The following is a 107,299-nucleotide window of genomic DNA, read 5'->3' on the forward strand; positions in this document are numbered from 1 at the left end:
AGGGCACTGCTGGAAAGAGACAGACCCCATCCTGACACCACCCTCCACATATAAACAGCAGGAAGGTCTGCCCCCAGTCTTCTCCTCTCCAGACTAAACAGCCCCAGGTCACTCAGTCTTTCCTCATCAGATATCTTCCAGTCTCTTAATCATTCCTGCAGCCTCCACCAGGCTCTCTCCAGTAGTTCACTTTCCCGCTTGAATTTGGGAGCCCAGGACTGGACACAATACTCCAGATGTGGTCTCCCTAGGGCAGTGTAGGTGGGGAGGAGAACCTTCCCTGACCTGGGTAGCCTGTTCCAAGCACTGACAACCCTTTGGGTGAAGAAATTGCTCCTCAGGGCCAACTCAAACCTCCCCTGGTGCAGCTTGAGGCCATTTCTCTTGTCCCACCTCTTATTCCTTGGGAGAAGAGACTGACCCCCAAGTGGCTCTAGCCTCCTTCCAGCCAGAAGGTCTCCCCTCAGCCTCCTCTTCTCAGGGGTGTGCTGGAGGTCTGTTTTGGGGAGCATGCTGGAGCCCCCATTAGAAGGATGATGCCAGACGCCGGGTTTGGGGGGACAGAGCAGGTCCCTCGGACGGAAGATGGGAAACGTGGATTTTTGAGGGGGTGCTGGGGATCTGGGAGGGGAGGAGTGCGAGAACCTGCTGGTGGAGAGGGAGGCCTAGGCTAGCCAAGGGTTAAGGGGGCGGGCGGCGGGCGGGGTGGTGCAGGAGGAGCAGATTGCAGCCGGTTCCTGCGGCTTCGCCTGCGCCGGGCGCGCAGCAGCGGCGGGGAGCGCGGGCGGAGCCCCCTCCCCCGCCACCCCAAAGCCCCACAACCTTCATCCATCCACCTACCCACACACCTTCCCCATCCCTTCCCGACCGCCACCATGGTGCAGAAATCCCGCAACGGAGGTGTTTACCCGGGGCCGGCCGCTGAGAAGAAGCTCAAGGTGGGCTTCGTGGGGCTGGACCCTGGAGCTCCGGACTCCACCCGGGACGGAGCGCTCCTCATCGCCGGCTCTGAGAGCACCAAACGGGGCAGCATCCTCAGCAAGCCCCGCTCGGGGGTGTCGGGCAGCGGCAAGCCCCCCAAAAGGAATGCTTTTTACCGCAAACTGCAGAATTTCCTCTACAATGTGCTGGAGCGACCGCGGGGCTGGGCTTTCATTTACCACGCATACGTGTGAGTAAAAGGGTGGGGGGCAAACCCCATGGTTCGAAAGGCCCACCGCCACCTTCCTCCACCACCCAGCTTGGATCTGCCCTTCTCCACCCCACCCCCTAAAATGCATCCCGAGGAGGAAGGATGCTCCAGCTGCAGACTGGGTGCAGGGAGGGGATGATGGGTGCCAGGGCTGGCCGGGGAGCCCCGGGAGGTGGGGATGCTGTAGGGTGGTAAATGCTGACTACCCCCGACACCCGCACACATCGCCACCTCCTCTCCGGGAGCTGCCCATCTGCCGTGCCGGGCCCCAGCAGCACCCCTGGCCGCTCGGTGCCCGGGCAGCCCGGGGATGGGGTGTGCGAGGATGATGGTTTGGGAGGGCAGATGGGAATTTGGGAAAGGAGGGGGGGGTGGGGGTGGGGGTTGGGACAAGCAGCTCCTACAGAGCTTTGGGGGGGGGGGTGGTTCCCCCGGAGAGGTGCAATGCACCGGTCCCCCCCTTCCTTATCCTCTCCTGCTTGCGGGGGAAGGGGCTGCTCATGTGGTCGGTGCGGGGGGGCTGGAGCAGCGGGAGTGATGGGGAGGGACTGGTGCTCCTCCGTCTTGCTTCGAATCACCATAGCAATGCTGTGAGGAACAAAAAAGCTCTGCTCAGACACTGTCTCTCCCTCCCAGCCTGCTCCCCCTTCCCCCCCAGGTGCTTTTTCCTCCCCCAGCCCCATCTTTGGCTGCTGTCTGATAGAGAAGGGCTTGGGGCTGGGGCTGGGTTTGGGGCTGTGCGTTGGCTCTGGAGGTATTTCTTGTCCCTCTGTGGGAAGCTGCTGAACTGGAGATGTGTCTAGAAAGAAATGCTAATCAGTGTCTGGGGCTTGCTGGCTGCACAGCGATGGAGCTGGTAAACAAAGGAGCAGTCCCAGGGTGCACAAATCTCCCTTCTGCCCTATTTTTTTATTGTTTTAAAATTATTATTGTTGTTTTAGCCAGGAATGGCCACATCTGACCTGACTGCCCAGCTCTAAGCCCTTGCTGCAGAGGGAGCGCAGATGACTTCCCCTTGTTCAGAGGATTGCAGAGGGAGGGTCAAGATAAATTGCTGTGCTGCTGCAACTCCCTTCCCTCTGGGGCTTTCTACAGTCCCACCAGGCTCTTCTGCAGGCCTGGGGTGCTCCTTCCCTTGGTGCTGATGGGGGTTTTGGTTTGCATGTTGTTCGTCCTGGCAAAGGCCTCTGTCAGCCCCAGCAAGAGTTGCTTCGGTGCTTTTCAGGGCTTTAGGTTTTGTTTTTCCTCATCTCTTGCTGCTGTGCTGTTCTCAGATAAGGTGCTGGGAGATGCTTTCTGGTCCTCAGCCATTTTGTACATTGATGCCTCCCAGGGGTGCTGGAGAGGTGAAATGCTGGCTGGGAGGAAGGGGGAGCTCTGCTGAGCACTGCAGTGAGTTGGGGTCCTTGTCGGGAGCTCATCCCTCTGGGGAAATGGGAGAGGAGGAGAGAGAGCGCCTCTGGAGCTCAGTTGTCTCTATGAGGAGCGTGAAGCCCAGCACTGGGAGTCCTGTGTGTTCCTCATGCTCAGGCCTCTCCTCTGGAGCTGTCAGTGGTTGGTGTGGCAAAATCCTCCAGACTGGTGTGGAGGGACAGACTGCTCCAGCTGGGAGTGGTGTGTGTGCTGGGGGGGATGTGTGCAAAGTGAGCTGTGTGCTGCTGGGTACAGGTGAGACCACCAGCCTGGGGACACTGGGGTGGCACTGGAAGAGGTAGAAGGGGCTGGAAGCCAAGTGGAAAGAGTAGGACTGGTTTGAGAGCTTTGTCAGCATCTTTGACTTAGTCATCTGCGCTGTCTTAACTTTTGACCTGTTTTGCTCTCTGTGGTGGCATTTGCTTGGGCAACCAGCAATCCTCATGGGGTAGGAGTAGGGGCATCCCAAACAGACCTCCCCAAAGGTCACTTTCCTATGAGTCCCCTGTGCTGAGTGCCAGGCTGGGATGCCCCTTGGCTGCCACCATGTAGCTGCCTCCCCCCAACCCCAGCCCAAGTGGATGCAATTCTCCTGGGCTTATGACCTGACTTGTGCCTGCTGCGGTCTTCCTAACTCATCTTGGAATGGGTACCTGAGCAGCCAGATGTAATCACCACAAATCCATCCCATGACCCTCACCCATGCTCCTGTTGGGAAATGGAGCCTGAGTTCAGGGCTGGTAACAGCTCCTGCATCTCTGAAGGTGCTACAACACTTTTTGACAGCGTTTGGGGAGGTTTTCTGGGCTCCTCATGTGCCCTGTTTAGCCATGGCAGCTTGCTTAGATATTATTTAAAGAGCTGAAGGATGTGGTAAAAGTCCCACAAAGTCACCAGCTATTGCCCTCTGGAGCTGGCATGCCCCTGCCAGCTCTGTGTGTCTGGATGGGGCAGGGAGGGGCTTTCCTGGCCATCTGCAGCTAGAAGCCACTAATCCAGGCAGACAGGACAGATAAAAAGCTTAGTGGCTGTGTAGTCGAAGATATGGGAGGATGAAGAGACTGGCTCAAGGTCATAAAGTTTGTATGGATGAGCTGGAGTCACCTCAGTGTCCTGGTGACTATTGGGGTCCTGCCCACACCCCCGAGCTGGCCATTGCCTTGAGCACCACAGCACCTTTGGTGTCATGCCACAGGAGTGGGAATCCTGCAGGAGGCTGGGGATGAGGGAGCCTCCTCCTGCTGCTATTGTAGACTCTGCTCAGCCCCTTCACCCCAGCCTCTAATTTCTCTACTTAAGCTTCTCCCAGGGACGTTCTTGAATGAAGGTTTAGGATCTGTTTGCAGTGTGGTGTGATAGGCAGACCTGCACGGCTGGGTTTTGGCTTGTCGAGATGCTTATACATCCACTGTGCATAGATGCAGAGCTTCTCTGGGGCTGCTGCGCTGCTCAGACAGCTTCCCTCACCCAATGGCCAAGACACAAACTATAGAGACTCTTCCAGCATGGAGAGGCCCTGATGAACCTGAGAGGTGCCCGTGTGTAGGCACCTCTGAGCAGTGCCTCCTGCAGAGCGACACCTCCCAGGCTGGCACTGCACTGCCTTGAGCTGCCTGTGCAAGCTGCGCTGCTTTCCTGCACTGCATCCTAGCTGCAATCCTGCAGTTTCTTTCCCTGCCTCTTCCTGTTGCTGCTCATTCACCCTTGCACCATTTCATGCACAAGAAACCAGAGAAATTCAGAGCAGCTCCCACCTACCCCAGCCCCAAGCTGATGAGCTGGGTCTCGTCTTGGATGTTGCCCCTGTGAGCCAAAGCCCTCAGCCCTGTGAGCCAGAGCTGTGCTTTGTGTTCCTGTCATGATTCAGTTGTATGCTCAATACCTCTTCCTGCACTGGGTACTGCTCATGGCAGCTGTGTGTGTACAGGTTATACAGAATAGAAGCATTTTGCACAGCCCCATGGGCAGCTGCTGCTGGTGCTCCCACGTTTGAGCAGAGCTGGGTTTCAGAGGCCTGAGCTTCCTCTCTGCCTCATCTCAGTATTTCTCTTAGCATCTTTGCTTTGCTATTTTTAACCCTTTCTTTTTTGACAGCACCTTTGCAATGCAGCACATGGCCTCACTCTGCTCGAGGCTGAGCTGGAACTTGAACAGTTGAGCTGTGTCTAAGTATCAGGCCAGGCTTAGCTCTTACATCTTGAGTTAGTTCTCTGCTCAGGGAGGCATTTTTGCTTCCAAAACTCTTCCATTTAATTCCTTTCAATGGCTTTGTGGTGTTTTGTTTTGCTTTCTTCTAGTCATTTTACCTTGGTGACTGTAACCTGTCCTGTGCTGAGTTTGAAGGGCTGCAGTGCAGGAAAGTGATTTTTGGTCCCATCTGCCACCTTACTTTAGGAGGCACCACTGTGTTCTGTGCCAGCCTGAGCAAAGGACTGCCACTGGGCACCCCTGTAGCCTGATGCAGCTGGAGACACGTTTGCTGATCCCCTGGGTGAGCAGCACCTTTGGTCCCAGAACTTAAGGAGAGGGGCTGGGTTTGGGACAGCAGCCAGAGAGCAGCCTGTGCTCAGAGGCTCAGGACCGCTGTAATTCCTGCCTTTCCTGCTCTGAGTGTACAGCCTCAATGCATCTTTCTAACTGAGATAAAAATAGTTTGGGTGCATTTTTCATCTGCATACTGTGCACCGTACATCCAGTTAATTAAGCAAGTGCCTGGACTTAAATTATAGTCAGGAAGAACATTTCCTCCCCATCTAATTCTATTAGAGTTTCCCTGTGCCATCCACATCCCATTTGCTTTGTTCCTTTTCCCCCAGCCAGCAGCCACCTCTCTCTCCAGAATGTCTCCTCTCTGTGCTGCCCAAATCCTGGCATGGCCATGGCTAGGACTGTGGGAGGATGGAGGCTTGGTGCAGCTGCTGCTCTGGAGGTCCCAGGGGCTGGTGGAAGCATGGCTGCTCCCTGGGGGCTGAAGGACCCAAACCTTCTTTCTGGGCTTGGCTTTTAGGCAAGCTTCTGTTTTCATTTTCCACTTAATTTTCATACTCTTTTAGTGGCATTTGCTAATTGAGGGTGAATTTAGTCTGACAGCTTCCTTTGTCCATCCCCAGGCACTGTGTGGTTCATGGTGAGCTGGGGATGTTGCTGGCAGGTCTGATGCCACCAAACTCAGCCCATCCACTAGGTGCCGTTCAGGGACCTGCTGTGTTGTCCTCCTCACCTCCTGTACACATCTCCCACGTGCTGAGTTTCACGGACCTGCTGGGCTTTGACCTACAGTCTTGATGCCCTCTGCCCTGGAGAGCAGGGAGACCTTCACAGTGCTGATGCCTCATGAGCTCCTCTCCAGCTGCTTAGTCAGAGCTCGGTGGGAGCAGCCTGATTTCAGTCGCTGCAATGTGTCATGTTCCAGCCGTCACAGGCACCCCACACTGACATGCAGGGGAGGAAAAACAAGCTGATCCTCCAGGTGACCTCCTTTTGTGCTGCAGCACACCTCAGCCAGATGAAGCCTGCTGTGGCTCCATGTATTATAAATAAGAAGCAATAACCCAAAAATCAAGCCCCAGATGCTGCAGCAGAGGCAAGATGTGCAGTGCTTACGGAGAGGCACTCAGCAGCAACTGAGTGCTTGGTTGCTTTGGGGTTTAGGTTTGGTTTTATGCATTGCAGCAGAGGGAAGGGACATCAAGAGTGATTTGTTTGATGGGACAGGAGGAGCAGGGTAGGCAGTTGTGGTGTCAGGCACTAGGGGGTTTTCTTGGGATAAAAAGAATGTAAGTTTGGTACTTGGCTTCTGGGATCTGAGCAGCACTTAGCCCTCTGTAAGCACTGAAGGTAGCCCAGGTGCTTGGCTGGCTTCTTAGGCCATAGCTTCACAGAATGGGTTGTCTTGGAAGGGACCTCAAAGCTCATCCAGCTCCAACCCCCTGCCATGGGCAGGGATACCTGCCCCTAGCCCAGGTTGCTCAAGACTTCATCCAACTGGGCCTGGCAGGAGACATCCACAACCTCCCTGGGCTTATTCCAGTGTCTCAGCACCCCAGGCTCTCCTGGCCTTTTCCTGGGTGGTGAAGGAGCCTCCTGTGCTGCTTGCACTGGAGGTGGTTTTTGGGGCTCATGTGTGTTTGTTCTGAGGCACTGAATTAATGCCATGCAGCGTTGGCTGGTGGGGAGTATCTCACCCAAGGCTCTGGCAGGCATGGGGAGAGCTGCTGCATCACATTTCTGGGCTGTCTAACTGCCAATAAATGAAAGAAACTGGAGCATCCCTCCAGAATGCTCTCTGGTCTCCCCTTGGCATCTCTCCAGCCACTTAAGATGCTTTTTAGATGTGTGAAAAGCTTTGTTGTTTATAAGCATCTGTCCAGTGACTTTTTGGGTGGATTGGATGTCAAAGGGCAGGCTCTTGGCAGCCTTTCCCAAGGCATGGGGAGCAGAAGACCTGTGAGATGATCTGCTTCTTGCTCCTGCTGCTGCAGGGAGGTGATGTAAAGCTTCATCAGAGTCACTGGGTGCAGCTTCCCTGGCTTTTCCAGCCCTGTGACTGAGCAGTCACTTGCTTTGATTCAGGACGTGCAATGCTCCAGAAGATGCAGGTGGAATGGGCTTTTGGCCAGGATTTGGTGGTGCTCAGATGCCTGCTGGGTTCCTCACAGAAACCCAGGCTCAGGGGGCAGGACTGCCTCCTGGAGATGCTCATTTCTCTCTGGAGACAAAGGGAGGCTCAGTTCCCCTGTATATCCCCAGGTGAAATCTGTGTGGGATGAGCTCAGGCAGCAAGGAGAAGGGACAGGGCTGGGCCTGACTTCAAACTGAAGTGAGCTGAGCCATCTCCCACCTCCTGCCACAGCTTGCAGGAGCTTGAGGTGGGATGTTTAGAGCCAGAACTACACTGTGGGCACCCTGCCAGGTAAAGTCAAGGTGAGAGGTGGTGCTGGTCCACACTGAAATGGGATGACCAGGATCTGAGGTCCACATTCACTCAGCCATCTTTGAGATGCAGTTCTGAGGAGGAAACCTTTCTAGCAAAGCCTGCTCTGCTCTTGAGGGGCTGAAGGCCCAGACCCAGGGGAAATCAGAAGGCAATCAAGCTTTGTTAATGCTGAAGTCCTAAACAGCTACAGCTGTGTTCTTCCTTTCTTTTTGATGCCTCCCCAGGAAGGGTGGGACAGGGAAATGAGGACAGGCAAGGGAATGAGTGTCCCTGCTTGGGGTAGGGGGTGGCCTCTCTCCATCTTCTCCAGCCAGGACAAGATTGGAAGAGGCAGAGGTTGTTGCCTTCTGGAGGGTCTTTCCCAGGGTTTCACAAATGCCTCATTTGCAAACAAACCCTGAACTGCCTGGCAGTGCTGCTTCCTCCTCCAGAGCTCTCCCAGCCTGAGAAGGTAACTCTGCTAAAGCAAAACACTGCTGGGGTGGCAGCTGAGCTGCGGCTGCCATGGGTGAGCGTGGCAGGGCAGGCAATCCCAGTGCTGCTTCCACAGGTGTGCTGTCACTCTCTGTGAAGTGTTTATGATGCCCAGGAATTAACAAAGAGCTGGCAGCAGCCCTGACTCAGAGGTGACTCATGCACACCTCTGTCTCCTGGGTGAATGTAGTAGTTTGTGTTTGAGTACCTGAGAAGTGAGCTGGTTGCAGCCTTGGGTGCTTATGGTTGGAGAGACTAACAGTGGTGCAACGGGAATGGGAGAGCCTCAGTCACAGGGTAGTTAAATACCAACAAAAAGCTGCTCTCCATTGATGTTGCAGCAGTGGGCAAGCAGCCCTGCTGGAAATGCCATCATAGAACTCTTTTGTTTAGAAGATGCCTTCAACATCATCAAGTCCAACCCTGGGGCACTGCTGGGGCACCACTAAACCATGGTCCTCAGCACCACATCTCCATGGCTCTGAAACCTCTGCAGGATGGGGACTGCACCACTGCTCAGGGCAGCCTGGGCCAGACTTTGACAACCCTCAAGGGAAGAAATTGTTCCTCATGGCCAACCTAAACCTCCCATGGTGCAACCTGAGGCCATTTCCTCTTGTTCATTGGTAAGAGAGACCAACCCCCACCTGGCTCCAGCCTCCTTTCAGGGGGCTGTAGAGGGCCAGAAGGTCTCCCCTCAACCTCCTTTTCTCCAGGCTGAACACTCCCAGCTCCCTCAGCAGCTCCTATTAAGACTTGGGCTCTAGAGCAGTCTAGAAGCCTCTATGCAGCAAGCAAACCAAGGCAGTCCCTGCTGTGAGGACCTCACACCAAACAGCAAAGGCAGATGAGAAGCTGCTGCTGGGGACCTGCTGGGCAGTGCTGGCTTTGCTCCACTTGGTAACAGTTTGCCCAACTCTCTGTTTGCTTTTCAATTGTTGGGTTGGTTTCTAATTGTGCTTCTTGGGTCTGCAAAAGAATGATCATAGATCATGGAATGGGTTGGGTTGGCAGGGGCCTTAAAGCTCATCCAGTTCCAACCCCCTGCCGTGGGCAGGGACACCTCACACTGGAGCAGGTTCCTGTCCAACCTGGCCTTGAGCACCTTCAGGGAGGGGAAAGCAGAGTCTGCTTTGGGTAGAGCAGCCTGGCAGGGACACGGGCCAGCCTGTTTGGTGGGAAATCCACCTCAGCAGAGGTGACTGGGCTGGGAGGGGGAAGGCAGCATCTTCCCTGGGTAGGCAGAGCACCCATGCTGGGATGGTTTGTTGTGATCTTGGTGTTCATTACAAATGCAGTGTGGAGAGGGCTGTGAAATGGCTTATTGGCACTCTCCCTCTTCAGGTGTCAGCTGTGGCAGTGAAATGACTGCTGGGAGACTTTCTGCTGCTTGTTTATGAGCTCTTGCACAACTTGGAGTCTCAAAGTGGCTGTCAGTTGAGTTTGTGATGCTCAGAGGCTCGCTATCCGGTCTGAGGAAGGTAACAATGGATGTCAGAGCACTCCCATCTTTCACCCAGAAGGGAAGGAGTTAGATGTAAATATCTATTATAGAGGGACCAACCAGGGCCATGTTGCCTCCTGCCCCTTCAAGCCCTATGGTGGTTATGCCTGGATGCTCCCAGGATGTCCAGGGGGAACCAAAACCTCTCTCTGGTAATGAGCACTCCTTGGCCTTGAGTCAGATAAGCTGCATGAAGGGCTTGTGCTGGTGTGGCCATGGCTTCAGTGCTGCACACTGATTTCTTGACGTGGTTCATTCATCCTCTTCTTCTGCATCTTGCAGGGCTGGGAATGCCATGCCTTGTCCAGGTGACCTCTTGCTGGGCTGGCCTCCAATTTTCCTGGGGGTTATTAGCAAGGATCTGTGCTCTAAGGAGGACTAGTGAGCTCCCTGAGTCATCTCCTTAGGCAGGGAGATATTTATTGCAGTCTGTGTGACACTCCTGGGAGTGGGTGTCTCTCTTCCGCTTCTGGATCCTGCCCTGACTCTATATAAAGATTCAAGGCTTGAATGAGCAGCAAAACCAACCCTCAAAGTGGCTTCAGCCTTTGGAAGCTTGATGCTGCTGGTCCTGTCTCCTGGCTGAAGGAACATGGTCGTCTGGAGCATGGGTAGGAATCTGCATGGGATGTTTGTCTGTCTGCTAGGACACCTTGCAGGGACACGGTGCACTGCTGTCCAGACCCAGGAGCAGTGGTTTTCAACCAGAGAAGGGTAGGGGAATGGTTCTCAGCTGAAGAAAGGGAGGTTTGCATTGGACATTAGGATGGTGGTGAGACACTGGAATGGGTTGCCTGTGGTGGAGACTCCATCCCTGGAGACATTCAAGGTCAGGGTTGATGTGGCTCTGAGCAACCTGCTCTAGTTGGGGATGTCCCTGCTGGCTGCAGGGAGTTGGGACCTTTTAAAGTCCCTTCAAACCCAAACTATTCTATGATGTTTGTTCTAGTGGCTCATGACCAAGGAGGAAGCAGGAGTTGTTCCTTCCTTTCTTCACTGAGGCTGATTTGCTGATGTTGAGTTTTTGGCTGGTGGGATTTCTCTTAATCAGGAGAGAAGAGAGATTTGCAAGGTGCTGTCATTCTCCAGGGGTATCAGAAGAGGCACCCTGGGAAACGCAGACAGGCTCCTCTGAGATACTGCCAGTGCCAGAGGAATGTCCCTGTGTCATTTCTCCTGGGGAGGCCCTTCTCAGGCTCATCTCCAGCCTGTTTGGTGGCCCTGCAGAAAGCTGCCTCGTTGTATATCAGTTTGGGAGCTTGAGGGTGCAAGGAGAGCCCCTCAGGTACCATCTCTCTGGGGAGCTGCAGAGAAGCCAGACGCTGATGGCAGCACTCATCCACAAGCTGACTTCACACTCAATTAAACCTCACCCCGAGGCAGAGGGACAAGTCCTGATGTCATTATGTCTACACTAAATTGCTGCCACTTGGTGAGGGCTCCACTGCCTGAGGGACAACGCATTTAATCTGTCCCAGCGCCGCGGAAACATACTGTGCCCTCCTGGCTTGGTCCCCTGGCTCCTGCGTGCTCACCCCTCTTAGCTGTGGCTCTTTGTCTTTTTGTGTTGGTTTTCCCCCCTCAGTTATGGCTGCTGCTTGTAGGAAGGAAAACCACCTGGAGAACAGCGAACTTCCTGAGCTCTGTGTGAGTTCTCAGGTCACAGAGTTGGCCACTGAGGAGTTCTTGTTTCCCATGTCCCTCACTTCAACATCAAGATGCTTTTGTAATGTTTATTCTTATTTAGCAGCTTCTTTCTTCTCCTCCAGCTAATGAGGGGTAGGAAGAGCTTCTGCACTGACCTTTTGTTACTGCTGATGTTTTTCTTTGCCATCACAGAAATGAGAGCTAGTCTGAAACCTTCTCTGAGCTGCCCCTCTAAGCCCTTAGGCTGAACTCCCCCTGATGCATGTTTGTGGGTGGTGGGAACATCTCAAGTCGTGCTGGAGCGTGCTCAGAGCTAGCTGCTGAGGCTTAGATTGTGAATTGTTTGATCTTCCATCTAAGCCTGGGATAAATAACAGCATGGAGGTCTGAAAAGTGGTTTTAAGTTGGTGATGGATTAGCCTTTCCTAGTGTGAGGTTGTGAGTACAGGGGAAGGTAAAGAAAGTGCCTGAAGGGAATGGGAACTCTGTGTGCCTGCCCCACTGCTGCTTCTGGGAGGTGAGGATGTAGACATCCTCGAGCAGGTGAGACACATCCCAACCTCAGGTCTCCATTCTGTGCTTTGGAGTGGCCAGATCTGGGAGACCTGCTGTAGTAGGAGAGGACTTGATGCTGCCTGGGCTTAACTCATCCATATGTAAGAACCTGAGCACCCGGGGAGCACCCCCACTGAATCTGCCATTCTTGGCACCCCTCTATGCAAGCACTCCACAGAGCAAAGAAGCCTCTGTGGCTCTGTGCTTTGTGCAGAGCTTTGGCCCAACACAGTTCCCTGCAGAGAACCTGCTTCATCCTCCCCAATGAGCCCCAGTCCTACCTGGCCTTGCTCTTTTGGCCCTTTTCCACATGAGGAGATGGCTATTAAGAACCTCAGGGAAATTAAGTTGATGGATTGTCAGCACCTATCTGAAAGAGGGAGACTGAGACTGGAGAGAAGGGAGAAATGTTTGACACTGAGGGTGGGGAGAGCCTGGCCCAGGCTGCCCAGAGGTGGGAGCTGCACCACTGCAGGTCAGATTGGTTGTGGCTGTGATCAGCCTGCTCTGGCTGCAGATGTCCCTGCTGGCTGCAGGGGGTTGGACTGGGTGACCTGTGAAGGTTCCTTTCCACCCAAACTACTCAGTGATCCACCCTGCAGCTGCATCCCAGTGGGATCTGAGTTTGGAAGAGTGGTTGGAACCCAGTCTGCTCCTGCAATGGCATTCTGTGTTGGCTGCAGAGGGCTGCTGGCAGCTTCACCTCAAATGTGAGGAACAGGGATGAGTAGGGCAGCCCAGGGAGGTAGCACAGACCTGATGGGGTAGCTTCTTTATTCTTCATTTGCTAAAAGCACAGCAGAAATGAAATGAAGATTAATTAAACCTTTATTCCCTCCCCCCTTCCTCCTTCTCTTTGCTGTTTCTAGGGGAGACAGAGAAACTGTGCTAGGGAGGAGGCTAACTCCAAGCATCCTTTCATGAAGGCAGCATATGGTCCCCGTGGGACTGCAGGGAAAGGCCCTGTAATTATGGGGAAGGTCCTGTGAGGCTGGGTTACACAACCAGGACAGAGCTGCTCCTGCCTGGGTCTAGCAGCAGCAGGCTGCTGATGCTGTAGCTCAGGATCCTACCTGGCTGTACCCATTCAGCGCTCCTCAGCACCGTGGGTGTCCTGTGCAGCGCAGAGCACTCGCGGCTCCCAGCCGGGAGGGAGGGAGGAGAGCTCAGGGCCATGACAGGGACATTTGATATTTACAGTGCCTGGTGACATCATTCCCAGACAGCCTGAGAGAACTGGGAGCTGGCTGGTGAGTTGCCAGGGAGACCTTGCTCCTGACACTGAAGGAAGGGAAGGTGGCTCCTGCCCAGCTCTGGCAGGAGCAGGAGACCCTGGTGGAGAATTCCTGCTGTGACCGCTGCTTGTGAGCTCTGCACCACCTGCCTGGGTTCAGAGCCAAGTCAGCAGCCCCTAGTGAGGGTGGGGAGACACTGGAACAGGTTGCCCAGGGAGGCTGTGGATGCCTCCTCCCTGGAGGTGTGCAAGGCCAGGCTGGACAGGACCTTGAGCAACCTGGTCTCTGGCAGGGAGCTGGAACTGGGTGATCTTGAAGGTCCCTTCCAACCCATTCTGTGATGTTGATCCTGGGTGGCATTGTGCTGCCATGTAAGATGCTGTTAGTGGCTTTGGTTACTGGTGTCCCTTGCAGTGGTTTTGTGCCAGGCTTTATTTTACTCTAGAAGGATTTATTGGTTGATGAGGGTCCTGGTCTTGAGCCATGCATGGGCTGAAGCTCATCTGTACCCCTGGGGCGATCCCATGAGTTTCCCAGGACTGGAGCCAAGGTGTGGAGGAGTCTGGAGAGCCTTTGGTGTAAGCCAAGGCTCCTGCTCCCTGTGCTGTAACCCCAGCCTGTCCCTCCTCCAGCAGGAAGAACCATTCCCCATGCAGACAAGGAGACTTCAGCCTCTCCTGTTAGGCCTTCCTAGGCTCTGAATTATTTAATACAGTCTGTGGTGGTTTGAGCACAGATACTTATCAGAACAGACAAGATTCCAGTTCTTACTTAACAGTTGGCTTCCTCTGCTGGTGGGATTTACAATAAATGAGAAGAGTTTAACACAATGGGAACAAGGGTCATGAGGGGCTGAAATTGGAAGAAAGAAGTCCTTAGAGGTCTTTTCTAATGAAACAGCTTTATGATTCCAAATGTGGAGAAGTGAGATCTTTGCAGAAGGAAGTCCTCTTTTCTGTCCCAGTGCGTGGTCATGGGACTGTACCTTTGTGCCTTCTGTCTAGAAGGAGATCTAACACAAATTCATTGGCACCGATAGGCTGGAGAGCATTGGATGCTGTGACTGCCACCGTGCTGGGTTACGTGTTCTGCTCCAGGGGTCCAGAGCAAAAACCAGCTGGTAAAAATGCCAGCAAGCCAAACCTGGTCAGGTTGGTAGAGCAGAGACTCAATGATCTTGAAGCCTTTTCAGCCTGAATGGTTCTGTGTTTCTGTACCTTTGGCCTAGAAGGAGCAGCAAGAAGGTGCAGATGCAGAGCAGAGGTCCCTTGCCCAGCTACAAGCTCCAGCCAGCTGCTGAGCTCAGGGATGGGTTGGTTGTTTTCTCTACAAGCCCAAAGCTTGGCTGCAGCTTGCCCCAGTTTGCAGGGTAAGAAAATGAGTGGAACCTGCTGGTACCTGCTGCTTTGCAAGAGATTGGATTTCAGCAGCAGTAACCCAGGCCATGCTCCTGCTGTTGGTTATTCCCTCGTTGCAGAAGTGCCTTGCTCCACAGCTGGGCGCATCTGTGCTTGGCCAGGCACTGTCTGTACCATGCATCTGCAGCAGAGCTGCTTGATGTGACCCAGGCAGGTGACCCTTTGCTTTTGCCCCAGGAAGCAAACTCTGGAAAGTGGCTTGGGAGTGGGCTGGCAGTTGGAGGCAGGGTCTTGCTGCTGTCAGGCTGGGGCAGGCTTGCTCTGGGTCCCATGGCCTGGCAGTGTTCCCTTCTGCTCCCAGTGAAGCTGCCGCAGCAGGAGCCAGCAGGATGCTGCAGCACTGGGGGGGCTGCGGGGGGACTTGGATTGTGCCTGAGAAAAGAGAGTTAAGAGCAGGTTTTTGTGAGCCTTTGCCTGCCATTTCAAAGGGGAAGGATGTTTCCCTGGCAACGAGATGGATGCTTCCCAGCAGAGCATATGGCTTCCATCACTGTGATTTACCAGCGTGTTGAAATGGCAGCCAGATAATCTCTCCTCAGCTTGGACCCTGCCCTGGGTCCCTGCTACTGTGCAGCTCTACAAGATGCTGGATCCAGCCCCTCTGGAGCTGGCCTTGCTCCCATCCCATCGCTGGAGCTGGTGTGGTCCCACGTCAGGACCCTTGCAATGAGGACCTGAGCATCACCCAGAGCAAGGAGCTGCAGAGCAGGCAGGAAACCCTTCCCTGCCTCTGCTGCCTCTCACCAGCCAAGCAGCTCCTCCTCCTCCTCCTAGAAGATGAGCTGCAGCCCTCTCTTCCTATTCTCCTCACTGCTCTAAATCATTTTTAGATGTTTTCCACCTTTCACCACACAATCATCTGCCTCTTGCAGCTTGCTATTTATTGTTGTGTTTACTGGCACAGGGAAATAAGGAGAGGGAACAAACCTCTCTCTTGCTGGGTGGCGTTGATCTGGGGGAGCTGGTTGCTGGGAGCTGCTGGTTCTCCCAGGCTGGCTGATGTGTGCTCGCATGTCAGCTCCCTCCAAGGAGCAAAAGCAGGGCAGTATTCTCATTGCTGCCTGTCTCTGGCTCTTCATTCCATGGTAAATGTGATGAAATTGGGGCAACGGGTCCAAGCAGGGGGCAGAGCCCCCGAGGCAGCCAGGCAGCACATCAGGAGCCTCATTGCTTCAGGGACAAGCTGATAAGGATCTTCTCAATGCATGTAAATATCTGAAGGGAGGTTGAGAGGCTGGGGCTGGTGGTGCCTAGCACAAGGGGCAATGAGCACTGTCTGGGACCCACAAGGTTCCATCAGAACAGGGGGAAAAGTCTTTGTTGTGAGGATGCAGAGCCCTGGAGCAGGCTGCCCAGAGAGGCTGTGGAGCCTCCTTCTCTGGAGACCTGTTCCTGTGCAGCCTGATCTAGATGAACCTGTGAGGCTTGGACTGGATCTCCACAGGTCCCTTCCAGTGACCACTGTGCTGTGATTCTGTGACAGCTGGGGAGGTTCATTCGTGCACCCAAGTGGTGCTGAGGCTGCTTGGTGGCTGAGAGCAGCAGCAGGAGCCAGGGCAGGGCTTGGGAGGCAGCTGGGCAGGGTGGCCTTCAACCAAATGAAGAAGTTGTGTGGCCCTGTGAGCTGCTGCACTGCAGGGACTGGAGGGGACATGGATCATTGCTCCACTCTGCCACTGATGGAGGTTTTGGGGGACCTATGGATGAGGCAATGAGCCAAAAAGCACATGCTGGCTCTCACCCCTCAACCCGGAGTGCAACAAACCCTCAGTGCCAGGAGCTGAGCCATGCTCCCCTGATCTGCCACCCATGTGCTGCATGGAGGAAGCAAGAGATACTCAGGTGATGGAATTGCCTGTTGGCACTGGGGATTAATTGATCAGGTGCAAGGTGAGCTGTGCCCTGGGGACTTGGTGCTGAGCAGATGGGGCTGCCCTGCTCCCAGCAGGACCAGTCAGGAGCTGGCTGTGCTCTGCTGTAGATGCTTTGGGTGTGGGTGGTGGCAGGAGGATGGATGCTCCTGCAGAGCAGCATGGCAAATCTGTCTAGAGCTCAGAAAAGCCAGAGAGGAGAGGCTGGAAAAAGACTTCAAATTCAGAGTTGCAGCTCCTAGAAGACCCAAAATAGTTATCATAGGATCATGGAATGGGCTGGGTTGGAGGGGACCTTAAAGACCACCTCTTAGTTATCTCAGTGAAGTGAAGCAGAGCTGGGCTGGCAGCTGCTGTGGTGCGTACCCCTGCCTGCAGCACCCCTGCCTGCAGCACCCCTTCCTGCTTCAGCAGTTTTTTAGGGCTAGAGAGCACTGCCTGCTCAAGCCTCAGCTCTCTGTGCATCTGTCTTTGGTTTGTATCCCTTCACCCCCACCAGCTCCTCTGGGCCTGCCTGTCCACATGGCCAAGGGCTGCCTCCCCAGCAGGAGCAGCTCCACAGCCATGGAAAGCATTGGGGCCATATTCTGCCCCCTTTGCCAGGGAGGGGCAGGCTGTCCTGTTGATGTGGGTGCACAGTTACAAAGCTGCTGTTGCTTGTTGGACCTAGTCATGTGGCTCTGTGAGTGCCAAGCTCGAGTGTCCCTCAGGCACAGCAGGGTTTGGACCTTGCTGAGCTTCCCCCTCTCTTGTGGCAGTGCAGCCCCCTTGGCTTTTGGGGTTATTCCTGATGTGCTGTGTTGTGGAGAAGAGCTGCAGAGAGAGAGTGTGCTCCTGCTGACTGCAGCACTCTCACTATTCCTCTGGGGACGCTTTGTTTCAACCAGGGAGGTGGTAGTGGGGGGGGCTGGGGGGGTGGTGGTCATCATCTTCTAGGGACTAAAATCAGAAGGCTGTGAATCAGCTCTCCTGCTTCTTGGCTCTGAGTTCCTTCCTAATCACTAGCTGGGACAAGAGAAGTAAAATTAAACAGATGGTAAAATTACCAACTCTGAGCCATATTAGATGGGTGGTTTGCAAATACTTATTTCTTTTCCCCAAGACTCAGTTAATTAAACTGATGGGCGAATGAAATTAGCAGTGCTTCTGGGTAGTGCTTGTGGGCTACCCTTCAGCCTCATTGGTGTAAACCACATTCTTGCCTTCTCATTATTGAGGTATGAAGCTGAGGTTGGACCCTGGGAAGTGGCTGGGGCAACGACATGCCTTCAGTATTGGCCCTGTAGTGATAGGGCAAGGAGCAGAGGTTTGAAAGTAGAGCAGGGAAGGTTTAGATTGGACATCAGGAAGAAGTTCTTCACTGTGAGGGTGGTGAGACACTGGACTGGGTTGCCCAGAGAAGTTGTGATTGCCTCATCCCATGGAAGGGTTGAAGGCCAGGCTGGTGGCTTTGAGCAGGCTGGGCTGGTGGGAGGTGTCCCTGCCCACGGCAGGGGGTTGGAGCTGGATGAGCTTCAAGGTCCTTCCAGCCCAACCCATTCTATGGAATCTTGGCTGCCCTTTGCTGTTACCTGGGAGAAAGCCCTGGGTCCTGCTTTTACAGAGGCGCAAAGTGTTTGAGGCATGGGCAAAGTGAGAGGTTTTTAATGTTTCTCCAAGTCAGCAGAGGGATTTTGAGCCATTTAGCTGCCTGCTGTGGTTCATGTGACTGCTGAGGGCTGCCAAGCCTCCGTGTCCCTGCAGATGCTCTCCGTGAGGATCAGAGGTGCTGTGATTCTTGGTGCTGTAAGACTAGTGCAAGGCAGAGGTGTGGAAGCAAAGCTAAAGATGCTGAGAGGGATCTTGTCCTTCATGGGCAGGAGTCTTTGGGCTCTGGTTGAATTGCAGCCTCTGGGACAGACCTTTGAGAAACCAGCAGCTATTCCTGTCTGCAGCAGCAGCCAGCCCTGTGCTTTTTGAGACCATCTCCCTAGCTGCAATTAGACCAGAGCCTATTTTTGTATATCCCATCCCCTGGAGGAATGTTTAGATGAGATGCAGCTTTACATTTCACAGGGACATCTTGCTTTTAACCCAGTTTTAGAGCTCAGTTAAGTCAGGTCAAGTGCCTTGGCCAGGTCCAGCATAGAATCATGGGATGGGTTGGAAGGGACCATTGAAGGTCATCAGTCCACCCCCCTGCAGTCAGCAGGGACATCTGCAGCTGGAGCAGGTTGCTCTGGCTCCCAAACATCCTGGCATGGGCAGCTCCCAGCTCTCTGGGCAGCCTGGGCCAGGCTCTCCCCACCCTCAGTGTCAAACATTTCTCCCTTCTCTCCACTCTGAATCTCTCTCTCTCAGTTCAAACCATCTCTCCTTGACCTGTCACAGCAGGCCCTGCTCAAAAGCCTCTCCCCAGATTTCTCATTTGGCTCTTTAAGCACTGGAAGAGCACCAGAAGGTCTCCCTGGGCCCTTCCCTTCTCCACACTGAGTTAGACCCAGCAAGAGGATGATTTCTTTTTATCCCTGATTGCTGCAACCACGCAGCAAAACCCTGGGCTGCTTCAAGTCACCTCTGTTTCTTGAGGGGCTCCAGGAAAGCAGGGCTTTGCCCTTAGGAAGGCCTTTTGATACAGACAAAGGTTGGATGAAGGTTTGTCTTCCTGTACTCAAGAGAGGTGATTTCTCAGGGGTAGGGAGGAAGCAGAGGCTCTGCTGGGGGAATACCCTGAGGGATGAAACAGAGGCAGCAGCTCAGATTTCAATCTGAGTAAATTGGGTATTGCATGAGACAGCAACTTCCCCTCCCCTGAAATCAATGAACGTGCTCTGAGGAAATGCCTGTGCAGGCACTTTCCAAATTGCTTGAATGTCCAATATTTTATACTCTTCATTTACCTCCCAATGCACCATAATTGCACTGTGGTTTGAGGATGCTCTCCCATGAACTGCTCCTGCAGCTGCCTGAAGCTGTTCCTCCCTCACCAAGTTTTTAGGACAAAACCTCAGCCCGGCAGCACTGAACCACAGCAGAGAGACAGAGGGACAGGCTCCTGCAGGTGCAGGGGCTTGATGAATGCTTTGGGTTTTCCTCCAGACATCTGGCTCCTCCGAGGCTGTGTGCACAGAGCAAGGAGAATACACAGACAAGCACTTCCCAGTGATTCATGGTGGAGGAGGACAAAGAGGAACATCTGAGCTTAGGGCTCTGTGTGGTGATTATTATTAATAAGGATTTTATTTGGAGTTAACTTAGGTTGCACCAGGGGAGGTTTAGGTTGGCCAGGAGGAACAATTTCATCCCAAAAAGGGTTGGGAAGGCCTGGGCTGGGCTGCCCAGGGCAGGGGTGAAGTCCCCATCCCTGGAGGGGTTGTGGAGATGTGGTGCAAAGGGACATGGCTTAGTGGTGCCCTGGCAGTGCTGGGTTAAGGGTTGGACTTCCCATCCCACTACTGCCCCTGTAACATAGCTTAAGATCTCTAAGACCACCTCTGCAGCCTGATTAACCCCAGAGCACCACTGAATGCAGCCTTGCTGCCTGTGCCACAGCCTCTCCCAGGATGCTGCTTTGGTCCTCTGGAGATGCTCCAGCACTGGATGGCTCTGTATGAGCAGGGTGGCTCAGCCATCATCTCAGTGCACTGAGGAGCTCTTAGTGTTGTCCCAGAGAGGCCTTCACTGGAGACTGATTTTCAAGTTTATAAGCCATGGGGATCCCTGTCTTGGAGCCAGCCTCTGTGTTACCCTTCATGCTTTTGGCCCACAGGAGTGCCTGAGAGCCTCCAGGCTCCTCTGAGGAGCAAGATCTTGGGTGAGAGGACAGGGCATGGCTGCACCTGCAGGGAAGGAGGCACCACCAGGAGCTATTTTTGGGAAGGAGAACATTTTTTAAGGCACAGGATCAAAAGGCAGGACTCCCTTGCTTCTATTCTCAGCTCTGCTGGTGACAGAAGTTGCCTTGGGAGATAATTTTTGGCTGAGGGATGTGGAAACCTGGACTTGAGGCATTTAGTCTCCTCTTTAGCCTTGCAAATGAATAGCTGGGCTGCAAATCCCAGCAGGATGGCCTTGCATAGATACAGATGATAGATGCTCCTGGCTGAGGGTAGGTGCAAGACAGCAATGTCCTCACCCCTGGAAAAGCCATGGCAATTATCAGAGCTTTCCTTCTGATCCATTGCAAGTTCAGTTAAGCTGCAAATGCTCCCATGTGGGTGATGAGGCCCCCAGAGTGTGCAAAGGTGTTTGACAGTCTGTGCCTTTGCTGGGGGTGTTCCTTCACCTTGGTTTATTGCCATGGCTGCATTTTCATGGCCTTTAATTTACAGTCAGGTTTAGAGATTCACAGAATGGGTTGGGTTGGAAGAGACCTTCAAGACCATCCAGTTCCAACCCATGGGCAGGGACGCCTCCCACCAGCCCAGGTTGCTCAAGGCCTCTTGTTTCCTATTGTGCAGCTCTCAAATGCCTCTAGTTACATACTCCTTGGTTTCCAGTTTTGCTCTCATTAAACCATGAATTCCTTCTCCCATTCCCAGGGAAAGCCAAGGAGGGCTGGCACAGAGGCTGCCTATGAGCTGGGGTCTCCTGCCTGGTGCTGAGGGCCTCTTCCTTGGCCTGGAGATGCTTAACCTGAAAAGCATGAGGGTGATTCCATCACGTGCTCTCCATGGGGGGGAGAAAAGAAAAGGAAAGGAGAATTTTCCCTTATTTCAAGTAATTTGGAGTGCTCTTTTTTCCCAAGAGGGAGTGCAGTCATCTCTTGTGTTGTTGCACAGTGGCTGTGGAGCTGGGATGTGCAGAGTTTGTGCTGGGATTCAGAAGTGGTAATAAGAAGCTTGCAGGGCTGTGTTGAGCCAACAAACCCTTTGGATGTAAAGCCAGACTTTGGGTTTAGTAGCATTAGCAGCCATCAGATTTGCACTGCTGAGTCTGGGCTAAGCTGGGAGGCCTAAGCAAGAGGCATGAGGGATGCTGGAGCAGCCGGAGGTGCTGGGAGCCTGTAGGAATGGGTGCTGGCTGAGAAGATGCAGTGACATGAGCTGTCCTCCTTTAGTGGCTCCTAGAGGCTGAAGTCAGCTTCACTCCGTGGGGAAGACAAGTCCAAAACCACACTCTGCCCTTTGCATCCCAATTTGGGTCTGGGGCAGGCTGGTGCCAGCTCCAGCCATGATCATGTGGAACCCAGCTCCTGCCTGCTCAGGAGTAGGATGTTGTCTTCTCCAAAGCTCCAAGCAGAACCGGCATCTTTAATGTACAAATCATTAGGTGGGATGTAATTAATGTTTCCTTGTTGCTCATTAACATTAGCCAGAGTCAGGCTGGGAGGTAATTGGCTGTGATTAGATATGTAGCTTTAAAAACTAGATTCATCCCAACCTCTCTGCTATTTATTGCCCTGTTTCCCTTCCCTGGCTATCAACTATTTTCAGGAAGCCTTTCCTGTGCTGTCTGGGTGGCTTAGGTGAAACTAAAGCAGGCAGCCTTGCTGCTCCCCCTGCCCTGCCTCTGTGGGAGCTCAGGGGACAGCCCATCTCCAGTGCTCCTTCCACTGCACTACCCATAAAGGCTCTGCAGCTCCTCCACAGCCTCCCAAGAGCCATGCTGACCCCAATCCCTTGAAGTCAGTTTCCATGCAGAAAGAGTCTCTCTTCAGCTCCCTTTGCAGCCTCCCAGAGGTAGGAATCAGAGAACCATTAAGGTTGGAAAAGCCCCTTGATATCAAACCCCAACCCAACACCTCCGTGGCCACCAAGCCACGTCCTGAAGTGCCACATTTGCACATCTCCAGGGACAGTGACTCCTGCACCTCCCTGGGCTGGATGCAAAGTGATAAAGTAAATTCTTGTCCTTTTTTCTGCCCACCAGTACCTCTCATGTGCAGGAATCCTCTTCCTTGCAGTATCTGTCCCTGCCCAGGGCTCATCATCTGACCCTGGCTTCGTTCTGGGTCCATCAGAGTTGGCTATCCGAGCAGGCACGGTGTGTGAGTCTGCCTTGGAAGTGGCACTTTGCCTCCAGCACCAGCTCAGGTGTTTTGCTGGTATGGTTCCTCACTCTATTTCCTTCACCAGGAAATGCAGGATTTTATTTGTCCCTTCATCCCTTTCAATTTTCTTCTTTTGTTTTCTTTCATTGATTGTTCCTTTGTTTCTCACCCTGACAGAGCCTCTAGCAAAATCTGGGCCACTCCAGGAGCAGGGCTGCCTGCCCCAGTTGCAGCTTCTTCCTTCCAGCTCTCAGAGCCTGGCCCAGGCAGCTTGGAGGATGTAGGAGTGGATGGAGTCCATGTGGCTGTGAGGCAGGTCATGGTAGACTTCTTTATGGCAAGGGTGGTGACAGAGCAGTCTGAGGAGAAGCAAAATGTTTCAGGTGAAAGCCAGGGAAGGCATTGAGGGACATCATGAGTGGGACTGCAAGGGACATTTTTGTGCTCTCTTTAGGCTGTGCAAGTCTGTGGTGTGAGAAGAGGAAATTGAGGAGGATGGTGAGACACTGGCACAGGCTGCCCAGGAAGGTGGTGCATGTCTCCTTCCTGGAGGTGTTCAAGGCCAGGCTGGGGGTGGCTGGGTGGTGGGAGGTGTCCCTGCCCCTGGCAGGGGGTTGGAGCTGGGTGATCTCGAAGGCACCTTCCAACCCACACCATGCTTGATTCTATGCTTTGCAGTGAGAGATGAGGACAATTCTCCTTATCTGAATCCATCTCATGCTGGCAAAGCTCAGCCCTCACTGAGATGGCTCAGGAGGTCCCTCCCCTGCAGCAGACAGGGACATTTCAGCCTGTGGTTGGAAGCAGTGTTGCAGATGCCCCTGGTTTCTCTTCTGACCCTGACAGCAATGGGCGCTGCAGAGCCACAGGCAGCACCTGGTGATGTGAAGCTCCTCTGCCTTACAGAACAGAATGGATCAGCCCCTGCCAGCTGAACCATTCCTTATCAACATTCAAACCACAGTTGGTAGGAATGTGAGACAGAGCCAGACAGATGAATTATTTAATCCTTGTGCAGAATGCAGCTCTTGGTTTCTCCTGCACTGCCCTACTTTGCTGCACCAGCAAACTGGTGCTTAGCAAATTAATTTCCCTCCTTGTGCTTGAGCAAGCAGTGCCCATCGTGGGCTGGTGGAAACCTTCCCCTCCCGTGAGCAGGTGCCAGGACACTTCAGCAGCTGAATGTCAGAGGAGAGGCAGGCTCCTGCCACTCATTCTGTGCCTTTTGACTTGCATTGGTACATCCAGCAACCGTGGAATGTGCAGAGGGAGCAGTTTTGATGGGGACAGGCTGTGATGTGACATTTCTGAGCTGCTTTTGAGACATGGGAGCAGATGTCAGTGAGACTGGTGATGAATTGTAGAAGAGGTCTTTGACTCTGTGAAAGAGATGGAGCTGCTATCAAAGCTTGGGTCCCCCCTGAGCCCCTGGCAGGATGGGGTCTGCAGTGTCCCTCCAGCACCAAGATGACCTCCTGTCCCCAGGATGAGTTGGGGTTACTCAGCCTGGAGAAGAGAGGGCTCTAGAGAGACCTTCTTGTGGCCTTTCAGTACTTAAAGGGGCTGATGAGAAAGCTGGGGACAGATTTTTGAGCAGGGCATGTTGTGACAGGTCAAGGAGAGATGGTTTGAACTCAAAGAGGGAGACTCAGGCTGGAGAGAAGGAAGAAATGTTTGACCCTGAGGGTGGTGAGAGCCTGGCCCAGGCTGCCCAGAGAGGTGGGAGCTGCCCCATGGCTGGCACCAGTGCAGCTCAGGTTGTTTGGGGCTCTGAGCAACCTTGCAGCTGTTCCTGCTGACTGCAGGGGGTGTTGGATTAGATGATCTTTGATTGTCCCTATCAGCCCAAAGCATTTTATGGTCCCTTGGGCTGAGTCAAACCCCTGCTGTGTCCTGTGTCTGGCCACAGAAAGCAAACCAGCCTGAAAGTCACCAGCCTTTCCTAGAATCATTTTGGCTGGAAAAAGACCCTTTAAGCTCACTGACTCCAACGGTTTCCAGGCAGGAAGGAGTTAATTTTGAGTCTCTGCCTAACATTAAATCCACCCAAAAATGTCCTACCCTGGGAGGGATGGAGAAGCAGTGTCACTGCTGTGTGAGCAGGTACCTCAGCAGAGCACCCCTGGAGTGTTCCCTGGGTCTGTGCTCAGCCTGCTCTGTGGTCTGCTGCTGTCACAGTAATGAATTTCTCTGCTCCCTGTTGCTGGCTGGAAGCACTCTGCAGCAGGAGCTCCTTGGGGAAACCACCTCAGGGGTGTGAGCAGAGCTGCCAGATGGGAAGGAAGCTGGCCTGGCCCTGGCCAAACTGAGGGCACTCCAGTGGGTCCATCACACACAACCTCCCAGCCAGTAAAGCAGGAGACCTGGTGGTGCAGGAGACCTGGTGGTGCAGCAGCAGCACAGCGAGTCCTGGGGAAGCGTGGCCCCAGCTGTCCTCTGGGCTGCTCTGGGGGGGTGAGCAGCTCCTGCTCTGAGGGCTGATGGTTTCTCTCTCTTCCTCTTCTCTTTGTGCTACAGTTTTCTCCTAGTGTTCTCCTGCCTGGTCCTGTCTGTCTTCTCAACTATTGATGAGTACCAGAACAGCTCAGAAGGGGCCCTCTACATCCTGGTAAGTGCTGAGCTGCCAGCAGTGCTGAGCTGCCAGCAGTGAGGCTTAGAAAGTGAAATACACAGGATTCCGAGGCTGGGGGTGTTGAACTGAGGTTTCAGCTGTCACTGGTGAGGAGGGGGTGGCTGGGACCACAAGTGAGTCCTTCCTGACTAACAGCATTGTCTCCCTCCCAGGAAATCGTCACCATCGTTGTGTTTGGGGTGGAATACTTCGTGAGGATCTGGGCTGCTGGCTGCTGCTGTCGCTACCGGGGCTGGAGGGGGAGGCTGAAGTTTGCTCGCAAGCCCTTCTGTGTCATCGGTGAGAGCTGCCTCCTGCATGCTGCCAGGGCCACAGCCCGGGGGGTGGGAGGGGCTCCTGCATGTGCTCTGGTACCCCCACAGCAGCTTGCCCAGGAGCTCAATGGCCAGGGGGGGTTGGAAGCTCTCCAGAGAAGGAGACTCCACAACCTCTCTGCCCTGCTCCAGGGCTCTGCACCCTCACAGGAAGGAAGTTTCTTCTCCTGTTCAGATGGAACCTCCTGGGTGTCCAAACAAAGAATCCTACTGCAAACTCTTGCACAGTGTTCTGGATCCCTCCATGCATTTTGGGGGCTGATCCTTATCTGATTCCTTGAGAAGGAAAAGAACACAAAAGCAAAAGGCCTCATCCATGAACATGTTTTCTGTTATTCTGCATGAGGTCCTCCTTGTCTGCAGCCCTGGGATCCATCCCATGGCCAGGAATGCTCTAGGCACCGCAGGCAGCTGCCCAGAGCCACAGAACAGAGGTTTAGCTGGGAGGAACTGAGTGCAGGAGCTGCCATCCTGTGCCCAGCCTCAACACCAGAAGTCTCACAAGTCACTGACAGTCTCAGTGCCTCACTTGCTTTCCCTGAGCTGCCTCACAAGGGAGTTCTGAGACTTAATTAATTCTTGTTTGGGAAGTGCTCATCAGCTTGTTATGAACAGGGCCATCTGTGCACAGCAGCTCTTTTTACTGGGCTGAGGGGTGGGCAGAGAGGCCCTATGGAGCCCTTGCTATGGCACAGAGAAGCAGGCAAGGGGCAGGTTTTCAGGATCTTCACCCTGGCATAGACAAAACTTCCTGTTCTTGGCCTTGCCTTGCCCACAAGCTCTCCAGGGTTGTTGTGGTGGACATCTGGGTTTCCATTCCTAGTTTAGGTGAGGAGCTCACAGCTCTGTGTGGCAGGCAGCTGTGGCTGGCTGAGGAAGGACAAGCATTTGGCAAGGGTTTAATCCATTTTGAGCAGTGTGAAGGCTGAATCAGGTCAGAATTCAGGCTCTGCAGCATTTGACACAGTTTCTATGGGAAGGATGAATGCTGAGAAGGAAGCTGGGATGTTCCTCTAAGCTCTGCAGTCCCCAGTGCCCAGTACAGGGAGCAAACCACTTTCACCCAGGTTTAGATAACTGCTCTGACCTTCCAGCACAAGGTACAACTGACACAAGACCACTTCCACTGCCCAGCCTTCCGCTCTCGGGGCAGTAGGCAGTGGCATGCCCTGTGGCAGTGGCTCAGCAGCATTTCTTCAGCTTTCTCTGCCCTTTGTTGCTGCAGACATCATGGTACTGATCGCCTCCATCGCCGTGCTGGCAGCAGGATCCCAGGGGAACGTCTTTGCCACCTCAGCCCTCAGGAGTTTGAGGTTCCTGCAGATCCTGCGCATGATCCGCATGGACCGGCGGGGAGGCACCTGGAAGCTCCTGGGCTCTGTGGTCTATGCACACAGTAAGGTAAGCAAGGCCTTGGTGAAGGATACTGAGTTGCTCTTCATGGTTCCTCTCCTCAAGCAGAGATGCTGCTTTGGTTCAGTTCTTCACCCCAAACATCTCCCAGCTCTGGGGAGACTAGAAAGCCACTGCAGGTACCACAGGGAGCAGCATCAAGTCAGACGAGGTCTGATGGAGCTTTCCAACCAGCAGAGAAGAGGAGGGAGATGTTTAGATGTTTTCAGGGAACATCTCAAACACAGAAACCACCTGACACAGCTCATTTCAAAGAGGCAGCAGTTAACCAGCAGCCGCATGAAGAGGGGAACTGCTGCAGGCTCTTTGTCTGGGTGCACACTCCCAAGAGGCCTCGTTCCTGAAGCACATCCTGCGAGCAGCAGCCCCCTGCAGGCAGCATTGTTCTGCTGGGGCTGTTGTCCCTAGAGCCCACACCCAGGAATCCTCTGGGCAATGCTACTGTTTTTTCCTTAATAGTCTCAGTTCCACACCTTGAAGTGCTGGAGCTATTAGCAGTCCTTTTTCTTCTCCGCTTGCTGTATGTATGCAGATGATGGAGTCTTCAGGATGGGGGATGCCTGGCAAGGCCACCACCAGTACGGGATCCCACCCCAGAAAGCGCCACTGCTGCTCTCCAACCCAAGTCCCTAAACCAAAGGCAGCGGAAGCTGAGAGCCAGCCACAAGCAGCTCAGCTTTCAGAGCTGTGCACCCAGGACTGCAATCATTCTCTGCTCTCCCTTCGTGCTCTTGCAGGAGCTGATCACCGCCTGGTACATTGGCTTCCTGTGCCTCATCCTGGCCTCCTTCCTGGTGTACTTGGCGGAGAAAGGAGAGAATGAGCACTTCGATACATATGCAGATGCACTCTGGTGGGGTCTGGTAAGTGATTCTTGCGGAGCAGCTGCTGGTTATTAGAGGTCCATTACCCCTCCTCTCCTATCACTGAGGCAGGGAATCGACTTGGAGTGCTTAGTTAACACTTCTATTAAAAGGTTTCAGGCTGCTCCATTTAGCTCCTGGTGCTTTTCTTGTTTAGTGAAGCAAAAAAGCAAAAACACAAGGAGCTAAATGGAGCAGAGAATGGGAAGGGATTGTGTTCCTTGAGCTCCCCGGAGCTGCAAGAGCCGGGGGGGGGGGGGGGGGCATTTAGCTCTGTCGCGACAGGCGAGCAGGTCAGATGAAGAGCCAGCGCTCACAGGGTGCTTTGCTCATCGTTGTGAGAAGGATTTCTGCTTGTAGTCATTGACGAATGAAGCTTGGGCAAGGCACCAGCGTGAGTTTTGTAAAATTAATAGGCTCTAAGCAGCAGGAGGAGGCTGAGCGCTGAGAGGCCTCCCCTCTCACCTCTCTGCTGACACAGGAGGCAAGGGCAGTACTTCCAGTCCTGCTCCGTGCCTGTGTCTGCATGTGAATTATTGGATTAGCCTATTAACAAAGAGAATTAATGACATCCTAATCTCCTTGCATTATTGTTCTCCTGCTCTGACACTGCTCCTTGATTACAAAGCACGTAATGAAAATCCCAGATGTGATCAAATCCCAGTTACAGGCTTTGGGGAGGAGCTGGCTGATCAAGCAGCTCCCCTTCCAACAAAGGCAAAGCAGCAAACAGCTTTTCAAGCCCCTTGGTTATGACAGAAGGATGAAAAGAAAGCCCAATTTGACATAACTAGAAAATAAACAATGAGGGAAAAAGGACAGCTCAGAGCTCAGTCTGGGGAGAACCATTTCTGGCTTTACCCCTCCTGCTTTCCTGGCTGTGCAAACCTGACAGAGGAATCTTCCCCTTGTTTCGGGACATGGAGCTGCACCGGGGTTGTTTTGCTGCTGGGCAGCTCAGGGTCAGATGCGAGCTTCATTAGGGTAAATAGGTTTTGTCAGTGTCCAACTCATGGCTTCAGCACAGGCAGATGTTAAGGGATGGGCACAAGAAATCAAGATTCACATTCAGAAGCTCCTCCCTTGGTTTGGTCTTGGTGCATTCAGCCCTTGTCTGAATGACAAAAACTTTGTAAGGCAGCTTTGCAGCGATCGTGGGGAGGGCCTTGTTCTGACTTGGTTTCAGGAGGAGCAGCCACATAGATGCATTTTCTAACCACTCTGTCAGTGGCATCCTAATTGATAGGGCTTTTAGTGGGTCCAATTAAACTGTGCTTTGGGATTGTGCTTCCATTTGGGTGAAAGTGGTTTTATTCTAAACTGAATGCTTGAGGTTTCCAAAGCCACACCAGCACATCTTTGTCCATGGGGACTGTGGAATGGGGACAGCTTTCCACTTGTCCCAGGGATGCTTGAGCAGAAGTCTCTAGGAGAGGAGGAGGATGGTCCCAAAGAAAGGAGGATGGCCCCATCTGCCCATCTCTCCCTGCCTTGCCTTTGAATCCTAGCCTCTCCCAGTCCTCTCAGAAGCCTCAGGGAACACCCAACATTTCCCAGCAGTGATGCCCAAGAAGTGGGAAAATCTACCCCTTCCTGCAGTTTGGAGTTCAGGTGGTTCTTTGCCTCCAACAAACCTCATGGCTCCTTCCCCCAAAGGCACACAGCAGCTTGCCAGCTCTTTCCTGGTGCATGGAATAATACTGAGGGAGGAAAAAACATCTCTAAATCAGGTTGTCTGAAGCAGCTGTAATTCATCCTCTTGAGCTAATATGCTGCTTTTAAATGGGAAGGGAGACTGATGGGCACTGCTGGGAGGATGAGGAACAAACATATTCATGCATGCAAATGGCCCTGCCTCCTTCCCTCAGCTACCAGAAGGGAGTTTGGAGGAACTGTGCTGGTTCTCTTCCTCTGCCCAAGGCTCAACCCCATCTCCTGGGGGAGGCCTCTGCAACTGCTGGCAGCTCTGTGTCAGCTACAGGCAGGAAAAAACTCCTGCCTAGTGTGAGAACTCAGCATGTTGAGCAAGGAGGGTGGCAGGGCTGTCCTGGGTGTCACAGCATCACTGCTTCCTACAGATTCCCCTCTTAAGCAGCTGGGGTCCTCCTGGGTATCAGACTGCACCTTAAATGGTTCACAGAATCCCAGCATGGTGAGAGTTGGAAGAGACCTCTGGAGCTCACCCAGTCCAAGCCCCTGCTCCAGCAGGGCACCCACAGCAGCTTGCCCAGGACTGGACTCTCTCCAGTAGTTTTCTGTCTCCTGAACTGTTGAGCCCAGATCTGGTCCTGGTACTCCAGATGTGGCCCAACTCAGGACATGTGGTGACCCTGAGCTCCTCCATCTTCCACCTGCAGTGTCATGAGATGCTTGGCTGCGCTGGTGTCGTTCTAGGGCTGTCTAACCCAGAGCTGTGTGACCCTCTCCTCCCTGCAGATCACTCTCACCACCATTGGCTATGGGGACAAGTACCCCCAGACCTGGAACGGGCGCTTGCTGGCAGCTACCTTCACCCTCATCGGAGTCTCCTTCTTCGCCCTTCCTGCCGTAAGCAGAAGCTGCGGGGGAGGCTGAGCTCGAGCGCTGTGCCCCTAGTCCATGGAGCTTGTGGCAAAGCAACAGCTGCATCTAGAAGTGTGATGCACCCAGGGACCTCCCAGCTGCCACTGCTCCATGGCTGTTGAGCCAAAAGGAACAAGGGGAAGAAGGGGGGAAAGCATCTCTGAATATGCACAGCTCAGACAGCTGCTCATGGGCATGGAGTGAGGGGGGTGCAGTGAGCATGGGCTGGGGGCAGCTCTAGGTTTGGCTCTGCACAAGTGTCTCTTGAGTGAAAGCACTTTTTGCCCTGCAAAGTGATGGTGCAGGGTGGTGGGGTGATGATATCATTTCAGCAGGTTACTCCTGTCCCTTTCAAAGCCCTTCTCACTGTGGCATGGATCTGATTTTCCCTGGTGGGCATAATGGGCTGAATGCCAGCACCAAGTGGTTGGTTTGGGGCTTGTCAGCTGGCAGCAATTCCAGTGGGCACCAGCAAAGTGCTTGCACCTTCATGGCAGGGTATCTGCTGGGGCTGCCTGGGATGAAGGCTTAGCCTTCCTTCCCCTGCATGTTTGGAGCTAGAAATGATCCAGAACAAACCTTTGGGAGGGAAGCTTAGCTGACACCTTGCTAATTGCAGAATCTCCTTCCCTTCCCCAGGGCATCTTGGGTTCAGGCTTTGCTCTGAAGGTTCAAGAGCAGCACCGACAAAAGCACTTTGAGAAGAGGAGAAACCCAGCAGCAGGTCTGATTCAGGTGAGAGTCAGAGCACCCTGGTTTGGGGCACTTAATACTCTCTTAGAAGTTGGGGAGGAGATAAGCAGGTGAGAAGTGGGGCTCTATGTGACATGTGAGACACCAGCTGGTGACTGGCCTCGTCTGGGAGTAACTGCCAGGAACCCAGCCATGGGCAGCAGCACGTGTGGTGGGCAGTCTGGGGGAGCAAAGGAAGGAAGATCAGCCCAGCCCAGCAAGGCAAATGCCTTAGGACAGCTGCTTTGCACCAAACCTCTTTTCCCCACTCCCAAAGAGCATTTATATTGCTATAAAAGTGTCTGGAGCACAGCCCTGTGAGGAGAGGCTGAGGGAGCTGGGGTTGCTTAGCCTGGAGAAGAGGAGGCTCAGGGGAGACCTTCTTGCTCTCTACAGCTCCCTGAAGGGAGGTTGTAGCTGGGGCGGGGGGGGGGGGGGGGGGGGGTTGGTCTCTTCTCCCAGGCACCCAGCAGCAGAACAAGAGGACACAGTCTCAAGCTATGCCAGGGGAGGTTTAGGCTGGAGGTGAGGAAGAAGTTCTTCCCAGCAAGACAGGTTGGCTGTTGGAATGTGCTGCCCAGGGAGGTGATGGAGTCCCCATCCCTGGAGGTGTTCAAGAGGGGATTGGATGTGGCACTTGGAGCCATGGTTTAGTTGTCAGGAGGTGTTGGGTGCCAGGTTAGACTTGATGGTCTCTGAGGTCTTTTCCAACCTTATTTATTCTATGATTCTAAGTGACAGGACAAGAGGAAATGGCCTCAGGTTGCATCGTGGGAGGCTCAGGTTGGCCATGAGGAACAATTTCATTCCCCAAAGGGTTGCCCAGGCCTGGCCCAGGCTGCCCAGGGCAGTGTTGGAGTCCCCAGCCCCGGAGGGGTCTCAAAGCTGCGGTGCTGAGGGATGAGGTTTGGTGGTGCCCTGGCAGTGCTGGGTGAAGGGCTGGGCTCAGAGCTCTGAGGTCTCTTCCCACACCAGCGACTGCAGCACTGTCTGGTTGCTCTGCAGGCAGCCTGGAGGTTCTATGCCACCAACCTGTCCAGGACAGACCTGCACTCCACCTGGCAGTACTACGAGCGCACCGTCACCGTCCCCATGTACAGGTACCTGCTCCCCCTGCCTCCCCTCCTCCTGCCACTTGTCTCCATGGCTGTTTTTGTTACCTGAACACCTGGTTCCATTTATTTCTTCACTCATTTTTTAGGTTGAAAAGGTTTGATTTCAGCAGCTCTTAAGGGCTGATAAATTCTTTTCTCCAGGAGTTGATTTTTGCTTTTGCTTTGTATTGTTTATTTATTTTCATTCCTTTTGACTTGGTTTTAATTTCTCTGTTGTTTTTTGTTGTGTGTTCTCCTTGTGTCTGTGTGGACATGCTGCTCTCCTTTTTCACCTTTATTTCTCCACATCCACTGGTAGCTGCAATGCCTTGTGCCAGCTGCCGTGCTGGGCTGTGAAGAGCCTCCCTCCCGAGCTGCCCTGGATTGTAGGTAAACACCAGCCTCCTCCTCCTGCCCTTGCCTGGGCTCTCCTTGCACCTCCAACTGGTCTCTAATGGTCCTTCTGCCTTCCAGCAACCTTCTGTTCCTCTCTTGACTGGCCCAGCACTCTCCCCAGGTTCATTTTTCCCTGGGTCTCCCTTTTCTTTCCTTCTCTTTTTTTCCCCTCTGAGAAGGCAAAACCTCAGGATTCAGAGAACATTTCCCCCATTCCTTGTGGTTTTTTGCTCTTTCCCAATCTGTTGACAGGAGTGGAGAGGTAGAGCAGAGCTGTGGTGCTGCTAAAGCACCACTGTGTTTCAGCAGCACCCATCCTGCCTCCCCTCCAGCATTCCCAGGCAGCTTTCTCAGCTGGAACAGCACAGGTCGAAGCAGTGCTGTAGGAATTCACAGCCTCTTGGGATTTGGAGCTCCATGGAGAGCGGGGCAGAGTCCCCTGCTGTGCCCCACCGTCCTCTGGGACAGGAGGAAGCCTTATGTTCCCTCTGCCACTCTTGGGGTTGGTGGCATTAAGGAGAAGTCTTCCCCAGAAGACAAAATGGAAAACGTTGCTCTTCATTCCCCACTGCACTCTGCCCTGCAGCCTGGGCAGGGCTCTGTGTCCCTCCCTGGAGTGCTTCCAGGGGCTAGCCAGGCCCCCCTGGCTTTGTGGAGCAGTCAGGCGTGTGTTGGGTGTTCCTGTAGCTGCATGGGGCTTTGTTGTCTGTGGTGGAGCTCCCTGTGCTCCATCTCCCTGCTCCCAAGCAGGGCTGTGGTCCAGCCCTGGGTTGTGCCCCTGCAGGTGTGAATCCCTTTGTGTTTTCCCATGTTGCTGGCACCTTTTAGCCCTTGGGTGGACAGTCTGGATCTGTTTCCTAGGGTAAGCATTAGCTGTATTTCAGCCTGTTGTCCATCCTAAGAGCCTGTTGGAAGTCCCATTGTCATGGTCAGTAAGTTTCCATTGGATTCATTCCCAATGTGTCTGATAGTTGCTTTTTCCCTAGAACTGACTTCAAGATTTTGCCTACAGCCCCCAACAAACAGAACAAACCTGGTCTCCAACAGCACTGAACCCACCCCATCAAAGCTCTCCTTCCCAGTACTTGACCTTTGCAGCACCAGCTGAGATCAGCTACTGGGGAGGGTTGAGGACCAGAGCCTGGCCCAAAGTCTGCTGCAGAAAGCTGAAGGCCCAGGGGCTGGTTTCAGAGGACTTTGCCAGGTTTTACTGCTCTTTGGCAGCCAGACACACAGTGACACCCTTCTGCCTGAGGACATGCTGGGGTTAATTACCTGCTACTTAATCTGCTTATAACCCATGGGGCTAATACAGAGGAAGAAAATTAAGCTACAGGGCTCCAGAATAGGTGAAATGAAAAATGGGGTGGAGAAAGAGCTAAAGAATGTAGTTTGGTGATAAGCTTGAAGAAGAAGCCAGGCTGAAGTCCTAGCAGTTTTGCTGGGTGGTGTGGGTGCTGCTGCCAATGCTGGCCCTAAGCAGCAGTGACACCCCAGGCTTCCCTGGGCACAGGTTTGTGCTTCTCCCAGCTTCACCATTATCTCCCAGCTCCTGTCTGCACAGGTGAAGGGAGCAGCAGCTGCAGAGTGAGCTGTGGGCACCTTGCTGGGCTCAGCTGTTAGGCAGGTTGGAGTTTATTTACCAAGAATGTATTGGAACCCTTTTGGATACAGTCAGGTAAATGAATTGGGAGGCTGGACAAAGGGGGTAACTGTGTTCTGGCTGCAGCTTCCATCACACACACTGCCCATCTCTCCTTGGCTACCCACTTCACTAAGCCAGTGGCAGGTCCTGGCAGCCCTGTTATGGTGCAGCCTTTGTGGCCAGCCCAGTGCCACACCGGGTGATGGCTGCTGGCACATGGCTGCATCCACAGCATGGTTAGGAAGTGGGTTGGAGGAACACAAATGTCCCTGCCTGGGGGCATCTGCAGTCACTGCTACCTTGGCACTCTCTGTTCTACACTGGGCTGCTTATTCCTCATAGCAGGAGCTCTGTGACTTGAGCTTTCCTGTCTTCCTCCCAAGGCATCTCCAAACCAGGCTGGCTGCTTGATATGAGAGACTTGTCAGACATGCCTTGAAGGAGCTCATGTTTCTCCAGAACCTTACTCCAACCACTGCAGCAGAGCTGGTCTCAATGGCTGGGGAACACCTGGAGGCCTCTGAGAGAATGCCAGCTTGCATTGTGAGATCCCCAGGGTGGCAGAACCAAAGCTGAGCCATGCAGGAGGCTCCTGCACAGGCCAGTGCAGTTTGGGTTTGTGGTGCATGCAGAGCTGGCTGCAGCCAGACATCTTATGCACCAGCCTGCAGCAGCCACTGGGTTTGCCGGGGGGGAGGGAAGAATCTGTCTTTAATTGGCACTCAGAAGAACAAGGTTTTGATCTCCACTGCATTCATCTGCTGAACTTCACTACAAAACCCACCAGCACATCCTGCCCAGCCCAAGGAGTCCCTGGCTGATGGGACCAAAGGCTGTGGATGTCTCATGAAAGGTCTCTCAGAGGGCCCCCCCTTTTTCCTCGCTCCTTGATGCCTGCTTGCTGTCAGAGCACGGTGCCAGTTGCCTGTCCCCAAGGGTGACCCAGGCTGCAGTGCTTTCTGAGCTGGCCACGGTGGGAGCAAACTCAGGAGCCTGGTCACAGCACATCAGCTGCTGGGGACACACTTGGTTCATGTGCTAATTTTCTTTATTCTGTTTCTTTCCCCTCCCCCCCGCCCCCCCCCCCCCCCCCCCCCCCTCCTGTTTTCCTTTCTCTTCCCTGTGGTTTCCCTTGAACACAAAGCACGCAATCGCAAACGTACGGTGCCTCCAGGTATGAAGTGCATGTGACTTGCCAAGTGTCTGTCCTGTCCCTCCCTGTGCTGCTTCTGGCACTCTAACGTGCAAACCCTCTAGTTAAACAAACTGAAGCAACAAGGAGACCTCACCCAAGCCTCTGAGGAACTCCTTTTCCCCAAAGGCATGAGTGAAAACCCAAAGCAGACTCCGTCCCTGCTGCCCTGCAGACCTCCTCCGCGGACGCTTCAGCTGCTGGTACAAGCGCTGGGAAACTGCCACAGTGATGACTTAAGGAAGGAGAATGGGAGAGAGCTCTTGCTGAGGCTGCTTTGTGAAGGATGATTTCTTGATGGTCTTACCAACCTCCTCCCACTCAAAATGCCTCACAAGAAAACTTCCCAGTTCACACTTTTCCCTTTTCCCTTGCTCCTGCTGTTTGCCTTTTCCCTGGCCCCCTTCTCACCCTCCATGGTGTCATTTGTCCTCCTTCCTGCTGTAGGAGATGTCCCTACCAGGTGATGCTGGGGTTGTTGAATCTGCTGGTGTGATGACACCGTGCATCAAGGGTAGCACAGGATGAAACTGCAGCAGCTGCTGTGCCTGCTTTTGAGGACAGCATCTGGAGGAGAGAGAGATCTGGGGTGCTAACCCGGAGTGATTGTTCCTTCTAGCAATCCAGTCTGATTTCTTGAGAAGGGGATATCCCTTTCAGTACCTAAAGGGGCCTGGGAGAAAGCTGGGGACAGTCTTTTTGGCAGGGTGTGTTGTGACAGGACCAGGAGTGATGGTTTAAAAGAGGATATCCAGACTGGAGAGAAGGAAGAAATTTTTCACAGTGAGGGTAGTGAGAGCCTGGCGCAGGCTGCCCATAGAGGTGGCAGATTCCCCTTCCCTGGAACCATTGCAGGTGAGGTGGTTTGGTGCTCTGGGCAGCCTGCTCTAGTTGCAGATCTCCCTGCTGACTGCAGGGGGTTGGTCTGGATGACCTTTAAAGATCCTTTCCAACCTGAACCAGCCTGGGATTCTATGACCTCATCAGGACTTTCCCATCTCAGCCTTTTCTTCCAAGACTGACCTAAAGCCAAGCAGTTGTTTTAGCCCCAGTTATTCAGTCTGGGACTTAATCCTTTGGGGATCAATCCAAAGGGAAAGACTTGGATATGGCTGTGTAAAGTTCATGGTACATAATCCTACCTGGGGCTCTGGGAAGTGGAGATTTTGGGATCGCAGGCTTGGTTGGTAGGAGGTGGGGGTCTGAGGGTGGAGTCTACTCAGTCTGGTCAAGTCAGTATCTTTAAGATGGGTGATGCTTGGCTTGCATTTCAAGACTGTGGACCAAGCTCTGTCCTTAGAGCAATTTAAATCCTCCCTGGATGCATGAATGCTCTTAGAGCTGAGGTGATTTTTAGTGCCTGGTTGCCAAACCTGGCTCCAGCTTTCACAGATGCAAGTTTTACAGCTTTAGTAAATCAGAGTTACCACTGCGTGTGGTTAATTCACAGCCAATCCCCTCAGTGAGTTGCAAGCCTGCTGTTATGAATGCATTTTCCTGTGGTCCTGAGCAGCCTGTTTGCAGGATCAGAGGTTTTTCTGCTGCTGGGAGTGACATAAGAATGTGCCACTTCCATTTCTTGTCATAAAATAGTTCATAAGCTTCGTAAATGTTCTCAGCTATGAAAAAGTACTTAGGCTGGAGACATAAAGTCATGGTTTGGGTAAAAACTGGCTCCTTCTAGGAACTCCAAGGCAGCATGGAGACTTACTCAAGCCCTGATCCTGTTCCAGCATCCATCTCCTTGAATCCTCTTCCTAATCCCAGGGCTGTTCAGAAAGATCCTCCTCGTGTGTGTGCCGTGGTGTTTGCTCCCAGCCACTGTCCTGTGCTGCTGCCCTCCTTGTCTTGTGGGGCTGTTGATGATGTCCTGGCTGGAGGCATGATGTCCCTACTGTACCCAGATGCTTGAACATTGTCTGTGCTACCAGGAGTAGTGAATTTGCCTTCCCTTTGGATGTGGGAGCTGGCAGCTGGAGTTAGTGTGGTGTTTGTTGGCGCTGTGCTGCGATGGGCAGCACTGTAGGTACCGCTGGGTGCCCTGCAGCAGCTGGTGAGTTGGAAGTGTTGCTCTGCTGGGTAGCATGAGCTCTGTGTCTTCCTGTGGTGTGTAGATCTTCTCCCCTAGCTCCCCCTTAACCAAACCCTGCTTCCCTTGCTAACAAGTGACACAGGGGCCAGGAGGAGAGAGAGAAATCAGGAGATGCCCCAGCTGGAGCTCCTTTCCCTATGCCTCTGGAGGACACACACCAGTGCAGGGTGTCCCCAGGCCAGCAGCCTAGAGCAAAGCTGTGCAGAACCCTGCCTCTTCTTGGAGCTTCTAGTGAAACAGTGCAGTGTGGCAGATGTTCTCCAGGCTGTGCTTGACAGGACAGGTCAGGCTGAGCATCCAGTTCAGGTTAAATGTGAGCTCCAGCACATGGAAGCATTTGCACCACTTTTTAATTGTTATTGGTTCACCAAAACCTTGGGGGGTTGCCCAGCCCTGCACTACCACAGAAATGGTGAATTTCTGTTTGCTTGTGTGGGCTGTACCTCTGCCTAGCAGCATCTGTGGTGGACTAAGAGATTGCCACCCCCAGCACAGTGTAGACCTCGTTACGGGCTGATGGAAGGAGCTGCTTTTGAGCTCCTGAATCCTTCCATCTAGTCAGCTAAGGAGCTCCTCAGCTCTGAGGCTTGCATCAGTGGATTTGTGATCCCACCTGGAAGAAGGTTGGGCTGTGTTCTGCTGGGTGTGGAACTCCCTAAGAAAGTAACTCACCTAAGAATATTACCTGCTGAGCACACTCTGACCTTGGTTTGATGCACTCCCTTCTCCCACCTTGGAGGACATCAGGGGATGGGAAGGGAAGCGACGGCTCAGCCCTCATGCACTGCTCCACTGCACCAAGGTCAGCTTCTTCCTGATGTCTGGAGTGAAGAGGATCATGAATTCAGCAGACCAGGATGTGCCCTGCTCTAGATGGAAGCAAACAGAGCTGGACTGTGGGGAGCTGAGCCAAAATGTTCAGGCTTATTTTTGTTCTTTCCTCCATCCTTAGGCTGGGAACATTTTCTGATTGCCTCAACCTTGCGAACACCAAATGTGCTCTGCTCAACAACTACAGGCTTGAGCATGAGTTGTGTGCATGCAGAGGAGAGTCTTTTGCAGTTGCTGTGGAGTTTGGGGTTTTCCCAGCTAGAGGAAAAGTGCAACTGTTGCTCTCACAGTGGCTGAGAAGCTGTGGGCATGAGTATCTCTGCCTTCATTTTATAGTAAGGAACAGCCCCACTGCTTGCAGCACCTCAGCCAAGGCCGTTTTGGGGCTGCAGGCACTTGCAACCCTTTCCTTCTGGTCCTGAAATGTAGTTTTTGGGACAGTTTGAGCAAGTCAGGCCCTTCTTGCTGTGGCTGCTGTGCTGAGACCCTCTGGGCACTGTGACAGCACTTGGACAAGGTCATGCTGGTGGCCTGGAAAGGAGCTTGCAGCAAGCTGTGAGATGAATCCTGCTGACCTTGACCCTGGGTGCAGAGTCCCCAAGTGAGCTCTTCATTAGATGCTGCTCTTCCCAGCTGTCCAGCACTCCCCACCCTCCCCTGACCTCCAGCTCACATCTCTCTTGGCTGCAAGCTCCTCTGTGAAGAACAAGGATAAATGTTTATGGAGCAAGCCCCAAGTCTCACAGGCTCTTAAGCAAGAAACTAAGAGTGCCTGTGGAGCTACTCTGATGGCTTTCAGGACAAAAGCAGGAGGAGCAACGTGGTGGTGGGGGTTCCATTTATCAGCCAGGATCCCCATGGTCAGCTTCCTTCCCTTCCTGAGAAAAGAAGGAAGGAAACCCTTGAGTTCTAGAAGTCAATGATTTTGCCTCATTTTCGGGCAAAACTTGGCAGGGACAGTAGGGAATTGGTTTGACTTGGCCCAAGAGCACACTGCTGTTTCTCCTGGGATGCTCCCAACCCTGGCCCCCTGGTTTCTCTGCCCCATCAGCTTCCCCACATTCCCAAGAGCCGCAGAGTTGAGTTTTCCCACTTGCTTCCAGGGCTGGAGCTTCTCTTCACTCTGCACAGGAAAGCAACGCCACGAGCTGGGCTGCAGGTGCTGGGGCAGGTCTCCTTGCTGTGGGGAGGTTCACAGTCTGGTGGTGCAGACAAGTTTCTCTCTCTCTTGCTGTCTCCCTCTCTCTTTTCCCTCACCGCTCTGCCTTAGGATCCTGCTGGAGGTAGCAGCCAAACCCCTCTCCATCCTTCCTGAGCTGTCCCTTGGTTGCAGTTGGTGGCACAAAGGTGGTTCTGGGAGCAAGCAGGGGAGTTTCTGTGACAGAAGGCTCTGCAACCAGCTCTGCCTGAGTATTAATGGTCTTTATTTTCTCCCCCTAGACTCATCCCTCCTCTGAACCAGCTGGAACTTCTGAGGAACCTGAAGAGCAAGTCAGGACTGACATTCAGGTTAGCAGCAGAGCAAAGAGAGTTTGGGAAGCACACACTTTGCAGCTTGTTTGGTTTGGTTTAGTTGTTTGGTTTGGGGGTTTTCCTTTTCTTTTTCCTTCCTGCCTTTTGCATATGGACAGCCTTGAAGATGTGAGAGGTTTTCTGGCAGCTGGCGCCCCACAGGTCAGGCAGTGACCTTCCCCCACCCCTATCCCTTGCTGTAGATGAATTTCTTCAGCCTAACTTGCCCCTGGAGTAACATTAGAGTGCTTGGTGTGAAAAGCAAAGTCACCTTTTCCAGGGGTCTGATCAAGGAGGTGTTCCCAGTTTTCCTCTGAGCTTCCTGCTCTTCACCACCCTCAGAGGACACTCAGGCCCACGATATATTAACTCATTCTCTGTTTCCTCCAGCCTTCCCTTGCTTCCCCCAAGAGTAGGAGAGGTTGTAGTGGTGAGAAATGTTTGCTGAATGTGCTGTGCCAAGGTAGCCATCAAGAGACCAGGAGTCCTGCAGCTTGGGAGGGGGGAGTCTTGTTTTTCTCAAGCAGGTGAGGCTGTCCCATTTGGTAACCAGGGAGTGTGCAGACCCCAGAAGGGATGGAGAGGTGCTGGCCATGCTGGTGGGCAGTGAGACCAGCTGGGAGGTGTGGGGTGGGACCTACCCTGGGCTGTGTCTCTGTAGTGTAGAGATCTGTAGACCCATGGGACAGCCTGCAAGTTGTCAAATGTGTTTGAGCTAGTGGCTGAGGCTGAGCTTCTGAGCTTGGCTGAGCAAGGTGCAGAGGGTGGAGTGGTGTTTTTCAGTCCTTCTAGGCTGCTGTCTTCAGCCTGAGGTAGAAGGGTTGGGGTCTGTGCAGATCAAGGTGGTGACTAGCAGGTAGAGGCAGGGCCAGGGCTGGTACAGCCTTATGCTCAGGAGCCCTGTGTCTGGTGTTAGGGGAGGCAGACCCTTACCTGCTGAGAAGCTCTGCCTGCTCCCTCTCTGTGGGGCTGCTCCAGGACCCCACAGTTCTGCAGTTTGCCATGTGAAGAAGCTGTGAACCAGAGTAAGTTGAAGGTTGAGCAGGTTTTCCCTGCTGCTGCTGATGGGAAATGCCAGCATGATGCCTGGCCAGGGAAGGTGGCCTTGGCTTGCAGTGCCGTGCCTGCTCTCTGGAGTTCAGCTCACCTTGGCCTCAATGCCAGTGATCTCTTAGGGCAGTCAAGGTGGTTTGGCATCTCAGCAGGGAACTGCATTCCACAGATGTGGTGTCCCACTCCCTCCACATGACCTTTACCAACTGCTTTGGTAAAGTAGCTGTCAAAGGCTCCCAGGGTGTCAAGATGTCAGGGCAGGAGTCCTTACTCCTTCCCACCAATGTCCCCCTCCCAGCAGCACTCGTTAGCCCTGTGGGTGAAGCTGAGCATCAGAAGCTCTGCCATGAGCTCTGTCCCAACGGCCAAGAGGGAAGAGAAAATCCTCCCTGGTCACAGGATCTGTTCAGATCCTTCCCTATGTGCAGGAACATCTCAGGGTGGTGCATTTCCAAGGGGTTGCTCCGTGAGCCCCCAGAAGTCCTCCTGTGCTCACAAGGATCACATCCCTGGGAGGTGTCTCAGCCATAGGTAGGCACAGGATGGGCTGGGCTGACCCCTTGGGCCCTGTGCCAGTGTTATGTGTTGTGTGAGTCTCCAGTGATCTGTCTGGGCTACAAACTCCAGGAACTGAATGCTCCTTCCCCTTTCCTGTCCACAGCTTCCACATTCAGTTGTATTGTTTGGTACTGTCCTTTCGTTCTGTTTTAACAGTGCAGCAGCAACACCCCTTGTGCCCCCTGGCACCATGCTAATGTACTATTGCTTCTGTTTCAAGGAAAGAGCAGCAGCCCGAGCCATCGCCAAGGTCTGTATCACTGCCAGCACCCCATCCCCATGCATCCCCAGATCTCTGTGTGTCTGTGTACCATGTCCTGGCGCCATCGAGGGCAGCATCCTAGGTACCGCTGTGCTTGTTCCGTGCTGTGGCAGTCTGATGTTCCTCCTGTGTGCTGGACCTTAAATCAGCTCCTCCCTCCAGTCTGCTCAGGTTGTAGCTGGGAGGACAGGGAGGCTGTGGGGGATGGAGAGCTGTGGGCAGCAGGGCTAGGGCTGGCAGACAGTGGGGTGACAGCAGGGCTTTGGTTTGTGCTGCTTGTACTTCTTTGGTTGCTGGAGCCCCGGCTCCCAGAGTCTCACTGCAGGATCAAGGAGTGCTGATGGGCAGGTGATGCTTCACCCATGTCTGCAACACCTCAAGGCCACCCCAAGGGGAGGTGACATGGGAAGAGGAAGCCATCACCAAGTCACCGAGACAGCAACTTCTCCTGAGCTCCTCTTGCTGCAGGTGGCCGCACAGGACCTGCTGCTCCGTGGGACACAGGAGGGCTCTCTGGCACAGCAAGAGGTTGCATGGCAGAGACACCTCCCCTCCTTCTGTCCACCCCATGCCATCTGGATGAAGCTCAGGCCCTGCTCCGACTTCCCTCCATGCCTCAGGGCCACCCTGCAGAGGTGGCGAGCACATTCCAAGGCCAGCCACGAACCTCACCTGCAGGAGAGCTTTTCTCTGTTCACATGGCCTAGGGAAAGCAACAGGGCTGGTGTCTGGGAGGCTGTCAGGATGCTTCTCTTCAGGATACTGTATGAGTCCCTGCTTTAAGATACTTATTAGGAGTATTTAATGTGAGGACCTTTTGATCCAGCATTTTCCCAGCTCCTTCAGGGAGGGTTTCTGGGACTTAATCTCTCTATTTTTTAGTTTGGTTTTGCCTTTCTCTTTGCTTTCTTGGGAGGGAAGACACAGAACTGATGATGTGTGGAGATCATCTGCTTGGCTTTCAGATCTCCCATCTCACACCCCAGAACATAGCTTGCAGCCTAAGCATTGTGAACACCAAATTTGTTTTCCAGAAGTACAGCTGGAACCTGGAGTTTTGCAGCTGTAACTTCCTGCTGTGCTTCTACCTTAGGAGAGGCCAGAAACTCATTTTTCCTTGGCATGAAATCCCACCAAAGATTCCTGGGTAGATATGGTGCTGACTAAAGGGAGGAAAAATTCATCCTTCCTTCCTCTTTTCCCCCTTCAGCTCTTTTTTTCTGTCTTTCATTTGAGCTTTTCTTTGCAAGCAGATCCTCTGTGGCACTCCACCCCCTTGCCTGCCCAATCACCAAGATCATGTTTCAGCCAGCCAGAATACACATTGGTTTTGCCCCCTCATGGAATCTCAGGTGTAGGAAAAATGAAGGCAGCTTCCAGCCAGCTTTAAAGCAAGGATCACTCCATGGGAAGTGCTTTCTGGGAGCAGAGCAAGGCTGGAGTCTTAGCCACCAGCTTTGGCAGCAGGAGAGTCAACATTTCATCCCAGGACTGTGTTTGCTCTGCTGCCCTGTCTCAGCCAGTGACATCCTTTGGATGTATCAAGGGGTGAATTCCAACACGGTGGGGGGCTGGAGACCACCCAGTCCAACCCCTGCTCCAGCAGGGCACCCACAGCAGCTTGCCCAGGAGCACAATGGCTGGGGGGGGCTGGAAGCTCTTCAGAGGAGAGCTCCTGTTGCCCTTTCCCATCTGATAATATCTTAGAGCTCAGGAAGAAATTTCTCACCACAGTCCCAAGATTCTGGGGGACCCAAATCTCTCATCTTCTCCAACAGAAGTTTCTGGATCATTCACATCCCAAATCTCACACCCACTTTGGTTTCCAGCAGCTTCCCAGCACTGCTCAGTGTGTCATCCTGCCCTCAGAAGAGACAATCTGTCCTGTTTCTCAGCCCACCCATCAGTTAATCATCCAGCCATGGTCTGTGGCTGGTGACTGCTTCACTTGGGAAGCTCCTCGGGATGAATCATCCCTCCTCGCAGACCCCAGCACTACATTTCTCCTGCTTCAGCTGGTGAAGGATTTGCCACTTTCCTTTGCCATCAGTGTAGGGAATCATTGTCCCAGCTGGAGATACTGAAGCTTCCTCCTGGGGGAGTTCTCTGCAGCAAGTGGCTGATTTCCTACAGCTCTCTGTCCACAGATGATGCTTCACCAAGTCCTTGCAGCCGACAGCACAGATTCAGCTTTCTCTCTCTTGCATCTCAACAGCTTTTGAGACAGAAGGGAGATGGTGTCACAGCTTGTGGGAATCTGCCGTGCCAGACAAGCATGGCCAAGGTCAGGGAGCATCCCAGATGTCCTGCCCATGCACAGGGCAGCTCTCTGCCCCAGCAGTCATGGTGCCCTCTGACTCCAGGCTGTAGCTAAGCTGATTTCTGCCCAGACCACACTTGGAGAGCTGATGCCTGGTGTGGGAGGATGTGGGGAGGTGATAGGGCTAGTGTGGCAGAGGCTTGGGGTCATCTGGAATTACTTGGGTGGCTCCTGATCTGGCATAGCCTGGGACAGCAGATCTGAGAGACAGGTTCTGTCCTTTCTCTACTGTTTGTGGCTTGCTTTCCACTATGAGCTTGTTTGAATCCCTCTATGACCAAGTGCCAGCAAGGCTGTGTGCTGCCCTGTTCTGGAGGACAGGAGCTCTCCCCACTGTGCTGTGGAGCCCAGGCTGTGATGAGCAGAAACGATGCTGTCCTTTTCTTACATGCTGCCAGCCTCTCCTTGTCCTCAAGCACTGCTTACAGAGCCTCCTCTGCTGCCCATTGCTTTGGGTGTTGTGCCCACCTCGGCTGGTTGAAGTGGTCCTCAGCCCTTCCCCGGGCTGGCTGCTGGTGGGAGCAGTGGGAACCCATCACACCCCCTGGGACCACGCTGGGTCTGGCTGTGAGTCTGAGTCCTCTCTGCTTCACAACCCCGGGGAAGGAAGGCTGCTATGTGATGGGGCTTTTCTTACCCCTTCTGCAGCAGAAAGGAGGACAATGAAGGTTGATTAGTGCTTAATGTTAATCAGGCTGGAAACTGGCTGTGGCATCTTGGCTCTGTTCACTTTGTCTGCTGACTGTAGTGTCACAAAGACAAACATATGGTTACACAGGAGCCTCCCATGTGCTGTCTGAAATGTGTGCTTGAGCTGCTCTTCAACAGATGGTTTGATAAACATCTGAGGGCATCCGTGGCCACATTTCTGCCTCTTGTGCTTTCCAAAAGATAATTGGGTGGAAGGCCAAAGGCTGATGGATCAAATGAGTATCATAACCCATTCATAAAAAAGAAACAGAAGGATTCCAGGGAACCAGGAAGCTAAAACTCAGATTACTTTGTCCAGCATGAGCTCAGCCCTGCAAGGGTTGAGAGGAACCTTTTTAGCAGGTTGTCCTTGGCTGTGGTTTGTTCTTGACCCCGATGGGCTCAGCAAGATCTTGGCTGTGGTACCGAATGAAGTCTGGCCTGGGCCCCTCGTGCTGTGTCTGTGTGCTGTGTGTGTATCAGTATCTCCATGTCTCTGTGTCTGTCTGAGATACACACAACATCAGGGTCTCTGCTCAGGGCTGTGAGCAAGGCTGTTGTATGCACTGGAGGATGCCTTTGGGTGGCTCAGTTGGCCCCTGCTCATCCAGCCCAGGGTGCCTGAGGTGTCGCTAGCTGCTGTGAGCCCAAGGAAACCAGCATCAGTCACAGGTCTGTGATGGGCTGTGTTAGCCTGGGCTGGTGTTTGACCTTCTCACTGATCAAAGTGGTGTCAGAGACTCATGCTGGGACTGACAGTAATCTGGCAATAATCAGTTGCCTCTAGGGGAGCAGATTATGTGCGTTAAAGGGACTGCAACTTCCATAGGGACTGCAGAGGAGACTGAGAGGAGAATGCCCCCTGTGTCTCCTCAAGCCTCTGCATGCTCAATCTCCCCCTCCCAGCCATGCTCAGACCCCAGCTCCAGAACTGCCCCGGTAGCACCACTGGTCCCCAGGGCGCCCTGGGGTTGAGAGGGCCCATTGCCTGAGGAGTCCCCAGAATGCTGTTGGCAGAGCTTGCAGGGGATGTCACCAAGCAGAAGGAATTCACAGAATTATTGAGGCCAGAACAGACCTCTGAGATCATCAAGTTCAGACCTAACACCACCACCTTGTCTAAACCATGCAAATTCCTTCTGTTTGTGCCCATGAGCTCCTCTGACCTCTGAGTTCAGTGCAAGACAAGGTTGGGGTTTTCTGCCCTTCAGCCTTTCTGTCTGTCCATGAACTCAGGAAGTGCTGCTGGCTGGTGGCCAGGCTGGGGTGCTGGGGGCCACATCATTACCCTTGTGCAGGTAGAGGGCTGCTCCATGGCACGGAGAACCCTGGTCCTGGTGGCGGCCTCCTGGCAGGGCAGTGCCTGAGCAGCAACATGAGATGGACTCACAGGAGCTGTGGTGGTGCCTCAGTAACTCCCCAGCAGTGGTAGGGCCCAACTCAAAACCAGATGTTGAACACAGATGTTCTAATCCCTTCCCACAAGGGCCTGCACCACACCCTGCCTGCATCTATTTTTTTGTTGCTTTTTTTAAATGCTAGGCCTAAAGTCATGGTATTTCCTGTGTGAGAGGTGCAAATAACTCACAGGCTAACTAGTGCTCTTGTGAGGGTCTTTTGGGAAACCAAATTAGTAGTCATTAAAAAAACCCAAACAGGAATCTTGAATGGGAGAGAAAAAAGATATTGGATAAGATATTTCCAAAGCAATGTTGGATGTTGTTGGACCAAATGAGGTCAAGTTTTGGCTCTCCATGGCTTAGGCACTTACAAAAATTGTCTCTGTTTTTAAAATCAATTTAGAGGAAAAAGAACTTTTTTGTTCCCAGTGCAGGTCAGAAAAGCTCTTCCTGCAGGGCTCTTGTGGATGAAGTTTGCCCCCTCAGAGCAGAATGTGATCCCAGTGTAGATGGCCCTGCTGACTGCAGGGGGGGTGGCCTTTAAAGGCCCCTTCCAACCCACACCATTGATCTGTGCTTTCTAACAGTGACTTTCATGGGCTGGAGGCAAATTTCAGACACCTCTCAAGTTCTTGTTTCTCTTTCACTTCTTTTTTTCTTCTTTTCTTTTTTTTTTTCCCACTTAAAGGCTCAAACAGAACAATCCTGTCATGAACCCGGCCCTCAAAGCTCCTGTCTCTTAAACCTAGACTCAGTAATCGAAAGTTTCCTGTCTGGCATTTGCTTCCAGGTCTAATTTTCACTCTCCCCTCATTTCCAGTAAAAGCAAACCGTGCAGAGAGTCACTTTGTGGATGCTGCTCAGGAAACTCTAGGTACCACGGGAAATGCGTCGCACGAAACTAATCCAAAGCTGCACGGCTCATTCTCCCTCTGCCCTGCTACCACCCGTTCTGAGCACTTCTCTGCTTAATAGAGGTACTAGATGAGTAACAAAATTGATAACCATGGAAAAAATGGTGAAAGAGCCTCCCCATTTCCTGCCAAGAAATGAGAGGCTTCCTTGCCTGCTAACCATGCAGAAGGCGTGAACCAGAGAGATGAGGATGGGCAATTTGATCTGGGCCAGCAAGCCAGTGACTGCTCAGCAAGGAAGGAGGCCAGGAACCTAAGTGGGATGGAATCTGAAGTTTTCCAAAATAATGGAAAATGAAAAAAAAAACCCAACAAAATTAACCCTTTTTTTTCCAAGAATAGCCCTTCCTCCCTGTGGCTGCATCCCTCCTCAGGGTGCAGGGAACCCTTGCAAATTGAGTTGCACTCTGCAGCAATGTCAAGTTAAGCAGCATGAGAAATACCAGCTTCCTACTTCTGCTCAGTCACCATTCCTTTGGCTCTCTCAACACTGCCAATTGACCTTTCCTAGCTTTGTGGCCTTTGGAAGCCACAGCTTGCCTATCTAGCACCTCTACTACGCAGCTAGAGAAGGACTAATCTCAGCCTGTCCCACCAGCCGTAGGGGATGCAGGTTCCCCGTAGCCTCCTAGTGGGCATCGTGAATGGTTCTGTTTCTAGGTCCTGTGGGGAGCAGAGAGCTAGAGCAGAGGGGTTTGTACCAGCAGTGTTCTCATCTGTTTCATCAAGCTGACAATGCTTAGGTGGCTCTAGAGAATTCCCAGGGAGCATCCCTCAGTGCACCCAGCGATGGCCACAAGGGCACGCAGATACATGTCTTACTGTACTTCTGCATAAATGTAGCTACTTAGACACCAGGAGAATCTCTTCCCCCAGCCCCAGACACTGCTGCTCAGCAGCAAACGTGCTCCTTCTTGAGTCTCCAAGGCCCTGAGTTTGCATGCTGTGAATGCTGGCAGGGCACCCCCAGGCAGGGCAGGAGGAGGGCCTGGCAGTGGCAGGGCACCGAGCGATGCCGCATGTTTGTGAGTTCCAATCTTTGCATGCTCTTCTTTTGGAGTCCTGTTTGAATTCTCAAAATCACCAGTCTCTGTCTCCCTCAGAAAGCCAACAACCTGCAGTATGAAAAGCATAACCCTACAGCTTTCAAAATATATGTACCTCTGATTTCCTCCATTGTTTGTTCCAACCTGTATCTTTTCTTTTCTTGCTATTTCTCCCTGCTGGCTGTCTGGATTATCTGTCAGTCTGGAGCTTGGGACTCGTGCCTGGCACTTGTGTGTACCAGAGGCTCAGAAGCAGTGTGGTAAATCCCATCTCTGAATGGGTAACAAAGAGGAAGGAGCATGATGTTCAGGGCCAGGCTGGATGGGGCCTTGACCAACCTGGTATAGTAGGAGGTGTCCCTGCCTACGGCTGGGGGGTGGAATTAGATGATCTTTAAAGTCCTTTCCAGCCCAAACCATTCTACCATCTGGGTTTCATAATGAGCAGTTCTCCGTGGTAGGAAGTCCCTTGTACCTGGATCAATAGCCTCAATCTCTGAGTTAGCCTTCTGCTACATGTCCTGATGGTGCTGTGGCCTTCCTTGAGGTTTAGCCTTGAAAAATCTGTTCAAATATTGGGTGATCAGGCAGAATTTCAATGCATTTCCAAATGACAAAGATTTGGTCAATAGCCTTACTCAAAAACATTGTTCAGGCCTTGTGTAGTGTTTAAATTGGCCAGATAAGGTTTGTTTATCCACAGAGACAGAGTGCAAGCACGGAGACCTTCCTGGAGGAAGGCTTCTGTCAATAGCTTAACCCTGAGGTTGGTTTTGGTAGAGGTTAAAACCAGCAGTGATATTTGTAGTGCTGTCTGCTCACCTTCCATGTCCACTTCTGTTGCCTGGAAAATCATCCACCCTGATCTTAATGTCCTCCTTGCATATCTTCCTAGGCATGATGGTTTTGATTGGCAAAGCCAGTCTGACCTGTTCTGCTTTCTACTGAATTCCTTCCCACTGTGTTCCTCATTCATGCAACATACCAATGGGCTCGTGACAATCTCCCCTATCTTGAGTTTTACAAGGGAAGGAGGTAACCAAAAAATTCTCACAACCTTCTAAATGCCTTGGAAACCCTGAGAAGGTTTATACACTGTGGTTCTTACAATCAAAAGGAGTCTTGAACTTTGGAGTAGCTACAAGAGCATCTGTGTCACCTGCATCCATCCTGGACGTAGGGCTTTACACCGAGCTGTAGTAGGACTTCAGGTTAACCTTGAAGAGATGAAAGTAATTCTAACCTCTTTTTTCCCTGGGCCTTTGGGCTGCCTGCCTGCAGTCCCTCACTGCACAAAATCTGAGGGGAAGATGCCAGCAGCTTGATGCATCTAAAGTTGAGTGCTAAAAGCTTTCATGTAGGATGCATGTAACAAAATAACATCAAACAGTGAGGCAATGACAGAGGACTCAATGGAGGTAAATTAATAGAAAGCTCCTCAGAAGCTGTGGTCTCTTAATGTACCAAACCAATGATCTCCAGCCCCTAGATGCAATAATGCACACGTCTTTGCTCAGCAGTCTCACTATATCAAGCCAAATTATCAAGTCTATCAAATTCTCTTTTGTAAGAGACTTTCCTGGTGTCAACTCAGAGAGATGAAGGCACCACAGAGACCTGACCACAGGAAGAAATGGCACCCGGAGCAGTGAAGGGAAGCTGTTTGCAGAGCCCTGGACTGGCCTGGGGGTCTGGGTGTTGCGTGCATAGGAACAACCAGCCACTCAAAGATGCAGTCTGGCTGCTGGCATTGCTCCTGAAACACCAAAGAGCTGAGCTGGCAAAGGGCAAGAGGTTGCAAGAAGATGCAGGACGTGTCTGATGTGATGTTTGACAGCACTCAGCAGCAGCATAGGAAAAAATCCTTTTGTGATAGGAAGAGAGGAGTGACTGTAACAGGAGTGCTGCAGAGCACTGAAATCCAGGGCTGAAGATGTGCTGCAGTGCCCCAACACTCATCTGCAGAAATGCTTACTGGTGGCTACAGGCATGGTGCAGCTCTGATCCTTTCTGTTATGAGTTCAGTGACTGCCTTCAACCCAAGCCTAACACCTTGGCTGTGGATGAAGAAGAGCAGAGCAGTTGCTCACCATGACATTGATTGTGGGCTGATCTTTTGTTTTCCTTGCACCCAGGCTGCTCTGCTCCCAGAAGCTCCATTCTCTGGGCTCAATTCACCTTTGAAGTGGCTTTTCAGCAATCACTGGAGGCAAATGAGGCTTGAGCCTGGTCCTCTCGATTTCCAGCCTAGTCACAGCAGGTTTTGCACACACAGATGTAGACTGGAGGCCAGTGCTAGCCACAAAGGCTGTTACTCACTCCTCTTTTCTCCTGGCCGTAACTTCTCAGAAGGATGAACACAGTTACCAGCTGAGTTCATGGGCAGGGGTGGATCTGGGTCCACCTCAGACCAGCTCAGCTTGACTAATGCTTGCTGCCTACAAAAGGAGAGGGAATGAAACCATTGCTCGAGAGTGATTTGAACCCAGTGGCAAGACCTTAAAATGATAACTTTTATTGATCCAAAATTACTACTGATGTGATGAACCCACAAATATTGAAGTGTTGATTGAATACTATTGAGGATTTAGGAATGAACCCTAAACCAGAGGGTTCCAACAGGAGCTCACCCCGCCCCCCAGCATCCTAAGGAGGGTGATGGCATCTCCTTTCAAGGTGGGTTCCTATGTGTTTGCTGCTGAGTGCTGGGCTGTTGGTCCTGAACAAACCTCAGTGCAAAGCCTGCTGTGACAGTGAGCACCTTTCTACTATGTGCAGGCATTTTTTGACTGGCAGCAGAGAAAAGTCTCCTCAGTTTCTATCCTTTGTTAGATCCAAGTCAGAACCTGAAAGTTCTGTAAACTTTCCTGGGAGTCAGCCTGCAAACAACATTTTTGTTGTCAAATACTTTTTTAATGGATGCCAACCAAAAGTGGTTCTGAAGTCCTAGGAGCTCAGGTATGCTCTGTTATGCTGCTAGGGCTTCCCACAATCTTTGTCTCCAGTTGTCAATCCACTTTTCTTCCCTTGCCCCTGGCAGGAGCTGGTGCCTGCCTGATGCTATCACCACTGCAGGCTTCAGCTGCTGGTGGTGTGTGTGGCTGGGTTGCTGCTCTCCTCCTGTTCACATCACCAACACAGAACCCTCTTCACTGTTCTGAGGCTCATTTGCCATCTCCTTCGGTGGCATCCAGTGCCACTTCCCAGAGACACACTGCATGACTTTCTGGTTGAGTGAGAACATGATCTTGGACTAGCTGACAGCATCTCTCTCTATGTCTATATTTCTGTTGGACTCTCCTAGCAGCTCCTGCAGATTCCAACAGCTTTCTGCTCTGTGGGGGTTGTAGTTGCATGTGGTTCCAGGTGTCATTCCCAACTAGAGAATTGCATGGCAGAAGGGAAAATTCAATTAATTGTTCAAGTTGTCTCATGTCTGTGTTAAAACAAAGAAGTTACAGCAGGTGTTGGTTTGGGGTTTTTTTCCCCCAGGAGCAAACCCACCCAGACCTGAGTTGCTTATCAGATTTTTCTGGGGTTTTTTAATGCATAAAAGCCATGCCCCCCATTTCCTCGGGCAGAAAGCTCTTTGCTCCTCTCTCTCACTCAGTTCAGTGCTTTCCCCCCCTCCTTTTTTTCCCCCATTTGTGATTCTTGCAAACATTTGTAGCACTTTTGTAGTGGGAATGGGAAAATGGCCCCAAAGGAAAGGTCCTGCTTTACGCAGTGACAGGCAACTGGTTTGATGCTGAGATTTGGTGATGGAGCAGCTCAGCAGAGGATGAGGCATGAAGAGATGGCTTAGAATTCTGAAGGATGGTGTGTTGATGATGATGATAGAATTTGGTTTTAAACAAAGCCAGGTCATTCAGAGCATTGACTGAAACGCACGAGGTTCCAGGGGTATTCTTCTGGAAAATCCACTGAAGTAAAGGGGAAAAACCCAGCAGAATCCAACTGGCCTATTTAGGTTGAAATGACAGAAAAAATCCCAACCTGGTTTCTAATCCCAGAAACCCAGAGTGAGAACCGGGAATGAGAACTGGTTTTAAGCCCTTGGCTCATTGTCTGCTGTGATTTTGGAAGCGCCGGTGACCAAGGCTTACATCTAGGAAGGTATTTGGGCACATGCTTGTTCCTGGATTCCTGGGAGGATTTGTCCCTCTGATCTGATTTTCCACTCTGCTGAACATCTGTTGGCTTCCAGACAGACTCTGCAGGTGGGCAATGCACTGGAAATGAAACCTCCAGTCCTTCCCTGAATTAAACCCACATCATTAATTGGAGTAATTATGCCTTTTCTAACTCAATCAGAATCAAATTTTATTTTCTTTCCAATCTTTCAGTGTGAAGTTGTTGCCCAACTCATGGCCACAGATGACCCTGCCCTGCAGCCCAGGAGGTGCTCTCCCTGGTGGCTTCAGAGCTGTGCAGCTCTGGAATATGCTGCCTCAGCACCTTTCTCTCCCTGTCAGTGTTGGAAGTCTCACAATGTGAAGTGACTTAGTAAAAATAGCACCTTCTTACTCAACAAATCTGCTCCCTGTGTGGCTTCAAGTCACATCATCTTCCCTTGTGAACAAACCCAAGTGTCTGTTCCCATCAGCATGGTGCTGCTGGGGAGCAGGGACCTGCCTTTTGCTTTGCTTCAAATAGCAGAAGCTAAGTTCTGGTTGAAGAACCTTGTGCCAGTTTGAAGGCAAAGGAGTTTAGGCTCAGAGTTTTAAGGTGGTGTTACTGAGAGACAGAAAAAAAAACACAACAGGTCTTTGGTTGGTGACCTGGAAATCAAAATCCCTGCAATGTTCTTCCTGCAAATTGAGTCAGAGTCTTGGCAGCAAAACCCTTCAGTGGCTCCTGTGCTGGTGCAAAGCATTGGGAAGTAAATTCCTGGCTCTGCTCAGTTTGCTTTACCTCTGGAGACAACATTGGCTCTGTGTTCAGGCTCCTTGTGTCTGATCTCCATTAGTGTCTTTTAATCACCAACAGCTGTCAGCAAGTATCAAGCTATTAGGATTTATTACCACTTATTAAACTGGTAAAATATCAAACCAACTGCAGTTTGGTTTCCCCAGTGCTGCCTCTAGAAAGTTTGCCCTTTTCCAAAGATTCACCAAACTTTCCTGGGTTTGCAGTTTTCTGTGGAAATGCATCTGGGTGAATGATTTTAATTATGGATTCCAGAACTTAGAAAATAATTAGAGCTGAGGAGTCAGCAGAGTATTTCTCAGTGAGATCCTCTCTGTGCCTGGAGAAAGATCTCTGGAGAGATCTTCCATTCGAACTACAATTACAAGGGGTGTGAGGAAATGGGATTTTACTAGGAGAATAGCAATGAGATGCTACAAGCTGAAGTTGTAAGGTTTCATTTTGCATGTTTGTGGCACCCTGGGGCAGACATGCAGGTAGATGGTAGCAAGCTCTTAGATGGCACCTGCAGAGGATGCAAAGGAAGTGTTTGTGCTTGGGCTTTTCAATGTATGGTTGGGCAAAGAGGAACCCTTTGGGCTGTGTAAAAGGGGCAGATGGTGTTTTAAGAGGGAGGAACTACAGGAGGTGAAGAAAGGCACCTGAAGGGGGTCTACAGAAAAGTTGGAGAATCATAGAACCATAGAACTGTTGAGGTTGGAAGAGACCTTTGAGATCATCAAGTCCAACTGCTCACCCAGAGCTCACAATCTCACTGCTGCTGCTAAGCCACTGCACTAAACCATGTTCCTCAGTGTCAAATCCAGGTGGCTTTTAACTACCTAGAGGGGTGGTGACTGCACCACCTCCCTGGGCAGCCTCTGCCAGTGGAAGACAGAGACTTTCTGTAAGGACAGGTAGTGATAGGGCAAGGGGCTGTGGTCTGAAACTAGAGCAAGGGAGATTTAGGTTGGACATTAGAAAGAAATTGTTCATTGTGAGGATGATAAGGCACTAGAAGAGGTGGCCCAGAGAAATTGTGGACACTTCATCCCTGGAAGTGTTTAAGACCACGCTGGATGAGGCTTTGAGCAGCCTGGGCTGGTGGGAGGTATCCCTGCCCTGAGCAATGGGCATGGAACTCGATCTCCAAGGTCCTTCCAACCAAGCCATGCTTGCAAAGGACAGGTCTGAGCACCAGCAGTGTTCCAAGGAAGTGAAAAGTTGAAGAGAAGGGCTTTTCAAAGTTGGTGTTTTCTTAGATGCAGGGTTTGGAAGGCAGTTGTGAAAGAAAAGCTTCCTCAGTCCTGATCAGAGCCGATCAGTGATTTAAGGACTTGTGAGCTCATTGTTGAACGTCATCCTGTCCCGCCAGCCCTGGCATCCCACGAGGGGCTTCTGTTTAAGTCCTCATTATTTTCTCTCTCTTAACAATCATTCCCATTTCACTCATCACAGTGGAAACATTTCTCCAACACTTTCTTTCAAGAAAATTCAACAAAATTAAGAATGACAAAACAAAACCAAAACCATTTCTTTATTTACCAAAGCCAACAGCAAATCTACATCTCACTGCTGCTTGGAAGTGCTCTTGGTTTCTAATGGCTGGTGGGGAAGGACTGCGTGGTTTCCAGAATGACTCCTCCTGCTTGTCTCCTTTTTGTCTTTGTTTCACCGTGTTTCTCTGAACAGTCAGAAGGTCAGTTTGAAAGATCGTGTCTTCTCCAGTCCCCGCGGTGCTGGCACCAAAGGGAAAGGCTCTCCACAGGCTCAGGGCATCCGGAGGTCCCCCAGCGCTGACCAGAGCATCGAGGACAGCCCCAGCAAAGTGCCCAAGAGCTGGAGCTTTGGAGACCGCAGCCGAGCCCGGCAGGCCTTCCGCATCAAGGGAGCAGCGTCGCGGCAGAACTCAGAGGGTGAGGGCCTGGGCACCGTGCTGGCAGTGCCACATCCCCCTGGTTTTGAACACCTCCAGGGGTGGGGACTCCGCCACCTCCCTGGGCAGCCTGTCCCAATGCCTGACCGCTCTGCCAGGAAAGGAATTCTTCCTAATATCCGACCTAAGCCTCCCCTAGCACAGGAGTCATTCCCTCTTGCCCTGTTGTTAGTCCTCTGGGCAAAGTGGCCAACACCCCAGCACCAGCTTGGCTCCTTTCAGGTGGCTGTAGAGAGCAGTAAGGTCTCCTCTTAGCTTTCTCTTCCTCAGACTAACAGTTTCTCTATATTCCTCCCTCTCCCAAACCCAGAAGCAAGCCTCCCTGGAGAAGACATTCCTGACGACAATAAAAGCTGCAACTGCGAGTTTGTGACAGAAGATTTGACCCCGGGGCTGAAAGTCAGCATCAGGGCAGTGTGGTAAGAGAGGGAGAGGGGGGAAGCAGTCCAGAAAAATAACAGGGGAAAAAAAACAACCAAAAGAACTGAAGCCCAAGCAGAGGTGGCAAATGCTGCCTGGTCTGTGCTGCAGGCTGCTTTCCCCTGGGTGGCCTGTCCTCCTTTGCAGAAAATGCTGCCAGAAAGGGCAATTTTTTGCTGAGGGAAGGAAGAAAGCAGAGAAACAGGAAAATCCCCTGCAGGGATGCATCCAAACAGTCGTCCTCACCAGCTCAGAGATTTAATGCTGACATTTAGAAAAGTGCTACAGGAAGGCCACTCACACAGCTGACAGCCCAAGGGGCATTGAGGACCTGCGGCTGAGGATAAGGCTCCAGCCATGACCCCTCACAGCCCCTTTCCCCTTTCTCTTGTTACCACATCCCCTCCCAAGCCCATGGGGTTCGGATTGATTTAATTTCCCTGCCAAAGCAGCTCCCTGCAGTGCCTTTTCTCTGCAGTAAGCAGGTCAGGCTGCAGCCCAGGGACCCTATTTTGCTTTTGCTCTCCATCTCCTGCAGCATTATGAGGTTCCTGGTCTCCAAACGCAAGTTCAAGGAGAGCCTCCGGCCCTACGATGTGATGGATGTCATCGAGCAGTACTCGGCTGGCCACCTGGACATGCTCTCCAGGATCAAAAACCTTCAGGCCAGGCAAGAGAACCCTCTGTTTGCTTTGATTTTTCCTTGTTTTTTGGTCATTGTGGAGGTACTGCTAGGAGAGAGACGCTTTCCTTCATAGGAGCAACTTACTTTTCCTTCCTAAGAACAAGGAAACATCAGTGCTTGTGGCTGGAAACCACAGGGGTGAGCAGGATAGGGACTGGCAATAAGGGCATTGCACAACTAAAAATGGCTTAGTGCCACCCCAGGACAGACACAAAAATCACAGCTCATCTTTCTCCTTTATTTTGGACTTTCTATAATTTTAATACATCCATAGGAAAGGCAAATCTGTTTCAAAAGTGGGTTTGGGGATTTGGGATCTAGGACTACCAGGCAGTTTCATTGGTTTCACTGTCATCACTGAGCAGGACCTCAGTGATGCTGGTGAAGTGCTCATCATCATAGCCAGAGGGGCACCATGAGATCTGGTGGGTGGTCACCTGCCTGGTACAGCTGGCATCCTATGGATGAGAGGCTTGCCTGGGGTGGCTATGGCCAGCGCTGGGCCATGCCCAGCTGGTGTGGGCAGTACAGAAAGGTTGCCATGGGGCACCTTGGAGAACAGATCCTTTTATTTCCCTTCAGCAGCCAGAGCACCACATCCTCCCTGCCAGGGTTTTGGGGATGAAAGCCACACTTGAGCAAATTTCTGGGGTGTTGACCTGCCCTGTCCTCTGCAGTCATGAATGCCTCTGTCACTGTGTCTGTAATGTGCTCCCTGTGTTGTGTTCACTCTGTCTCCTGTCTCATCCTGACACCCTGCCAGCCATGGATGTCTCCCATTCATTGAGTTATCCAATGCCACAGCATCTCACCAGCTCCCAAGGGCTCCTGGCTCTCTGAACGAGCTGACGTTGGGTTCCCTAGCACTGGAACTGAACAGAGGATGAATAGACGTGGCCTATATCCAACCACCCCTGGGGGAAGTTGCTACACAAATGCAAGGATATTCACAGAACCCCAGCATGGGGGGGTGAGGGGGATTGGAAAGGAGCTCTGGAGATCATCCAGTCCAACCTCACTGCTAGAGCAGGGCACCCACAGCATTGCCCACAATGTCCAGGTGGATTTGGAATCTCTCCACAGAAGGAGACTCCACAACCAATCTGGACAGCTGCAGGGCTCCAGCACCCCCCAAGTGAATCTATTTTCCATAGGGATAAGTCATGTTGCCTGTTGTGTTTGGGGGGAGGGAGGGGGATGCCCTCATGCTAGACCTAGACGCCAAATCTTACCCTGTGGTGGATAAGACTCTGGCTTTCACCGACAGCCAGGGGTAGGAGAGAACCTTCTGGAGTCTGTTTTCAAACCCTCTTGCTCTGTCATTTCTGGGTTTTCTGGTGGTTTCTTTCTGCAACTTTTCTGACCAACTTTTCTCTACCTGTTGCTTCATTATGCATTTTGCTGGTGTCTTTTTGTTTTGTTTTGTGTTGTTGTTTTTTCTTTTGTCTTATTTACTTTGCCAGGATAGATATGATTGTGGGTCCCCCACCCCCTTCAACTCCCCGGCATAAGAAGTATCCAACCAAAGGACCCCTGTATTCCTCCAAAGACTCTCCCCAGTACTCGCCTAGGTTAGGATTCACCAAACCTGCTGCTTTCTCTGGAGTTTTTCCTTTGCTTTGTGTCAAACCCCCTTCATGCCAGTTACATGACGGCAGTGGTCCCTTGGCAGGGCAGCTCTGTGCTCAGCCAGGCTTGCTGCTCTTCATTTGCTTTCAGTAAGGAGCTGCCACACCAGGCAAGCCCAAAGGGAATGACCAAAAGCTGTTCATGCAAACATCAGTAGCCCTCAGTCTCTGCAGCTGGCACATGGTCTATTCTCAGTCTTCTTCTGGGTGTCAGGAAGCAAAGTGTCTTCTTTACAATTTCAGGTTGGATCAGGCTAGCTTCAAATGTAAAAGGTGGAACATTTACCCACAAAGCCACTTTGGATTGGACAATCTGCTTGCTAAAGGGTGAAGCACTCCACAGAGGAGCCTCTGCAGCTCTCTGTAGCGATGAGTTCAGTGGGCAGAGTAGGAAGGAAGTGTTCCACATCCAGTGGTCTCTTTATCTTTTTAATGGCAACTCTCCTGGGAGGGAAAAAAATGTGTTAGAGAATACAAACACAGGAGTCAAAACAGGTTGTAAAATCCTGATTTTTGAGCTAAAAGGAGGAGTCATACCCAGTCCTGGATCCCACAGCAAGATTTTTCTCACTGCTTTTATTTCAGTCCTCTTCCCAGTTGAAAGCACCCTTGGAGCTGACACCATGAGGAACATTCTCACTCATGTTCCTGTTTTAGGACATTTTGAGGTCTGGTCAGCAGGGCCATAAGCTCAGCTGTGTTTTCACCTTCTATTGAGACTATTCCATCTCAAAGCAGGTAGAAATAGATGTCAGAAAGTCATCCCTCAGGAGGTGATTTTTAACTGCAGCAAGCTTATCCTCAGATATTATCCCTTGTAAGTACACTTGCTCTCCCTAAGAGCTGATACTTGGCAAATCTCTGGATTTTTGTTGAAGCAGCTCTGAGCTATCTTTGCTAAAGGAATGTGAGCAAAAGGACTATTGCACAGTGACTCTTTTGCCACTCAGTTCAGAGATTAGGGAAAAAACAAGTTTTCTAGAAGCCCCAGGCTTCATACTTGGCTGGGAGGCTCTAGGAAGCAGCAGAGTGCAGAAGGCTGCTCAGATGCCTGCTCCCACTCATTAGAAATCTTGTGCTGGGCTTCATTCTGGAAGTTGCATCCTCCCTTACACCCCAGTGGGACTAGTGAGGTGTTCAAGGTGCCTGGTGGATGGGAACCAGAGCTCTGAGCAGCCTCACAGCCAAAGCCTCTGAGTCAGGCTCTGCCCTTGGCGTAACCTTTATCATCTTGGTGCCATGGATCGACGCCACAGGTACATGTGCTGTGGGGTCCCCATGGGCTGCACCAGCCTTTCTTTTTAGTCCCCCCAAACCCTCATTTGGCCAAGTACTGCCTGGGGAAACAAAACCAAGTGATGTGTCATCTCAACCCATCTCATGGATTGGGTTGTGGTACTCTAGTGACAAGGGCTCAGCTCAGCCGAGAAGTTTCTGCAGGCAGCTCCCAGTCAAAGCAGCTGGGTCCCAGTGGATGCCCACGGCTGCGGTGTGGCTGAAGGGGTTTGCTCCATGCTGCCCACACAGACCCTTTGGATTAAATTCCCTTGATTATTTAACATAGAATAGGTGCAACCCCAGGGGGAATTTCTAGCCAACAGATGCTGTTCAAAATATGTCTAGAGCAAAGCTGATTTCCTAATGAGGAGGTAAGTAGCCAGTCCTGTGACGTGGATGAAGGGGGTTTGGCTTCAGTGCCTGGATTGTGTACTCAAAACTATAACAGATAAAGAAAAAAGGAAAAAAATGGCTGGGACCTAAGTTCCCAAACACTTCATTTTTATCTCATTTGAGCTGTTTGACCTTTTGATGTCTGCTTCTGGCCCGAGGGTGACATATTACACCTCTTTGCATGCACTGTTGGCATGAAGCATAATGAAGCATGAGAAAACCTGCACCTGTGGCTGATGCAAGACTTCACTTTTTTCTTTTTTTTCTATCATTAGAAAGAAGGAAGGACACCAAAGCTCACTTGAAAGAGCAACCCCCCTTCTGTCTCCCAAGCTGAGACCAGCAGAGCCTCTTGAGGATAGCAGATAGCCCAGTTTGTCACGTTAGAAATCCTCTTCTGTCGCCAAGGAAAGGTGTTTGGCACAGCCGAGATAGGGGTTGGGAGGGCATGGGGCTCCCCGGGAGATGTGGTGCAGAAGTGAGGTTTGGCATCTCAGAGTGATGGTCCTTTGCCACTCAGTAAGCACATAGACTGTCTCCCCACTGCTTGCAAAGGTGCAATATGCTCTTTCTTCATCCTTTGAGCTTTGCTGCCTGATTTGGACAAGGCCTCAAGCTCTTTTGTAGCAGCTAGAAGGACCTTCTGCTCTCTGCGTGCTCGGCTAGGTACAGGTGGGCTGGGAGCTCACAGGGAAATTCCTCTCATCTCCAGTATCAGAGAAGGCAGCAGTGAAATCTGTCTGCTTTGCTGAGGGTAGGAGCACTCTTCTCTGGTGTGACTTCTGCCATGGGAAGAAAAGGGGTGGGAAACTTCAAGCCTGGTTTCTCCCATCAAAGAGGGGAGGACTTGGTTCACCTTCTTCTCCTCTGTCTTCTCTGAAGACAGTGGCCCACAGCTGCCCACTGCACCATCCTCAGTGCAAAACCTGCCTCCAAGGCAAGATCTGGCTCTCTAGTTTCTCAGAGCTGTAGATGACCATCTCAGGAGTCAGGACTTTGTTAAAGAATAGACAAGAAGGGAATGAATCAAACAGGAACTCTCCTGGGCTCTGGTACCAATGGACAAAGGCTTCAAAAGCTTTATGGGTGAACTCTGCAGGGCTTCAGTCCTGCTTTTAAATCACAACAGGTCTACAGGCAGGTTGTGTCCAGCTGGAAGGGGATGGAATAAGTTGGTTCTCTTCTAGATACTGGTGATCGCTCCATCTGGCCTCCTGTGCTTCACGTGGGTCATCTGAGGTTTGCTTACTGCATAGCTCATCTCTTATGGTCATGGAAGAGAGCAGAAATCCTTCCTGGATATCTGCAGGATTAGAAACAGGGCTGCATAAGACTCTCTGCTGTTATGATCCAACCTAGCATGGTCATGTCCAGCTTTCCTCTGTGTTACAATCTGTCCTGCCCCCCTGCTCTACTCGGCAACTGTTGAAGGATGTCTCACTAGTGGACATTGCCGTGCCAGTGCTGTGCTAGATGAGACACGAGGACAGAGCACCCTGGTTGTTCTTGGTCTTCTGCAATACTCGGTAGCTTTTAGACTTGGGGGCCTCTTGAAACACAAGTTCATTGTTTTATGAGTTTCCTTGCTTGTGCATACAGGAGAGGAGGTCACACAGTGCCTGTACCACGCCTTGACTTGTGATTCCAAACCCAGGTAGCCCGAGGTATCCAATTTAATGTCCTAGGATTCCTTGTGCTGTGTGTCCTGTCAGTCCTTGCATCCCTTGTGGGGAGTTCCTGTCCCTGTCAGTAGTCTCCTCCTCCCATTACAAGAGAGAAATAAGGCATGTGTATTCCTCACACTTGTAATCAGAGCACTTGCTGCTCCTCCTCCTCCTCCTCTGCTTGCTCCTAGGCGAAGGATCAAATATGGCTTTCGAAACAGCCTGGCCTTCTGACACGTCCCTGCCCAAAGGAATTGTCTTCTGGGATCAAAGATAATAGTTGTTGGAATATATTTCCTGTCTTTGGTGTGATGTGCTCATCCACTTCATCTCTTGGAGCCAGACCTTCTGGTGCTGTAAACTGCTGTTGCTCTAACATAAGCCAAGTGAGCCTCGCTGGTCCATCCCCACCGGTATCTGTCCCTTAACAGCTGACGTGTGTATGAAGTCCCTGTTCAATGTACAGCAAACAGAGGGCTCTTGTGTTGCAAGCAGCCTCACCTCTCATTCCTTCCCTTGGTTTTTGTTTGTTCATTTTCCTGTCTGTCTGTGTTCAGCTCCTCCCTTCTCCTCCTCCTGGTGCATGGACCCCTGGCCCACATGGCAGAACTGCGTGAGAAGCATTTTGAGTTTTCCGCTCCAGATACCTCCACTTGGTTTCAGTCAGGTTAATTAACCCTTCTTGTCCCCTGCCACCCTGACCTTTGGTGCATTATGCAAGAGTGAAGTTTACCTGCTGTAGAATGAGGTTAGAAGCTGGGCTACAGTTAAAGAAGCTGTCCCAAAGCTAAGTTGCTCCTTTGGCTTAGGAGGGGCCAAGAAGCTCTGGTGTTTGCTCTCTAGAAGATTCCTATTTGATGCCTCAAAGAAAATTGTCCTGAAGCTTCCAAACCAGGTCTGCCTTCCCTCTGCCTTTGAGCTGTGTATGAGCCCAGATGTTTCTACATTGGGAATGAGATGTTGCAAATGTGATGTGTGTAAAGAAGTTTGTACCAAAGAACCTGGTGTGGCTTTCTTTGACCGCTGACTTGGCAGCAGCGTCCTCTGCTGCTACCAGCTTGGAGTCCATCCCGTGATTCACTGAGACAATTTGGTAACATTTGGTGAGTTATGACCAAATTCAGCCTTGATTTAATTCCACTAAACCACTGTGCATGTCATCTGCTTTTCTGGATCTTACAAGCAGCTCATTTCCATGGGCATGAGCATTGCACACTTCAGTTTGCATCAAAGAGAGGAAACTGCTGGAAAGGCTGAGAAAAATGAACAATCCCATTGGCAGAGGCTGAACACAAAACCTGACCTTGCCCCTCAAATACCAACTTCTCAGTACAAATAAGAAGTGGATGGTCTGGCAGGAAGCCAGCTACAGAACCTCTTTGCAGTGGGTAAATTTGCTGTGCATAATGTGCCAGGTGTGATCTGTACAAGCAGCAATGGGTGATTTCCAACTCTGCTAATACTGCTCTGAGTTTTGCATCTGAATTAACACTCCAGTGCCACTGCCTGTCTGTCAGTAAGGTGCAGTGCTGGGTGGCAGAGAGGCTCAGCAAGCAGAGCCCTCCTCACCTGCTGCCTCCAACTGACTCCAGGTCCTTCTCTGGGGCGGGGGGGGGGGGATTCTCTGATCCCGGTAGAGTTGACCAGATTGTTGGGAGAGGCTCCTCCATGACCGACAAGGATCGCACCAAGGGGCCAGCCGAAGGGGAGCTTCCTGAAGATCCCAGCATGATGGGCAGGCTTGGAAAGGTTGAAAAACAGGTATGTGGGGTCAGGAGGGGGCTAGCAGGGGGGTTGTGTGTGTTGTGTGGGGGTTTTCTTGCCTGGCATTTCCATGTGGGACATTAAACAGGAACTAAGAGTATTTTGAAAGAGAAACAAGGTGGGTGTTGTGAGGGACACTAGCTGTCTTTGTTCAGGTGCCCAAGTGCTGCTCCCACAGCAGAAACTTTGGAGTCTGTGGTGCAGAGGCTTTCTTGTGTGGTTGAGTTACCAGAAGGCTATGTTGATGGCACAGTAGCTTCATAGGCTCATTAAGGTTGGAAAAGCCCTCTAGGAGCACCCACTCCAACCTTCAACCCAAAACCACCATGCCCACTAAACCGTGTCCCACAGTTCCATGGCCACAACATTTTTTGGACCTCTCCAGGGCTGGTAACTCCACCACTTCCCTGGGCAGCCTGTTCCAATGCCTGACCACTTCTGCAGCAAAGAAATTTCTCCTAATATCTGATCTGTGGTTTCTTTGTCACAATATTAGACACGTTCCAAATGAGTCCTGGGCTGCTGTAGCTCCCAGCCTCAGAAGTCCCCTTGGCAATCTAAGCCCAGGCAAGTGCCAAATGCAGGAAAGGGCTGAAAGGATGTGTGTCCCCTCCAGTTTTCCTGGAGTCTGGTGTCTGTCAAAAAGATTTGCATCCAAAGGAGGGCCACCACAATGATCTGAGGGCCAGAACCCTCTGCTGTGAGGAGAGGCTAAGAAAGTCTGTTGGGACAGGACAAGGGGTGGTGGTTTAAATGAAAAGATTAAGCACTAGGAAGAAATTCTGCACCATGAGGGTGGCGAGACTCTATCTTAGGTTGCCCAGAGAGGGGGTGGATGCCCCATCCATGGGACCATCCCAGGTCAGGTTGTTCTGGGCTCTGAGCAACCTGCTCTAGTTGCACATGTCCCTACTGGCTGCAGGAGGTGGGACTGGATGACCTTTAAAGGCCTCTTCCAACCCAAACCATTCTGTGATTGTAAGAGCTTAAGGAAAACCCTGTGACAAGGTGAAGGATCCAGTACTTCAGAACAAGACAAGTGAGTGTTGTCCAGAAGTTTGTTTGATGTAGGTGAGTGCAGGCAGAGCCCTGCCCAGCCCCAGACGTGCCTGTGTGGGTTGGATGCTGCTGAAGCTCAGGACGTGCTGCAGCCCTCAGGCTGTGTGCAGCAGTAGCACTGTGGTGTGTTGCAGGTGCAGTCCATGGAGAAGAAGCTGGACTTCCTGGTGAACATTTACATGCAGCGCATGGGCATCCCCCCCACAGAGACAGAAGCTTATTTTGGCTCCAAAGAGCCGGATCCGGCCCCGCCCTACCACAGCCCTGAAGACAGCAGGGAGCACATCGACAAGAACGGCTGCATCATCAAGATCATCAGGTCCACCAGCTCCATGGGGCAGAAGAACTTCTCGGCCCCTCCGGCCCCAAACAACGCGTGCCCCCCCTCCACGTCGTGCCCGCAGCAGGGCTACCAGCGGCAGGGCCACGGCTCCTCACCCGTGGGCGACCCTGGCTCGCTGGTGCGCATCCCGCCCCCACCCTCCCACGAGCGCTCCCTGGCGGCCTACGGCGGGCACAGGGCGAGCGCAGAGTACCTGAGGAACGAAGACATTACAGCCAAACACCACGAGAGTGCCCTGAGAGACAGCGACACCTCCATCTCCATCCCCTCGGTGGACCACGAGGAACTGGAGCGCTCTTTCAGTGGCTTCAGCATCTCCCAGTCCAAAGAGAACTTGGACATCCTTAACAACGGTTGCTATGCAGCCGTGGCCAAAATCAGACCCTACATTGCAGAAGGGGAATCAGACACCGATTCTGACCTCTGCACGCCCTGTGGGCCTCCTCCCAGGTCAGCCACGGGGGAGGGACCCTTCAGTGACATGGGCTGGTCGGCCCCCAGGCAGTGAAGCCTTCTCGCGGTCGCCGAGGGCAGGCAGCTGCCCGCTCCAGCTCTCCACGCGGCGAACTTCTCAAGGAGATTGACAGCTAAGGTTTTCCTCCTTCTGGGACATCCTTAGCTGGCTGATGCTTTCTTGCAGCTTACTCTGGGTGGGGGGGAATGAGCAGGTCCAAGCCTGCATTTGTGGAAGAGATCAGAGTGGTGAGCTTACTGGAGCTGTGAGGTCCAGATTTCTTTCATACTCTCTTCCTAAGATCATTGGGTGAAGTTACTCACTCCATGGTGAGGGGAAGGTGATTTGCATTTCTTGGGACTCTTCAGGAGTGCAGGACAAGAATAAATCACCTGGCCAGGGCTTTTTAAGAGATCACAGTAACTGGTGGGTGTTAGGTGGGAATTGCCATGTCATGGCACTGCTGGTGATACCTTTAGGTCATTAGGAGCTCTGCAATGAACACATGTCTGCTTCTGGCTTAGATTTCAGGTCACAGGGAATTAAGGAAGGGTTGATACTCTGCTTCCTCATGATCCATCAGGGAGGTGGCATAGTTCCAATATAATACATGGAAATGTGCAGGTGCTGTGTATGCTCCTGGAGGAGAGGGATAGTGGCTGGAATATTTGCGTCGACAGGAGGCAGGGCCTTAAGGCAGGGCAGGTTGGTTAGTTTGGTGATTATCCCATCTTAGGAAACTGGAAAACTCAGCAATAGGAGCTTGGGTGCAAGAAGAGAGACAACTCAGAGGACAGAGAAATGAGGCAGAGAAAGAGGACAAGAGGTGACAAGGCTCGAATGTCACATCTTAAACCATGTATTGCATTTAATTATTGCTCCTCCTGTTGACAACAAACCTGGAGGTGCTTTGGAAGCAAAGGCAAACCAAAGGCAACCCCTCTGGAGGGTGAAGCCATTCTCATGGTCCTCGGTGTGACTGTGGAGGCAGAGCCACCAGGCTAAAGGGGCAGGGTGGGTGTGCAAGGTGCTGCGGACCCCACGATGCTGCAGGTCAAGTGCTGAGCTCCAGCCTTTGGCAGCTGTGGGGGTCAGTGCAGGCACTTCCCTTACACTTTGCATTGTGCCTGAACACTTTTGCACACGCTATACCCCCTGAAAACCTTCCCTTTCTTCAGCCCTGCCAAGAAGCTCACACCCAAGTTTGTGGAGCCTCTTTTGGTTTTCTTTGCCCCCCCCCCCCCCCAAGATGTGTTAAGAGCTGCTGCTTTGTTTCTTTATGGCCATTCAGGAGCCTCTTACCTGTTGCTTGCCCTCGAGTTGTGCCAAGTCTGCCTGGGTTTGCAGAAGAATTTCCTCTTGGAGAGCTCATGGTGTGGTTCCAGCAGCACATTCAGCTGGGGAAAGGCGAGGGGAGAAGTGATGCTCAGAGGTGGTTTGGGGACCAGAAGGAAGTCACAAAGTGATGCTCTGGTGGGGGTGGGGCTTGCAAGGGGATAGATCAGGAAAATTTGTGTTTGGGATCCATTTCCAGGGCTGGGACACCATGGCTGGGGCTGTGTCTCTGAACCCTCCTGTGCATCTCCAGCCCAAGTCCTGTGTGTCTTTTCTGCTGGGGCTGTGATTTCAAACCCTGTCTCCACGTTTTCCCCGTGCTGTATCCAAGAGCCTGGTAAGGATGCTTAGGTGAGAACTTCATTTTGATGTGGCCTTTGAGAGGCAGAACGTTGACTTGCTTGGGGTGAAGGGACAATCACAGCTTTTTTGTCTCATGTTTGCTTGACCAGAGGCAGCAGCAGGGCAGATGTGGGATTATTTTAGCCTTAGAGAAGATGTGGGTGCAGTCTGACTGCTTGCAGACAGGAAACAAAGACCACCCTCAGGTCTTCATGTGGGATTGAGGAGTGGGGGAAGGCTCTGCACAATTTTTTCCTGCCATTTTTCACCATTCAGGAGGGGAAAACACTTTCCTTAGGAGGAGCCTGGGCTTCTAGTTGTGGCAATTCTTTTCTTTCCCATTTGATCCATGTTTTGGTTACCTCCTGCATTGTTTCCCCTCTTGTGCTCCCAAACTTCTTTTGGCTCTAGATTTCCTTGTGCAAAGCCAAGCCAGTGATGCCCTTTGACTTCCATACAGAGGAATCTTTGGCTGCAAACTGTGCAGATTTCCCCTGGCACACTCCAGAAGGAGATGCCTTTGGGCAGAGCAAGAAGTGTCAGCAGGTCCTGAGTCAGACCTGGTGGCACATATCGTCTAGTGACCACAAGAATGGAGATTCCCTTGGGTGAGGTGAAAGTCAGCACTGCTCCAGCCAGCTGCTCCCTGCAGATTCTGAGCCAGAGGTAAGAAAGATTTATTAAGTTATTTGTTTGCAACTGATTTTTGAGGCCTGCTGGGAATTTGGCACAGGAGGAGTAGGATATAAAGGCAGGAACTCCAGATGAGGATGATGTCCAGCAGTCCAGCTGCGGCACAGGTACACGACTGGTCTTTAGTGCAGGCAGCAAAGTCCACAGGACTTGAAGACACAATTTTTGTGGCATGTCCTTTTCACCATGCCCTAACTCTGGTGCCCTGTGGCTATTTTGGATGTCTGTCTCCCAGTTCTTATTGCAAAATCCTTTCTCCTGCCCACGGCCCCTGAGAGCTAAAGTTCCACTCTCACCTCCAAGGCCTCCACAGGCTGAATCCTGGCAGAAAGATCTTCGGGGACTGCATCATAAGAATTGTTTTCCCTCTTCAAGTTACCACACCAGAGCTTGAAAAGATCTTCTGACTTTTAGCCTTAGAAGGTTTTGTGTTCACCCCACAGCCAGTGATTAGAGCAAAGTGTTTCGTATCCAGGCAGCACAGATTGTGTCTTGCTGCTGCAGATTACAGATGGGACTGCTGGGGGGGTTGTGAAAGGCATATGAAACCTCCCACCTTTAGCTGTGGCAGCATTCCAAAGCATGCTGACACAGGCCTCCATCCACAGCCAGGCCATAAGCCATCACTTCTCACTCATCCACCCAAAAAGTCCCAGAGTTTTGCATCGATTTACACCAGAATTGACCCCAAATAATGCTGCTTATATTCGTGAGATGATTTCTGCCTGTGTAAAGGTAACAGCCTGCTGCTTGCCTATGGACGTAAATAATTTCATTCGGGCCCTAAATCATAATCCAATATTCCCTTCAATCCCTCAGGTCCCCCATGCCTATACCACACACTGCTGCTGCTAATCTCCCACAAGAGCTCTTGGCCACTAGATTAAAAGAAACTAAATCAGATTTCTTTGGTGAACAAGGCGGGCCCAATAATAAGGACCTTGAAAGGGGTGGACAGGCAAACTTTGAGCCTCTGCTGCACCTCTCCAGGGCTGGTCTTTACTCCCCTGTTCCTCCCAAGTCTGATTCTGTGTCTTTTGGAGTACAGAAACGAGTTCTTGACAGTGCCAGGTGTGATCAGATGAGCCCAAGGAGAGCAGAAGACAGGAAAGCCAAATTTCCAGCAGGCCATTTCTGAACTGCTCAGAGGGTGCCCGTGCCCACACGTGGCTGTGTGCACAGAGCCTGCTTTTGAGGTGCCTCTGTACTGAGCAAACCCATAGCCTTGGGCCAGAGCTTGGAACCTGGTCTCCAAGAAGATTTTGGACATTTTATTTTCAGAGTCTGGTTCTAGGTGTGGGGAGAAATACTGCAAATTGGATGGAGCAATCCCTGAGATTGGGACCTGGAGCCTCAGCCAGATTTGGGGAGCTCCAGGTCTAGGAGTTGAGTTCATTTTCCTGGGGGGTTTGTGGAACCAGGGCTGGGGGTGCTGCAGTCTCTGTGCAGGTGGCTTTGCCAGCGTGGCCCTGAGAGGCAGGAGCAGAGCATTAACCATAAGCCAAATTTCCCAATATTTGGGAAGGGTCTTTAATGTTACTCCAGTGCAGGTTCTGTATGTGCATTTCCTTGCTGGCTCATTTTCTTATCAGCAATTTTTAAGACAAAAGCATCAAGGAACTCAGTGCAAGCAAAACTCTTGCCCCTCAGCAAGCCACTCCCCTTCTCCAGACAATGCTGACAGACCAGAGATTTTCTACAATTTATTGTGTTCCAAGTGCTGCTGAACAGCTCCAGATCAGTTCTGCAGGCCCTTGCTCTTTACAGGACCACAGGGGTGTGTCTACACTTGTAATTGATTTATAAGGTGTTAAATTCTGTGATTTTCCCAAAGTTTGGAGAAGCTACCTGAGAAGCTAGAGCATCAGCTCAGATGAAAGTGCTCCCCTGACAGACACCCCAGAGAAAAAGGAAAACACATTGATCCAGATTTGGCTCAATGGGGAGCTACTACAAACCTCATTTCTCTTACCTCTCCAGACTACGATGGTCACAGCAACATAGAACACATTGGGTTGGAAAGAACCATTGAAGGTCATCTAGTCCAACCCCCCCGCAGTCAGCAGGGATGTATTCAACTAGAGCAGGTTGGACTGGATGATCTCCAGAGGTCCAGTCCAACCCCAACCACTCTGTGATGACTCTACTGAAAGTGCAAGAATTAAGGGAAGTAAATTCCTGAGGGACTTGCCCGAGAGTTATACCGTACAAAGACCCTTAGCAGTGACTGGTATGGGGAATGTTAAAAAGCCTAAAAGCAGGCTGAGGATTCTGTTTCTTGATCCTCCTTCATCATCATGTGAGCCTTGACCCTCCATCCCTTTCTTCCCAACACTCTTGTCCTCCCACTCATGCCCACATCCTTTCACCCTCTCTCCATCATGGGTCAACATCTTCCATTTTCATCAGCTTCCTCTTCATGAACCAGCAAACAAGGAAATCGGCTACAAAAGCTCCTTCACCTCCAAGTAATGCTGAGGCTGGGATGCTGTGGCATGGAGGTGAGGGCAGCAGCCCCCTTCCAGCCCCACCCAGGTCATTGCTGCTTGGCAGTGGCAGAGCAAAACTCTTGCTTTTAGCACACCAGCAGCCTGACTTTGCTGTGTCCCCAAGCCTCACCTGCTGAGAGCTCGGCTGTGGGGTCGTTGGGTTTTTACCAACAACAATAGGGTTGATTTGGGGTTTTTTATAATAAGGATAATAATAATGCATAGGAACCTTCTTTAGTATATCTTAGTGTCTGATGGCCCAGTGACACAATACTGCTTGCCTTATATTAGTGTCTAGAGGGAGAAGGATTACAGCCTTTTGATCCAGTATTAACCACGCTGATAATTTAGGTAGCAGCAAGGGGCGGCTGCAGCAGCAGCAGCCGGGTCCTTTTTAACCTGTGAATGTGCTTTCCAGACTATCTCACAGACTGTACTCTCAATTTTTGCCTGCTACTGCATGCAGCCTGAGATGAGTAGACAGCACTATGCTCCAGCTGTATCTGCACTCCAGATTGCTGTAGTGCCTGAGGAGGTGACATTGCCGAAAGCATTGTGCTGGGGAGCGGTTGCTCTCCTGGCGAGCCGTGGGGTGCTGCAGCGCTCCTGTGGCTCACACTGATATACCAAGTGTCTGTCATGCTGCATCTGACCATTGTCCCATCCCTCTGGTACAGCATGCACAAACTCCACTTCTACTGCTTGTAACTGCAGGGTGAAAACCCACCTTTGCACCTGGGGTTCCTCAAAACATGGACATGGGCAGGGCAAAAATGTGAATCATGTTGGCTCTCTGTAACAACTTCATTCCATTCAGATACCTCTCAAGAAAAGCATCCCAAATGCCCCTTTCTGAGGGTTTGGAGGAGCAGACAGTGCCAAGAATGGAGGCTTGGTCTTCATTTGGGAGATGCCATTTGAACCCACGTGTGTGGGACTTGCCATATGTGTGTTTTAAACCCAGGGTTCTTGCCTGCATCCAGCTCCGGTGTGCATCTGTGTCTGCAGCCCAGCCCCAGGGGCAGGGGGGGAATGTGACTCCCGAACTCTGAAAAACCTTCTTTGGGGTTTTTTGTCTACAACCCTTGGGGTCTTGGGGACCCTACAGCTGTGCCATAGCCATTCCTTGTGGAAGCATCTCTTATTCTCCTTCCAGAGAGGCACTGAGCTAGCTGCATACCTCCATCAATGTTCTGCCACAGCTCTCCCTGCTGCAGCCCCAAGGCCTTTGGGGTTTGCCCACCCTGCTGCTGTTTGCAGTCTCTTGTGTCTTTTCGTGCTGCTGCCATAAGTTAGTTTGACACTGGTCCCATATCCTCACTTCGCTTTGTCCAGACTGCATACAGGTGAAGATGAAGATGCCAGAACTCTGCTCTGGGACTTGCTTTTGGCCTGGCATCACTGGATGCAGCAGAGACCTTCAGGTTTCGTTGGCATCACAGCTTTGCTTACTGACAATTTATTTGTTTCCTCATTGAGCCATTGTGGCCTCAACGCATCCCTGGCTTGTTCTGCTGGAGCCTTTCAGTGCAGGGATGGAGTTTCTTTTGCCCCTCTGCACAGCACCCTGTGTGGGTTTGTCCTCTTGGCTTTAGCTGACTGTGGTGAAACAGGGATGAAGCTCTGGGCTGGGTTTTCTTCTCCATCTGAAGGTCTCAGAGAAGAGTTTTCAGATTAACAGTGTTGATGGCTTTGCTCTCTGAAGCAAGAGCTGCTGTCAGACCCCAGTCCCTTTCAGCTGTCCACACATGTGGGCCATTGCCAGACTGCAACTCCATAATGGAAATGGAAAGCAGTTGGTCACAGCCATGACACTTCCAAAGCTGTTAGTGACCCTGGAAGCATCTTTCCCCCTCCTGACTCCTGTAAATACAGCCTCAGATGAATTGTTCAAGCAGCATCTCTTTGCCTAGTCCTGAGAAACTTGAGCTAACTGCAAAGCTTTTGAAAACTTAGTGCCAAGCTCAGGCTAGATTTCACCTGCACCTATGCCAATAATTTCTTAGGGCAGAATTAATGGTAGAAGCCATGCCAAAATTGCCACTTTGGATGGTTTTGGCCCAAAATCCAAGACTGAATGTCATGCTGCCAATGAAACCTCCCCTGGAATTTCATCTCCATTTGGCTGTGGACCCAGGGAGATGCTCTTTCCTTCCCATTCCACACAAGAAAGATCAGCACAAGCCTTGCAAGCCCAGATGAGAAAATTCTTCCTTATTTTAGCATGCCAAGCCTTGCAAGCCCAGATGAGAAAATTCTTCCTTATTTTAGCATGCCAGGAGCACCTTCAGTTAGAAATAGAAGCAGCACTTCACAATGATCCAGCACAGTGCTGTGACCTGGTGGTGCACGTGTTTTGTGATGCTCACATACCAGCATGTATGTGTAGAACAGACACCAAACAGAGCATTACCTGCCTCAGTGCAGCTGGGAAAAGAGGAAAATCAAGGATATAATTTTGTTAAGAAATCCCCTGCCTTCCTATGCTGCTTTAAACAGCTTTCACCAGGAGGCAACAAGAAATGAGATTGCTTAAAGCAAAATCGCTGAGCAAAACAAACACACAGGCCCCACGAAGTTACCAACTGTTGCTTGTCTGTGTGCCCTCCCCTGCTGCTCTTCTGAGCTGTAACTTCTGTACAGGTTGAATGAAGTTCATAGTTTATCTTTGCCATCACCTGCAAGATTAGGGACAACATAGCTTTGGCTGCAGCAGCCTGGGTGTGTGGTTTGTGCCCATGCAGGTGCCTGTTGCTGTGCACAAGCACAGGCACACACGCTTTGAAACTGATGAAGGTGCATCCCAGATGCACAGGAGGGGTAAAAACCTTTTTTCTTCTATTTTTTGGAGGTGGGAGTGAAGTAGTAAATCTTTCTGGGGGGTGAGAGGGGGTAAAAGCAAACCAAAAGACCATTTCAAGAATATTTCTCCATCCAAAAGGGGCTGATGTGAAACTGCCACCCAAAACCCCACTTCTGAAAGCAGCAGGCAGAGCTTTAAATGATCATTCCTTTGGCTTCCTTTCAAACAAACAGCAAAATAATATAGCAACCATTGCCAGCTCCGGGCCCAAACCAAGCAGCTCATTCCTGGGCTGTGTAAGCCATCAGTTGTCCTTCACCAAGGGCAAGGCTGGGACAGGATGAGCCTGCTGCAGCAGTGCTGTCTGATGGGCAGTGCCAAGGTCTCGCGGACCTGGCATCACCCTAGTATGGGCTCCTGCCTGGGCAGAGCAACCTGCTGCCCTGTGGCTCTTGCCTAGATTTTAGTGAAGAGACATTCACGAAAAGAGTCCTCAGAAGGGTATTTTTCACCCTAAGAGTCATGAAAAATGTATAATAATCAATGCTTTTAATTGATTAAGCAATAATAATATATTGATCTGAATTTCCAAGCAGATCAGACCCCCTGACTCCAATTGTCCCTGCACAGAGATTTCACCAAAGGATTCCCCCTCCAGGACTGAACCTGGCCCATATTTTCCTAGGTGTAAGACCTCTGCTGGGTAGGACTTACCCCTCAGAGTTGAAGCCAAATAAACACAGGCATGAAGAGCAGAAGTTTCCAGTACCAAGCTGCTGGATACCATTGGACAAATAGCAATCAGGTTTTCCCCCTGGCCTGAAATTAATCTCTAGATCCAGAGTTACCAGCTTGTAAGAGCTGCTTCAGTGCCAAACCTGTCTCCAGGCAAAGGGTATCTCCGTGGCTGAAGGATGCTGCCATTTCCCTGAGATACCGTGAAGCTGTCAGGGCTTAGAACAGCATCTGGCTCATTTGGCCTTAACTGGGCTACAAATGCTTCCTGCATTTGTCCTGATGGTGAGCTGAGAGGTGGAATTCCACACTGGCATCAGCCCTTCTCACCTGGCACGAGTGCTGGAGCTGCAGAGCCTTGCCACCTCCTTGTGAAGAGCTGGGGCTCAGCTGGGCATGAAAGTTTGGTTGTCCTTTAGAAAGCAAAGGTTGCTGCTGCTTTGCTTCCTTTCATTTGCTCTGTTGCCTTGGTTGTTTTGCACTTTCATCTCCAAAGAATCTCTCATTAATGCCTTGGGTTCTTCTGCACAGTCTGAAGACATTTTGTCTGTACTGGAGGTGCACACTTTCTCTTGTAACATAGCAATGGGACTTCTGTTTCCCTTTGGTTTTCTGTTTGGCGAGTGTGTGATCTCCTCTGTACATTTCAACCACGACGTCGTGCAACGTCCGCTCCACAGGGACAGATGCCAAGGGGATGACCTGGAGTTTGCTGAGGGACTAGCTTGAGGCCAAACAACACAGTCACAGATAGTTTTACTTCTAAGCATCACAAGAAGAACCGACAGCGAAGCGTTGAGCGTGACACCGCTCGCACGGAAGGACTCTGGCAGCTGCAGAACCGGACAGGGTGACACTAAAGCCCAGCAGCCACAGCTGCAGCTGGAAGGGAAATGGAGGAAAGTTCAATTATCACAATTATTAATTTAAGCCTCAAAGCATCAGAATGGAAAATTTGCATTCAGTAAAATACCAGAGATTTAACCTTCCTGAGATGAAATACACATTTATTTTTCTTTGCACTTCCTCTGCTCACTGTGTTTGTTTATTTCTGGTGGACCAGGGGCAATGGTTTGAAATGAGAGCAGAGCAGATTGAGATTGGATGTGAGGAACAAGTTGTGCACCAGGAGGCTGCTGGGACACTGCAGCAGGTTGCCCAGGGAGGTGGTTGAGGCCTCATGTGTGGAGCTGTTCAAGGTGAGTCTGGGCAGGGCTCTCAGCAAGCTGCTCCAGTGGAGGATGTCCCTGCTGCCTGCAGGGGGTTGGACTGGGTGAGCTTTGGAAGTCCCTTCCAACCCAAACCATTCTAGGATTCCTGGTGCTTTGGGGTCATATTTAATGGCTGATGATGAGTAAGAGGGGGACTGAGGGCCTGATCCTTCCTGACATGAAACCTTTAAACCTCTCTCTTATTTCATAGAATCACAGGATGGTTTGGGTTGAAAGGGGCCTTTAAAGGTCATCTAATGCAACTCTCAAATACTGGACAGCATTTCTAACACAGACAGTGTTTTTCTTTCTGGTGTATAAATCAAGTTCAGAAATCTCTAGTGCCCAGAGCTCCAAGGACACTGTTCCTTCAGAGTCCTTAGCAATATTGATTTCCTTCAGGTTAGACATCAGCCACATCCTGAAAGATGAAGGATGGTTATCGCAGCTCCTCACTCCCTGTGCCAGCTCCTCATCACTGTGCTAAAATTGAGGCTGGTGTCAGCAGTGTGGGCTCAGAGCCAAGCAATGGTACTGCAGAGGGACCTTTATCTGTCCCACAAGTTATCTTGCTTACCAGGCACCAGTCCTCAATTAAAATAGTGCAGGCTGGGTTCTGGAGAGCTCTCCAGGAGCAGCTCCCATAGTGAGGCTGGCTGATGACACAGCACTGCCAGCTTGCAAGAGAAAAAGCAAAATAGGAAAATCTCTCCCTCCACACTGAAGGTTTGCTCCAGAAAAATGAGGCATGAGAACCCAGATGAAGCAGTGCCTGGATTTTAAAGAGCCTGCCAGGCATTTGAGCAAGGCAGTGAAAGAGGCTTGGCAGAACAAACACTTTGTGCAGGCACAGCGCTCCTCTGGCTGTAGCAGATGACTTGGCTTGAAGCCTTGAGCTGCTCCTGTCCTCCCCAGGGCCCAGAGAAGGCCAGGTGTGAGCATTTACCAATGCATACAGCACATTAAGGTGAACTTGGGTAACGTCATTAGGTTCTACCTCATTATGTTTCACACCAGGGAGATAAGCAGGACAATTCTCTGCCTGCTAAATCACATTTCCCCATCATCTGAGCAGGCTTCTGCTTTGGCTTTGGCTTGTGCTATGCCCAAATGCTGTCCTGCTGGTGGATGAGAAGCTCAGTGTGAGCCACCAGTGTGCACTTGCAGCCCAGAGAGCCAACCAGATCCTGGGATGAATCAAGAGAATTGTGCCCAGCAGGGCCAGGGAGGGGAGATTATCCCCCTCTGCTCAACTCTGCTGAGACCCTACCAGGAGCAACGTGCCCAGTTCTGGAGCTTCTGTTACAGGAAGGATCTGGAGGTGCTGGAAGGTGTCCAGAGAAGGGCCATGAGGAGGAGTAGAGGGCTGGAGCTGCTCTGCTATGGAGACAGACAGAGAGTTGGGGTTGTTCAGTCTGGAGAAAAGAAGACTCCCCAGAGACCTTCTTGTGGCCTTTCAGTATCTGAAGGGGGCTACAGGAAAGCTGGGGAGGGACTTCTGAGGGTGTCAGGGAGTGATAGGAGTGGGGGGGAGGGATCCAAACTAGAGGAGGGGAGATTTAGATTAGAGGTTAGGAAGAACTTCCCCATGAGGGTGGTGAGACACTGGCACAGGTTGCCCAGGGAGGTGGTGGAAGGCAGGCTGGATGTGGCTGTGAGCAAGCTGACATAGTGTGAGGTGTCCCTGCCCATGGCAGGGGGGGTTGGAACTGGATGAGCCTTGAGGTTCCACTCCAACCCTGATAATTCTGTGATCTGCCCCCACCACCCAAACAGAGATGCTGGTAGAACCAGACATGGAACCTGCTGTGCTGGAGCAGAGCTGAGCTGCCCAGCAGACCTGGAGTCCCTGCTCAAATAGTCACCAGGGAACACCAGGGAGGAAGAAGCAATTGCTTTTTGCTGGCACTTGGCCCTGAGAGTCTGGTCCAGAGGAAACTTCCCGAGGACCATCTCCCTGCACTGGTAAATGCAGGTAAGTGCTGGAGCCTTAGAAAAGATTCCTATGAACACCAACCCTCCTGCGCACCGCTGTTGCCCTGGCTGGCACAGGAGCACACCCACCTGGCCTCCTCACACCTAAAGCTCCTCAAAGGTAAAGGGTTTTTACTCAGCTGCTTTGGCCAGGGTTATTTTATCCCCAGAGCTTTTTACTGCGTGGTCTCTCAGGATGTCAGGAGGTGGTTCCTGAGGTGTGGGACAGCACAGTGACACTGCAGGGGCTTGGGGATGCTCCCAGCGAAGGTCACAGCCTGATGAGTCTAGCTAGGCAAGACAGCTGCTTGAAGAAGTTCTCCTGGGCCACTAGTGGGGGATGAACTTCTGCAGGCTGAACTCTGCCAAGCTCTGCTCCTCAGCAAGGATCCTAGAGTAGGTATTGCTGTGCCATATTCACCAATTAAACTAAGCTAAACTGTTTAACATCCTGGAAAATGAGAGTGACATATCCTCCCTGTTCACTGGAGGGGAGCAGGAGTTGTTACAAGTGGAAGGCAGGTTGTGAACATCTGCCTCCTGCTTTGGATACCCCGTTTAGGAGACCTGGAGCTTCTCAGCCCAAGCTGAAACAAAACAAAAAAATCCAGCCACCACTTTTGGTCCCAGTTACAGCCAAATCCATCATTTGGGTTTCCAGTCCTGGGTGGGCAGAAACCTTTTTCCCTCCTCAAGCTCTGCAGTGACTCAGTGGCAGAACCATGAATGAGCTCACTGGTCTATTTAACTCTACTCCAGCACTGCTCCGGGGTATCACTTACCTTTATTACAGTCCTGGCAGCCCTCTCCTGTTCCCATCAATAGTAACCTAATGATGGCTTTGGGCTTAAAGTAGCTTTCTGGAAAGAGAAACCTTTCCCAGTGAGGTGGTCACTGTTGAGGCAAGGAAGTTAATAATATATGGCAAAAAAAAAAGACATAAAATGAAGTAGAAGGAAGAGAAGGTGGCCACAGAGCACTTTAAAGGGCAATGCAATCTGGCATGGATAAGGAATTTGATAGATAATGGAAGGTGAGATTTCTCACACAAAACTCATCAGCAAATGTGTTAGCTCCTGTTAACAGGGGGCAAGACATGCAGAGAAGAGGCTTTGGGCTACTACTGAAAAACTGATAACCATGGAACTTGGACACTGGATAAAGGAAATAATGTCCACAAGCTCCTCTTTTGCCTTTGGCTTTCAGAGATGTCAGCTGAGTCAGCCCCAGTCCTGCGTGGCCAGATCCATCAGTTACACAATCCTGATGGTTTACTGAAGAAAGGCTTTAGCTACACTGACATTATCACTCCAACCTGGTACCCAAACTGAGCAGAAATCTTTCTACTTCCAGGGGAAGTTTAGGTTGGATAGTAGGAAAAATTTCTGCACTGCAGGAGTGGATTGGCAGAGGCTGCCCAGGGAGGTGGTGCAGTCCCCATCCCCTGGAGGTGTTCCAGAAACCTGTGGCCATGGCACTTGGGGCCATGGTTTGGTGGCCATGGTGGTGTTGGGTAGGCAGTTGGACTGGACAACCCCAGAGGGCTTTTACAGCCCAAACAATTCTATGGCCTTGATTCCCTGGTACTGTGATTCTTCTCCCTCTGCTCTTGGTCAGCACCGGTGTAAGGTTTTGGTGATCTGGCATGTCTCTAATTTTTGGAGCTTTCTCCTCAGTTCCTTTTTAATCACACAAGCAGTGCATGGGCTTGGGGCTGGTTCCTTGCACCGATGCAAGCACAACTCTGTGTCCTTTCAGGTCCTTTAGAAGACAAATGCTAAAACATGATTTTATTCTTTGCTTTCAGCTGAAGCTTTTGCTGAAATCAGAGCATGAAGGTGGCAGTGAAAATAAATCAGTTAAGACAGTTTTAATTAGGTGATAAAACCAACCGGTAGCACACACCGGGATGGGCAATGGTCTGAAACCAGAGCAGGGTAGCTTTCCATTGGGCACTAGGCAGAAGTCCTTCACTTGAAGGCAGGCTTGCTGCAGGCTGCAGCCTGCCACTGAGCCCGGGCCCTAGAGGGCAGAGCGAGCACGCTGCTGAGCACCCTGAGTGAAACCAGAGGGGCACCAGCCGCAGGAGGGGGCACCAGCCCGGGACTCAGGGGTGCTCAGCTCTGTCTTCGTTTTAATTCTTACTTAAAATAACCTTTTTTTCCCCCTTTCTTTCTGTTTTTTCTTTTCTTTTTCTTTTTTTTTTTTTTTTTTTTTTTTTTTTTTTTAATTAGCTCTTTAAATTTTGCTGTTGCTAAATTGTAGGACTAAGGATGAAGAAAGCAGGACATGAATCAAGGGTGCTGTGAGAGCCAGCTGTACACCAGGCCTCCTGCCCCAGCCCATGCATCTGCTGGCACAGGGCAAAGGCTGGGGGTGTCATGGTGAATCCCTCAGAGGGAGCAGGCCTGGCACAGGGCTGTCCAAGCTGCCCATCACCACCCTGACATCCCAGGTGTCCCATTGGCACTGATCCTCACTTGGGCTTCAGTGGGGAGTTTTGAGAAAAGGAAGTGAAGGGAAAAATCTGAGAGCTCTGTCCTCAAAGAAAGGAGAGGTGAAGCAGAATGGCTCCAGTTCCTCTCATCTTTGTGTGTATGCAGCCCTCTGCTCGTGCAAGGGCAGCTCACCCACAGACTTCCATGCACTTTTCAGCTCTCCTGGCCTAGGACAGCATTGATGTGCCAGGCTGTGCAGCTGCAACCTTCTCCCCAGCAGATGGTGCAGGAGCTTTATTTCCAGAGCCGACAGAGCACCACTTGGTTAATCTGGGAGGTTTAATAGTGCAGTGGGGATAACTTGGACCTTCCTTCTCTCCTTTACATTGTCCTGCAGACTATAGGGGCTGTGCTCATCTCCTGTGTGACACCATCCGGTGAGAAGGGATTGGAGCTCCCACGTAGCTTCAGTTGTACTTCATAGGGAGGGAGGCTGTTTCCCCCATCTTTATTGCTTGCTCTGTTGACCAATGCTATTTAGCTAATGGACACAGAGCTCTTTGAAGATGTGTGGCATTTTGTAAAGTCTCAGTGTGCTTACTCTGCATTAGTCAGAAAAGGCAATGGTGCGATTCATCTTCCAGTGCAGCATGGAAGCCTTCGGGAGCAGCTAGAGAGCTGATTTACTTTGTCTCCTCCTAATGGAAAGAGGTCTGAGAGGCTGAAGCTGTTCTTTGAAAGAGATGCTGTGTGATGGATGTTGATGGGTTGTGTGACAGAGCAATGAGATGGCTGGGAGAAGAATTAACATAGTGCTTTTGTAAATCAAACTTCCTCAGCTTGCTAGGGTCCAACATGGGTGAGCTGGGTTCATCCAAAATGGAAAAGAATCTGCTGTATTGGTTGGAGCTCTGGAAAGGTCTGGGTAAGCACCCCTGGTCCTGCAGGAACAGGAGCTCCTCAGCAATCCTGCTTTCCCACAGCACCCACAGCATAAGGGATGCTCAGCGTCCTTCTCAGGAGCCACACAGCTGGGCTTATCCAGGGGCATATTCTCCAGTGCCACATCTCTGTGGTCTCATCCTGCATCTCATCCTGCTCCTCCCCTCTGAAGGATATCAAGGACATAAACCCCCTAGACATCTGTTAGCTCCACTCTCCCCTGCCACCAGCTGTGTGCACAGCTGAGCAAGATTTCTTTGAGATCTACACAGGGAAAACCATTTGCTGGAGACTCATTTATCCCCAGTGCAGACAAGACAGAGGATCTCTGGTAGCTCCTTCAGAGGTTGAGAGCTCCAGCTTGGGGCCCTCTGTAGAGCTGTGGGAAGTTCCTTGTCATTCTATTTGCTGAGTGGGTTCAGTCAGCACTTATTGTGGGCACACAAACCAAAAGGTTCTCTCTGGCATTGGAGCCTTCAGCCATGGCAGGAGCTGCAGTGCCTCAAGAGAATAAAGTGGTGCATTAGCATAAGTCCATCAGGAGCAGACTTTACAAGTAATTGTTTTAGATTCTGAGCTCACATCTGCTTTGGTTATTAGCTCTTGGACACTTTGGTTTTAATTGGACAGTTTCAAGAAAACTTTATCCAGTGCCCCTGGTCTTACTGCAACAGAAAAGTTCTCTTCAAAGAAGAGCTCTCTGGAAGTTTCACTCTGCAAACCAAAATGTGTGGGGAAAAGTCTGTGCACTGACAACAGTTACAGCTGCCATTGACTTCCTGTCCTCCTCTTACTGTCTTCATGAGTGTGGAATACTGAATCACAGAATGGGTTGGAGGGGACCTCCAAAGGTCATGCAGTCCAACCCCCTCTGCAGGGGTATCCTCAGCTAGATCAGGTTGCCCAGAGCCCTGTCAAGCCTTACCTTGATTACCTCCTGCCCAGTTTTGCAGTCCTTCTTTGGGACCTTCTGTCCTTCCAGGCTCCTTACCGAGGTCTCATAGGAGCTCAGAGCTCTCCCAGGTCACTACTGCCATGGAAATGATTGCAGACCCTTTCCAGATAACTTTTCCCTTCCCAGCTCAGATTCCTGGGAATAGCAGCCTGCCCACCTTAGGCCACCTTGCCAGAATCAAGGCAGATGAAGCCTTGTAAAACTCTTCCCCTGACATTCAGAGCTGCTAATTTTTAATGCAAACTGTTCCCTTGGAATTTGCATTTGAAATGAGTTTGCAGTTCTTTAACTCTCTTGCCACCCCCTCTGCAGCTCTATAGGCTCTGCAGTTTCACAGGAGCAAGCCAGACTCCAGGTTGTCCTTGGGAGCTTGGCTCACGTCCCCAAGATGTGCAGTTCTTGATCACCTCAATAAATGGATGATGTCTTCCTCCATTCTGCCAAGTTTCATCCCACCAAGAAAAACTCAGTCCTCATAAACCAGTGGCTGGGGGAAAAGACCATTTCTGGTCCGTGTTCTTAATCTATTTTTTCCCTTCCTGGTTTATTGGCTTGGGAGCTGTAATTAAACCATTTTGTTTTCTGAAGAACAGTTGCTCATTCAGCCTCAAGGGGCTTCCTCCAAGCACTGTAGCCAGCAGTAAGAATAAGATCTGCTGTAGATGATTAAACAGACCTGGTCTCCTTTGCTTGGTAGCAGAACACCACCAGAATAAAGCAGCAACTAAAGATCAAGAGTGGTCAGGCACTGGCACAGGCTGCCCAGGGAGCTGGTGGGGTCACCATCCCTGGAGGTGTCATGAAATGTGTGGCCGTGGCACTTGGGGACATGGCTTGATGGCCATGGTGGTGTTGACTTGATGATCTTGGAGGTCTTTTCCAACCCAAACAATTCCATGATTCTGTGGTCCATTAGGTCGTCTTCATATCATCTTCTTCCAATATTATTGAAAAAAAGGGGGGAATTCCACTCAGGAATTCCACTGAGTTCAGGAGAGTGAGTGCTGCTGCCAGCTGCTAGAGCTGTGCCTGTGCTGAGAACTCTCCCCAGCTTTGGAGGTTTCAGTTAAAACCAGAAAAAGAAGGTGTCATACAGTTCAGTGTGGAGACAGGCTGGAGAAGAGGAGGCTGAGGGGAAACCTTCTCACTCTCTACAGCTCCCTGGAAGGAGGTGGGAGCCAAATGGGGGTGGTCTCTTCTCCCAGATAAGAAATGACAGAACAAGAGGAAATAGCCTCAAGGTGCACCAGGGGAGGTTTAGTTTGGATATCAGAAGAAAATTCTTCAGTGAAAGGGTTCAGAAGGCCTGGAACAGGCTGCCCAGGGAGGTGGTTGAATCCCCATCTGTGGAGGTGCTTAAGAGGCAGAGATGTGCTTCTGAGGGACAGGGTTTAGCTCCAGACTTGGTAGAGTTAGGGAGTGGTTGGACTCCATGATCTTAAAGGTCTTTTCCAACCAAAACAATTCCACGATCCCATGACTGTCCTGGAATGTGAAGTTTCAAAGGGACACTACCTCCAGATGTGCACACACCAGAGCTGGCTTGAAAGCAGAACCCATTTATTGTCCAACTTATTATCCCCATTATCTGTGTGATAATAAGGATCAGGCATGCAGCCTGCCCCCTTGGCTCCTAGAACAATGTCAGACTTTCCAGGTGGAAGCTCAAAGGGTATTTCACCACTCTCCTTGGCTAGGGTGTTTACTGCTGTAACTTATTGTATCTACCAGCTCCATCTGTTACTACAAACCTACACAGAAACTCAATCAATAAAATGGTGGAAAAAAAAACACAGCTTTTGCTTGTGGGTGCTCAGTGCTGGCTGAAAGGGAAGCAGAAGGATTTAGTGCCAAGCATGAGCACTTTTCTCATGAAAATGAATCAGTCCCAACGTACCCTGAGTGAAGAAGGAATTTCATGCTTTGGTAACTTCTCCTGACATTGTAATTTATAGGGGCCCTCTGTGTCTGTAACCACTGAACTGCTGAAATCAGAGTTTTTCCCCAGGAAAACACAGCTCATTTCCCCTGTGTGACACCACACAGAGTCCCTGCAGCTGCAGGAGACCTCTGGATGCCTCCTACTCCAGCCCTGCTCCCCTGGCAGGGAGGACCAGGACATTCATGGCATCATGGAATCATTTTGGTTAGAAAAGACAATTACCTAACTCTACCCAGTCTGCTGCTCAACCACATCCCTCATGCCAACACTCTGAGTCATCTGAACACTTCCATGGATAGGGATTCAACCACCTCTCTGGGCAGCCTGCTCAGGGCCTGAGAACCCTTTCTTCTAATGTCCAACCTAAGCATTCCATGGTGCAACTCGAGGCCATTTCCTTTTGTCCTGTCACTCGTTCCTTGGGAGGAGAGCCCAAGACCCATCTGGCTCCAGCCTCTTTTCAGGGAGCTGTAGAGGGCCAGAAGGTCTCCTCTGAGCCTGCTTTTCTCTAGGCTGAACCATTAGGTGCTCCTCACAGGACCTGTTCAGACACTTCACCATCTTCATTGCCCTTCATTACACAACATAAGGCAAGGAAATAAAGCAAAAACAAATACAGGAATTCCCAGGATTGTGGGGGAAGATGCTATTCCCTTTTCCAGGGTGATAAGCACTGACCAACCAGGACAGGAGGAGACAGCCTGCATGCAGCAGGCAGTGGTTTGGGAAGTTCAGTTCAGTGCTTTCTGGAACAGCACAATTCCATCCAGTCTGATAGTATTTGTACACAAAGCATCCAGTTCAGCCCAACAGCCAGGGGAAGGAAAAACTTCCTGAGAACACAGTGCAGTGATTTCAGACTATGAGCATCAGTTTGTCACACCAGGAGTGATTGTGTTGAAGTCCTTTCGTGGCACTACAGCTGACAGCTCTGCTCTCAGTGGGAACCCCAAGGAACTGAGTCAAAAGCACAAATTCATGCCCTGTAGGTAGAAGGAAAAAAAACACAACTTTTGACAGATAAATAAGTATTACTTTGGTAACATTCAGCCCTAAAATGCCCAAGTGGCACCAATGCACTGGCATTTCAGCCCTACAAACACAGGCTGCTGGAACTGGCATAGCAGCCAAGGCATGACGGCTGACCAAGAGAGGTCAGAAAGGTCTCAGGTGTCTTAAATGTTGATTTCTCAGCCTAAAATGCAGTCTGGGGACTCTTCTGTTAACTCAGCATCCAAGATCTCAGTTTTAAAGTAGAGAGGAGGCTGTCTAATCATCCATCCATCCATCCATCCATCCATCCATCCATCCGTCTCTGCAGGCCATTTAAACAGTACCTCCAAGTATCAGGCTGCAGAGCTGCCTTACAGGTTAACCCCCAAGGGTAACTGGGTTTAAAACTGTTGACATTCAATGTGCTCACCAAATTCCAGCAGTGTTGGCCTGAAAGGGCTTCTGGAAGTCTCTAATCCAACCTCCAGCTTGAAGCAGGACTTTTGCCAACACTTGGTGATACCAGCCTAAAATCCCTACTCTTGTGGGGGTTTTATCCCTGCCCTTCACACTGTCCTCTTCCCCCTTGCTTTACTCACCCAGCTAATATTTGCATTGCTCTTCATCCAAGAATCCCTAACTGACATCTTGCACAGATGCACAGATCCATAATGAAAGTGCTGAGGTGCTTGGAGCATCTCTCTTGGGGGCAGAGGCCGAGGCACGTGGGGCAGTTTATCCTGGAGAAGAGCAGTCTGAGAAGGGATCTGCTCAATACCTATAAATAGCTAAAGGGTGGAGGTCATGACAGTGGTGGCCAGTGATGGGCCACAGGACAGTGGGTACAAACTAGAACACTTGAACCTAAGGACAAACTGCCCAGGGAGGCTGTGGAGTCTCCTTCTCAGGAGAGCTTCCAATCCCCCCTGGCCACTGTGCTCCTGGGCAAGCTGCTCTGGGTGCCCTGCTTGGGCAGGGGATTGGACTGGGTGTGCTCCAGAGGTCCCTTCCAGCCCCCACCATGCTGGGGGTCTGTGTTGCTGGGATAATAGATGTGATTTGCCTGAAAACTGGCTAAGTAAGCAAGAACCAGCACTTTGCAGTTGGAGACACATGGAGGTATAGATCCATACATTTTAGGTGGGGGAAGGGGAGCAGATGAAGGGCAGAAGGGACACAAGGAGGAAGGATGTGACAAAGGAGGGACTGAGTTTGTGCCTCAGGACACAGACAGGATGTGATGGATGGGGACTGCACATAGCAAAGTGTTTAGGGCTTGGTACTCTGATGCCTGGAACAAAATGACTGGTGCTGCCCAAGGCTCATCTCTGGCTGTCTTTTGTCTTCTAGACTCCAGCCCAAATTTAATCCAAAGCAGGAAAATCCCACTGGTCACAGGAGCATCCTTAGCAGGGGCTGCTCTTGCTGGCCTTTTGCAGCAGCTGATGATTTTCTGCAGTGATATACTCCCCAAAACAACTTCAGATCCCAAGGCTGCAGGACCTGGGTGTGTACTCTATGCTGGGGAAGGAATCCATCTTCATTAGCTCTGTAAGCAGCCACTGACATCCAAAACCCTGCATTCACAACAACTGGTCCCACCCTTGATTGAAACGAAGGCTCACACCCAGCACTCATGAAATGCAAGAGCCCAAATCCCATAAACATTCCTGCAGCTTTCATTACAGTAGAGCATAGATAGCAGATAGCCAGGTACCTCTTGACAGGCAGTTGTTTGTATTACAAGGACAGGGGGAACACAGACCTTATTTCACAGAACAGAATCACACAATTAACCAGGTTGGAAAAGACCTTCAAGATCATCAAGTCCAACCTATCACCCAACACCATCTAATCACCTAAACCATGGAACTAAGTGCCTCATCCAGTCTTATTTTAAACACTTCCAGGGATGATGACTCCACCATCTCCCTGGGCAGCCCATTCCAATGGCCAATCTCTCTTGTGAAGAATTTCTTCCTATCATCTACCCTAAACTGCAAAATTGTTGTAGAATCATAGAATTGTTGGGGTTGGAGGGGAACTCAAGGACCATCCAGTTCCAACACCTCTGCCATGGGCAGGGACACCTCACACCAGATCAGGTTACCTAGAGCCACATCCAGCCTGGCATTAAAATTCACAGGGATGAGGCTTCCACCACCTCTCTGGGCAACACCCCAGAAGTCTGTCACCTGCCCCATTTCCCCCCTTTTTCCTCTCAAACCCAGGGCACCTGTGCTCTTTTGGAGTCTCCTCCCACCCCAGGTGTGGCCACTTGGCCCTCCCCACCCACCGCCCTATTTATTCCCCACCGGGAGAGGCTGCAGCCCTAAGCTGAGCCCTTCGGGGCTGGAGGATCCTCCTCTCACTTCAGGTTAGTGCTCATGGTGCACACTGGGTGTTGGTGGTGGTGACAACAAAGGCCGGGGGGCCTGGTGGCCCCCCGGCTGTTAGGGCCAACATTGATGACTACTCTGATACCATCCACGAGTGCTGGCTGGGGCTGAGCTCCTCTGGGTGCTGTCTTGGTGGGTGAGAGTCTTGCCCATGGCTCTGGGATGGATGCAAAAATGGTGTTAGAGGGAGCAGGAGCTGCTTTGGCATGATGAAGGGGGGTGGTGGGAGAGGTAGGGGGATTAAACTGGATGACCTTTAGAGGCCACTTCCAGCTCTGGTGATCCTATGATCTAGTTCCAACCCACTTGCCATGGGCAGGGGCACCTTCTCCTAGGCCAAGTCAGCATCTTAAAGGGCTCTTTTCTGTTTTACTGTACATAGGAATCAAGCATACTCTGGTAGCTGTGATGAACTGATGGATTCTGGATTTGAAGCTACCTTGTTTTGAACATAAGATCTTCTGTATGTTGGCATAAGAAATAAAATGATTACATGGAATTCAAGAGTGAAGAAAAATTATTGGCATAAGCAATATTTAAAATCCCACCTGATTTGGGGAAAGGGTTTGGCTATTTCCATACTATTGCTCAGCAGAAGTTAGTCTTTGTCTGAAGTGTAGGTAGGGACTCTATGTTTCTATGATCTCATCTTGCAATACCCTTTCCCTTTTGTTAGGGCCAACTCTAATACTACTGCTGTTGATACTGACTGCTTGACTATCCTGCACGGGTGTGGGCTGGGGTGAGCTCCTCTAGCTGCTGTCTTGGCTGGTGAGAGTCTTGCCCATGGCTCTGGGATGGATGCAAAAATGGAGCTGGAACTGTTTAGGCAGGGGGGAGGATGGTGTTAGAGGGAGCAGGAGCTGCTTTGGGAAGACAAAGAGGACTGGTGATAGGTTAGGTTAGATGGTTGGATTTGATGGTCCCAGAGGTCTTCTCCAACCTTAATGAATGCATTGAGAAACACCAGTCCTGAGAAAAGCCTGGAGAAAATGCCTATGGTGTTGTAATGAGTTTCTTCCAGCTAATTTTCCACTCAAACAAGGCAGCAGTGTCAGTTTACAATCAGCTGAGGCTCTGACACTAGCTTGCAGTGCTTCCTTATCACATTGACAATAGCTCTTTCTTTGGGCTGGCTTGGAATTAGCATTCAGGACCAGCAATGATGCAGGCTCCTGAGCCAAGCACCTGTACACAATAGGAAATTAAAATCAGGAGCCAGAACTGAGAGCAGACCTTGCAGGCAAGCAACCCAAACCTCTGGGGATGTAGTATGGACTGGAGCATGTCATGCTGTGTTGAGCACGAGTGCAGCCTGATTTCTGGGTCCAAATGGGTGTTTTTAAATGCACACAGGGAGGATTTGAGGCTGGGACTCTGCTTTGCCACAGATTAATCTTGATCAATCACTCACTTTGCTTTGTTGTCCCTGAGCTCCCTGCAAAATGAAAATGTCAGCTTCTCTCCACCCACCCTCCAAGCTGTGAGGTGCTTGTGAATGATGAAAGGCTTGTCTCTCCTGGTGTGACTCAACAAAGATAAAATCACTTGCTGCTTGCCCAGACAATAGCTGGTGTGTGTTGGGCAGAGCCACTGGAAGGACTCTTGGAAGGTGCAAAGATGCTCACTGGACCACAGCTGGCCTGACAACAATGGACCCAGGCCACCTTTGGGAATAGGCATAGGACAAGATAATCTCCACCCATCAAGTACCCTGGAAAGGGAGGATGATGAGACAATGGATTCACCACCTGTTTCCTGATGTGTAATGAGTGTGTGGGTGGGTAGATGGAGAAGGAGGAGGCAGAGGTCTCACCCCTTCCATCCAGACCCCTGCCCAAACACACAGGAATGCACAGAAAGATTTCCTGAGGGACAACACTTGGACACATACCTAAGGACTAAAAACTGTATAAAAGACTTGAGCCGCTACTAGCTTGGCAGAAGAAAAACGGAGAACCAAAAACCCAGGAGAAGGACAATGCCGCTGAGAAGGAAAGCAGGAGAGGAGGAAAAGCCTGGGACAAGGCTGCTCTGGAGAAAAGAGGCCGTGGAGCCTGGAAGAAGCAGACTGAACCCTCTGTCCGTGCCCTAAGACCTGCCTGCTGAAACTCATGGAGTTGAAGAGGTTGCTCAGAAGACCACATCTCTTCTCCAGCCAAAGCCTCAGCACCCTTTCCTCCACAGGCCCAACCCGTCTTGGGGCGGGGGGTGAGGGGTGTGGTAATACAATTCTTTTCCTCTTCTCTCCCTCTCTATTTTCTCTCACTCCCCTTCTGATCAATCCACTTTATTTATGTAATAAATAGCCTTGCTGTTGATATTTTGGCCTTGTTTGTGCCTCTCATTTCACAACAGGGGAATATTCAAAGGAATTGAGTCTCTTTCCCTCTCTGGACCGAGACAGTGCTGAGGTTTTGGACATTAGGAGGAAGCTCTTTATGATGAGGGTAATGAAACACTAGAACAGGTTGCCCAGAGGTGGTGGAGGCTCCATGCCTGGAGACACTCAAGGTTAAACTTGATGTGGCCTTGAGCAGCCTGATCCAGTTGGAGGTGTCCCTGCTCCCTGCAGGGAGTTTGGACACGATGACTTTTGAGGGTCCCATCCAAAACAATTCATTTAATGAGTCCATGATCTTCTGGATGGTAGAGGGCAGAGGAAGTAGGCAAAAATTACCAGTATAAGCTGTCCAAACCCTATGGAGTTATTTGATTGAAGAGTAGCAGACTTCCACCAAAACTGAACCCAAACCCAATGGCAACAAAAAAGCAGAGATCCCCTCCTTTGCCCCCTGAAATGCAAGATCCTGGAGGAGAAAACCTGCCTGCACTGAGAGCTGCAGAAAGTGACTGACCTGACTGCTCTGTTTCTGGCTGTGTATGAAGTCACCTGAACACGTTTGTGTGCCCCTGAGCTGATCCCTTAAGCCTTATCTGGTCGCACAGCACCCAGCAGAACAGTTATCTATTGCAGGCAGGCAGCTCTTGATGGCTCCCAGGTCTTTGAGCCTGTTCCTCTCTCTATTTGCAGGAGCTTTGTTGATCTCCTTGATCAAGGCTCTGGTTACCAACAGCTCCCATCAAAGGTAGCTCCCCAAAAGGGGCTCCACTATCGCTGGGCTCCAGCTGCAGGTGGTGCTTTTGCCTTCCTCCCAACTCACACACCTGGGCTCTGCCACCACCTTGTGCATCTTTTCTTAAATACCTGCTGAAAACTAAAAAAGGCAGAAGGTTTCTTTCCATTCACAGCCTTTTTTAACAGACCATGAAAAAGCAAAGAGTATCTGCATCTTCTGAACAGGTGATCTAAGATGTCCCTGTTCCAGATGACCTTTGAGGGTCCTTCTCAACCTGGTGCATTCTACAATTCTCCCTTCTTTGTTGCACTTGATCCTGGCCCAGAGCAACTTTCTCCCCTCTCGGAGGCAAGGACCACCTAATCTTGGTGTTTTGTCTGGCCACATCCCTCTGGGAGAGGAAGAGGCTGCATCTTTTCTCCCAAAAAGGTCGAATCACAGAGCTGTTGTGGTTTGCTCTGTGCCCTCAGCCAGGTGCTCAGAGGACTTTGGCCAGAAAAATGTCCTTTTCCTTGGCATGCTCTCTTTATTACACACTGCAATGGTAGAGGGTTCCTGGTCCTAGAAGCGGAGCTTTGCTGAGGAGAACTTACTTTGTGGCCTGTGGCTGTACATCCAGGTTGCCTACTTCAGCACAGTCACCACAAGAAAGAGGGAAGGGGACAGCTGTGCTTATTGCAGCCAAGTCATGGCACCTGGGGTCCTGCCCCTTCAAAAGGCCCAAGAAGCATTTTGTAGCAGAGCTCCAAAGCCTGGCTTGGAAGAGTGAGGAAGGACTCATGTTAGAATAATGGAATAGAATAATGTTGGAATAATGTTCCTCCTTGTCAAGCAGGATTGAAATGTTTGCCAGTTGTGGTTTACAGAAGGCAGCTGAGAGTCTGGACAGACCAGATTATATTCACCAAACACTTCAAAGAGCAGTGGCAACAGTTTGAAGCAGCAAACCCAGTGCTGCCTTCTCTGCAGATGCAAGCCAGAGCCCATCAGGAGGGGAAGCCAGGTCTGCCTTGACTAACAGCAGCAAAGGTGCTGTGCTCATCCTTGTCCCCATCCCTACCCCCAGGACAGCCTCACCTGGCAGGTGCTGCCATCACACAGCCACATCCAGAGAGGCTGTGGAGTCTCCTGTGCAGAACTTCCAATCCCCCCTGGCCATTGTGCTCCTGGGTAAGCTGCTGTGGGAGCCCTGCTGGAGCAGGGCCTTGGACTAGGTGAGCTCCAGAGGTCCCTTCCAACCCCTCCCTGCTGTGATTCTGTGAAGACACTGCAAACTCTGCAGCAGCTTTTTCCTTTAGAAATATTCAATCTGCTGCTTCCTTCTGCCTGGCATTTGCTTTTCATCCCAGATGGCATGTGACTAGAGTCCTAATCACCTATGAGCTTACCACCAGCAGCCCTGACCAGCCCACAGAGAGCCAAAAGGAGGGGAAAAGCCTTCCCATTTGATCAGGCTCATTTAGCTCCTAAGGGTTTGCAGGAAATTATTAACTGGCATCCCCTTGACTGGTATTTGGTAGTGAAGGATGCAACCACTGACACCCTGGAGGAAAAGTCATTGTAAGAAAGAGAGTTCTGAATGTGGAAAGGGTTTGGGTTAATTCTTCCATCTTAAGCAAAGTCAAGACGGAAAATAACATTTCGTCTGCACCCAAGAGCTACTGCCACCTCCACAGGCTCTGAGTCACTCTGATAGGCACAGATGAAGGTGTGTCAGACTCACCCAGCTCCAGTCATCTCCAGGCTGTCAGAAAGCAAATGAATCTCATCATTTTCACTGGAATGATGCTGGGCTGTGTCCCTCCAATGATCTGACCCTACCTGTGCCAGACATGACAGAGAGGGGTTGCAGCAGCTGAGAGGGTTCAGGGGTTGGACTAGAGGACCTTTGAAGGTGCCTTCCAACCCAGTGCATGCTGTGGTCATTCTAAAAAGGGTACTTCAAGAAAATTGGAAGCAAATTAGAATGAAAAGCTCATGAGGCATTTAGGGAGGCAGAGGAAAGAGAAAGCATTGTATCCTGAAGGGAGAAGGAGGAAGGAGCTGAGCCAGAATCCCAGATATAAACCTGGTTTGGATGTGCCTTATTCAGTAGGGGAAAACCCATCCCACTAAGGCAGAACACAAACCTGCTCATTTTGGAGACAGGAGCAGATCATCTCTCACCACTATGATGAACAGGGCTCCAGCCTTCAAATGTTGCATTGAAGTTAAATCCAGGACAGAGCTCTAGAGTCCTGCCAGAAACAGGAGCAGCCTGCCCTGAGCTATATTTAGGTTGGGAAGGGAAATGGAGAAAATATTTCTCTCTTTTCACCATGGGTTTTTCTCCTCTCCTCCACTCCACCATGGCTTTGGGGCAGTTTGTGTTCCTCAGTGCACTGCAGCTCCATTGATGTGCTCAGGCATAACAGGGCTGAGTTCTTCCTCCTGGAGGCAACACTACAAGGACAAACACTTCCATTCATCAATTATTTCTTCCCCATTACAACTTGGAAGTCTATTTAGGATGCGAGGAAATGGCTTAGGATGAGAGGAAATGGCTTCAAGTTGCACCAGGGGAGGTTTAGATTGGATATTATGAAAAGTATTCTCACTCCTAGAGTGGTCAGAGATTGGCACAGGCTGCCCAGGGAGGCGGTGGTGCCAGCATCCCTGGGGTGCTCACAAGCCTGTGGCCGTGGCACTTTGGGACATGGCTTGGTGGGCATGGTGGTGTTGGGGTGACAGTTGGTCTGGATGATCTTAGAGGACTTTTCCAACCTCAGTGATTCACTGATTCTGTTATTGCCAAATTGTCCTCCTTCAGCCAGGCTACATTTAGAATCATTCATTGCTGCCCATTTCTAAATATAAGCCCTGCTATAGTTAGACATGTCTTTAATTTTCCTCTGTTACAGGCATTAATCTGCAGTTTGGTGCACTCTGGGGGCTCTCCCTCTCTCTCCTTTAGTGAGGTCTTGTTAAAGTAGTTTTTAAAAAAGGAAAAAAGGGCCAGGCAGTGAAATCTCCACCTGCCCTGAAAGAGAAGATGGACTCCTGGAACCAAGGTCCTTTGCAGCACCAATGGAAGCTCTTTGCTAGGCAGCAGTTTCCTGGGATGTCAGACAAATCAGAGGAGGCTCCACAGGTAGAATGAATGTATTCATGAGATGTTTCATTCATGCACTGCTGCTCTGCTAATACAGCACTGCTTAGCAGGTGCTGAGGGGGTGGGAGATGACACTGCTCAGCTGAGGTCTCTCTGGCAGCATCCCAGGGTGAGCAGATTTTGGCACAGCTCTTTCTGGGCAGGCTCTGCCCTCAGTCCTAACCAGGCAAGGTTCACCTTCTATTTGCTACCAGAACTGTCCTATGAATAGGATCCTCAGCTAAACCTTCAAAGTGCTGATCCTGGCCTCTTTCCCAGCCTAACTGCTTGATCATCTCTAGATCAAAAATTGGGCCTAGCCTGTCCCTGAAGGGTGCTGCTGGGACACTTCTGTCAGGATAGAAAATTTTGGGTTGGAGCTATGAGAGCATCCACATTTTGGCCAGCTGTTTCCTCACTCTAAGCTGCTTCTTACATGGGATCATATTAATGATGCTGAGTTACTTGTAGCTGGGAAGAAAGGCAGTGAGGTGGCAAAGTGACTTCTCTTCTTCTGCCCCATTTCACATGGCCCTTCCCAAACACAGCCCGAGCAGTCTGCCACCTTGGCCTGGGGTATGTACCAAAACCTGCTCCTTGGCATTTCCTGTGCAAGGAAGAAGAGAACTGAAGGGCTGGGGAGACATCTGGACTTGCTCCATGCTCTTCCTCTGTTGAAGTGGAGCTGCTTGCACTGAGTGGGAGCTGCTGGGGAGGGTTGCCTGCTTCTGGAAACCCCAGACAATCTTTTCTAATTACTATTTAGAATCAAGGCAGTGAGGAACTGACTGACTGGGCTGCTCAGCAAGAGGAGCATGGCAAGAGAGCACATCCTGAGCAAGTGTTTGTTTGAATCATTAAGCCCCAGGTGAAGGTCCATGCTCCTCCTGTTCGCAAAACCTGGGCTTCCCATCTTGCAGTAAACAAGGATTTAGTTGTAACTGAAGTGAGCTGAAGCTTCACCAACCTTCCCCCTTCTTCAGCAAGAGCTTCATGGTGCAATTCCACGCTGAGCCAATTCCCAGCTCAGTGTGAGCTGTGTATTGACAGCTCCTGTTAGCAAAAGAGGAGGAAGAAAGGAGTAATCTGAACTGAAACACTTTGTGTGAGTCTATTAAAGTTTGATTGCTGCTGCCCAGAAGGAGGATGTTAATAATGAATTGTAGCTGAAGGCTTTGCACAGCTTGGAGAGGAGGACATCAATATGACAGCTAAAGCAGGGAGGCACAGTTGTCAGCACCAAAACATCCGCCAGCATGTTTTCATCACACTATTTACTCTGAAAACCAAACTAATGGCAGAACCTTGGAAGATAGACAGCACAGCCTAGTTCAGTGCAGGTGTGAGCTCCTGCTCCATTAGGTGCATTTCCTTTGCAGAAGTTGGGCATCAGTCTGTTCTCCCAGCTACAAGCAATAGAATAAGAGGAAATGGCCTTAGGTTGCACCAGGGGAGGTTTAGGCTGGACATGAGGAACAGTTTCTCCTCCAAAAAGCCTGTCAAGCCCTGGCCCAGGCTGCCCAGGGCCATGCCTGGAGGCATTTCAAAGATGTGGGGATGTGCTGAGGGACGTGGCTTAGCGGTGACCCTGCTGAGTTGGACTTGGTAACCTCCAAGGTCTCTCCCAGGCAAAATGGTTCCATGGTTCTGTGACATCTCCAGGGACAGCAAGCAAGGCACTGCTATCCCCCTTGGCTACACTGATGTGTCTAATGCAGGCTTCACCTTCCAGAAAAGATGGCAATAAAAACCCTCTCCCAGCAAAAGCTGGGCATGCTTGTTACAGGATGGGACCCTTTAGCTGTGCCCACCTCGTAAATAAACCCACTCTGCATTCCAGTGCTGTGCCAGGAGGGAGGAAGGTTGGATGCAGAGTCCCTGCTCCTTGTGGATGATAAACTGCCTGAATTTTATTTACAATATTGATCACATTTAAGGGTCTTTGATAACTGCCTGTGAACCCTGAAGTAAAAGACCATGAGTCATAGAATGGTTTGGCTTGGAAAAGACCTTAAAGGTCTCCAAGGTCCAATCCCCTGCCTTGGGCAGGGACACCTCCTTCTAGTCCAGGTCACTCAAGCCCCATCTAAGCTGGCTTTGAACATGTCCAGGCTTGGAGCCTCCATAGCTTCTCTGTGCAACCTGTTCCAGTGCCTCACCACCTTCATGGGGAAGAATTTCTTCCTAATGTCTAATCTGAACTGGGTTTCTTCTAATGGAACCCAATTTGTTCCAGAATCTTTCTCTTTCCCTGGTGCAAAAGCTAACCAAAGGACAAGAGGAGCTGCATTGTGGATTCTGAAATGAGAAGCACTCAAGGAAAAGCCATTGATCTTAAATTTAAAAATAAGGCTCATCAGAGCTAGCTGCTAAGAGAAGTATAATCACACTCCACCAGGAGCTGCCAATATCAGTGCAGCAAGACTGCCTCTGGTCAACACTGCTGGACTAAGGCTCCTGGAAGCCTTTGAAATGTTCTTCTTCCAGAATGAAAGGAAATGAGTTAAATTAAAGTTGAATAATGAATGCTAAAATCCCTCTCTTTTCCTCTTCCACTTCCTAATTACAATCAGTGTGTAATACCCATGAAGACAGAGATGCAGCAAAACCAAGAAATGGAAGTGCTGAAAGGACAGGGCCAGAACCTTTCTTTGCTAATTGAAGCTTTTCAAGTAGCCCACACGAGCCATGAAGAGAAAAATTATCCTCTGGGAGAGGGCGAGTAGGAAGAGGAGGATTGATAACAAGAAAAGGAGGAGGAGAAAGGGAAAAGAAAATACTCTGAATCCTATTTGGGATGGGATTTCTATTGCCCTTTATCGGCCTGCACACACCTCCCAGCTCTGTGCGGCCCAAGGTTAGTGACATTCATCCTAATCATCATCTTCACCACCAACCCCAAGACTTTTGAGCAGGGCCTGTCATGACAGGACAAGGCAGGGGGTGGTTTGAACCTACAAGAGGGAGATTTGTCCTGGAGAGAAGGAAGATGTGTTTTGTATTGAGGGTAGTGAGACCCTGGCCCAGGCTGCCCAAAGAGGTGAGAGCTGCCCCACTCCTGGAACCATCCAAGGTCAGTTTGGTTTGAGCTCCTAGCAAGCTGCTCTCGTTGCAGACGTCCCTGCTGGCTGCAGGGGGTTGGACTGGATGACCCTTAGAGGTCTGTTGCAGCCCAAAGATTTCTGTGGTTCCAAAATTTCTTCCAGAACAAACTCAGTGCTGTTAAAATTAAGCAGCTGAAGAGACTCAAGCTCTTAGCTGCTGCTTTTTTTTTTGCAGGCAAACTTTAGGAAGTGGAGGCAATGTTGGGTTCTGTGGACCTGCCTGGATTTGGATGAAGGTGGTTTGCTTGCTCACTGCTTGCTTGACAGAACAAAGTGTCACAGCAAACCAGAGCATCCCATGGGCTGCTCAGAGCTGTGCCAGGGCCAGCATGGCCTCTGCCTGGCTCGGGGTTACAGAGCAGCAAGAGAGTGGTGATCTTCAAGAGTTTATTTCAGTGTGGCTTTAGTGCTCTTGCCCTGCTGTCTGCAGTTGTTGCCATACTGCATCCCTTGCACACAACCTGACCCTGACTCTCTCCTCCAAGCATCTGGCCAGTATTAAGGGGTGGCCTGGTGGAAGCGAGGTGAGCTAAGAGGATAAACAGCTACCCTTTGGTGTGGTGAGATGGGCCTGGGGGAAGGGAGGGAGGGAAAGATTAAAATAATCTTTTTGGAAAATGGATGGGAAAGCTTTAAGCAGAGATTATCCACAGCCCAAGCCTGGCCCAATGCTCTACCTTAAACAAATCCAACCCCACCCTACTCAAGTGGAAAGTCAGGAGATTGACATAAACCCCACAGAAACTGGTGGGCAGCTCATTGCTTGGCTGTTTAGACCTGACAGCCACAGCAGAATGGCAGCAGATAGATCAGACTCAGCAGGGTGCCTGTGGAATCTGTTCCACTAATCACCTCCTCCCATGAGCTTATTATTATCTTGTGTGGGTAAAATCAGCTTGTTCCCAGTATATCCCATACAGGGCTCCCAGAAGCTCCAGTAAGGCTTTTTCCCTTTCCCCACTAGTGACAGATTAGGGCAATCCATCTATAAAGGATGCCAAGAGCACTGAGGTTGCACAGGAGCTAATGGGGAGGTGATTCTGTGATTTTCACACTCAGAACAGAGGTTCTGCTTCTTCTTCTAGCATTAGAGAAGACATCCATGGAGAAAGGCTGTGCTCAGCCATCTCCAGAACTGGGGCTGGGGAACCCCAGCACAGCCAGCAGGGCTTGTGAGGACACAGAGCTGGGCAGAGTGCACTTGTGGGGTCAGAAAGAAGGTTAGAGGGCTTCTGTGGCAGTAGGAGCATCATTAGAGGAGAATCCCATGGCCCTGTCCCACAAAGAAATCTCAATGTCTGTAAAGGGAGGCTGCACCTCGTACTGCTGAGCAGCTCTCTCACCCCATGAGCACAAAGGGGGCAGTTCAGAGTCTTGGGGGTGGAAGAGAAATGCAAAAACGTTACATTCTGCCTTCAGTTTCCAGCTTCCTCCAAAAAAAGGATAAATATTTCATGACTTCTTTTGCTTAAAATGCTGAGAGTCAGGGAGAGACAGGCAGCCAGCTCAAGTGGGCAAGGAAAGGTGTAGCTGGCTGTCTTCAAGGTAAAATGTCCTGACATGAAGTGACTGATACAGGGTGCTGGAGTTGAGGTGACATGTCACCACTCCAAACACACACAACAAACTTGGCTGAAGGCTCAAAATGCCCCAGGCAAGACAAAGGGCCAAAGCCTGGCAGCTCCTTTGCATGCATGTGGTAGGCAAGAGCAGCAGAGAGGCTGCTGCTTGTCCAGCCTCTGCTCCAGCCAGGCAGAGAAACAAAGCTGAAAGTTCATTTTATCAGAGATTCAGAGAATCATTAAGGCTGGAAAAGACCTCTGAAATCATTGAGCCCAACTGTCAGCCCAAGAGCTCCATGGCAACTAAACCATGTCCCAAAGTGCCATGTCTCCAAGTGTTTTGGATACCTCTGGGGAAGGTGACTCCACTGCTGCCCTGGGCAGTCTATTCCAGTGCTTGACCACTCTTTCAGTAATGAAATTCCTCCTCATATCCAACCTAAATTTCCCCTGGGACTACCTGAGGCCATTTCTTCTTGTCCTGTTGCTTGTTCCTTGGGAGAAGAGACTGACCCTCACCTGGCTCCAGCCTTCTTTCCTCTAGTTGTAGTGAGCCACGAGGTCTCCCCTCAGCCTCCTTCTCTCCAGGCTGAACACCCCCAGCTCCCTCAGCTGCTCCCCCCCAGACCTGTTCTCCAGACCCTTCCCCAGCTTCACTGCCCTTCTCTGGACCTGCTCCAGCCTCTCAATGTCCTTCTGGCAGTGAGAGGCCTGAAACTGCACCCAGGATTCAAGATGCAACCTCACCAGTGCTGAGATTGTGGTTTGATGATTCCTCCTCCTTCTCTCCCCCTGTCTTGCTGCTGTTTTCATTTGCTAGCCTCAGATTATCCTCTAGGCATGAATCTAGTCCAAAGCCTGCGTGGCTCATCTGCATCCCTCCTTCACCTGAGGAGTGAATCTGGCCCTAGTCCCCCAGCAGTGCTGAGTCATTATTTTGGCATAAAGGACAGTCTGTTCTGCAGGAGGAAACCAGCTCTCAGAGGGGCATTTTCTCTGCTTTGTCAGACACAGAATTTGTAGAGACATGCATATAAACAGCCAGACAGCGCAGGTCCCAGCAGGAGTGAGGAGCAGCAGAACAAAAGCTCAGGCTCAGAAAGGATTTAGAGTGACAGGGGAATGAAAGGAAGGACAATTTGGGAAGGGAAGATGAGAAAGAGGGGGAAATGTTGTGAAAGGTTGAATGAAGAAAACAGGGGAGGGAAGAAGGGAAGAGTAACCAGGCAAGAGAAAAGGAGATTGCAAAGAGATTGAGACCAAACAGGAAAAAGCTGTGAGAGCTTAGGAAGGCTGTGGAGTCTCCTTCTCTGCAGAGCTTCCAGGCCCCCCAGCCACTGTGCTCCTAGGCAAGCTGCTGTGGGTGCCCTGCTGGAGCCGGGGGTTGGACTGGATGATCTCCAGAGCTCCCTTCCAACCGCACCATGCTGGGATTCCATGCTGTGGAAGGTGAGATGAGCCAGCATTTCAGCAGGGAGAACCCAGTGAGTACACCAGGATGGAGCCAAGCTCTGTCTGTAGGCAGAACCAGGGCAACAACTAATTTCCCAAATACCCCACAAGGGATTCACCACCTCCCTCAGCCCCTCTGGCAGTATGCAGGAGCACAAAACTGGTATTTTGTACTGAATTAAAATAGGATTCCTGGATTATGTATGAAAAGACATCTTAAAGGTAAAGGCCTAGATGAAAAGCCAGGCAGCAGGGAAGGCTGTGAGCCCCTCACAAGGCAAGGGGTTGGACTTGAGGTCAGGAAATCAATCACCATGCAGGAGACAGAGAAGAAATTGGACCATGAATAGTCTCTGACATGAAGACCCTAAACACTGGCTCCAGCCACACAAAGGAAGGCTTCATTCCCCGTGGCACTCTGGGGTGTTTCTGCTTTCAGCCCCTGGGAAGTTCTTCCTCCCCTGGTCAAGACGGCTTTCATAATCTGCCATTATACTGCCTTGAACTTCTTGCCCACCCATCACACGTGTCAGTGCTCAGAGGAGCATGGACCTCACATCCCTCAGACCTTCTCCTTGTCCTTCTCCTCACAAGCCCTGCTTGCCCTCGGGCTCCTATCCACAGCATGTCAGCACCAGAGATTATTGCTGGGCTAACTTGAGGTAGCCCAGGAGCTCTCTCTTCCACCCTCTGTCTTTAGCTCTGTACAATCCTAACTTTCATCTAAACACTGAAGGAAATGATCATCCATCACTGCCTTTTGGCTTTCACCAGGACTGGAGTGGCAATGATTGACATGACTCCTGCCTGACTTGTATTTATTTCAAACCCCAACCTCCCTGCCCTCTGCCAAGAAAAACTGCTCCTGACATCAGCCCTGCTAATTGTGTGTGGAAATGAATCCAAATATCCCCCCAAAATGCACCCAATCAGCAGGTAAATTCTTTGCAGGGAGCTGCAGAGCCAGCCAGATGAAGGACGTGGGGGATTTAGTGTCCAACTGTGGTGGTGTTATCTAAAACTGGTGCAGCTCCTTCTCATCCCCTCAGACCAAGGCTTAAGTGTGTCACAATTAAGTGTGAGTAACCATCTTCCCCACATCAGGTTAGCTGATTTCAGCCATTTGTCAGCATGGCTGTTGGGCAGGGGGAAGCTCTTTTGAAGAAAAGCCAACCATGGAGGAAGAGAAACATCATTTGTTGCCAGGACAAATTAGCTGCCCCATAGATGTGGCACAGACACGGTGGGCACTGGTAACACCTGATAGCTGCAGTCAGGACACAGCAGCCCACCAGCTGCTGTGACCGGGTGGAGCTTTGCTGGTCATGCAGAAGTGCTAGACAAGCTTGAGGAGGGCAGATTTAGACTGGGGATGAGGAAGAAATTCTTTCCAGTGCTGCTGGTGAGACACTGGGACAGGTTGACCAGTGGATGCCTCCACCTGAGAGGTGTTCCAGGCCAGGCTGGATGAGGCCTTGAGCAACCTGGGCTGGTGGGAAGGGCAGGGGATTTGAAATAGATGATCTTTAAGTTCCATTCCAACCCAGACCATCCTATAAATCCATGAATAAGATGTTGAACTGTTGCTTGAAACAAAACCAAGGGAGTCCTGCTTAGGCTGCTTCAGGGTTTGATTGGGTTTTACCCTCTCCAATTCTCCCTTTATTGGCTTCTTCCTGTGCAAATGAAAAGCAGACCTTGTGATCTTGCTGACAAGTGCAAAGCTTGTGCCAGTCCAGATGATATGGAAAGACTGTTGGTCCAGCAAGCTCCACACTGGTTTGCTGCTTCAGGTTGAGAGCCAGGGACTGGACCAAACAAATGAAAACCGTAACTGCATTTCCAGCTAGAGCAGCAGCTTGCGCTGCTTCCCAGTTTTGCTTGCCCTTGATCAAAGTCAAACTCTTGCTAAGAAAGCAAGCTAGTAAACCACTGAGCCAGGAGTATCTGAGAGCTGCCACAGCCTTCATCTTCCAAGGATGAATAATGAGGGATGGTCAGGGAAAACTTATTCAAAATATCAATGTTCCTAAGTGATGAAAAAGTCTATTTGTGGTGTGCTTCACAGGGCTCTCCTATGCAATTCCAGAAGGAACAGCCTGGGTAAATTCATACTGAGAGATCTAAAAGAGTAACACAGGAGTGACACAAGAACAGGGATCCAGCAGGGAGAAGCCACAAGCACTGCTGTGCAGAGGAAGAGCTCATTTCCCATGGGGAGCAGTGTCCACGTGCAGGTGCTCAGAGGAACAGCAGAAAGATTAGTGACCTGCACAGGGTAATGAAAAGCAGATTTGGAGCTGATTCCTCCCTCCTCATGTACATTCTTCCCATCTCCACACCTCCCCACGTGAATCCTTAAGCCTACAATAACTTTCTATGGCTCAAATTCCATTGAAAGGTTTGGAAGCAGATGGTCCTCTCCCCATCCTCTCCTGCAGTCTTGAAGGACAGCATGGCACAGATTGCAAGCAGGACTGTCTTGGAGAGCGTGCAAGCCACATCTAATGACACCAGTCAGCCCCTAAATGGTTGTCACTCCTGTGACAGAATTAGTCCTGACAAGGAGTCATTATCCCTGCAGTAAACACTGGCAGTGTGCAGCAGGCTGTGGAAGCCAGGGCTGCTCTCAGCTTTGCTCCTTTGATGGTGCTGCTCAGAAGTGGGCTGATGTTCTCCCCCTTGATGAAAGCCAAGGCAATGATAATTGTCCATTTGTTAGCTCCCCCCTGTTCTAACTTCATCCTGAGCTGCACAGAGAGGGCTCTGGGGCCTGCTCTTTCATTCCTGCCACAAATGCACACATTTCCTTGAAGTATGACTTCTTTTTTCATGCAGCCCATCCCTAGAACATAAAGTTCTCCCCAGTACCTGTCCCTCCTCCACAGGCTCGGGTTGTATTGACCTCACCAGAGAGGAATCATCTACAGCAAGGTGAATCAGCTTCCTCCTTGCTTCTTTCATAACAAACAGCAAATACAGCCAACACTTTCTCTTGATTACAGAGACAGCTTTTCCCCAGCAGCAGCCATTCCCTTCCACACTTTGCAGTTGACATTAACTGATGCTTGTTAGGAGCCCTCCTATAGGAGCTCAGCTCTTCGTATGCTTCTGCCCTTTTGCATTATGCAGGATGCATTCACCCGTCCTGGAGGGGCACCTGTGGTTCTCCTGGCTTCTCTTACTTGCTGAGTGACCAGCACTTTGAATTTTTCTTCTTCCTGAATAACAAAAAGAATGAAGTTATTGCATTGTTTCTTTCTTATTTCTGCCTCTGAGGAATGAGCAGCCTGGGTGGATGCTCTCTGAAATTATATGAGTTCCAGGAAACCTCTCCCTGCTCTAGGCAAAGCTCTCTGCTAGGCTGGAGGTTGTGTGTTGGATGTGTTCCTGTGTGACCTGCCCTAGGTGATCCTGCTCTGGCAGGGGGGTTGGACTCATTTCTGGAAGCCCTGTCCAACCCCTACTCTTCTCTGATTCCACAAAAGGTTCTCTCTTAGAGTTTGTGCTTGGTCACTTGCAATTTTAAATCCCATGAGGAGGGGAGCAGGTGAACCAGTTTCAGTCCATCACCTGCTGGTTTAGCGTGGAGCTGGTGGAGCCCTGGTCACTGATTGAAATTTAAGTCCTAGGGTCTGACAAACTGGGAGTTACTGTTGGATGTTTTGCAAATACTGTTTGTGCTGGATGCCAAAGGAGATTATCCACCAGGGTGGTGAGCTGCTTTTAGGACCTAGTTTTAGCTATTGCTACCCAAGTCCTTGATATTCAGCCTGGGCTTTGAAGTTGTTTTTATTTTCCTTGCTTAAATCACTGCAAACAGAAAATGGAAGAATGATTTACAGCCAAGGCTTAATCTCTCATAGCAAGAGTGAGGTTGATGAGTGACACCTTATACTCCTCTCAGTTTGTCCAATAACCTTTCCTGAGTGAGGGCTGGCATGGGCTCCTCCAGCCAACTTCATCTAAACAAACTGATGGTGCTTCTGTTAGGAAGAAAAGAACAAAGCAATGAGGCCACCACTATCTTGCACCCACACCAAGTAAGCTGGGAGGGTAAAATGAGCTTCAGGAGTCCAAAAAGCAACCCTGCCAATTTTCAAGAAATAAAGTCTCCTGAAGGCTATCAGAGGGTGCCTGGCTTCTGGAAGGCGCTGAACCGTCGGCATTGCACAGCTTGGCTCTCTTTGTGCCTTGTCCTTCTTTGCCCCAAGTATGTGGCACACTGGGCTGCTTCTGAAGTGTGGCCAGAAGCCAAGAATTCCTGGGCTTCTGTCCTGACTTCATTCTTTCAGTCTGCACAGGTTTGGGGTGAAGGTTTTTCTTGGATCAATGGCTCATAGGTGACTTAGTCCTCAAGGGGAGTAAGCAATTGCTCCACCACCATGGAGCCATCCATCCATGATTTGCTGGTTGTGTCTTCTTGTTGAGTGTTGAGCTTGGCTTTTCTCTCCAGGGTTCAATTAACATACAATAGGAGATGAACCTAGGTGGGGTGCTGGATGTGATGACTCTTGATACAACCAGAGGCCAGTTTTGGCAGTGTTTTGGTTAATTTTATACTTGCACAACTTTCCTTTTTTTTGCACCCAAGAGGAACAGGCAATTCCCTGTTCCCACCTGGCCAGATGGATGGTGCAGAACTTCACCAACTTTTGTTTCTGGAGGCTCTATTTCCACTTTAGTGCAAGGAGGGAGGCACTGCTGTTGTGGGAAGTCACCAGATGGTGCTCTCACACATGGCCACAGCAGGTCCTTGCCTCCTCCTGCTGTGGGAGAGGGCTGGTTTGCTGGCTCCAGTACTCCTTGGAGCAAACTGTTGGCTGCAGCAGAACCATCCTTAGGATGTGTAGGATGACTACAAATCATGGCACTGGTCTAAATTCAGAAGTTGTCTTCTCTGGCCAGGTGCTTGCTGTGAGCCCACAGACTTTTGAGATCACCAAGTCCAACTGCTCACCTGGAGCTCACAATCCCACCAGTGCTGCTAAGCCACCGCCACTAACCCACGTCCCTCAACACCACATCCACCCACGAGTCTTTGAAATGGTGACTGCAGCACCTCCCTGGCCAGCCTGGACCAGTGCCTGAGAGCCCTTGCTGGGAAGAATTTTTTTCCTAATATCCAGCCTGAACCTCCCCTGGCACAACTTGAGGCCCTTTCCTCTTGTCCTGTTGCTTGTTCCTTGAGAGAAGAGCCCAAGCCCCACCTGGCTCCAGCCTCCTTCAGGAAGCTGGAGAGAGAGCCAGAAGCTCTCGCCTCAGCCTCCTTTTCTCCAGGCTGAACACCCCCAGCTCCCTCAGCTGCTTTTCCCCAGCTCTGTTCCCCAGACCTTTCCCCAGCTTCCCTGCCCTTCTCTGGACTGATGATCTGGATGAGGGCACTGAGTCCATCATCAGTAAATTTGCTGATGATACCATGCTGGGGGCAGGAGTTGATCTGCTGGAGGGTAGAGAGGCTCTGCAGAGAGACCTTGACAGGCTGGACAGATGGGCAGAATCCAACAACATGAGCTTTAACACATCCAAGTGCCGGGTTCTGCACATTGGCCACAACAACCCCATGCAGTGCTACAGGCTAGGGTCAGAGTGGCTGGAGAGCAGCCAGGCAGAGAGGGACCTGGGGGTACTGGTTGATGGCAGGCTGAACATGAGCCTGCAGTGTGCCCAGGCAGCCAAGAGGGCCAATGGCATCCTGGCCTGCATCAGGAACAGTGTGGCCAGCAGGAGCAGGGAGGTCATTCTGCCCCTGTACACTGCACTGGTTAGGCCACACTTCGAGTCCTGTGTCCAGTTCTGGGCCCCTCAGTTTAGGAAGGAGGTTGACTTGCTGGAACGAGTCCAGAGAAGAGCAACAAAGTTGGTGAGGGGTTTGGAACACAGCCCTATGAGGAGAGGCTGAGGGAGCTGGGGCTGCTTAGCCTGGAGAGGAGGAGACTCAGGGGTGACCTTATTGCTCTCTACAACTACCTGAAGGGAGGTTGTAGACAGGCGGATGATGGTCTCTTCTCCCAGGCAGCCAGTACCAGAACAAGAGGACACAGTCTCAGGCTGTGCCAGGGGAGGTTCAGGTTGGATATTAGGAAGAAGTTCTATACAGAAAGAGTGATTGCCCATTGGAATGGGCTGCCCAAGGAGGTGGTGGAGTTGCCGTCATTGGAGATGTTCAGGAGGAGACTTGATGGGGTGCTTGGTGCCATGGGTTAGCTGTTTGGGTGGGTTGGATTGGTTGATGGGTTGGACACAATGATCTTGAAGGTCTCTTCCAACCTGGTTTGGTTTATTCTAAAATAAAGGTTTATTCTAAACCCCTCAATGTCCTTGGAGTGAGGGACCCGAACCTGACCCCAGGATTCAAGATGTGGCCTCAGCAGTGCTGAGCAGAGGAGGACAACCACCTCCCCACAGAGAGCTCTGCCTGGGGGTGTATTTATATAAATGGGTTTTTTAGATGAGACTTTGGAGAGTTTCTCCTGCCTGCTTAAAAATAAACAATCTTTAGGGAAAATACCAACCCATAATTTCTTCTGACAGTGAAGTTCTGTTTATTTAACCTATGTCCTGGGCTGGCTTTCAAGTCTTATCCCAGAGAAAAAGCTCTGCCAATGTGTAATCTTCCCCCCCACCCCCCCAGCTTGGACATTAAAGAAAATGATCCTCCCCAAGCTGGGGGGGATGCTTGGGATTTCTGTTCAGATCTTGAGCAACTTTAAATAGCATTTTTCTGCCTTCACCACAAACCCAGCCGAGCACAAGGAGCAGGAACACTTCGTTTGGCTCAGGCTTTTAAACCCTCCTCGTCAACAAATGATCTGAGCATCACTGCAGAGTGTGCTGGCACTTGGCTGCCATCTGCCACTCTTCCTCACCTGTTCCCACGGAGAAACTTCAGCCCCTGAGCTCTTTGACGTTTTCCCTTCCAAAGGACAATCCTGTTAGGATACAAATGAGTTTAGTGGCTGCTGCTTAACTACAGAGGACATTACTTATTCTCTTGCAGTTCTGTGTAATTCTTACCAGCAAATCCTGTTTCTCTCTCTCTCTTTTTTTTTTCCTTTCCTTAGCTTATTGTCTTTTTTGCTTAGTTTGTGTTTTTTTTCTCCTTTGTTAGGAGGGTTTCTTTGTTTGTTTGGGGGCAGCCCTTTGTTTGTTTGTTTGTTGGCTTTATTTGTATTTTTTTCTCCTTAGTTTGTTTGGGGTTTTTCTTTGTTTGATTTTTGCTTCTTTGTTTCCTCTGTTTTGGGTTTTTCCAGAGCCAATGCAAACAAGATTCAGCAAAAACCCTAACTGTTTGTTGGTGCTGGTGGGAAGAGGCTCCTGTGGAATTCAAAGGGCTGTGAATAAGATTAAATTGAAGGGGGGAAATATTATTATAATTACACAAGGACAGCCTCAGACTCCCAAGATTTGCTTTTGGCAAAAAAAATATTTTTAAGTCAGCCATGGCAAAATTAGCTCTCACTTACTGTGGGGTAAGAGCTTGCGTATGAGCAGAGGAGCTGACGTGTTCAGGCAGAGATAGACAGAATCAAGAGACCCTTTCCATTTTGAATTGAAGGAAGAAAAGATCTTTTTACAGCTGTACGTTGAAACGGATTCATTCATGCAGCCACTGTCTGTCCTTCCGAGAAGTCTGTTCATAGAAGAGTAACTACCCATGGAAAATGATGGCTGGCCCAGAGGATCTCCATCCCTGGAGGTGCTCAGGAAACCTGTGGACATGGTGCTTTGGGGTATGGTTTAATGGCCATGGTGTTCTTAGGCTGATGATTGAGGTCTTTTCCAGCTAAAACAATTTTATGGTTCTGCAATCTCCTGCTTAAGAGCTTTTGACTCCAGAAGTGTGACAACCTGTTTGAAATTCCTCCTGTTCTTATTGCCATGTAAATGTGGAGGAGGTTCAGGTGGGGGGCAATGCTTTTGCAGCATTTAGACCTGACTGCAGACACCATACAAGAGGAGAGTAAGGTTGGTGGGGACAAGCAGCGATCTTTCCCTCTTTGAGGCAGGGAAAAAGTGTTTGGGAGCTTCCATAAACGTGTGGTGAGAGTCTCTACTTCACTGCCAAAGGAAAGTTTATGCTTTGGTGAGACAAAAGCGTCGACACAGCAAGAGCCCCATCTGTACATTTTAGTAGTCTCCATGTGCTTGTTTCTCTCCTATGTGCATTTGATCTCTTTGCTCTCAAGCTCTGGAGAATCATCAACTGATGTTGAGTGTCTTCAGTTCAGCTTAGAGAAGGTGATGGTTTCAAGATGCAATTAAAAGTAACACTCATATTGATTTATGAAGTCTCCCTTGCACATGGCACCAGACTGCTGCTGTAGAGCTGATGGTGCTGCTCCAGCTTTGACAAGAGCCTTGGTCTGGATGGCAGCTCTGACTGTGATTGTAGGATGGAATGTGCACTCAGGAGCAGCCGCTCTCCCCCATCTCAGATTTCTACCTTTCTTGGAAAGCTCTGATCTATTTTCTTAGGAAATCCAATCTATCTTCTGTCTGAAGGGTTTGGATTCAGTAGAAAAAAAGTCACCCAGTGCCATGTAACTCTCTGTTGCATGTCTGCAAGATTTGTTTTTTCCTACAAAACCAGGGCTGCAAGAGGATTGCTGAGCTGAGTTGCTTCAGTGCAAGTAGGTGCAACGTGCAGCTAAATAGCAGATGAATAATCTCAGCAGAAAATGTAACACATTGCCTAGAGGAGCCCTGATGATGTCATTACCTCATTTCCCTGTGCTCTTTCCAACAAAAGGGGAAAGACTGCTTACCCCTCTGGATTCCTTGCACATTACAAATTAGACCAGATGAAGCTGCCTTTGATTTAAACACCCTTGCAGTAGGAACTTCGGTGAGCTCTGCTTCAGCTAATTAAACCTGCAGCAGTTCACCTTTTGTGAGCTTAATTAGCTGAGAAGTTGCCTTCTCTATATTTATCTTGCGTGTCTTCCAGAGATGCACAGTGAAAGGAGGTTTGATTTGCAGGCTGTGTAATGACAAGGGTGCAGAAGCTGTTCTGCTCATCTCCCTGGAAGGGTAGCTGCTGTGTAGCAAGCAATAGCTAAGCTATTGCTGTTACAAGGTCCCCTCCAGTCTAAACTAGTCTGTGAATCTATGGATGAAACCTGCAGCTGGTGTGGCTGTGTGATGTGTATCACTGACTTTCATCCTCTGGCTCCACAAACCTTCCCATTCTGAGAGGCCACTCTGACCACTGGCTTCCCAGATCCTGCAGAGAATGCCACACAGGGCCCAGAGTGTAAAGAACACCTCCATGCTCCCACATATAGAAATAGCAGGTGAGCAACTGTTCCTGTAAAGATCAGGTCACTTCTCATATGGATACCAACAGAAGTCATTGTCCTCTCCTGTAAGAGTGAAAAACATGATAAAATAATCTAAGTGCCCCAGCACACCATAGTTCTGGCAAAGAGATGCTTTAAAAGGAGATAAA

The 107,299-nt window shown here is 50.9% G+C and overlaps 1 protein-coding gene across 11 annotated transcripts; it reads left to right on the plus strand.

Moving 5' to 3' along the window:
- Window positions 1-814: 814 nt before the first annotated feature.
- KCNQ2 (potassium voltage-gated channel subfamily Q member 2) lies at window positions 815-73,688 on the plus strand. 11 transcript variants are annotated; one of them, XM_068150365.1, is made up of 18 exons: window positions 815-1,171; window positions 24,734-24,824; window positions 25,001-25,127; window positions 26,388-26,563; window positions 27,313-27,438; window positions 29,875-29,985; window positions 30,640-30,735; window positions 31,738-31,832; window positions 35,012-35,041; window positions 39,423-39,491; window positions 41,326-41,355; window positions 46,598-46,651; window positions 54,338-54,561; window positions 54,892-55,000; window positions 55,540-55,671; window positions 57,150-57,257; window positions 62,287-62,410; window positions 63,607-73,688. In XM_068150365.1, the coding sequence occupies exons 1-18, from the start codon at window positions 876-878 to the stop codon at window positions 64,321-64,323; spliced, it is 2,715 nt and encodes a 904-aa protein (XP_068006466.1). In that variant the 5' UTR covers window positions 815-875; the 3' UTR covers window positions 64,324-73,688. The 11 variants fall into 11 exon arrangements, 10 of the variants coding, with proteins under 10 accessions (XP_068006466.1, XP_068006459.1, XP_068006467.1 ...); XM_068150358.1 differs by lacking the exon at window positions 57,150-57,257; XM_068150366.1 differs by lacking the exon at window positions 46,598-46,651.
- Window positions 73,689-107,299: the final 33,611 nt, after the last annotated feature.

Source organism: Melanerpes formicivorus, unplaced genomic scaffold (assembly GCF_026170545.1).
Source record: "Melanerpes formicivorus ecotype bairdi unplaced genomic scaffold, bMelFor1.0.p_v2 SCAF_19, whole genome shotgun sequence".
NCBI lineage: Eukaryota > Metazoa > Chordata > Aves > Piciformes > Picidae > Melanerpes > Melanerpes formicivorus.

Coding starts and splice junctions, on each gene's coding strand:
- KCNQ2 (XM_068150365.1), top strand. CDS start 876: ATGGTGCAGAAATCCCGCAACGGAGGTGTTTACCCGGGGCCGGCCGCT. Junction 25,128..26,387: donor CAAGCCCTTCTGTGTCATCG/GTGAGAGCTGCC, acceptor TTGTTGCTGCAG/ACATCATGGTACTGATCGCC. Junction 57,258..62,286: donor TCTCCCCAGTACTCGCCTAG/GTTAGGATTCAC, acceptor TGATCCCGGTAG/AGTTGACCAGATTGTTGGGA.